Source organism: Moschus berezovskii, chromosome X (assembly GCF_049115385.1).
Source record: "Moschus berezovskii isolate FMDL1 chromosome X, NW_MosBer_1.0, whole genome shotgun sequence".
Classification (NCBI taxonomy): Eukaryota; Metazoa; Chordata; class Mammalia; order Artiodactyla; family Moschidae; genus Moschus; species Moschus berezovskii.
Genome location: NC_142488.1, coordinates 97,061,134 through 97,205,312, shown reverse-complemented (window position 1 = coordinate 97,205,312; position 144,179 = coordinate 97,061,134). Strand labels below are relative to the sequence as shown.

General features: G+C 40.6%; 1 protein-coding gene and 2 pseudogenes across 3 annotated transcripts; all 3 read left to right on the top strand.

Annotated features, from left to right (window-relative positions):
- The first annotated feature begins 15,222 nt into the window (after positions 1-15,222).
- On the top strand, positions 15,223-17,951 carry LOC148773405 (large ribosomal subunit protein bL34m pseudogene; annotated as a pseudogene).
- A 21,369-nt stretch (positions 17,952-39,320) lies between these two features.
- On the top strand, positions 39,321-40,920 carry LOC129535083 (LIM and senescent cell antigen-like-containing domain protein 1 pseudogene; annotated as a pseudogene).
- A 35,408-nt stretch (positions 40,921-76,328) lies between these two features.
- MORC4 (MORC family CW-type zinc finger 4) lies at positions 76,329-143,559 on the top strand. 3 transcript variants are annotated; one of them, XM_055438364.2, is made up of 17 exons: positions 76,329-76,649; positions 76,770-76,842; positions 82,686-82,818; positions 89,780-89,998; positions 90,748-90,894; positions 93,321-93,453; positions 93,776-93,904; positions 105,659-105,778; positions 107,181-107,281; positions 119,292-119,390; positions 124,149-124,277; positions 126,622-126,690; positions 127,070-127,121; positions 128,508-128,683; positions 141,443-142,136; positions 142,431-142,676; positions 143,021-143,559. In XM_055438364.2, exons 1-17 carry the CDS (start codon positions 76,548-76,550, stop codon positions 143,099-143,101), a joined length of 2,703 nt encoding a protein of 900 aa, XP_055294339.1. In that variant the 5' UTR covers positions 76,329-76,547; the 3' UTR covers positions 143,102-143,559. The 3 variants fall into 3 exon arrangements, with proteins under 3 accessions (XP_055294339.1, XP_055294338.1, XP_055294340.1); XM_055438363.2 differs by having other exon boundaries at positions 142,431-142,714; XM_055438365.2 differs by lacking the exon at positions 76,770-76,842 and having other exon boundaries at positions 142,431-142,714.
- Positions 143,560-144,179: the final 620 nt, after the last annotated feature.

Here is a 144,179-nt window from a genome sequence, read left to right as displayed (position 1 = left end):
GAAAGGAGAAAAATGAACAGAGGTAGAAAAGCCTAGGTAGAAAAGAGGGGGGAATGTACCAAAAGGGAAGGCTCTGTAAAAATTTAGCTCTTAAGACTCTAAATTATAACTAAGAGTCTGATGCTGGGAGGGATTGGGGGTGGGAGGAGACGGGGACGACAGAGAATGAGATGGCTGGATGGCATCACCGACTCGATGGACATGAGTTTGAGTGAACTCCGGGAGTTGGTGATGGACAGGGAGGCCTGGCGTGCTGTGATTCATGGGGTTCCAAAGAGTCAGACACGACTGAGTGACTGAACTGAACTGAACTGAAGCCGTCACAGCAGCTGTGCGATGGCACAGGAGCAGCGGTTGTGCAACAGTGCAGGAGCAGCGGAGAGAAGCTATCCCAAGTCCAAGGTAAGACGCAGCCACTGTGCTTTGCTGGAGGAGCCGTGAAGAGATACCCCATGTCCAAGGTAAGAAAAACCCAAGTAAGATGGTAGGCGCTGAGAGAGGACATCAGAGGGCAGACAGAATGAAACCACAATCACAGACAACTAGCCAATCTGATCACATGGACCAAGCTTGTCTAACTCAATAAAACTAAGCCATGCCATGTGGGGCCACCCAAGATGGAGGGGTCATGGTGGTGAGGTCTGACAGAATGTGGTCCACTAGAGGAGGGAATGGCAAACCACTTCATTATTCTTGCCTTGAGAACCCCATGAACAGTATGAAAAGGCAGAAAGATAGAACACTGAAAGATAAACTTCCCAGGTCAGTAGGTGCCCAATATGCTACTGGAGATCAGTGGAGAAATAACTCCAGAAAGAATGAAGGGATGGAGGCAAAGCAAAAACAACACCCAGTTGTGGATGTGACTGGTGATAGAAGTGAGGCCTGATGCTATAAAGAGCAATATTGCATAGGAACCTGGAATGTTAGGTGCATGAATCAAGGCAAATTGGAAGTGGTCAAATAGGAGATGGCAAGATTGAACGTCGACATTCTAGGAATCAGCAAACTAAGATGGACTGGAATGGGTGAATTTAACTCAGATGACCATTATATGTACTACTTTGGTCAGGAATCCCTTAGAAGAAATGGAGTAGCCATCATAGTCAACAAAAGAATCCGGAATGCAATACTTGGATGCAATCTCAAAAACGACAGAATGACCTCTGTTCGTTTCCAAGGCAAACCATTCAATATCACGGTAATCCAAGACTATGCCCTGACCAGCAACGCTGAAGAAGCTGAAGTTGAACAGTTCTATGAAGACCTACAAGACCTTTTAGAACTAACACCCAAAAAAGATGTTCTTTTCATTATAGGGGACTGGAATGCAAAAGTAGGAAGTCAAGAAACGCCTGGAGTAACAGGCAAATTTGGCCTTGGAGCACGGAATGAAGCAGGGCAAAGGCTAATAAGAGTTTTGCCAAGAGAACGCACTGGTCATAGCAAACATCCTCTTCCAACAACACAAGAGAAGACTCTACACACGATCATCACCAGATGTTCAACACCGAAATCAGATTGATTACATTCTTTGCAGCCAAAGATAGAGAAGCTTTATACATTCAGCAAAAACAAGACCAGGAGCTGACTGTGGCTCAGATCATGAACTCTTTATTGCCAAATTCAGACTTAAATTTAAGAAATTGGGGAAAACGACTAGACCATTCAGGTATGACATAAATCAATTCCCTTATGATTATACAGTGGAAGTGAGAAATAGATTTAAGGGACTAGATCTGATAGACAGAGTGCCTGATGAACTATGGACTGAGGTTCATGACATTGTACAGGAGACAAGAATCAAGACCATCCCCAAGAAAAATAAATGCAAAAAAAGCAAAATGGCTGTCTGGGGAGGCCTTACAAATAGCTGTGAAAAGAAGAGAAGCAAAAAGCAAAGGAGAAAAGGAAAGAAATACCCATTTGAATGCAGAGTTCCAAAGAATAGCAAGGAGAGATAAGAAAGCCTTCCTCAGTGATCAATGCAAAGAAATAGAGGAAAACAATAGAATAGGACTGACTCAAGATCTCTTCAAGAAAATTAGAAATACCAAGGGAACATTTCATGCAAAGATGGGTTCAATAAAGGACAGAAATGGTACGGACCTAACAGAAGCAGAAGATATTAAGAAGAGGTGGCAAGAATACACAGAAGAACTGTACAAAAAATATCTTCACGATCCAGATAATCACGATGGTGTGATCACTCACCTAGAGCCAGACATCCTGGAATGTGAAATCAAGTGGGCCTTAGGAAGTATCACTACGAACAAAGCTAGTGGAGGTGATGGAATTCCAATTGAGCTATTTCAAATCCTAAAAGATGATGCAGTGAAAGTCCTACACTCCATATGTCAGCAAATTTGGAAAACTCAGCAGTGGCCACAGGACTGGAAAAGGTCAGTTTTCATTCCAATCCCAAAGAAAGGCAATACCAGAGAATGCTCAAACTACACTCATGTTACATGCTAGTAAAGTACTGCTCAAAATTCTCCAAGCCAGGCTTCAGCAATACATGAACCGTGAACTTCCAGATGTTCAAACAGGTTTTAGAAAAGGCAGAGGAACCAGAGATCCAACTGCCAACTTCTGCTGGATCATCAAAAAAGCATGAGAGTTCCAGAAAAACATCTACTTCTGCTTTATTGACTATGCCAAAGCCTTTGACTGTGTAGATCACAATAAACTGTGGAAAATTCTAAAAGAGATAGGAATACCAGACCACCTGACCTGCCTCTTGAGAAACCTGTATGCAGGTCAGGAAGCAACAGTTAGAACTGGACATGGAACAACAGACTGGTTCCAAATAGGAAAAGGAGTACGTCAAGGCTGTCTATTGTCACCCTGCTTATTTAACATATGCAGAGTACATCATGAGGAACGCTGGGCTGGAAGAAGCACAAGCTGGAATCAAGATTGCTGAGAGAGATATCAATAACCCTCAGATACGCAGATAACACCACCCTTATGGCAGAAAGTGAAGAGGAACTAAAGAGCCTCTTGATGAAAGTAAAAGAGGAGAATGAAAATGTTGGCTTAATGCTCAACATTCAGAAAACAAAGATCATGGCATCTGGTCCCATCACTTCATGGCAAATAGATGGGGAAACAGTGGAAACAGTGGCTGACTTTATTTTTCTGGGCTCCAAAATCACTGCAGATGGTGATTGCAGCCATGAAATTAAAAGATGCTTACTCGTTGGAAGGAAAGTTATGACCAACTTAGCATATTAAAAAGCAGAGACATTAGTTTGTCAACAAAGGTCTGGCTAGTCAAGGCTATGGTTTTTCCAGTAGTCATGTATGGATGTGAGAGTTGGACTATAAAGAAAGCTGAGCACTGAAGAATTGATGCTTTTGAACCATGATGTTGGAGAAGACTCTTGAGAGTCCCTTGGACTGCGAGGAGATCCAACCAGTCCATCCTAAAGGAAATCAGTCCTGGGTGTTCATTGGAAGGACTGATGTTGAAGCTGAAACTCCAGTATTTTGGCCACCTGACGCAAAGAGCTGACTCATTTGAAAAGACCCTGATGTTTGGAAAGATTGAAGGCAGGAGGTGAAGGGGACGACAGAGGATGAGATGGTTAGATGGCATCACCAACTCATTGGACATGAATCTGGGTATACTCCGGGATTTGGTGATGGACAGGGAGGCCTGGCGTGCTGCAGTTCATGGGGTTGCAAAGAATCGGACACGACTGAGTGACTGGACTGAAGCAGAATTGTAACTAAGCTGGGCTCCCCTGATAGCTCAGCTGGTAAAGAATCCACCTGCAATGCAAGAGACCCCAGTTTGATTCCTGGGATGGGAAGATCTCCTGAAGAAGGGATAAGCTACCCAATCCAGTATTCTTGGCCTTTTCTGGTGGCTCACATGAAAAAGAATTTCCCTGGAATGCAGGAGACCTAGATTCAATCCTTGGGTTGGGAAGATTCCTTGGAGAAGGGAACGGCTACCGACTCTAGTATTACGGCTTGGAGAATTCCATGGACTGTATAGTCCATAGTGTCACAAAGAGTCGAACATGACTGAGAGACTTTCATTCACTTGCTCAAACAGAACTATAACCACAACTCAATGCTAACCTAGCTCAGTTCCTAATTGGTTTGAGATGATTAGCTCTTTACTCACTTCCCTGACAAAGAAAAGACCTTATCCTCTTTGGGAGGAAAAAAAAATTGGCACCATACTCTATGGTGACTTTAGGCACATGTTGAGCATACAGAGAATTATGAGGCACATAAAGACACAGACAGTGTGACCCATATCAAGAGGAAAAACTGTCAATAGAAGTAGACCCACTGTAAACCGGATGTTGCATGCACTCATACATGCTATAACATGGCTGTACCTGGAAACATTATGCTAAGTGAAAGAAGCCTGACACAAAAGATCATATACCATTTGATTACACATGTTTGAAATGCCCAGAATAGATAAATACATACAGACAGAAGCATATCAGTGGTTGCTAGGGTCTAGGAGGAAAGGAGAATGTGGAGTGACTAATTTATGAAGTTTTATTTGTGATGATGAAAAAGTTTTGAAACTAAAGATAGTGATATCACATCATTGTGAATGTACTAAATGCCACTAAACTAGCACCTTAAAATTGTGTTTGTATATATCATGTCAATTAAAACAAATAATTTCTCAAACAAGTTTATTAGCAGGCAGATGAGAGGAATCAGTTCAGTCACTCAATTGTGTTCAACTCCTTGCGACCCCATGGACTATAGTGCGCCAGGCTAACGTGTCCATCACCAATTCCTGGAGCTTGCTCAAACTCATGGTCATCGAGTCAGTGATGCCATCCAACCGTCTTATCCTCTGTTGTCTCCTTCTCCTCCTGCCTTCAATCTTTCCCAGCATCAGGGTCTTTTCCAATGAGTCAGTTCTTCACATCAGGTGGCCAAAGTATTGGAGCTTCAGCTTCAGCATCAGTCCTTCCAATGAATATTCAGGACTGATTTCCTTTAGGATGGACTGGTTGGATCTCCTTGCAGTCCAAGGGGTTCTCAAGAGTCTTCTCCAACACCACAGTTCAGAAGCATCAATTCTTTAGCACTCAGCTTTCTTTATAGTCCAACTCTCACATCCATACATGACCACTGGGAAAACCATAGCCTGGACTATATGGACCTTTGCTGACAAAGTAATGTCTCTGCTTTTTAATATGCTATCTATGTTGGTCATAACTTTTCTTCGAAGGAGCAAGCATCTTTTAATTTCATGGCTTCAGTCACCATCTGCAGTGATTTTGGAGGCCAAGAAAATAAAGTCTGTCACTGTTTCCATTGTTTCCCCATCTATTTGCCATTAAATCATGGGACCAGATGCCATGATCTTAGTTTTCTGAATGTTGAGCTTTAAGCCAACTTTTTCACTCTTCTTTCACTTTAATCAAGAGGCTCTTTAGTTCTTCTTTGCTTTCTGCCATAAGGGTGGTGTCATCTGCATATCTGAGGTTATTGATATTTCTCCTGGCAATCTTGATGAGAGGAATAGTGAACTTAAGATCAGTCCAATAAAAACAAATATTGTGTATTAACACATATATATGGAATCTAGCAAAATGGTACTGATAAGTCTATTTGCAGGGCAGGAATAAAGATACAGACTAGTGGACACAATGGGGGAAGTAGAGGGTGGGACGAATTGAGAGAATAGCTTTGAAACATATACATTGCCATATGTAAAATAGATAGCTAGCAGAAAGTTGCTGTATAACACAGGAAGCTCAACCCGGTGCTCTATGACAATCTAGAGGGGTGGATGGCAGCAGGAGTGAGAGGGAGGTTCAAGAGGGAGGGCATATATTTATACTTATGACTGGTTCATGTTGCTGCATGGAAGAAACTAACACTATATTGTAAATCAATTATCCTCCAATTAAAAATAAATTTAAAAAAATCAATTCAATAGAAACAATTCACACTGAAACATAAAGAAAAACTGACAGAAAGAAGAAGGGAAAAAGAATAATAAATTTGTGGTAGATTGTTGGGCAGTTTAATATATGTATAATTAGAATCCAAGAAGGAGAAGAGCACGAGAATGAGGCAGGAAAAAAAAAGAATTGATCAATCCCAATGATCAAATGACTTAATGATGATACTCTCCCCTGAAGCTGAGCAGTGGCAGAGAGTTGAACCCACAACCATTCTGTTTTTCACTTTCAGTACAGTATTCATTATATTACATGAGATATTCAACACTATTATATAAAATATGTTTTGTGTTAGATGATTTTGCTCAATGATAAGTTAATATGAATGTTCTGAGAACATTAGAGGTAGACGAGGCCAAGCTATGATGTTCAGTAGGTTAGATGTATTAAATGCATTTTTTCCGTATGGTATTTTCAATTTGTGATATCCTTATCTGTATGAAACCCCATCATAAGTTGAGGAAGATCTGTAAAAATGTATTACTTAAGGAAACAATAATATCAGTGCCTTGTGGTCAAATGTATATAGAAGTGAAATGTATAAGAGCCCAAAGAATAGGAGCAAATAAATGGATTTTTACTGTTGTATAATTTTTGCATTTGTCGTAAAGTGGCAACATGCTAATTTAAAGTAAACTGAGGAACCAGAGATCAAATTGCCAACATCAGCTGGATCATGGAGAAAGCAAGAGAGTTCCAGAAAACCATCTATTTCTGCTTCATTGACTATGACAAAGCCTTTGACTGTGTGGATCACAATAAACTGGAAAATTCTGAAAGAGATGGGAATACCAGACCACCTGACCTGCCTCTTGAGAAACCTGTATGCAGGTCAAGAAGCAACCGTTAGTGGACAGGGAACAACAGACTGGTTCCAAACAGGAAAAGGAGTGCATCAAGGTTATATATTGTCACCCTGCTTATTTAACTTATATGCAGAGTACATCATAAGGAACGCTGGGCTGGAAGAAGCACAAGCTGGAATCAAGATTGCCGGGAGAAATATCAATAACCTCAGATATGCAGATGACACCACCCTTATGGCAGAAAGTGAAGAGGAACTCAAAAGCCTCTTGATGAAAGTGAAAGAGGAGAGTGAAAAGGTTGGCTTGAAGCTCAACATTCAGAAAACAAAGATCATGGTATCTGGTCCCATCACTTCATGGGAAATAGATGGGGAAACAGTGGAAGCAGTGTCAGACTTTATTTTTTTGGGCTCCAAAATCACTGCGGATGCTGACTGCAGCCATGAAATCAAAGACGCTTACTCCTTAGAAGGAAAGTTATGACCAACCTAGATAGCATATTGAAAAGCAGAGACATTACTTTGCCAACCAAGGTCCGTCTAGTCAAGGCTATGGTTTTTCCCGTGGTCATGTATGGATGTGAGAGTTGGACTGTGAAGAAGGTTGATCACCGAAGAATTGATGCTTTTGAACTGTGGTGTTGGAGAAGACTCTTGAGAGTCCCTTGGACTGCAAGGAGATCCAACCAGTCCATTCCAGAGGATATCAATCCTGGGTGTTCATTGAAAGGACTGATGCTAAAGCTGAAACTCCAATACTTTGGCCACCTCTTGCGACGTGTTGACTCACTGGAAAAGAGTGATGCTGGGAGGGGTTGGGGGCGGGAGGAGAAGGGGACGACAGAGAATGAGATGGCTGGATGGCATCACTGATTCAATGGACATGAGTTTGAGTGAACTCTGGGAATTGGTGATGGACAGGGAGGCCTGGCGTGCTGTGATTCATGGGGTCGTAAAGAGTCGGACACGACTGAGTGACTGAACTGACTGAACTGAACTGAATAATAAATCAAGGACACGTGATGTAATCTCTAACCCTCTGTAGCAAGAATTCTAAACCCTGTCACTCTCTGATAGCTCTTTGTTGTGGGGGACTCTCTTGTGTACTGCAAGAGATTTAACTTTAAGAGTTTTAGCCTCTACCTAGTAGACGCCACTAGTACCTCCCCTACAAAGTGTGATAACCAAAAATATCTCCAGACACTGCGAAAAGTATCTCCAGACATAGGAGCAAAATCACCCCCTGGATGTCTATAATGACAACTGAAAACATTAGAAAATGATATAAACAAAATAGCATAAGAAGAAGAAGAAACGTGATTAATCCGAGGTAAGTCAGGATAAGAGGAGCAAAGAAACAATGGACAGATGAAATAAACAGAAAACAATAAAAATGCAACTGAATTATTAATTACATTCATATAAACAAACTAAATGCTATTTTCCAGAAACATTTTGCATATAAGGATACAGACAGATTGAAAGTTAAAGGATGGAGAAAATACCATGCAAACACCACCACCAACAACAAAGCTCTCATGGTTATATTAATGTCAGACAAAATAGTCTTTAAGGCAAGAGGTATTACTGGAGATAAAGAGGTACATTTTGTAATGACAGAAGTGTCAGTTCAAAAGGAAGACAACAGTCCTCATTCTATGAGGTAGATACTATATTTTTTATTATTCCAATTTTTATAGGTGAAGAATCTAAATCACAGAAACATGAGACCTACACAGTACATAATGGATTGAGAACAAGCTTCTGCTTTTAAATACTACACAGTATTCTCCGGCAAAAGCAAAAATAAAAGGAACCAAAACCAAAAAACAAATCATTTATCTTCCTGATTGAAATTAAAGGATTGCAGTACCCAAGGAACAATGCCACTTCTCTATAGTTCTTTAGAGAAACAGAGTGATTTCCCCACAAAGGCATTAATGACTTAAATTTAAACTTCAACCAAAATGAGGCCTTGGGATCTCAGTTCAGTTGTGAAAATAACAGAAAAATGTTCTATGATACCATATCCTAAGTGTAAAGGTGTATTCAGCACATCTGTGGTCTAGGATCCTCATAGAACTCTTCAAGCTACTTCCAAAAATCAAGTTCAATCATCACTTTTTAGATTGTTGTAAAATAAAACGGGAACTTTCTTTTTCCATTACTACTCAAGCTGCTTCAACAAAGCAAGTCCTATATTCCTGAGGGAAAAGCATAGAAAGGATATGAGTGAAATTTAATTTTCCTAGAAAAGTTAAAAAAAAAATTTCCAGTAAGTCATATCCCTCTCTTCTCTGGGAAATAACATTTTTAGTGTCTGAATCTCCTGAAAAAGGCTCTGGACAGGTTGGGAAGCCACTAATCTGCAGAGAGTCATTTGGTCCTTGGCATAATTTTTCTACATTTAAAATGTATTATTAGTAATTTTATTATAGAACTAGTACATACCTGGAAAGGGAAAAACAAACTTTAATGTGGAGAACCTTGAGAAATACCACTTTAACCAAGAGATCAATGTTAACATCAGCAGTGATAAAGCATGTTGATTTTATCATGAACTCTTATCTAATGCAAAGGAGACATATCACTCCTGTAATATTAAAAAAAACTCATAATCCTAGTTTAATCATGATTAAAATAGCAGATAAACACAAATTAAGGGGCATCCTACAAAATATCTGACCAGTACTTCTCAAAACTGTCAAGGTCATGAAAAACAAGGAAAGTGTTACAAACCAGAGCTGACTAAGGAGACATGGCAACTAAATGCAATGTGGCATGCTGCATTAGATCCTGGAAATGTAAAACAAAATTAGTAGAAAAACTAGTAAAATATTATTGAAGTCTGAGGTTCAGTACCCTTGTTGCATTCCTAATTTTGATAAATATGCCAGGTAATGTAAGATGATCACATTAAGAGAAACTGAAACTGTGTACAGGAAACTGCAACTTTTCTATGAATCTTAAATTATTCTGAAATAAAGTGTATTTTAAACTGTACTACATGACTGTGGTGGAAAGAATAAAAAAGCAAAAGAACGAAATGGAAGACAGGAGGGAGGGAAGGAAGGAAGGCAGAAAAGAACAAAACAATAACAAATGTAAAAAGTAAATAATGTAAAAGGCAAACAATTATATAAATGTTTTTGTGTATAATTCCAAACTTTTCTTCCATACACTGAGGCATATTCAGATAATATGGTTTTTTATACAAAGAAAGATATGCATGTTTATAACTTGACTTTTCACTTAATATATAAGGACTGTATTTCTATTAATTCATACATTCATTTAGTCAGCAAATATATAGTGACTATTTCCCTGATGCTGGGAAAGATTGAAGGCAAAAGGAGAAGGGGGAGGCAGAGGATGAAATGGTTAGATAGCATCACAGACTTAATGGACATGAATTTCCTCAAACTCTGGGAGGTAATGGAGGACAGAGGAGCCTGGCATGTTTCAGTCCATGGGTTCGCAAAGAGTCAGACATGACTTAGTGACTGAACAACAACAGCAAATTATTAAAGAGGAAAAAGTATGTGAATACTGCTTTAAGCATTTCCTGAAGGTATTATTCTGCAAGTCATTAGAGGTACCAGAGAAGGAAAAGAGAAGAGTTGAGTACATAGCGAGTATTTTTTAAGACTGAATCTTTGACAAAGGATTCAGAGGGAGGGACAGATACTATTTGATGTGTCCAGATTCCTTAGGTATGGAGACACTTCTACAGCCCAAAGTCTAGTCATTTCACATGAAAATCTACACCTGTTCTTCGGATAGTTGGTGGGGAAAACAATTTAGCCTCTTGTGAATCATGAGGGATGAAGGACTTTGGATTATAGCTGTTTGCAGTGTAAGTCCACCTGAAAGTGAGACTCAGTTTCCTATTTGAAAAATAAAATGCTTGATTTTAAAATGGGCTCTTACCCAGAATATGTTTACATTGCACCTTTTCAGATGTACTACTGATCTAGATGTACTGCTGATGAATGCCAAGCTAAGTGATGTTGGCAGTAGCACTAATAAAACTTAATTTCATTATTCAATAGAGTATTTTCTATAGATTTGGGCCCAAGACTAAGATACTGATGACTCATAAATGAGTCTTTCATAGAACATCAGTTCAGTTCAGTCGCTCAGTCGTGTCCGACACTTTGCGACCCCATGAATCACAGCACGCCAGGCCTCTCTGTCCATCACCAACTCCCAGAGTTCACTCAAACTCATGTCCATTGAGTTGGTGATGCCATCCAGCCGTCGTGCCAGTTTCCTCCTGCCCCTAACCCCTCCCAGCATCAGAGTCTTTTCCAGTGAGTCAACTCTTCGCATGAGGTGGCCAAAGTATTGGAGTTTCAGCTTTAGCATCAGTCCTTCCAATGAACACCCAGGATTGATCTCCTCTGGAATGGACTGGTTGGATCTCCTTGCAGTCCAAGGGACTCTCAAGAGTCTTCTCCAACACCACAGTTCAAAAGCATCAATTCTTCGGTGATCAACCTTCTTCACAGTCCAACTCTCACATCCATACATGACCATGGGAAAAACCATAGCCTTGACTAGACGGACCTTGGTTGGCAAAGTAATGTCTCTGCTTTTTAATATGCTATCTAGGTTGGTCATAACTTTCCTTCCAAGGAGTAAGCATCTTTTAATTTCATGGCTGCAGTCAGCATCCACAGTGATTTTGGAGCCCCAAAAAATAAAGTCTGACACTGTTTCCCCATCTGATCCCATGAAGTGATGGGACCAGATACCATGATCTTTGTTTTCTGAATGTTGAGCTTCAAGCCAACCTTTTCACTCTCCTCTTTCACTTTCATCAAGAGGCTTTTGAGTTCCTCTTCACTTTCTGCCATAAGGGTGGTGTCATCTGCATATCTGAGGTTATTAATATTTCTCCCGGCAATCTTGATTCCAGCTTGTGCTTCTTCCAGCCCAGCGTTCCTCATGATGTACTCTGCATAGAAGTTAAATAAGCAGGATGACAATATACAACCTTGACGTACTCTTTTTCCTATTTGGAACCAGTCTGTTGTTCCATGTCCAGTTCTAACTATTGTTTCCTGACCTGCACACAGGTTTCTCAAGAGGCAGGTCAGGTGGTCTGTATTCCCATCTCTTTCAGAATTTTCCACATTTTCTTGTGATCCACACAGTCAAAGGCTTTGTCATAGTCAATGAAGCAGAAATAGATGTTTTTCTGGAACTCTCTTGCTTTCTCCATGATCCATTGGATGTTGGCAATTTGATCTCTGGTGCCTCTGCCTTTTCTAAAACGTGCTTGAACAGCTGGAAGTTCACGGTTCACATATTGCTGAAACCTGGCTTGGAGAATTTTGAGCATGTCTTTACTAGCGTGTGAGATGAGTGCAATTGTGCGGTAGTTTGAGCATTCTTTGGCATTGCCTTTCTTTGGGATTGGAATGAAGACTGACCTTTTCCAGTCCTGTGGCCACTGTTGAGTTTTCCAAATATGCTGGCACTCAGTTTCACAGCTTCATCTTTCAGGATTATAAATAGCTCAATTGGAATTCCATCACCTCCACTAGCTTTGTTCCTAGTGATGCTCTCTAAGGCCCACTTGACTTCACATTCCAAGGTGTCTGGCTCCAGGTGAGTGATCACACCATAGTGATTATCTTGGTCGTGAAAATCTTTTTTGTACAGTTCTTCTGTGTATTCTTGCCACCTCTTCTTAAAAGTAGGGAAAACCACTAGACCACTCAGATATGACCTAAATCAAATCCCTTATGATTATACAGTGGAAGTAAGAAATAGATTTAAGGGATTAGATTTGATAGATAGAGTGCCTGATGAACTATGGACAGAGGTTCGTGACATTGTACAGGAGACAGGGACCAAGACCATCCCCATGGAAAAGAAATGCAAAAAAGCAAGATGGCTGTCTGAGGAGGCCTTACAAATAGCTGTGAAAAGAAGAGAGGTGAAAAGCAAAGGAGAAAAGGAAAGATATAAGCATCTGAATGCAGAGTTCCAAAGAATAGCAAGGAGAGATAAGAAAGTCTTCTTCAGCGATCAATGCAAAGAAATAGAGGAAAACAACAGAATAGGAAAGACAAGAGATCTCTTCAAGAAAATTAGAGTTTCCAAGGGAACATTTCATGCAAAGATGGGCTCGATAAAGGACAGAAATGGTATGGACTTTATAGCACATACCAACAGATTATTTAAACTATCTCCAGTGAACGGTTTGGGGCAATCTGTAGCTCTCAAAGTATAGGACACTTGAGTGAAAAATCACCAAAAGCTTGGGGCTGCTGCCTCCAGAGACTGTGTCTATGGTGGTGAGCAACTGTATAGTCATGGCAGTTTGTGTCAATGTCCCAACTAAGAGTAAGTCCTGAAGGAAAGGACAATGGACAAAATGCAACTTAAAATGGTACGTGCATGCTCAGTTGTTCTGTCATGTCCAAATCTTTGGACCAGAGTCCTCCAGGCTCCTCTGTTCATGGGATTCTTCAGGCAAGAATACTAGAATGTGTTTTCATGCCCTACTCCAGGGTATCTTCCCAACCCAAGGATTGAACCTGCCTCTCTTATGTCTCCTGCATTGGCAGGCAGGTTCTTTAACACTAGTGCCACCTGGGAAGCCCTAAAATGGTGAGTTAAAGGAAAAGCCAAAAGTCTCCCAGGAGAAACTTACATAAACTCTCTCTGCTTATAAATACTTTTGTTTGAAGAATAGCATAAATGAGTGCTGGTTAATGAAACACTACGTGTGTCACGACTGAGCGACTAACACTAACACTACTATCCTGTGCAAGGGCAAGGGAAACAATTGGTTACACCTCAAGAATGCTATTTATTCCTGAGGTTGTTAGAGTTTCTCATGATGGCATTAGCTGTTTGGGAAAGGAAAGAACTGTAGACATAGGATCTAGTTTGGAGCTGAAAATAACTAAGGGCACCAGAGTCAAATGTGAAACTTCTCTCTGCATTCGGTGTAAAATGTTGCCACCTCTTCTGCCATGGGAGTATACAACAGGCAGTTTGCAACCCAGAAGAGGGCTCCCTCACTCGACCGTCTGTGCTCAGTTGCTCACTCGTGTCCGACTCCTTGTGGCCCTATGAACTGCAGCTTGTCAGGCTCCCCTGTCCATGGGATTTTCCAGGCAAGAATACTGGAGTGGGTTGCCATTTCCTCCTCTAGGGCATCTTCCTCACCCAGGGATCAAACCCATTTCTCCTGCATCTCCTGCATTAACAGGTGGATTCTTTACCACTGAGCCACCACGCTGACACCTTTCCAGCCTCTAGAACTTTTGAGACATCAGAAGTCTGAAATCAGTTTTGCTGCATTAAAGTCAAAACATTGGCAGGACAAGGATCCCAGTCCCATAGCTGCAAGAAACTAAATTCTGCCAGCGGTGAGCTTGGAAGAGGATTGTAAGCCTTGGATGAGACAGCAGCACAGACTGACATGCTGATTGCAGCATCATGGGACCCTGAAAGGAGGACTTGGTCAAGATGCACTTGACTAAAGACCCATAGAAATTGTGAGTTAATAAACTAGTAAGGGAAAAAAAAGTGTTGTTTTTTTTTAATGTTGCCAACACAGCAGCTTCCCTGGAAGCCCTTCAAAGCCAAATACTCTTTGAGTTGGTAAGTGTTGCTTATTTACTGTGCCCTGAATACCAAAACAGAACACAATAAAATGTGTCCCCAAAGAGACAAATCTTATTCTTAGCCAATCAGCCACGTGCCTAGAATCCAGAAGAATGTGTAAGAAAATTTTCCCCTTTCAGGAGAACTTAAAGTAACTTTTCCAGCACTAAGCAGCTCATCCTGCCAGCTCTACTACACGTGTGTGTTGAATCTTTGTCTTGATTCTTGGAGCCACTCATGTAGTCACCTTTCTCCTAGGGAATCTCTTCCCTTTAGGGAGTATTATTTCTTCCCTCATTACTCCACAGGTCCCTCCTTGCTCTTAAACCTCTTTGCTTTCCTCTTCTGTGTCCACCTTCTGTTTGCTTCAGTCTTTAACTCAGGTTGTTTGTCATTTGTTCCATCTAGTTCTCTCATGGAAAATGGAAAAATCTTTGAATCCATGAAGAAGGAAGATAGGATGAAGGAAGCCACTCTGATCCATCTGGCATGTGAACATAACTTCTATGAGTTATTATGTTAACAGCGTCCCAGTCTCTTAAGTCCACTTATTGTTGCATTTCAAATAGCACTCTTTTATTATTTTATTTCCTGTGTATTTGTGTCCACACCACCCCCAACGCACACACCATTCTAAGAAAGGATCAAGTAAATCAAATGATTGTAAATTTTACTGTTGTGAAATGATAATGGAAAATTTGTGCTGATTGAAGCTAGTGTAATGAGCTCCCTGGTCACTCTCCACAACTCAGAATCCACTTACCTCGATCATAAACTAGGAGAGGTTTTTGTTTTGCTTTGTTTTGATTATTGGGAGAGGAACCAAACGAGATGAAGGAAGAGGATAGAGGTGATGATATAGAACATATCTTCAGCCCTGTGGATGGAGTGACCTCTTGTGGTTATAGAGGGTGAGAAAGGTAGAAAAATTAAAGAAAGATTCTGGGGAATTCCCTGGTGGTCCAGGGGTTAGAACTTGGTGCTTTCACTGCCAGGCCTCGGTTTGATCCCTGGTTGGGGAACTACAGTTACACAAGCCAGGGAACTCGCTGCCCCTCGCCTTCCCCAAAAAGGCTCTGAAACTCTGGATACTAATAAGTCAGCTTTAAAACACAGACAACGCAGTGTAACACAGAGTAAGGAGGCTCTTTCCTTTGCCTCTTCAGGGGACCCTATACAGGTTTGGCACAACAAAGATTTGGCATTTTAGAAGCATCCCAGGCAGCACAAGAGTTAAAGAAACCGCCTGTCAATGAAGGTGACCTGGGTTTGATCCCTGGGTGGGGAAGATTCCCTGGAGGAGGACATGGCAACCCACTCCAGCATTCTTGCCTGGAGAATATCATGGACAGAGGAACCTGACGGACTACACTCCATGGGGTCTCAGAGAGTCAGAAATGACTTAGCGACTGAACAATAATAACAACCACCGTGTTGTTATCAAAAGAAATGAACCTACAACTTGAAAGTGGCCCTTTCTCCTTAAAGGCCTCTACCATGAAGTTGGCCAGGAAGATATCCTGGAAGATGTCTTTCTGGCCCTCAGCTGGTGGACATGAAAGTAGTTTTTGAGGATAAAAGAAATTCAGGAGTCATACAAGATCAGGAGAATAACTATAAAAAGATCAGAAAGAATGTACTGCTCAGGAAGGTGCAGAAGCTATAAATTCAATGAAAGAGGCTTTAAATTACAAGGTTAACGATACAAACCAACTGGCATTAAGCACATAGCAAAGGACGTAGAGGAAACCAAGACAATTTGATGACAGCAGCTCGCTGTGTAATCCCGTACGAGTCAAGTGACAAATAGACTGAAGGAATTAGATCTGATAGAGTGCCTGAAGAACTATGGATGGAGATTCATGACACTGTACAGGAGGCAGGGATCAAGACCATCCCCAAGAAAAAGAAATGTAAAAAGGCAAAATGATTGTCTGCCTTACAAATAGCTATGAAAAGAAGAGAAGTGAAAGGCAAAGGAGAAAAGGAAAGATGTACCCATTTGAATGCAGAGTTCCAAAGAATAGCAAGGAGAGATAAGAAAGCCTTCCTCAGTGATCAGTGCAAAGAAATAGAGGAAAACAATAGAATGGGAAAGACTGGAGATCTCTTCAAGAAAATTAGAGATACTGGGAACATTTCATGCAAAGATGGGCACAATAAAGGACAGAAATGGCATGGACCTAACAGAAGCAGAAGATATTAAGAAGAGGTGGCAAGAATACACAGAAGAACTGTACAAAAAAGATCTTCACGACCCAGATAATCATGATGGTGTGATCACTCACCTAGAGCCAGACATCCTGGAACGTGAAGTCAAGTGGGCCTTAGGAAGTATCACTATGAACAAAGCTAGTGAAGGTGATGGAATTCCAGTGGAGCTATTTCAAATCCTAGAAGATGATGCTGTGAAAGTGCTGCACTCAATATGCCAGCAAATTTGGAAACCTCAGCAGTGGCCACAGGACTGGAAAAGGTCAGTTTTCATTCCAATTCCAAAGAAAGGAAATGCCAAAGACTGCTCAAACTACTGCACAATTGCACTCATGTTACATGCTAGTAAAGTAATGCTCAAAATTCTCCAAGGCAAGCTTCAACAGTATGTGAACCATGAAAAGAGATGTTCAAGCTGGTTTTAGAAAAGGCAGAGGAACCAGAGATCAAATTGCCAACATCCACTGGATCATCGAAAAAGCAAGAGAGTTCCATAAAAACATCTACTTCTGCTTTATTGACTATGCCAAAGCCTTTGACTGTGTGGATCACAACAAACTGTGGAAAATTCTTAAAGAGATGGGAATACCAGACCACCTGACCTGCCCCCTGAGAAATCTGTATGCAGGTCAGGAAGCAACAGTTAGAACTGGACATGGAACAACAGGCTGGTTCCAAATCGGGAAGGAAGTACGTCAAGGCTGTGTATTGTCACCCTGCTTATTTAACTTATATGCAGAGTACATGGAAATGGCAACCCACTCCAGTGTTCTTGCCTGGAGAATCCCAGGGACGGGGAAGCCTGGTGGGCTTTCGTCTATGGGGTCACACAGAGTCGGACACGACTGAAGTGACTTAGCAGCAGCAGCAGCAGAGTACATCATGAGAAATGCTGGACTGGATGAAGCAAAAGCTGGAATCAAGATTGCTGGGAGAAATATCAATAACCTCAGATATGCAGATGGCACCACCCTTATGGCAGAAAGTGAAGAAGAACTAAAAAGCCTCTTGATGAAAGTGAAACAGGAGAGTGAAAAAGCTGGCTTAAAACTCACCATTCAGGCTCAGTCGGATCGCTGGGTTGCCTGTTGGGCCCCGTCAGTAGGTCAGCGGGGCTGCTGGGTGGCAGGTGGCTTCAGGATCCCCGGGGTTGGCTGGGGTTCCCAGACACCTGGAGATTCCCCGCCATGCAGCAGACCAGAGACAGGATGCGTGGGAACGAGTATCAGCCAAATAACATCAAACGCAAGAATAAGCATGATTGGATCCGGCACTTGAGCACGCCAAACGGCGTCCAGGTCATTCTTCGCTGCATGCACAAGGGTCAAAAATCATTGAGCCATTGAGGAGCGTGACGTGGCGGCTGGATCTCCCCATTAAAGCATTTCCCTTGCTTAGCCTGCGGCAGAGTCGGACACGACTGAGCGACTGAACTGAACTGGGGAGCAGAGAATACTGGGACGGACATGAATCCTCCTCTAGGTTTCTGGAAGAGGGAATGAGAAGTCAGACCTTGTCAGAGTGCCTTTTTATGCTCTTGAATTAGGAAGACTTTGGAGCAATAGTCCACAGATAGTACAGTGAACACTTTTGTAACCCAGTACACAGCTGTATTCACAACTCGTCCTGCCCTCTCCTGTGAGGCAGATCTAAATATTTCAGAATGCACCTCTCTAAAATAAGGTTCCATTAATAAATATTAACAAAACTTTTCACAGCTTTTTAAAAAAACAGTCAACAATTCCTTTATGTTGTTAAAAGTTTAATAAATGTTCAAATTTTCAAAAAAAAAACACTCAGCATTCAGAAAACTAAGATCATGGCATCTGGTCTCATCACTTCATGGCAAGTAAATGGGGAAGCAATGGAAACAGTGAGAGACTTTTGAGGGGGGCTCCAAAATCACTGCAGATGGTGACTGCAGCCATGAAATTAATGGATACTTGCTCCTTGGAAGAAAAGTTATGACCAACCTAGACAGCATATTAAAAAGCAGAGACATCACTTTGCCAACAAAGGTCCGTCTAGTCAAAGCTGTTTTTTCCAATGGTCATGTATGGATGTGAGAGTTGGACTATAAAGAAAGCTGAGCACAGAAGAATTGATGCTTTTGAACTGTGGTGTTGGAGAAGACTCTTGAGAGTCCCTTGGACTTCAAGGAGAACCAACCAGTCTATCCTAAAGGAAATCAGTCCTGAGTATCATTGGAAGGACTGATGCTGAAGCTGAAACTCCAATACTTTGGTCATCTGATGTGAAGACCTGACTCATTGGAAAAGACCCTGATTCTGGGAAATATTGAAGGTGGGGGGAGAAGGGGACAACAGAGGATGAGATGGTTGGATGGCGTCACCAACTCAATGGACATGAGTTTGAGTAAACTCCAGGAGTTGGTGATGGACAGGGAGGCCTGGCGTACTACAGTCCATGGGGTCGCAAAGAGTCAGACACAACTGAGCAACTGAACTGAACTGAACTGTTCACTGTGTGCTTGAAAAGTAGCCAAGAGGAGCTTAAGGGGGACAATTCTAGGTCCAAATTGTTGTAAGGTGGTTACTGGGCTTCCCAGGTAGGGCTAGTGGTAAAGAATCCACCTGCAATGAAGGAGCCACAGGAGACAGACATTGGATCCCTAGGTCAAGAAAATCATCTGGAGGAAGGCATGGCAACCCATTGCAGTATTCTTGCCTGGAGAATCTCATGGACAGAGGAGCCTGGTGAGTTACAGTACATAGGGTACTGCAAAAAGTCAGACATGTCTGAAGCAACTTAGCACACACACACACATAAGGTGTTACTATTACATAGCGGAATTGTGGAAAGATTAGAGGAAGGTTATGGAGAAGGCAATGGCAAACCACTCCAGTACTCTTGTCTGGAGAATTCCATGGATGGAGGAGCCTAGTGGGCTGCAGTCCACGGGGTCACTCAGTCGGACACGACTGACCGACCTCACTTTCACTTTTCAGTTTCACGCATTGGAGAGGGAAATGGCAGCCCACTCCAGTGTTCTTGCCTGGAGAATCCCAGGGAGGGGGGAGCCTGGTGGGCTGCCGTCTATGGGGTCGCACAGAGTCTGACACAACTGAAGCGACTTAGCAGCAGCAGCAGCAGCATGGAGTAAGTGGAAAAAAGACGAGTACAAAGTCAGAAAAGAACCGTGTCCATTGGGGAAAGAGAAAGTTACCTTATAAATACCATGTGTTATTGGACTGCATTCTCCTGCTGTAGGAAAAAGCAAAAAAAAACAGCTCTGAAAAATTGCTGTAAGATACACACAAATAATTGCGACTAGTTGTACTTGCGGAGAAGGCAATGGCAAGCCACTCCAGTACTCTTGCCTGGAAAATCCCATGGATGGAGGAGCCTGGTAGGCTGCAGTCTGTGGGGTCGCTGGGGGTCGGACACGACTGAGCGACTTCACTTTCACTTTTCACTTTCCACTTTCACACATTGGAGAAGGAAATGGCAACCCACTCCAGTGTTCTTGCCTGGAGAATCCCAGGGACGGAGGAGCCTGGTGGGCTTCCGTCTATGGGGTCGCACAGAGTCGGACACGACTGAAGTGACTTAGCAGCAGCAGCAGCAGCAGTTGTACTTGAAATTATACACCCTATAAAGAAAGTGAAAGTGAAGTCGCTCAGTCATGTCTGACTCTTTGCGACCCCATAGACTGTAGCCCACCAGGCTCCTCCCTCCATGGGATTCTCCAAGCAAGAGTACTGGAGTGGGTTGCCATTTCCTTCTCCAGGGATCTTCCCAACCCAGGGATCAAACCCAGGTCTCCAGCATTCCAGGCAGACGCTTTAACCTCTGAGCCACCAGGGAAGCCTACACCCTATAAAGTGTCGTATAAAAGAGTTTCAAGTGCCACATTATTCCCAAGGAACGCTAGGCTCATTAGGGCAAACAACTTTTCAAACCCTGAATGCGATCTCTGTCACTTAGCTATTTGTTTGGCTGTGATTTCTATTTCTAAATAATAATTGTACACAGATGAACAGGGTAAACATGGAATCAGTACAATAAGTTTCCTGTCTTGTAAATCAGAAAAGAGAATATTTATTTCATTTTGATGTTTTAAGATTCTCTGGTGGTTAGAAAAGTTGACTTTACTGAAATTCTGTTTAAAAATATAAACATACATGTACCTACCAGCTCAGATATCTTAGTTTATACTGACTACTTCTAGGTAAATTATATAAGGAAAGCCCCTAAATGTTATGTGTGTGCTGTATGCTCAGGTGATAAGTCATGTCCGACTCTTTGCAACCCCATGGACTGTAGCCCATCAGGCTCCTCGGTCCATGGATTTTTCCAGGCAAGAATACTGGAGCTGGTTGCCATTTCCTCCTCCAGGGGATCTTCCCAACCCAGGGATCAAACCTGCATCTCCTGTGTCTCCTGCATTGGCAGGTGGATTCTTGAGTCACTGGGGAAGCCCAAATATTGTGTACAGCAAGGTAAAGAAAAAGAATGGTTCATTATCATTGCTCAGTGGTAAAACTTAGAAATTGGTGGTCTCTCCCTGCAGAATTCTGCCTTTCCAACCAGGGTTTAGTCTGAAAGAGATGAATGTAAGCTAACTTCTGTGCTGAAAGAGAATAGTCCCTGTGGTGCTTAAGTACTCTGTTTCTTGCTGTGGAATACTCTTCACAAAGACCTAGATCAAGTATGACTAATTGCTTAACATTTTGATGAGAGTAATTTACTCCTGGTAACCTCCTGTTACAAATATCTGAGAGTAAGAGATTCCTGCTTCTTACCACGTTGTGAAACTCCAATTCAATGGTAGGTGTACATATATGTGTCAAAGCAAATACCCCCTCATGTACTAGTCTTGATGTATTTTGATATTTTCTGCAGGTGTCTGCAGAAGACATAGATATTTAATGAATCATGTTCTAAGGAGCAATACTTTAAGACATCACCACCTGATTAATTTATTATAGGCTTATTTAACTTATATGCAGATTACATCATGAAGAATGCTGGGCTGGAAGAAGCACAAGCTGGAATCAAGATTGCCAGGAGAAATATCAATAACCTCAGATATGCAGATGACACCACCCTTATGGCAGAAAGTGAAGAGGAACTAAGAAGCCTCTTGATGAAAGTGAAAGAGGAGAGTGAAAAAGATGGCTTGAAGCTCAACATTCAGAAAACTAAGATCATGGCATCTGGTCCCATCACTTCATGGGAAATAGATGGGGAAACAGTGGAAACAGTGTCAGACTTTATTTTTTTGGGCTCCAAAATCACTGCAGATGCTGATTGCAGCCATGAAATTAAAAGACGCTTCTCCTTGGAAAGAAAGTTATGACCAACCTAGATAGTATACTAAAAAGCAGAGACATTACTTTGCCAACCAAGGTCCGTCTAGTCAAGGCAATGGTTTTTCCCTTGGTCATGTATGGATGTGAGAGTTGGACTGTGAAGAAAGCTGATCGCCGAAGAATTGATGCTTTTGAACTGTGGTGCTGGGGAAGACTCTTGAGAGTCCCTTGGACTGCAAGGAGATCCAACCAGTCCATTCTAAAGGAGATCAATCCTGGGAGTTCATTGGAAGGACTGATGCTAAAGCTGAAACTGCAATACTTTGGCCACCTCATGCGATGAGTTGACTCACTGGAAAAGACTCTGATGCTGGGAGGAGTTGGGGGCAGGAGGAGACGGGGACGAAAGAGAATGAGATGGCTGGATGGCATCACTGACTCGATGGACATGAGTTTGAGTGAACTCCGGGAGTTGGTGATGGACAGGGAGGCCTGGTGTGCTGTGATTCATGGGGTCACGGAGAGTCGGACACGACTGAGCGATTGAACTGAACTGAACTGATTCATTATTTGTCAATTTGACCTCATCTACATATTTGCAATGATCAACATATATATATGTCCCACAGAAAATGTTCACAAACTCTAAGTTATTTTGGTGGGTTTATATTAAGATAGATGTTGTAGAAATCAGCCCTTTTCCAATGGAAAGGCAATCTGACTAATGAAGGCAAAATCTGTCCAAGTGAAGAGAACAGTGTCATCAGACACTTAAAAACAATGAAGTTCATTTAACTGACTTTTGAGTTTAAAAGCAATTCAGTTCATGGAATAATAAGCTTTAAAAAATATTCAGTTGAAGTTTTTCATTACTTTTAACTGTTTCTCCACACTAAACACAATTGAAAATATGTCTAATTTTTTCTCAAGAGAGAACAAAATAAGTTTTGTCCCTTTTAATCTATGAATTTATATTAAGTTGAGTAGGTCCAACTAGCCAATTTGCAAATGGGACATTTCTTTCAGGTGGGGCTTAATATTCACATATTATTTCTCCTGTTGGGTAATTCCATGATACTCCTTGCTACAGTTCATTAGACTTCAAGTATTATTGTTGATCTGTGCTTCCTCCTTCAGCATAAGTAGCCCTTGAATTATCTGTTAGGTCCTTGGAGGACTCTTAGGTTTATAGCAGGGTCAGGAGAAAACTGTATGGGAGTCAAAGCAATATACAGATGAAAGAACGTCCTCCCTACAAGGGAATGTGCGGTTCTGTTTCACCCAGAAGGAAGGAGGAAATAGGTCTGGTTGGAGTTTTCACAGTAATAAGGGAGAGACCATTCAGAAATCTGCTCCTGTACTAAAATAAATAATTCCTCTGTTGCTATGGCTTTATAATTTATCCAACAAACATCTAGAAAGATATCAACATGTTCCAAAAAAGCTTAGAGATGTTTTTAAAAGTTTTATATTTATTCATAAGGGAGATTTTGGTTTATTACATATGCCAATGTTTTATATTATCCTAATGCCTTCAGAGACTCTACTTAGAGTTAGTGAGCCTTCTGATATGGTTTTAATTCAAGTTCCAGTAACAGTGTTTTCCCCTTTTCTGTGATCATGACTGAAGCCAGTGAAAAATGATGGCTGGATGCACACACATTCACAGATGCACACAAGGGAATCAAGGGAACATGATTCTCCATTTTGATAATACCAAGGAGTTCTGCCAACTTTGAGATTTTCTCATTTGACTTTTCAGAGAAGTTTTCCGACCACTAGATTACACTTTTAAAGGCTCTGACAGTAACATACAAGTAAATAGATGGGGCCTATTAAAAAGGTCATTGGAAATTTCCTTCCAAGTGTAATTTCAGAGGGCATTTCATTCATTCATTGGTTCAGGCAAAGGAAAAGAATTATGTAAAACCCCATGAAGTACTGGAGACAATAATGGTCAATAATACAGACCTTGGCCCCAAAAGTCAGTCAGACTAGTTGGCAAGACAAAGTAAACACTCAGTTTAAAAAAATATATTTATTTTATTTATTGTTTATTTATTTGGCTGTGCTGGGTCTTAGTTGTGGCATGCCAAGTCTTAGCTGAAGAATGTGGGATCTAGTTCCCTGATGAATGCAGGCCCCCTGCATTGGGAGAATAGAGTCTTAGCCACTGGACCACCAGCAAAGTCCCTAAACCCTTGATTTTAATACAGTATGATAATTACCAAAATAGTGATGAGATGAATGAACGAGAAGTTACACTAGGAATCCTCTTAGGATTGCTTGAAGATGAGTTATTTGGAATCCCTCTCTCCTCAGCGAAAAGGACTGCACATGACCTCAACTTTCCCCAAGGCCTCCAAGTATTGAGAAACTGGCATTACCAGCAGCTTCTAGGAAAACTGACACCTAAGCTCAGATCATTTGGTGTCAGATCTTGAGCTCTTTTTGCTCTTCTGACAAGGCTGCTCCCTCACAAGCTCAATAAAAAGGGATAGCAACAGAGGCCTGATTTGTTTTCCTAGAGCACAGACCCAAGTTGTCCAGCTGCATCTGGCCTTAGAACAGCTCTTCCCAGGATTTCAGTAGAACAGGGAATTGGGTAGCTACTCCTTGTGGCCACCTGAGTGCTGTGTGTATGGCATCTGAGAGTTCAATGGAAGCAAATAGAAGTTCCCACTCTGTCTGGGTCATGGATGCTTCTCAGAGGCAGTGATGTCTAAAATAAAGCCATCAGGATAAGAAGTTACTTAGGTAAGGAGGAGGAAAAGCAAGGTGAGAACACCCCAGGCAGAAGGAACACCAGGCTGGCAAACTTGAAGATGAGCAAGTTAGTGTCTTAGGGAAGGTGACACTAGTTCAGCATGGCAGAACTATCTTGAGAAGAATGAAGAAAGATGAGGCCTCAGAGGTTAGCAAAGGATAAATATGAGTGAAGTCATAGCAAAGATTTGGGAGTATACCTTAAAAGCAGTGAGAGTGTGACTGTAAGTTTTTAAGAAGGAAATTATCTTGATCAAAATTATGCTTTAGAGGGTCATCCCTGGTGGTCCAGTGGCTAATACTCCATGCTCCCAGTGTACTGGGCCAAGGGTTCGATCCCTGGTCAGGGAACTAGATCCTGCATGCTGCAACTAAGAATTTGCATGCCACAACTAAGACCTGGTGCAGCCAAATACATTAAAATATTTTTTCATTTAATACTATTTAACGAACACTATTCTTTGAATATATCACTCTGTCTCAAATATGGAGAATGGATTAAGAGGAACTAGATGGGCAATCTGATTGCTTATATAGTCATTCAGTAAATGTGTATTGAGCACCTACTAGGTGCTAGACATTGTTCTAGACTCTGAAGATATGGAAGTATAGAACAAAGAGAAAATCCTTGTATTCATGGAGCTTCTTACAGTCTAGCAAACCATCAACAAATAAATGAAAAGGGGAAAATTTTAAGTTGTAAATAGTGATAAGTAATACGTTAAAATAAAGCAGTGTGGTTGAAAGTGGGCTTAGAGCTGAGTGGCAGGAAGGAACCAGCAAAGTGTAAATCAAGGTAAAAGCATTCCAGGTGAAGAGAATGGCTAGAGTAAAAATGGGTGCCATTGGACATGTCTAGAAAGACCCATATGAATTAATAAGCATGGAATCATGTAGAACAGTGACTGGTACATATTAAATACCATTTCAGTATTATCTGTTACTGTGATGATGATGATGATGATTAAGCTTTTACTCAAGTATAACACAAATATGAAAATAAGCCTTAACTATTGTATGTTCAATTGACAACATATTTGCTAACTGACAACTGATGAAACAGAACAACCCATATGCAGAATCCTCCTTGTACTTTATTCTGTCACTACCTGCCCCACGGGTAACCACCAGCCTGGCTTCTAATAATTCAGGTGGGTTTTGCTCGTTTTTGTACTTTATCAAAGTGAAATAATACAGGTTGTGCTTTTTTGCATCTGGCTTCTTCAGCTCAATGTCGCTTCTAAAAGACATCCATGTTTTGGATATAGTAGTATGTTTTCCATTCTCATTACTATAAGCTATCCTATTGTGTAAATATACAACAATCTGTATTTTTGCTCCACTGTTTATTTTAATTTTATTTTTTAAATTATTTTATAAAATATCACTAGGTGAAGAAACGGCTAAAAGAGGGTATCTGTTTTTCATTGTAAACCTTTCCATTTTATTAATTTTAAAAATGTGCATACATTACCTCTACATATTTATTCATAGTTGAGGAAGTAGCTACCACTTTACAATTGACCCTTGAATAATGCAAGGGTCAGGGGCAGTGACCCTCTATACAGTTGAAAATCCATGTACAACTTATAGTTGTCCCTCCCTATAAGTGGTTCCTCCATATCTGTGGTTCCACATCTGTGGATTCAACGAACTGCAGATCATGTAATACTGTAGTATTTACTACTTTAAAAAAATCCACATAAAAGTGAACCTGTTCAATTCAAATCCATGTTGTTCGAGGATCAACTGTATATTTATTCTTTCATTAAAAAAATATCAATTTTATATATTATGATATTACAATCATATCATTCTGAGTCTGTGAATGATGATGATTTAAGTCAATAACCCTGTTCTTAATTTTAGTGTTTTATTATTTTTGGTCTTTGATCACCGAAGAATTGATGCTTTTGAACTGTGGTGTTGGAGAAGACTCTTGAGAGTCCCTTGGACTGCAAGGAGATCCAACCAGTCCATTCTAAAGGAGATCAATCCTGGGTGTTCATTGGAAGGACTGATGCTAAAGCTGAAACTGCAATACTTTGGCCACCTCATGTGACGAGTTGACTCACTGGAAAAGACTCTGATGCTGGGAAAGGTTGGGGGAGGGAGGAGGAGGGGACGACAGAGAATGAGATGGCTGGATGGCATCACCGACTCTGTGGACATGAGTTTGAGTGAACTCTGGGAGTTGGTGATGGACAGGGAGGCCTGTCGTGCTGTGATTCATGGGGTCGCAGAGAGTCGGACATGACTGAGTGACTGAACTGAACTGAACTGAAACTAAATAATATACTTGAATTTTCCTATCTAATTTTATCTTGACAGTATCTATTATCTCCTAATCTGTGAAATAAAGATATTGGTCCCAGGCTCCTACCTCACTTTCACCATCCTGATACATACCACCTTACCATCTTGGAAAAATTAACATTATATTCTGTTTTATAACCAGGTTAAGTCTGCCATGCTTTGCCTATGTGCTGATTCTAAAGTTTAAAAACAAAAACCCAACTACCACTTCTTCAAGCATCTCAACAACTTTTTGCAGGCAAAATGTTTCCACAACCAGCAGGAGGCAGAAAATGCTTTCCAAGAGTTCGTCAAATCCCAAAGCATAGATTTTTATGCTACAGAAATAAACAGACTTATTTCTCATTGACAAATATGTGTTGATTGTAATGGTTCCTACCTTGATTAATAAAGATGTGTTTGAGCCTATAAAAATAACTAAAAACCAAAACCCAACATTACATTATGATAACTACCTGAATACGCATCACTTATAGGTTTGCCAGGTTATATTCTTATTTCTGCAGGTCCAGTATCAATCCCATGTCCAGTTCTCCCATTGCCCAAGATTATGCAGCATACTTGGACACCTTTCTGGATTTTCCTATAGTTTCCAGTTGCTTTACTCACTTTCAAAGAACCTGAAAAAAAATCCAAGAAGAACTTTAGGGCCCTGGTCCATAAATTCAGCTCAGTATATTCCCCAGAAATCCCCTCTATATTTTTAGTTTTATAAATTCTCAGCCAAGTGCTTGTTCCAGATAAATTCTATAGAGACTATTGATGTGAGTCTGGGTCCAATATGTATGCCTTATCATTCCCACAGAGTTGTTGTGTGCCTTTGCATGTTTGAGTTGATGATATATCCTCAGTCCTTTGCTTGAAATTCACTTATTAATGGAGCCAACTTTATGACTCAGCAGTTTCCTCAGAGGCTCAGAGTCAGCCAGGTCCCAGCAACAGCCTGTGTCCTGGAGAAAGTTGTTGGCTTGCTTTCTTCCTGCTCAAAATTGAGCTCTGGGGCTTCTCAGACTGGTCATGTTTGTCATCCTTTTCCTAGTGCTTCATCCAGCTGAAAAAGGCTGTTCTCTGTGGACTTTTATCAGTTGGATTTCCAGCATGAAATGAAGCAGTTTGAACTTACTACCAATCCTACAGTAAAAAGGGCTATGATACCTCAGGGTATCTGTATCCTGAGAACAAAAGAACTTGATCTCTTTGACTTGTCCAGTCATCAAATCTTCAGGTAGATGTGGACTGTTTATTTAACACTTGATGTGGGATATCAGGGAAAAAAATGGAAACCCAGAATTTTGCCACTCCATAAAAATAATGGTAAAAATGACAAAAGCTATCAGAACTGACATTTTAGGAAATCTTTAAACTGACGGTAGGTTTTCAGCAACATGGAGAGTACCTATTCAAGAAAAACAGCTGATTCTCTGTAAGAATAGCATGTTTCGTGGTGTTTTAATTTGCTCTAGTTTTATCCCCATCCTCCAACAGAGGATAGCTTTGAAAATATCAGCCCATGTTCCCAATACCAGAAGGAGCAGAATGGACTACATTTACAAAGAATTTATTCTTCACAGCTAAAAAGTGAAAACAACCCAAATGTCTATCAACTGCTAAATGGATTAACAAAATGTGGCACATTTGTACAATGGAATATTACTCAGCCACAAAAAGGAATGCGGTAATGATGCATGCTACAACACGAATTAAACTTAAAAATATTATGCTAAATGAAAGAACCCAGATACAAAAGGTCATATATTACTCTATTTATATAAAATGTCCAGACAAGGCAAATCCATAAGGACAGGCTAGGCAAATCCATAAGGTTTCTAGAGAATAAGGGGAGAGGGAATTGGGAATGAGGTAAGATGTTTCTTTCTACAGTGATGGTAATGTTTTAGAATTAGATAGTACTGGGAATTTCCTGGTGGTCCAGTGGTTAGGGATGGGTGCTCTCACTGCTGTGGCCCCAGATTTGATCCCTGGTTGGGGAACTAAGATCCTGCAAGACGTGTGGCACAGCCAAGAAAAAGAAGGAATTTAGATAGTAGTGATGATTGCACAGGCTTCCCAGTGGCGCTAGTGGTAAAGAACCCATCTGCCAATACATAAGAAACACAAGTTCAATCCTTGGGTCGGGAAGATCCCTGGAGGAGGGCACAGCAACCCACTCCACTATTCTTCCCTAGAGAATCCCATGGACAGAGGAGCCTGGTGGGCTGCAGTCCATTGGGATGCACAGAGTTGGACACAACTGAAGCGACTGAGCATGCAGCACAATGACTGCACAGCATTGTGAAAATGATAAAAAAGAGTCGTACACATTAAAATGATGGATTTTATGCTATTTGAATATTAATGTAAAAATTGATCTCTCTCAAAAAATAAAAATAAAAAAACAATTGTTCAAAATCTTGAGGTGATCCACAACTTCCCTATGCCCCTACCAACTATAACTTTATGATCTGATCCATTCAGAATTCCTATTAAAGTTGGAGTAAGTAGAGGCATTGTCTGTAAAAGTGGCTAAGATGTTAACATGTGGAAGGGCGGGTGCCCCATTACCTAGGAGAGCTGGTTTGGGTCACATACAAGCCATCATCACGGGCTGTTCTCATTGGACTTGAGATCAATTTTAAGAGTTATAAAGATCTTGGACACAGACTTCCAAGAGGAATGGGAAAAGTCAGTGTCACATAGTGTCAACATAGTGTCTCAGTGTTGAGGGACAGCTAACATCTTGAATTCAATGAAACAAGACTGAAACAAAACAATAATGACGGAAAACAACCTACAATTAGTTGCATGTAAGTGACCGAATTCTAAGGAGGTTCCTAATATGAATATGAAGTGGAAAGAAAGAAGTGAAAGTCTACAGTCTTGATCTGAATGATTTCCTTCTTGTTTCATGACCATAGTTATGCATGAATATAAGTGACGCCCTACAGTTCTGGATACATTTTATGTGCCAGACCCTGGGAAATGTGCTTCATCTGTTAGTAAATACAGAAAGTAGTACTATTATTCTTATTATACTTTTAGAATGAGTCTCAAAGAAGTCAAGAAGATCCAGGATTGGCACACAAAGCCCATGTTCCCAACCTCTTCCCCAAACCATCCCCATGTGTGTCTGTCTGCTAACCAACTCAATCAACCTCTCATGAACATCTTAGACTGAATTGCCAGTTTTTGTTGGCATTCAGACACTGAATAGAGACAGTTCCTCTGGGAACCTGGTTGCAGTCCCTTCAGAGGTGTTGCACAGCTGTGCAGGCCTTTGGAGCAAAACCAGTTCCCACATCAAAGTCAATTCCTTTTGTGAACAGAAGGTAAACCTAAACAGAGGTTCCCAAGGGAACCGCGGGGTCAAGTGAAAGACTCTTAAGGAAGAGTCATAGGTTCAGACAGTGGATGCTGGAAAGGAAGAGCAGATTTGGATCTGAGAAAGTTATAGGGAACTCAAGAGCAGAATATCCAGGTTCTGTAGTCCAGACCTCACCCAAAAGAATGGAATTTGAATCCTGACCCTGCATGCATCCTTATGTGTGCCTGCTCAGTCGTATCCAACTCTTTGCTACCCTATGGACTGTTGCCCGCCAGGCTCCTCTCTCCATGGAATTCTCCAGGCAAGAATACTGGAGTGGGTTGCCATTTTTCCTTCTCCAGATCTTCCCAACTCAGGGATCAAAGCTGCATCTACCTGAGTCTCCTGCACTGAGGCGGATTCTTTACCACTGATCCTCTGGGGAAGTCCATGTATCCTGATAGCCAGCCACTGGCTTGATTGAGCCTTGTTTCCTTGGTTCTAATCAAATGAAAAGGGGCTTCCCAGGTGTCCCAGTGGTAAAGAATCTACCTGCCAATGTAGGAGACACAGGTTCAATCTCTGGGTCAGGAAGATTCAAAGAGTTGATCACGACTGAGCACACACAGACACACACTCACACAATCAAATGAAATAGAGACAATATGCTCTGCGTTACAAGTGTTGAGTGTTCCTCCCATCATACACCTTAAGAGGTCCCCAGTCTCCAGGATCTAATGGCTGATGATTTGAGGTGATGCTGTTATAATAATAATAGAAATAAAGTGAACAATAAATGTAATGCACTCGAATCATCCCAAAACCATCCGGCCACCTTCTGATCTGTGGAAAAAAATTGCCTTCCAAGAAACCAGTCCCTGGTGCCAAAAAGGTCAGAGACTGCTGCCTTAAGGAATCTATTTATCCCTTAGAAATCCTTTTTCCAAAGGCAGTCATATTCTGGCAAAAAAAAAGGCAAGCAAATCTTAAACAGGATTTAAAAAAGCCAACCACCCCTGAATTACCAGTTTCCAAAATGGAATTTTTAAAACCTATTTCGCTTTTCCCTGAACCCACAGCCACTCATCATTTCTCACTCACCTTCCTTGGCCTCCCACGTAGGCCTGTCACAGTCACTCAGGAATCATCTCTGTAATTTCTATGTCAGATGAGATGGAATCCTGCATGACTATGTTTTTTGACCAAATAAGTTTGAGCACAAATTTCAATAACTCAGTGTCTCAATGAGTTGGACATCAGTGACATACAAAAAAGAAAACACAACTAAAATTAATGAACACCTCTTGTCTATTGATTCATATATTTTTAAATGGGAAACTGAAAGAGAAATCAGGATGAAAGATTCACAAAAAAACCAAGTGATCCAGGTGGGTATGATAGGGATGAGACAAGTGCTAGAAATATGTCATCATAACTGGCATCTGAACATGATATTTGCATGTGTGTGTGCATGCATGCTAAGTTGCTTCAGTCATGTCTGACACTATGTGAGTCCATGAAGTGTAGCCCTCCAGGCTCCTCTGTCCATGGGATTCTCCAGGCAACAATACTACAGTGAGTTGCCAAGCTGTTGCCAGGGGATCTTCCTGACCCAGGGATCAAACCCCCATCTCTTATGTTTCCTTCATTGGCAGGCGGGTTCTTTACCACTAGTGCCTTCTAGTGATAGAGAAGCTCGAACGTGACATTTAAGTCATGCCAATGAGGAACGCTTTGTAGCTCAGTGGGTAAAGAATCTGCCTGCAGTGTAGGAGACCTAGGTTCGATCCCTGAGTTGGGAAGATCCCCTGGAGAAGGAAATGGCAACCCACTACAGTATCCTTGCCTGGAAAATCTCATGGCAGAGGAGCCTGATGGGCTGCAGTCCATGGGGTCGCAAACAGCTGGGCACGACTGTGCGACTAACACTTACTTATTTACTTACTTAATGAGGAATGCCAAATTGGACTTCCCTCGTGGCTCAGCAGGGCTTCCCTGATAGCTCAGTTGGTAAAGAATCCACCTGCAATGCAGGAGACCCCGGTTCGATCCCTGGGTTGAGAAGATCCCCTGGAGAAGGGAACAGCTACCCACTCCAGTATTCTGGCCTTGAGAATTCCATGAACGTATAGTCCATGGGGTCGCAAAGAGTCAGACGTGACTGAGTGACTTTCACTTCACTTCACTTCACTTCACTTCAATTAGGAATATAATCTGGAGAAGAGAATGGCAACCCACTCCAGTATTCTTGCCTGAAGAATTCCATGGACAGAGGAGACTAGCAGGCTACAGTCCATGGGGTCACAAACAGTCAGACAAGATTGAAGCGACTTAGCACAGAAAGACTTCTAGACTGTTAGATTTGGAGATGATTTGCTGAAGACCTGTATCTCCCTACTGATCAACAGGGATAGTATGGCTTGCGGTAGATGGCCAGTGACAAGTCCCTGTTTCTATCAGGAGCACTGTGTGTGTCCTCCAAAGCTACATGTTTTATGGGAAAGTATGCAGAAAGTGAAGAGGAACTCAAAAGCCTCTTGATGAAAGTGAAAGAGGAGAGTGAAAAGGTTGGCTTGAAGCTCAACATTCAGAAAACAAAGATCATGGCATCTGGTCCCATCACTTCATGGGAAATAGATGGGGAAACAGTGGAAACAGTGTCAGACTTTATTTTTTTGGGCTCCAAAATCACTGCAGATGCTGATTGCAGCCATGAAATTAAAAGACGCTTGCTCCTTGGAAGGAAAGTTATGACCAACCTTGATAGTATATTAAAAAGCAGAGACATTACTTTGCCAACCAAGGTCCGTCTAGTCAAGGCAATGGTTTTTCCGGTGATCATGTATGGATGTGAGAGTTGGACTGTGAAGAAAGCTGATCGCCGAAGAATCGATGCTTTTGAACTGTGGTGTTGGAGAAGACTCTTGAGAGTCCCTTATACTGCAAGGAGATCCAACCAGTCCATTCTAAAGGAGATCAATCCTGGATGTTCATTGGAGGGACTGATGCTAAAGCTGAAACTGCAATACTTTGGCCACCTCATGCGACGAGTTGACTCACTGGAAAAGACTCTGATGCTGGGAAAGGTTGGGGACGGGAGGAGAAGGGGACGACGGAGAATGAGATGGCTGGATGGCATCACTGACTCTGTGGACATGAGTTTGAGTGTACTCCGGGAGTTGGTGATGGACAGGGAGGCCTGGCGTGCTGTGATTCATGGGGTCGTGGAGAGTCGGACACGACTGAGCGACTGAACTGAACTGAACTGATACTTTGTCAAAGGGCTTCCCAGGTGGCTCAGTAGTAAAGAACCTATTTGCCAACGCAGGAGTTGCAAGTTTGATCCCTGGGTCAGGAAGATCTCCTGGAGAAGGAAAGATCCAGGAGTTCCGGATCTTGCCTGGAAAATCCCATGGACAGTGCAGCCTGGCAGGCTGCAGTCCATAGGGTCACAAAAGACTCGGACACAACTGAGCGAGTAAGCACTCGTGCATACTTGGTGAAAATGAAAAGAGCTGTTCTTCCCTAGAGAATCCCGTGTAGACTCCCAGAATTGAGATCCAAATATCTTTGTTATAATACCTGCCATATTTGTAATACTCAATATATAAAATTTCTCAGGACTTCCCTGGCGATCCAGTGGTTAAGAATCTGTGCTTCCAATGAACTGGGTGAGAGTTCAATCCCTGGTCATGGAACTAAGATCTCACATACCACGCAGCCAAAAAATTTTTAAATGATAATTAAAATTTTTTAAAATAACATATATATACATATATAAATTTTAAAATCCTCCAGTTAAATGAATCTCTGCTATAGAAAGTAAACATTATGGCGTCATTAGATCCTGTGCTCCTCTGTATGGAAACTCTTTAAACACATCAAGAGAACAGTGAATCTAGTCATAGTAAGGTAGGATGAAAACACCTTCTATTAATGGATTTCAGACAAGAAGAAATCGATATATTCACACTTGGGTAAATTTAGAGAATATAAGGCTGAGACCAAGTTAAGGCTGTGACAAACATTTTAAATAGGGAAGGCTTTTAATGTATGAGTGATAATAAGCATGCTAGTTAATCATGTGGGATATTTGGAGTTGGCAAATTTGAGTGGAATTCCTTCCTTCAACTCTTCCCAGCTATGTGAACATGAGCATTAAGTTAGTTAACCTAAGTCTCAATTTTCTCACCTGTAAACTCATTAGATTTTTCCTTTTGAATACCCCAATGGCACCTTGCATTGCTTTCATTTTAGAATTGATCACACTGTGTTTTAATTACCTCGTGACTTGTTTGCATTCCTGACTTTTTCACAGTGGCATCCCCTGTCTATAATCTAGATTATACGTACACTCCTACAATTCTAATTACTGAGCCTTAGGGAGTGCTAACCTCTAGAGGTGTAATTGCTGAGTCTTAGGGAATGCTTATCAGGAGTTTCTGAATGACTCTCTAAAGTAGTTGAACCAATTTACACTCCCACAGAAGTGTGTGAGTTCCTACTTCCCAACATTGTCACCACACTTGATGTTATCAGACATTGGTTTTTTTTCAATGATGACTGTAAAATGAGCAATTGTTTTAATATGCATTTACCTGATTACTAGTAAAGTTGAATAGTTTTATTATGCTTCTTGTCCAGTTGGGTTCTTCTTCTATGAAGTACCAAATTACATCCTTGGATCATTTTTCTATTGGACTGTATGTCATGTTAATTTGTTGCCACTCTTTTTTAAAATTAATTAATTTGGCTGTGCTGGATCTTAGATGCAGCACACAGGATCTTCAGTCTTTGTTGTGGCATGTGGAACTTTTTTTTTTTCAGTTGTTGCATACAGGATCTTTAGCTGCAGCTTGCAAAATTTTTAGTTGTGGCATGTGGGATCTAATTCCTAAAAAAGGATTGAATCCAGGCCCCTTGCATTGGGAGCTTGGAGTCTTAGGCCCTGGACCACCAGGGAAATCCCCTGTTGCCACTGTTTATATATACTCTGTGAATAACCTTATTCTGTGATTTTAGAAACCTTTAGTATCTCTGTGTGTGTCTTGCCTTTTAACTTTTTATGATGTGTTTTTAAATCATTTACATGAAATGGCATTTATTAAATCAGTATTCTATTTGAACATTGATGCACAAGCATTTGAAACAAATCATAACAGGTTTAAATGACCGTTACAAGGAATTAATTTGGCTTCCCAGGTGGCTCAGTGGTGAAGAATTCACCAATGAAGGAGACACAGGAGAGTCGAGTTCGATCCCTGGGTCAAGAAGATCCCTTGGAGGAAGAAATGGCAACCCACTCCAGTATTCTTGCCTGGAAACTTCAATGGACAGAGGAGTCTGGCGGGCTGCAGTCCATGGAATTGCAAAGAGTCGGACACGACTGAGCGATTGAACACACACAAGGAATTAATTAAAGGTTAGTAGCACTAGCAGAATTCTTATCTTTACCTCCTTGAGTGTTGGGAGACTGAGAATAACTTCAAAGCAAAAATGCAATTATCCTGAGGAATTTCCTTGACCTTCAAAATCTAGTGAGCAGATGCTTATTTTAAAAAATTAAAAAGACAACACCAAATGCTTGCAAGTATATGAAACAACAATAACTCTCATTTATTGCTGCTAGGAATGCAAAGTGGTACAGCCAATTTGGAAGACAGTTTCGTGGTTTCTTACAAAACTAAACATACTCTTACCAAATGATCCAGTAATCATGCTTTTTGGTATTCACCCAAATGAGATGAAAACTTATGTCCACACAAGAACCTACACATGGATATTTATAGCAGCTTTATTCATAATTGCCAAAATTATGAAGCAGCCAGGAGGCCTTTCAATAAAAGAATGGATAAACAAATTGTAGTACATCCATATATGGAAAATTATTCAGTGATAAAAAGAAATGAGCTATCAGGTTGTTAAAAATATGGAGGAATCTTAAACAGATATTTCTGAGTTTAAAAGGCCAGTCTGTAAATTTACATGCTGTATGATTACAAGTACATGACTTTTTGGAAAAAGAAAAACTATAGAGACAGTAAAAAGAACAATGGTTGTCTAGAATTCATAGGGAATGAAGAGGAATGAATAAGTGGAGTACAGGGACTTTTAGGACTGTAAATCTATTCTGTGTGATACTGTAATTGTGGATAATGACATTAGGCTTTTGCCAAAACCAACAGAGATTTACAATGCAGAGAGTCAACTTGAATGGATGCAAATTTTAAAAATCACTTATAGGGACTTCCCTGGTGGTCCAATGGTTAAGACTCTGCACTTCCAATGCAGGGTGCATTCAATCCCTGTTCAGAGAATGAGATCCTGTATGCTGCAACTAAGACCTGTCACAGCCAAATAAATAAAAATAAAAATCACTTATAAATTCCGTAAACCCCCCAAAGAATGCAGACTGTGACAAGAAAATCTAACTGTATTACAAGTGTATAAAATAACTTTTCTGTGGGGGAGGGGGTGGGAGAAGAGGTGCTAACCTAAATAACTTTGAAACTTAATGGAGTCTGTAAGACTGTTACCGCCAAAATCTCGGCTTTCTCTGCCCACTGAAGCCGAATAAAAAAAATACGGAGACAGTGTTTGGAGGAAATAGAAAGATGGCTTTAAACTTCAGCTGGCTGATGGGAGAACACAGCTAAGGCTAGTGGCTCAAGAACTGTGCCCCTCTTCCTAGGGGAACCAAGAGACTTTATATGGATCTTGAGGTCTTAGGGTAAATGATAAGGCTGAAAATAATGAAGGTCTTGCATTCGTCTTCTTCTTGCTTTGTTTTGAAACAGTCATAGTTGGCATCACATAGCCCGGTAACTGGGTCCATTTGTCTCTGGTTTATTGTACTATGGCCTTCTTTCTGAAATACAAAATCTACGAAGGGTGGTCTGCAAAGGGAGCACAGTGAAGGTACAGGATGTAATTAGTATAGAGTTAAAGGGTAACAGGTGCAGGATGTAACTCATGCAGAGTTAGAGGGTGATAGATGCAGGATGTAATTTACATAGTGTTAGAGGGTGATAGGTTGGCTTCTAGTTATAGACACTACAGATTAGTAACAGTTAAAGTAAAACTAGGAGCTATCAGGCCTGTTAAATGTTTTCTTTGTCTTCTTTGTTCTTAGGAAAGGGAAAGAAAAGAAAGAAAAACTCATTCCTCTTTTTTTCCTTTCACTTGGAACAAGATTAAAGGCAAAATGGACTGCACATATGTCCTGCACTGTAGAAAATAAGTTGTTTCCTATCAGGAATGGGTTAACAATTCTGAAAGTGATATACATGTATCTGAAAATGAACAGTTAAGTGAATAGATGGCAAGTGGTGGCAACCAGATTTCTCACTGTTGGAGTGAAAATTTACAGATAATCAGGTGGAGTATTTTAGAATGACCTATGTCATGTGATAATGGAATTAGAGCTGGCAACATCAATAATAATTTCTGTTTAATTTAAGATAAATACAGATGGTTACATATAAATGTATTTATAGATATTGTATGTGCCATTATAAAGTCTGGTCATGTAAGAATCATCAGTGGATGCTAAATCTAGGGGTACTTTTCAAGACAAACAGGACATATGCATGGTCTTAAAGGATTTCTCTGCAGAATGTTTATCAGTTGCAAGGGGAGAACCAGTTGTGTGGAAATCAGACAGCAGTTAAACCAGTTGATCATAATTAACATCACCACTGAGTGTCAGATGAACATTGTGTTCCTCTAGATGCAATACTCTGAACACATGTAGTATTCACTTATGTAGTATTTCAGCAAAGTATGCATAACCTGAGCCCAATTAGGAGGAAATATCTGATAAACCCCAAAAACGGAATGTTTTATTTCTAAAAAGTGAGGAGGGAGAGGTCATATTCCAAACAATTGAATGTCATACAAAAAAAGAAAGAAAAATGAGAATGGTCCAGGCTGAAAGAGTCTAGAGACATGACAAAGAAATACACCATCTGATCCTAGACTAGATATTTTGTGGGAGGGAAATTATGTTTATAAAGATAAAGAACATCATTGTGTTAATTTACAAAATTGAAATTCAGATGGTAGATTAGATGTTGCATTGATGTTAATTTTTTTTAAGTTGATAACTGTACTGTGATTATGTCAGATAATATTCCTGTTCTTGGGAAATACACTCTGAAGTATTTGGAGGTAAAGAGTCATGATGTATGCAACTTTCATATAACTGAGAGGAAAAAGTCATATATGCCTTATTTTCTGGCACATAATATTTCACACTCATCTTGTATATGGCCTGCTCAAACCCTGAAATCAGCCATTTCCCCAAAGATCCCTGGTTACCTGTAACAGGAAAATTTATTGGAGACAAAGATGAGGCTGTTTGGTCTGCTCTTTGCAACTGGTGTGTCTTTGCTTCTAAATTCTTTCAGTGGTTAGTAGTAGGAAATATTAATATGGATATACACAGATACATATATATGCACATATGCATAGATGTGCATTTTTTTCTTCTTTCTTGGCTGTACCAAGAAGCATGTGGGATCTTAGTTCCCTGACCAGGGTCTGAATCCTCACCCTTGCACTGGAAGTGTAGAGTCTTAACCACTGAACCTCCGGGGAAGTCCCACAGATCTATTTTAGAAATCATGAATACATGCTAACACCTTCAATTCCACTACATCCCCACAGGGTTCTTCTTCTTGCCTATCTCATTCCATATTTGTAATGTCCCTTCTTTCTCAATGAGAACCCTGGCTCCATATAACATCAACAATATTATAAGAATTAGAGCAGAAATCAGTGAAATTGCAAACAGGAAACCCAAAGAGAAAGTCAATGAAACTAACAGTTGGTCCTTTGAAAAGATCAATAAAATCAATAAGCCTCAAGCAAGCCTAAATAAGAAAAAAAGAAAAAGGATGCCCTTGTAGGAGAAAAGTTACTAATATTAGTAATGAAAGAAGGGATATCATGACAGTCCCTCATGGACATTAAAAGTATAATGCCCCGGCGCGCAGCGAGGAGCGGCGGCTGCTCGGCTGTAGCAACGGGAGAGGCGCGGGGACGCGGTGCGGGTTCGCGGGGCCTCGGAGATGCTGGGCGTGGCGTCAGGAATGACCAACAGCAACATGGCCAACGCCAGCTGCGAGCGCTGCCGGGGCGGCTTTGCGCCCGCTGAGAAGATTGTCAACAGCAATGGCGAGCTCTACCACGAGCAGTGCTTCGTGTGCGCCCAGTGCTTCCAGCAGTTCCCGGAGGGTCTCTTCTATGAGTTTGAAGGAAGGAAGTACTGTGAACATGACTTCCAGATGCTCTTTGCTCCTTGCTGTCATCAGTGTGGTGAATTCATCATTGGCCGGGTGATCAAAGCCATGAACAACAGCTGGCACCCCGAGTGCTTCCGCTGCGACCTGTGCCAAGAGGTCCTGGCTGACATCGGTTTCGTCAAGAACGCTGGGAGGCACCTGTGTCGCCCCTGTCATAACCGGGAAAAAGCCCGGGGCCTCGGCAAGTACATCTGCCAGAAGTGCCACGCCATCATCGATGAGCAGCCCCTGATATTCAAGAACGACCCCTACCATCCAGACCATTTCAACTGCGCCAACTGCGGGAAGGAGCTGACCGCCGACGCCCGGGAGCTCAAGGGGGAGCTGTACTGCCTGCCATGCCACGACAAGATGGGGGTGCCCATCTGCGGTGCCTGCCGCCAGCCCATCGAGGGGCGTGTGGTGAACGCCATGGGCAAGCAGTGGCATGTTGTGGAGCATTTTGTTTGTGCTAAGTGTGAGAAGCCATTCCTTGGACATCGCCATTACGAGAGGAAGGGCCTGGCATACTGTGAAACCCACTACAACCAGCTATTTGGTGATGTTTGTTTCCACTGCAACCGTGTTATAGAAGGTGATGTGGTCTCCGCCCTCAACAAGGCCTGGTGCGTGCACTGCTTTGCCTGCTCCACCTGCAGCGCCAAGCTGACACTCAAGAATAAATTTGTGGAGTTTGACATGAAGCCAGTCTGTAAGAAGTGCTATGAGAAATTTCCATTGGAGCTGAAGAAAAGACTTAAGAAGCTAGCTGAGACCTTAGGAAGGAAATAACTTCCTTTATTTTTTCTCTTCTATGCAAAGATAAGAGATCACAACATTGCCTGACCTGATGCACCCTGTCTTAAAGTTGTGTCTCAAAATAGTTGAGAGCGAAGAGGACCTATTGAACACCTATTGGTGTTCTTCATCTCCTTTTTCTCATTAAAGAGAAAAAAAGTTTCTGTCATCATATTTAAAACATGGATGAGAACAAGATTTGCCTTTGTTAATAACCCTTATCAGTTTGTTGAAATGTAGATGATACATAATAGAAAAAGAAACATGGTTAAATGTTAAATTTTAATTAAGGTCCAAAATATTAAATATAACTTTTAAAAATGAAAGGAGTCAGTTTTTACATGACTCAGATAAAAAAATATTAACATTATTTACTTTGTATCGGAAAGAAAATTAATTACAACTGCAGTTGGGGAGGATATAAAAAACAAAACCATATCTCACAAAATCTTAGTGTGTTTATCAAACTAGTGACTGTAAAATGAATATACACATTACTCAGATAAGAAACAAGTATATTCAGAACTACTTGATTTGGGGACTTTTATTGTTATGGTTAAATACAATAATTATTAAGCTTAGTTTTAATTTTTGTTCTCCTTTGTGAACTTCTTTATACAGTTACTTAACATAGTAGTTATAGCTAGCTAATAGTATTCTTTTTAAAATTTTGTGCAAAAAAAGTTTATACTAGGTATTTGAAAATACAGTATACTTTACAATATTGGAAAAATGAAGTATTTTTTCATGTATTACAGCAATTATACTTTGAAGCTTAAGGTCACAGATGCAGTCTTAGAATAGGACATGAAATTAAATGTTAAGTAGTTTGGAATGTATCACTTAAAAAACGTGAATGTTTATGTATTGATCATATTGCCTTTATAACCATGCTAATATCTATGCTTTATATATAAATAAACTTGCCTTGCCTTAGGAAAATACAAAAATAAAATAAAAGTATAATAAAGAAATACTAAGAATAATCCTATGCTCAAAATTGTATAATCTAGATGAAATGAACCAATTCCTTGAAAGCCACAATTTGCCAAAATTCACATAAGAAGGAATAGATGATCTGAGTGGGCCTATAACTTATAAAGAAATTGAGTCAATAATTAATAACTTTCTAAAACATCACCAGGCCCAGATGGTTCACTGGTGAATTCTGCCAAATATTTAGGGAAGAAACTATACCAGTTTTGAACAATCTCTTTCAGAGGATAGAAGCAAAGGGAATACTTTTAACTCATTGTATGAGGCCAGTATTACCCTAATATCAAAACCAGGCAAAGATATTACAAGAAAAGGAAATGATAGACCAATGTCTCTCATAAACATAGATGAAAAATCCTCAACAAAATATTAGCAAATCAAATCCAACAATATATAAAAAGAATTATACACCCACAACCAAGTGGCATTTATTCCAGGTATGCAAGGCTGGCTCAAAATCAATTAATGTAAATCTATCACTTTAACAGGCTAAAAAATCATATGGTCATATCAATAGATGCAGGAAAAGCATGTGACAACATCCATTATCCATCCTCTTTTAAAAATTTATTTATTTGACTGTTCAGTTCAGTTCAGTTCAGTCGCTCAGTCGTGTCCAACTCTCAGTGACCCCATGAATCACAGCACACCAGGCATCCCTGTCCATCACCAACTCCCGGAGTTCACTCAAACTCACGTCCATCAAGTCGGTGATGCTATCCAGCCATCTCATTCTCTGTCGTCCCCTTCTCATCCCGCCCTCAACCTTTCCTAGCATCAGACTCTTTTCCAGTGAGTCAACTCGACGCATGAGGTGGCCAAAGTATTGCAGTTTCAGCTTTAGCATCAGTCCTTCCAATGAACACCCAGGATTGATCTCCTTTAGAATGGACTGGTTGGATCTCCTTGCAGTCCAAGGGACTCTCATGAGTCTTCTCCAACACCACAGTTCAAAAGCATCAGTTCTTTGGCGATCAGCTTTCTTCACAGTCTAACTCTCACATCCATACATGACCATGGGAAAAACCATAGCCTTGACTAGATGGACCTTTGTTGGCAAAGTAATGTCTCTGCTTTTTAATATGCTATCTAGGTTGGTCATAACTTTCCTTCCAAGGAGTAAGCGTCTTTTAATTTCATGGCTGCAATCAGCATCTGCAGTGATTTTGGAGCCCAAAAAAATAAAGTCTGACAGTGTTGCCCCATCTATTTCCCATGAAGTGATGGGACCAGATGCCATGATCTTCGTTTTCTGAATGTTTGACTGTACCAGGTCTTAATTGCAGCACTCAAAATCTTCAATCTTTGTTGCAGTATGTGGGATCTTTAGTTGCGGCAAGCGAACTCTTAGTTGCAACATGTGGGATCTAGCTCCCTGACCAGGGACCAAACCTGGGCCCCCTGCACTGGGAGCATGAAGTCTTAGCCAGTGGACCACCAGAAAATTCTCCTGTTACCCATTCTTGATAAAAACTCTCAGTAAATTCAGAATAAGGGGAACTTCCTCAACTTGATAAAGAATGTCTTGTGGACACAGCTATTATCATACTTAATGGAGAGAAACTTGAACTTTTCCCACTAAGATCAAATAAAAGGCAAAGGTGAGATGTCCCATCTCACCACTCCTTTTCAACATTGTACTGGGGGTTCTAGCTAATGCAATAAAACAAGAAAAGGAAATAAAAGGTAAACAGATTGGGGAAGAAGATAAACTGTCTTTTTTTCACAGATGACATGATCATGTATGTAGAAAATTCCAAAGAATCAGCCACCACCACAATAACAAAACACACAAAGAAACCCCACAGACCTCTGAAACTAATAAGCAATTATAGCAAAGTTGCAGAATATGAGATTGATGTTCAAAAGTCAAATGCTTTCCTATATAACAGCAATGAACAAGATGAATTTGAAACTGAAAAACAATACCATTTACATTGTTGTTTGGCAACCCACTCCAATATTCTTGCCTGAAGAATCCCATGGACCAAGGAGTCTTATGGGCTACAGTCCATGGGGCCACAGAGAGTCAGACACAACTGAGCAGGTGATTCTGATTCTGTTGTTGCTTAGTGGCTAAGTCGTGTCTGACCTTTTACGACCCCATGGACTATAACCCACGAGGCTGCTCTGTCCATGGGATTTCCCAAGCAAGAATGCTGGAGTGGACTGCCATTTCCTTCTCCAGGGGATCTTCCTGATTCAAGGATTGAACCTACGTCTCCTGCCTCTTCTGCATTGCAAGCAGATTCTTTACCACTGAGCCACCAGGGAAGCCCCACCATTTACATTGTTGTTGTTCAGTCACTAAGTCATGTCTGGCTCTTTGCAACCTTATGGACTGCAGCACACCATGTTTCTCTATCCTTCATTATCTCCCTGAGTTTGCTCAAATTCATGTCCACTGAATTGGTGATGCTATCTAACCATCTCATCCTCTGCCACCCTCTTCTCCTTTTGCCTTCAATCTTTCCCAGCATCAGGGTCTTTTCCAATGAGTCGACTCTTTGCATCAGGTGGCCAAAGTATTGGAGGTTCAGTTTTAGCATCAGTCCTTCCAGTGAATATTCAGGGTTGATTTCCTTTAGGATTGATTAGTTTGATCTACTTGCAGTCCAAGGCTTCCTTGGTAGCTCAGCTGGTAAAGAATCCACTTGCAATGCAGGAAACCCTGGTTCGATTCCTGGGTTGGGAAGTTCCCTTAGAGAAGGGACAGGCTACCCACTCCAGTATGCTTGGGCTTCCCTGGTGACTCAGATGGCAAAGAATCCCCCTGCAATGCAGGAGACTGGGTTCCATCCCTGGGTTGGGAAGATCCCCTGGAGAAGGGCATGACAACCCACTCCAGTATTCTTGCCTGGAGAATTCCATGAACAATGAAGCCTGGCAGGCTACAGTCCATGGGGTCGCAGAGTTGGACATGACTGAGCAACTAAGCACAGTACAGCACTTCCAGTCCAAGGGGCTCTTTGTGACCCCATGGACTGTGGTCCACCGGGCTCCTCTGTCCATGGGATTCTCCAGGCAAGAATACTGGGATGGGTGGCCATTCCCTTCCCCAGGGGATCTTCCTGACCCAGGGATTGAACCCAGGTCTCCTGCATTGCAGGCAGATTCTTTACCGCCTGAGCCACCAGGGAAGATCACCATTTACATTAGCATCCCTTAAAGAGAAATACTTAGTCTTACCAGTCTAACAAAATATGCATAAGATCTATATGAAGAAAACTACAAAACTCTGATGAACGAATCAAAGAAGCACAAAATAAATGAAGAGATATGCCATGATCAGTACTTCAATATTCAATATTGTCAAGATGTCAGTTCTTTAAAACTTGATTTTGTAGATTCAATGCAATATCAATCAAAATTGCAATGTTATATTGTGGATATCAACAAATTGATTATAAAGTTCATATTCAGAGACAAAAGGCCCAGACTATTTGAAATTATTTTGAAGGAGAACAAAATTGGAGAACTAACACTACCTGACTCCTAGACTTAGTATTAAAGGTACAGTAATCTAGAAATATCAATAACCTCAGATATGCAGATGACACCACCCTTATGGCAGAAAGTGAAGAGGAACTAAAAAGCCTCTTGATGAAAGTGAAAGAGGAGAGTTGGTGACGGACAGGGAGGCCTGGCGTGCTCTGATTCATGGGTCGCAAAGAGTCGGACACGACTGAGCGACTGAACTGAACTGAACTGAACTGAACTGAATCTAGAAACTGTGGTATTTGTGAGAGAACAGAAAAATATGTAACTGGAAAAAATAGAGAACCCAGAAGTAGACCTACATAACTATAGTCAACTGATCTTTGAGATAAGAGCAAAAGCAATACAACGGAGCAAAAACAGTCTTTTCAACAAAAAGTGCTGAAACAATTGGACATCAATATGCAAAGAAAATGAAAATCTTACATCCTTCACAAAAATTGACACAAAATACATCATAGACTTACATGCAAAACAAATGATAAGACATCTGGAAGATAACACAAGAGAATACCTAGATAACCTTGGGTATGCAAGTGGAATTTTAGATATAACACCAAAAGTATGGCCCATGAAAGAAAAAAGGTAAACTGCACTAAAATTAAAAATGTCTCTTCTGCAAAAGACAGTATCAAGAGAATGAAAAGACAGACCACAGACAAGGAGAAACTATTTACAGATGGTACATCTAATAAAGCAGGGTTCCCCAACACCAGGCTAAGGACAGGGCCTGTTAGGAGCTAGGAGGAAGCGACATACAGGAAAGCTTTATCTGACACTCCCCACCCCTCCACATGGCTCACATTACTGCCTGAACCACTGCCTGAACCATCCCCACCAACCTCCTGTACCTTCCCCTCAATTTTGCTGTGAAACTAAAACTTCTCTAAGAAGTTTTTTTTAAAAAATAAATAAAAGGAATTCTCTTACGAGTTCAGTTGAATACATCTTAATATGTTTAAGTGACATTTTCATCTCTTTTTATAAATGTCTTTTGTAACAATTTTTATAGAATTTCTAGTCTTCTATTTCTATATTTAAAAATTCTTCATATATTTGGGATATTAGCCCTTTATCTGATATACATTTTTTATCAATCTTCTCCCAGATTGTCTTTTTTTTTAATTTTATAACCTTTTCTTATTATAGAAGCAGTACATATGCATTGCAGTAAAATTAGAAAATATAAAAAAACAAAAATAAAAAAATTAAATTACATTTTCTCACCATCTAGAGATTACCACAGTTAATGTGAGAAGATTCCTTGATTATCTCAAATTTCTTGTGTAAGTCCTTCTGGGTCATGATGTAATAGTTCTGAATAAATTCTCGGATTTGTTTCACTAATCTTTTATTTATGATATATCTATTATCATTGGTAAAAATGCTCTATTACGAAGGTTCTTTTTTTTCAGGTGCAGGATTGAATTTATTATTGTATTTGCAGTTTTGAGAAAATACTGATTCACACAGAAAAATATCTATAAAATTATGGTGATTTTAAAATATGTGTGAAAATTATTTCACATTTTTACCATTTGAGAGGCAGGGTCAATATCCCCTTTCCTTAAAGCTGTGCTTAGTGACCCACTAATGTAAAACAGCTTACTCTGAAATAGGCTTATACTCTTCATTTAAACAGATAGGAAAGGAAGCTTTATTCAAAGATCTTTCCAAAAATGAGCTAACCTGGCAGCATAATTTAATAAAAATCAGAGTCTCTAACACTTTTGGCATATGACACATATAACTGTATCCGGAACTTTTATTAAGCTTTTAAAGTAAACTTTGTAAAAGTTAAGTTAAATAGAATGTTATGAACTGATGCACCTCCACTGTACCTATATTAGCTCAGGTTGCCATAACACAATACCATGGACCTGGTGACTTAAACAGAAATTTATTTTCTCACAGTTCTGGAGGCTAGAAGCCCCAAATCAGGGTGCTGTAGGGACTGGTTTCTGGTGAGAACTCTCTACCTCATTTGTAGATGACCTCGTTCTCACTGTGTACTCACATGGCCTTTCATCTGTGTACACTCTTAGAGGGAAGGAAGGAGAGAAGGAGAGGGAGAGAAAGAGAGAGAGATCTAGTATCTCTTCTTCTTATATGGATACCACTTCTATTGAATTAAGGCCCCACCTTTGCTACTTCATTCAACCTTTATTGCCTGTTTATAGGCACTATCTCCAAATACAGTCACATGGAGGATTAGGGCTTCAACAAATAGATTTGGCGGGGGGACCCAATTTAGTCCATGATGATACCCTAGAGTTCCCTGAAATGTGTTGGAGGGAAAAAAACTAATTTAACCCATTCAGCCTGCTTTCTTTACCTATGAGGAAGTAGGCCCAGAAAAGTATTATGGCATTTCAGAGTTCATATGGCTGGATCATAACCCATGTCTCTCAACTATTTAGGGGTTCTTTCTGCTACAAGAAAGATGTTTTTCTTCCCTTTGTTCTTATCCATTTGGGTCTAAAAGCTTCCTCTCATTTCCCATAGGACTGATTGCCTAGGGACCATTTTTAACTGAACTTTTTGAAAACATCTATTTTCCCCAAGCAGTTGGCAGAGAACCAAGGTCCAAATCCTAGCTCAGTCTTGACTCAGCTAAACCCTGGCACTCTTCACTCCATAGCACACAGCTAACTCTGGCAACTTACTGTGTTCTGGGCCTCAACCCCACTGGTAAAGTTGACTATACTTTATCTGCCAAATGGCTGGGTTGGTCCAGTGAAGCCACAAGAGCCTACAGCTCTAGGATTCACAGAGAACTGGCTAGAATCTACAGTTTTGACAGGATATACTTCCCCTTTCCTAAGTGACACCTTTACCTTTTTATCACAAGTAATGATTGTGGTGGTGGTGCTCAGTCATGTCTGACTCTTTGAGACCCCATGGACAGCTAGCCCACCAGGCTTCTCTGTCCATGAAGTTCTTCAGACAAGAATACTGGAGTGGGTTGCCATTTCCTACTCCAGGTGATCTTCCCAACTCAGGGATTGAACTGATGTCTCTGTGTCTCCTTCTTGGCAGGCGGATTCTTTCCCATTGCACCACCTGGGAAGGTTAAGTAATGATTGGTAGAAATACTTTTTAAAAGTTATTGGTTCTGCCCTGAGCCAGAATCTCTTTCCAATCTTGCGATGGCGAAGTAGTAGTGGAAGAAATTGGCATTATGGTGGCAAAGTCAGTCATAAGAAGGTCCTGATATCTGAAGTTGTGTTTTTACTTAGGGCATTCCAAGAAATCCTACTCTTCTTGAGAGTTCTGCCCATGTAATCATTATTATTATTTTATTGATTGACATATAATTTACATACAATCACTACAATTTTAGAACATTTTCTTTAACCCCCAAAGAAACCCCATGCCAATTAGCATTTCCCTTCCCATTCCCTTTTCCATGTCCCAGCACTATCCTGCTTTCTGTCTCCATAGATTTTCCTATTATGAACATTTTATATAAGTGGAATCATAAAATAAGTGGTCTTTTGTTTTAGCTTCTTTCACTTAGTGTATTATTTTCAGGGTTTATCATTGTTATCACATATATCAGAACTTCATTTCTTTTTAATAGCTGGAAAATATTCCATTGTATAACTATAATATATTTTGTTTATTCACTTATTAGTGGATGGACATTTGGGCTGTTTCCACTTTGGGGGTCTTATGAATAGTACTGTCATGAACATTCAAGCACAAGTTTTTGCATGGACAAAATGTTTTATTTCTCTTGGGTATATACACACCTATATGTGTGGCTGATATGGTGTACTTGTATGCAGAGTACATCATGAGGAACGCTGGGCTGGAAGAAGCACAAGGTGGAATCAAGATTGCTGGGAGAAATATCAATAACCTCAGATATGCAGATGACACTACCCTTATGGCAAAAATGAAGAGGAACTAAAAAGCCTCTTGATGAAAGTGAAAGAGGAGAGTGAAAAGGTTGGCTTGAAGCTCAACATTCAGAAAACAAAGATCATGGCATCTGGTCCCATCACTTCATGGGAAATAGATGGAAAAACAGTGGAAACAGTGTCAGACTTTATTTTTTGGGGCTCCAAAATCACTGCAGATGCTGATTGCAGCCAGGAAATCAAAAGACGCTTACTCCTTGGAAGGAAAGTTATGACCAACATTGATGGTATATTAAAAAGTAGAGACATTACTTTGCCAACAAAGGTCCATCTAGTCAAGGCTATGGTTTTTCCCGTGGTCATGTATGGATGTGAGAGTTGGACTGTGAAGAAAGCTGAGCACCGAAGAATTGATGCTTTTGAACTGTGGTGTTGGAGAAGACTCTTGAGAGTCCCTTGGACTGCAAGGAGATCCAACCAGTCCATTCTAAAGGAGATCAATCCTGGGTGTTCATTGGAAGGACTGATGCTAAAGCTGAAACTGCAATACTTTGGCCACCTCATGCGACGAGTTGACTCACTGGAAAAGACTCTGATGCTGGGAAAGGTTGGGGGCGGGAGGAGAAGGGGACGACCGAGAATGAGATGGCTGGATGGCATCACCGACTCTGTGGACATGGGTTTGAGTGAACTCCGGGAGTTGGTGATGGACAGGGAGGCCTGGCGTGCTGTGATTCATGGGGTCGTGGAGAGTTGGACACGACTGAGCGACTGAACTGAACTGATGGTGTACTTGATGTAACATCTTTTTCATACTTTCTTTTATTTCTTTAAACAGTTTCCTTTAGTTACTGAAATACATTTAAACTAAAATCTTTGTCTAGGAAATCCAATGCCTGGACTTCCTCAAGGACAACTTTTATTAACTGCATTTTACTCTATGTATGAACCATACAGGCTTTCCTGGTGGTTCAGCACTAAGGAATCCACCTGCAATCCAGGAGATGCAGAAGATGTGGGTTCAATCTCTGGGTCAGAAAGAATTCCTGGAAGAGGGCATGGCAACCCACTCCAGTATTCCTGCCTGGAGAATCCCATGGACAGAGGAGCCTAGAAGGCTATAGACCATGGGGTCCCAAAGAGTCGAACACAACTGAAGCAACTGAGTACGCACTCATGCATGAGCCATACATTTTTTGTATGCCTCATTTTTGTGTGTTGAGAATTAGACATATGAAATAATATAATATGGCTACTCTGGACATCAGCTCCTTCCCTCCGCAGGACTTGTTCATTTAGTGACTTTTCTGAGCTAATTTTGTAAAATCTGTATTCTTTGTTGTGTGTGGCCAGTGAAGTCTCTGCTCAGTTAGTTTAGTGGTCAGTTAGTGATTGGTGAATGATTTCCTTAAATGCCTGGAAACAGTGATTCCCAGCCTTTGCCATGGAGCTGTGTGCATGTTGGGGCATAATTGTGGCACCCAGCCAGGCAGTGAACAACCAGGTCTTGGGCTTTATTTCCTGCTTATGCAGAGCCTCAATGTCAGCCGGAGGAGAGAACTTACAGCCTTCTGAGATCTTTCATGGGAAATGCACAGCCCTGGGCATGTATACAGCCCTATACATGTGCATGACTTTTTAGTTTTCCAGGAATATGTAGACAGTCTTTAAAGCTCCCTGGTACATCTTTTTCCAACTTTTCTAAGTTTTTGAATGGTTTATTGTGTTGCAACTATTGTCACTGCCTCAGGCAACTGTGATGTTCACCAATCACTACTGATTGCTTTTGACAAATGCTCCCAGGGAAAAGGTTTTTCATAGTGGATGAGATCAGAATCTGGTCAAGTAAAGAGAAGCCTTTTGATTGTTTATTGCATATCAAACTATCAGATAGGGCAAATAATGACAGTTATCTGGACACGGAGGTTTATAGGAGCTTCGACCTTATTTGCCTCCTCCAATTGGCCACTAGGCTGTTGATTTTTCATTGAGATAGTGAGGCCTTTGTTTTCAAGGCTACCATGGTAATGAGGAAAGGGAGCTGGCAGTGGGGCAGGATAAAATGACACAAGACTCACTGCTCTTAATGAAATTCATCCATTTTTCATAAATAAATGCTCCCTAGATTATTTCGAGCCTTTGACTAATTTCCAGAGTTATAAGAATTTTATCTTGACCATTTTTTATAGCATTCTCATTGGTTTTATGGAAGAGAGAATTTTCAGAGATCCTTACTTGCCTTCCCACTCAGGTCACCATTCAGTTACTTTTATAATCACAACCTAGCAGCAAGCCCACAGCTGGTATGGCAGGTAGTGCAAGCTGAGCTGCAACAACTGGTAATTGTTTAAACTCACTATATTTGCATTATGTAAGCTGGCAGTTGAAACTATCTAATTTTAAAGATTGGTTTACAACTAAAATGTATTATCATTTAAATAATTGTTCTTATAAATTGATTCATATAAAAACTCATAAAGTATCATAGAATTATATAAAGCTACTATTTCCATTAAAATTTTCTGAGTGAATTTTAAGAATGTAATTATTTTCTAATACTTAAAAAAATTAACTTGAATATTTTGTGCTGTGATCCTCAATGTGAATATATTTTCTAAATTTAAAAAATGATTTCAAGACTTAAGATAATAAAATAGAGAGGTAATTATACCTATATCTGTTTAAATAATTATGAAATGTAGGAAATGGTAACCCACTCCAGTATTTTTGCCTGGAAAATCTTATGGATAGAGGAGCCTCCGGGCTACAGCTCATGGGGTCGAAAAGAGTTGGACATCAGAATGGGGTTGACAAGGGTTGAAGAAATTTAGTGCTTAATGGATGCAGTTTCACTTGGAAAAAAAGAAAAAGTATGAGAGATGGATGGTGGGGATATTTGTAAAAAAAAAAAAAAAGAGTTGGACACAACTGACTGAGCACAGGATGTGTTACTAAATGTAATTGGTATAAAAAGTTGAAAGAAAAAGAATGAAAAGTTACCATACAAGTCCTGAGTGAATTCTATGTATTTTGCCTAAATATAAACTGCATCAGCTTTTCTAAAGCTCAAAGTGAAATAATAAATGACTAATATATTTACACCCTCTCAATTCTATATTTTAATGACAGTAATGCTTTTAAATTTTATTTTTATACATTAAATAACATAATTTAAGTATTGGAGTAAGTACATACAGTATATTGTATTGAGGTTAATAAAATAACATTATATATGAGGAAAAAAAATAGTAAATCAGGAGAAATTGAAAAGATTTCTTAAAAGAATAAGAAAAGTAATACTATATTTCCCAATTCTGTTCGCTCTTTAAAGTCTTTGTTTCTTTGTTACCATTTTCTTCTTATGAAATCTTCAGTACCCCCTCCCTCATTCTCAACCCCAGCTAGAGAAATTGCTTTTTATTTAATTAATGAAACAGAAACATTAAAAAGAGAGCTGCTAGTTAAAAGAGCATTTATGAACTTCCCTGGTGGTACAGTGGATAAAAATCCACCTGACAATGCAGGGAACATGGACTTCATCCCTGGTCCAGGAAGATTCCACATGCTACAGGGTAACTAAGCCTGTGTGCCTCGAGCCTGTGCTCTACAACAAGAGAAGCCACTGCAGTGAGAAGTCCACTCACCACAACTAGGGAGCAGTCCCTGATTGCCACAACTAGGGCAAGCCCACGTGTACAGCAAGAAAGACCAGGCACAGCCAAAAATAAAATTTTAAAAAAGAGCATTTATGAAGCTAACACTCATTAATGACCACTCTGGACATGAAATAAAGCACATTGGTAACTCTGACTCCCTCACTTCTCCTGACTCCCAGGCCCCCTCCACTAATGCCATTCCTCCACCTATCCTAGAGATAACCCCTATTCTATTGTGATAATAATTTCTTTGCTTTTTTATATGTTTATCTTACATATAAGCATTCCTAAACAACACAGTTTTGTTTTGCAGATGTTTGAATTTTATATACTTGCAAGTTGTATTATTTTGCAACTATCTTTTTTACTCTACATTGCGAGATTCATCCATTTTGTTGCAGACAGCAGCAGTTGGTTCACTTTTATTGTTGTATAGTATATCATCAGATGACTATGTCACAATTTGTCCATTCTGATTTGATGGACATTCTGGCTGTGTGTAGTATCTAACTGTCACAAAACAGTGCTACAATGAATATTCTTATACGTGTCTCCTGGTACACTTAAGCACCTGAGTTCTGTCTGATTGATTACAGGACTGGTAAAATAATGGTTTCCTGGGGCCAATGTAACTGTGGGTTTTAGTTGGTATACAGAAGGTGAGATAGTGAGTTCTCCATCTGACGTTAGGAATGGGTGGGCAGTGAGAACAACATTGGGGAAGGGCAAGATGAAGCTGCTATGACTCTTCCTTTCCCTCTTTTCTGACCTACTTTTCAACACAGCAGTCTTGACATGCTAAGAACCTTCTCAATGAATGGGAAGTAATATGCATACTGGGTAAGAGGGTGGAATAGCTGGAGTTAGAAAACTTGAATACAGTTTTGTCTTCCAACGTATTCCAGGGGTGTGTGTGACTTTGAACACAACTTAGTTACCTTTCAGTTCAGTTCAGTTCAGTCGCTCAGTCACATTCGACTCTGTGAGCCCATGAATCACAGCATGCCAGGCCTCCCTGTCCATCACCAACTCCTGGAGTTCACTCAAACCCATGTCCATCGAGCTGGTGATGCCATCCAGCCATCTCATTCGCTGTCGTCCCTGTCTCCTCCTGCCCCCAATCACTCCCAGCATCAGAGTCTTTTCCAGTGAGTCAACTTGTCGCATGAGGTGGCCAAAGTATTGCACTTTCAGCTTTAGCATCAGTCCTTCCAATGAACACCCAGGATTGATCTCCTTTAGAATGGACTGGTTGGATCTCCTTGCAGTCCAAGGGACTCTCAAGAGTCTTCTCCAGCACCATAATTCAAAAGCGTCAATTCTTCGGTGATCAGCTTTCTTCACAATCCAACTCTCACATCCATACATGACCACGGGAAAAACCATAGCCTTGATTAGATGGACCTTGGTTGGCAAAGTAATGTCTCTGCTTTTTAATATGCTATCTAGGTTGGTCATAACTTTCCTTCCAAGGAGTAAGCGTCTTTTAATTTCATGGCTGCAATCAGCATCTGCAGTGATTTTGGAGCCCAAAAAATAAAGTCTGACACTATTTCGACTGTTTCCCCATCTATTTGCCATGAAATGATGGGACCAAAGGCCATGATCTTCATTTTCTGAATGTTGAGCTTCAAGCCAACCTTTTCACTCTCCTCTTTCACTTTCATCAAGAGGCCTTTGAGTTCCTCTTCACTTTCTGCCATAAGGGTGGTGTCATCTACATATCTGAGGTTATTGATATTTCTCCCGGCAATCTGGATTCCAGCTTGTGCTTCTTCCAGCCCAGTGTTCCTCATGATGTACTCTGCATATAAGTTAAATAAGCAGGGTGACAATATACAACCTTGACGTACTCCTTTTCCTATTTGGAACCAGTCTGTTGTTCCATGTCCAGTTATAACTGTTGCTTCCTGACCTGCATACAGGTTTCTCAAGAGGCAGGTCGGGTCTGTATTCCCATCTCTTTCAGAATTTTCCACATTTTCTTGTGATCCACACAGTCAAAGGCTTTGGCATAGTCAATGAAGCAGAAATAGATGTTTTTCTGGAACTCTCTTGCTTTCTCCATGATCCAGCGGATGTTGGCAATTTGATCTCTGGTGCCTCTGCCTTTTCTAAAACCTGCTTGAACATCTGGAAGTTCACGGTTCACATATTGCTGAAGCCTGGCTTGGAGAATTTTGAGCATGACTTTACTGCCATGTGAGATGAGTGCAACTGTACGGTAGTTTGAGCATTTTTTGGCATTCCCTTTCTTTGGGATTGGAATGAAGACTGACCTTTTCCAGTCCTGTGGCCACTGCTGAGTTTTCCAAATTTGCTGGCATATTGAATGCAGCACTTTCACAGCATCATCTTTCAGGATTTGGAATAGCTCAATTGGGATTCCATCACCTCCACTAGCTTTGTTCATACTGATGCTCTCTAAGGCCCACTTGACTTCACATTCCAAGATGTCTGGCTCCAGGTGAGTGATCATGCCATCGTGATTATCTTCATCGTGAAGATCTTTTTTGTACAGTTCTTCTGTGTATGCTTGCCACCTCTTCTTAATATCTTGTGTTTCTGTTATGTCCATACCATTTCTTTCCTTTTTCGAGCTCATCTTTGCATGAAATATTCCCTTGATATCTTTAATTTTCTTGAAGAGGTCTCTTGTTTTTCCTATTCTGTTGTTTTCCTCTATTTCTTTGCATTGATCGCTGAGGAAGGCTTTCTTATCTCTCCTTGCTATTCTTTGGAACTCTGCATTCAGATGCTTATATCTTTCCTTTTCTCCTTTGCTTTTCACCTCTCTTCTTTTCACAGCTATTTGTAAGGCCTCCTCAGACAGCCATTTTGCTTTTTTGCATTTCTTTTCCATGGGGATTGTCTTGGTCCCTGTCTCCTGTACAATGTCATGAAAGGCAAAATGATAGGATACTGAATGAGGAATTCCCCAGGTCGGTAGGTGCCCAGTATGCTACTGGAGATCAGTGAAGAAATAACTCCAAAAAGAATGAAGGGATGGAGCCAAAGCAAAACAAATACCCAGTTGTGGATGTGCCTGGTGATAGAAGCAAGGTCTGATTCTGTAAAGAGCAATATTGCATAGGAACCTGGAATGTTAGGTCCATGAATCAAGGCAAATTTGAAGTGCTCAAACAGGAGATGGCAAGAGTGAACGTCAACATTCTAGGAATCCGTGAACTAAAATGGACTGGAATGGGTGAATTTAACTCAGATGACCATTATATCTACTACTGTGGGCAGGACTCCCTTAGAAGAAATGGAGTAGCCATCATGGTCAACAAAAGAGTCCGAAATGCAGTATTTGGATGCAATCTCAAAAACGACAGAATGATTTCTGTTCGTTTCCAAGGCAAACCATTCATTATCACAGTAATCCAGGCCTATGCCCCAATCAGTAACGCTGAAGAAGCTGAAGTTGAACAGTTCTATGAAGATCTACAAGACCTTTTAGAACTAACACCCAAAAAAGATGTCCTTTTCATTATAGGGGACTGGAATGCAAAAGTAGGAAGTCAAGAAACTTCTGGAGTATCAGGCAAATTTGGCCTTGGAGCACGGAATGAAGCAGGGCAAAGGCTAATAGAGTTTTGCCAAGAGAACGCACTGGTCATAGCAAACACCCTCTTCCAACAACACAAGAGAAGACTCTACACATGGACATCACCAGATGGTCAACACCGAAATCAGATTGATTATATTCTTTGCAGCCAAAGATGGAGAAGCTGTATACAGTTAGCAAAAACAAGACCAGGAGCTGACTGTGGCTCAGATCATGAACTCCTTATTGCCAAATTCAGACTTAAATTGAAGAATGTAGGGAAAACCACTAGACCATTCAGGTATGACCTAAATCAAATCCCTTATGATTATACAGTGGAAGTGAGAAATAGATTTAAGGGACTAGATCTGATAGATAGAGTGCCTGATGAACTATGGACGGAGGTTCATGACATTGTACAGGAGACAGGGACCGAGACCATCCCCATGGAAAAGAAATGCCAAAAAAAAAAAATAGTTACCTTTAGGTCTCAGTTTTCTCATCTGTAAAATGGGAATAACATTAATTATTTAAAGTGAGTTTCTGTGGGGTTTGATGTGTTAGGACCTGTAATGTGCCCAGCACAGCCCTTGATTAATGTGCTACTTTTACCTCTGACTTGGACTAAATAGAATATAATGAACTCATCAAAAAGTATTTTTGAGATCTTAACTTTTAAGAACTTATCTTTGATTACTTTGAACAGCAGAGATTGACTGAAAAGTCATTCTGTTTGATCTCTGGACTAATTGGAAGTGTTTCCCCCTTTTTTCAAGGCTTGTCTGGCTAGCTGTGATAAAAATGGGTGGACTTGTATCTGTGGGCCATAGCTTGTAGGAGTCAGAGAAATGTTCACTTGGTTGAATATGGATTCTTTGCGCTATTGTTTCAGTTGTCAATTGATACATAATAAACAACCTAAAATATGTCAGAATGGCCATTTATTTGCTCACCTCTTTGAGGCTCTGAAATTCAGGCAGGGCTCAGGAGGTAGCTGCCCCTACTCCACATGTTGTCAGCTATGGCAGCTCAACTGAGGCTAGAGGATACAAGATGGCCCCATTCCACAGGCCTGGGATCTTGGTTCTGGTTCTTTGGTGGCATGTCTTGGTTTTCCTTCATGTAGCTTCTCTTTCCAGTAGGATAGCTTCCCGAAGGGCAACAATGGAAATTATTAAGGCCTTTTTAGACCTAATCTCAGAAATTGTGGGCTTTCCAGGTGGCTCAGTGATAAAGAATCCACCTGCAGTGCAGGAGACATGGGTTCAATGCCTGGGTCTGGAAGATCCCCTGAGGAAGGGAGTGGCAACCCACTCCAGTATTCTTGCCAGGAGAATTCCATGGACAGAGGAGCCTGGTGGGTTACAGTCCATGGGTCACAAAGAGTCAGACATGACTGAGCAACTAAATCACCACCTGTCATCAAACACAAGTCTGTTTTCTTTGTGCTTGAATCTAGGCTGGCTCTGTGACTGGATTTGACAGGTAGAATGTGGCAGAAGTGATGCTGTACAATTTCTGAGTGTGTGTGTATGTCAGTCGTGCCCAACTCTTTTGTGACCCAATGGACTGTAACCCACCAGGCTCCTCTCTCCATGGAATTCTCTAGGCAAAAATACTGGAATGGGTGTCCATTTCCTTCTCCAGGAGATTTTCCTGACACAGGAATCAAACCCAAGTCTCCTGCACTGTAGGTGGATTCTTTACCACTGAGCCACCAGGGACTCTGTGCTTGATGAAAGGAGCAGCAAATTCAGAAATGGACCTGCAGGATTGGGAGGATTGTCATAGGCCTCTTTGTAAACAATGTACCATAGAAAGTTTGTGAGCCTTTGGATTCAAAACACAATTGTCTTCTTTAGAATTGGATGTTGCTGTATTTCCCTTTACAGCCCAAGGTCAAAGGAAGCAGAATATAATCATTTGCTTTAGGTAAAGATGAAAGAACCAACAAAAGAAACTGAAGAGGTGTCTCAAGGGGGGAAGAAGAGAACAAATGGGTGTTGGGGCCTGGAAGCTAAGTGAATAATTTTTTTTTTCGGGAGGAGGGCATGATCAATTATGAGACAAATATTGCTGAGGACTTGAGTAAAATGAATATTGTTTTTCTGGGAAGAACTCTAAGAATGATAAAAAGCAGTCATCCTCAGGAAGAGGTGCTGATGGAAAGGGGTAACTTTTCATAACCTGCCTTGTTATGTTTGAACTTTCTAACTTTGTATATTAGCTAATTTTTTTTCCAATACGAATTATCTGAGAGGTGACATTATGGGCATTGAAAAAAAGTTTTTTAGGAAAAGGCCTCTTTCCTCACCTTTCAACTAAAGTTAGACAGAAATAAAATGCAAACATAAGATTGCTTAATGCTCCTTGAGTTCTTTGCAACTTTTCCTTGTGGATGTCATGTATAATCTAAAATGGACTATACAGTCCTTGGAATTTTCTAGGCCAGAATACTGGAATGGGTAGCCTTCTCCAGGGGATCTTCCCAACCCAGGGATTGAACCCTGGTCTCCCAGATTGCAGGTGGATTCTTCACCAGCTGAGCCACAAGAGAAGACCAAGAATACTGGAGTGGGAGCCTATCCCTTCTCCATTGGGTCTTCCCGACCCAGGAAGTCTGGGGTCTCCTACATTGCAGGCAGGTTCTTTACCAACTGAGCTATCAGGGGAAGCCCAATCTAAAATAAGATAGGCAGAAATCTCTGACTTGGAAGTTCAATAATGTTTCCAGCTTTTAAATAAGATTTTCAGATCTCTGAAATAAAGTGAACACAGTGAAATCATCCACAGATGAATTGAGGGGAAGGGCTAATTGGGCTATTCAAATGTATAGCTCTTGGAGGTACAATTATACTCTGAAGGTTGAAGTTATTTTCCAGAGAGGGCAACTTTGCACCTCTGCTCAGCATCCCACTGAAGTGAAATGTGGTTTGGGCCCTCAGTGTCATATCCAGTTTCGTTAGCATCACGTTCCAATTCGCAGGGTGCTATTGTGTGAGAAAGCTCTGTAGAAATTGGAAAGTACTGCAGATGTGACTCTTGACCCCTCTGGGCCCTTGGCACTCTGCTGTTCCTTCCCTTCCCCTATGTGCATCTTTAGAAGGTTCCAGGACAAGACCTGTACTTGCCAAAAGGCCCTTACCAGCCAGTAACTTCTCCCTCCTTTAATCTGTAGCTCTTAACTAACATCCATGACTCAGCGGGTAAAGAATCCACCTGCCATGCAAGAGACACAGGAGACACAGGGTTGGGAAGATCCCCTAGAGAAGGGAATGGCAACCCACTCCAGTATTCTTGCCTGGAGAATCCTCTGGACAGAGGAGCCTGGTGGGCTACAGTTTATGAAGTCGCACAGTCAGACATGACTGAGCAACTAAGCACACACGCACACATGCAACTTATGTCCAAATGTTCTGTTCCTTGTCCTTTGTCTCACACTTAGCACTTCCTCAACGAGGCCCACCTGCCATGCTGAGAATCCTCATCCAGTCTCCATGCCAGTGCCTCGCCACCCACTCCTCAGCCCTGCTGACAGAATTGGGACCTGGCAGGGCCTGCAGCCTCTCCTCACTCTTCTACTCCAACCAGGCAGTGACCAGGTCTGATCAAGATACAGATACTTACACAAATACACACATCGACATATATTGAGTTGGCCAAAAAGTTTGTTAAAGTTTCTCTGGAAAATGTTCTGGAAAACCTGAACAAACTTTTTGGGCAACCCAGTACAAATATCAACCATACACACATAGACACAAATACTAGGACACATGAACAGCACATGTATACATAAACACATACATGCAGGCACATACACACACACACACACAAATACACACACAGGCAAACACAGAGACTTGCATTTCATTTGGGGCCATCCTCAGACCCACACTGGAGAAGGAAATAGCAACCTACTCCAGTATTCTTGCCTAAAGAATTCCATGGACAGAGGAGCCTGGCAGGCTACAGTCCATGGGGTCGCAGAGTCAGACACGACTGAGCGACTATCACTCACTCACTCAGGCCCAGATACACACATTCCTAAAAACACACATCCATATACAGATACACACACATATGTCTATCTATCTATCTATATATGTATAGATATATATACACCCACACCTGGAGGGGCTACCCCTGGACTCAGTGAGAACACCAAATAGCCACAGAGATTGTGTAGCTTTGATATTATTTAGACATGAGGGAAGATTCTAAATTGCTCTCCTTACCATCAAGTGGTCATTTTAAGGACATCTGGTCCATTTTGCCAGCTCCCATATAGTTCCACCACCTTCAGCTGCATGGACCTTTTCACACACAAGAGAATAATCTTCCCTGCTTCTACTGCTGGAAAGGTTACTTGGTCCCAGGTACCTTGCCAAATTATTTTATATATATCACCTCATTTTATTCTCACAGTAACCCAATGATTGGAGCCATAAACACCTTGCTCTATTGCTTCACTCCTTAACACAACACAGTTGGCCTTCCTGCATTTTGATTTGTAAAACACTTTCCTATGCACTATTTTAAGCTGATTTTGAGTCTAGCAATAACAGTGCGAAGTATGAAAGCTTGGCATTGTCATTCCCATTTTGCAGCTGAGACTCATATAGGTTAAGGAACTTTCTGAAGATTGAACAACTAATAAATATAAGCTACATCCTAATCCTCTATCTATATACTGCAGTTCCAGTAACTGTGTATATTTATACCTTTGTTTATTTAGCATACATTTATGCTCCCTACCATTTCCAGAGACTGTACCAGGTACTATGAAAACAAAAACTGAATAAAATACAGTTTTTATTTCAAAATAGCTGGCATTCTAGAGGGGAAGAAAAACAAGCAGAGGGATATATCATGATATCAGATGCCAGATCCTGGGATAGATACTTGGACAAACTGGGTAGAATAACTGGTTCTACTCAGGGAGCCAGCATCAAAAGGAGGCCATGTGTCACAGAGAACTCAAAGGCCATGCTTTGTCCATGCTTCTGGAATATCTGCTTTGTGCGTTCAGCAGCTGATAGGCTAGTTGGCCTTTGAAAAATTGTTAAGTCAGTCATATTCATCTACCTTTCCCTCCTGTAAGGCGTGAAAGGCAGTAGTAATTAATCAAAGTACATTTTCTAAACCAATGCAATATCAATTCATCAATTATATAAGAACCAATAAGATTCCTGTTTATCACAAATAACTAAATTACTATAGGTGAGAAACTACGTAATCAAATGTGCCCCTTCAAATTGCTTATGTAGTTTTCTAGCTATTTTAGAAAGCGAGTTGAAAGGTAAAAGGGTTAGTCGCTCAGTTGTGTCTGACTCTTTGTGACCCCATGGACTGTAGCCCAACAGGCTCCTCTGTCCATGGAATTTTCCAGGCAAGAATACTGGAGTGGGTTGCCATTTCCTTCTCTAGGGGATCTTCCCGACCCAGGGATTGAAACAGGGTCTCCTCTATTGCAGGCAGATTCTTTACCGTTTGAACCACCAGGGAAGCTCAGAAAGTGAGTTACAGATGAGAAAATTCTGAATTAAACAAGATCAAATGTAACCTTTGGCATAGGGGTCTTATGGGTTTTTGTTTTTTACTTTTAATTATTACATGCCTTTTAATATTCTCTGTCTCGTTATTTCTCTGTTTGTATCTGTCTTCTATTTTTTATTATGGAAATTTTCAAACATACCCAGGAATAGAGAGAATAATATAACCCATACCCATCATCTAGTTTCAACAGTTATCAACATTTCTCTGATCCTGTTTCATCTATTTTTTCCAAAGAGCCAAATTTCTTTTTCTGGAGTATTTTAAAGCAACTGTGGTCTTATTTTTGAGAAGGGTTTGAAGAGGTGTAAAATTAGAATGAGAAAATATATGTCCTTCCAAACCTCATGGGTCTTTAGCCTTAATTAAATTGCCAGCATGATTTTCTAAAAAACTCTTCCAGTTTTAGTGAAATCTCTTTTATGGCCTTAGCTCAGCTAGCAATGCCTAGCTCAAGTGGACAAGGTGTCTTTTGGCCCTCCTCCCTTTGAAAGGGTTCTGCCAGAGCAAACAAAATTAAAAAGTTTTTTTTTTTTTGACTGAACACTTCAAATAAGAACAAAACACAACGCAGAAATAGATACATAGGAGTTTGGGCTGTATATAAAGGATACCATTGTTGTCACTGTTAGGGAATTTCAATATATTTGGGTGTTAACACATTTGTCCTTTCTGTCATTGGAACTATGATTTCATTTATTTCCTTGTTCCCTATTTTCAGTACAGCTGCCTCTTAGCTGATGGCCTTAAGATATCCTGAAAATCTCTATGATGATTACAAGGTGAAAAGTTCCAAGTATCTTACTGGAGAGCAGCTATTAAGCAACACCTTCATCAGCATTAGAAATGAGCAATAGCTTCAAATTCAGACATAAATAATATTGAAGATATAAGCTTAAATGTTACTTAAGATAGCAAAATAAAACAAATGTTGTCAAAAAGGTGATCAGAGTACATCTATATAAATGGAATCTTATAAAAGTATGGTTTGTTGGAAATGCTTATTTTATCACATCACATGATAAAAGCAGTATATGAAATTAAATGTTCACAGAAGCAAACCAAAAAAATAACATTAAAAGTTCACAGAAACAAAACTGGAAGGTAATATGCCAAAAGATTAACAGTGGTTGCCTCTGGGTGGTAGGGTTATGAGTGATTCTTGTTTCTTTTTATTCTTCTCTGTCTTTTTCAAATTTTCTACAGTGAGCATGTAATTACTTGTATAATCAGAAAAACATTTTTCTAAATAAAAGGGACAAGCAAGTCTCAAAAGCTCAGTGCCTAGAAGCAGATCAGCAATCTGTTTTGAAAGTTTCCAAGGCAGTGAACCAGGCAAAAGTAAGGAGGATGATTTCAGAGTCCCCAGGGGAGACTTGTGTAGTTAGTTCCTTGGAAACCAGAAGTTTTTGCCACTCAAAACACATGTAAGTGTTTTTGGTGTGAATCAAAACCTTCCACTAGACATAATTGCAACAGCAGCTGTTACACAACCTGTATAAACTATTTTTGGTGTGAACCAAAATTCTAACAACATAGAAACTCTGTTAACTCTTTCATGGTCACCTAGGTGTAAACCTCATCCACTATTGGACAGGTTTAGCTGCCCTAATAGAGGGGAAATTCCTGATACTGTGATGGAGCGTGCAGGAAAGGCTTAGCTAAAAATTAAGACAACTCTTCCGAATGCTTCTTTTTTCTTCTTCATATTATTCTCTTAAAAGAAAACAAGGCATGGACTTTCCTGGTGGTCCAGTGGTTAAGAATCTACCTGCCAATGCAGGGACATGGGTTCAATCCCTGCTGGGAAAATTCTACATGCTGCAAGGCAAGTAAGCCTGTGCACTGCAACTACTGAGCCTGTGCTCTATAGCCCATGAGCTGCAACTACTGAAGCCCACACATTCTAGACCCCATGCTCCACAGCAAGAAAAGTCACTGCAATGAGAATCCTGAGCACAACTACTAGCGAAAGACCACACACACAGCAATGAAGGCCAGTGCAGTCAAAAATAAATTTTAAAATTGTTAAATAAAATAAAAGGACTGGGTAGAATTTTAAAAAAATAAGATAACAAGGCAATTTGAAAATGGCTTTAACATTTAGTGGATTTCTTAAACTGTTATAAGTAGCTAATGCCCATTATAATAAGAATAACAAAAGTATATAAAGAGAGACATAATTTGCTTATTTAGGTTGCATCCACTTGGAAAAATCAACATTATTCTGAAGTATATTCATATGCACTTTTCTATATGCTCAAATAGTATATTGTTATTTAGTCGCTACATTGCAAATCTTTGCAAATTTATGCCAACCCTGCGACCCAATGGACTGTAGCCCACCAGCCTCCTTTGTCCAGGGATTCTCCAGGCAAGATTACTGGAGTGGGTTGCCATTTCCTTCTCCAGGGGATCTTCCCAAACCAGGGATCGAACCCATGTTTCCTGCATTGGCAGACAGAGTCTTTATCACTGAACCACTTGGGTGGGACACACACACACAAATACTTACTTGCCTGCTTATTTTCTTTTCTTGGGTTGATATTTTACATCCAAATGAATCTGCCCATAGACTCACTCTGAGTGTTTGTCGTTAAAATTCAGATTCCTGGGCCCCACTCTAAACTTCTTGCATCTGAACTTTCAAAGAAGTTTAGTGAGTTTTATAATCAGAAGGATCTGATAAATGCTGCAACTTGCTTTTATCTCTTGACAGTATACCACAATTAGCCTTTCGGGTTCATGCCTACACATCAAAAGTCATTATCTCTTGGTAGGAGTATGGACAGATTAACCAATTCAATTCCAAAACAAAATCAAATTATTTGGTTTGCAAATGACACTGTAAGCAAAGTTAAGAGGCAAAAGACAGACTAGGAGAAAAAAATCTGCAACACATATAACAAAGGGTTAATATTCTTAATAGACAAGAAGGCTTACAAATTGAGAAGCTAAAAAAAAAGAGCGAGAGAAAGAAAGAAGTTTAAAAAGAAGGGGGCACTGTTGTGGTAGGAGGTGGACTTTGAGATAGTGTTAGTACGCATCATGTTAATTAAGTAACCTTTGGATCAATACCTGTGGAAGGGAGACAAAGGAAACAGGAGTGAGTAGAGGGAGTAGAGCTGTGTTGTAGGCCCAAAGATAGTCTCAGCTAGAATGGCCCTTTGCAGTTATCCCTCATCACTTTCTTTCACGGCCATCATGAGTGGGGCTGCAATGTGGCTGTCCATTCATTTTCAGTTTACACCCATGCACCATAGCAATCCATCCATGAACCAAGCTCAGGCTTTTTTCTTTTTCATCAATTAGTCTCAAGGGATACTCTCAGATGCCAGCAATAAGTGTGAACATAGGAAGTGATGCTTGTGAAACAGTGGTGGATGACATGGGAGTCTGGGCCACCCGCTCATATAACTACTTGACTCCTCTGGCCCTACTTGTACTGGATTTACTATTTCCTTACAAGAGCTTACTGCTAGGTCCATTTGACCTTAGAATTTAGTGGGTCAGAAAGAACCCAGTTCATGATGAGAAGCTGTCGCCACATATTCACCTGGTGTCCCATGATTAGCTTGTTCTGTGTCTACTAGAACCCAGCAGCACACTGGGAGTTGCTTTTCAAAGGCATACAATTCTCTGAAGGTAGCATGGCCCTTCTCCAGAACCCCAGGAGTTTGCACTGTGATTATCCCATGAGATTTGCCATGAATCCTACATAGCAGCTTTTTCCTACCTTTAAAACCAAAGAGTACTCTGGTCACAGGGCTCAAGTAAAGGCTACTTATACTGTAGTGTAGACTGCTGCTGAGCACTTCCTGCTCTGACCTCCACTCAAGTTATTGGTCTTAACATCATCTATCATATGGGTCAGAGCAGTATTCCCAAGTGAGGAATATACTGCCCCCAGAGCCTGAAGAGGCCAACCAGATGGTGCACTTTTCTTCCTTGTGGTGAGAGATGCAAAATGTCATAATTTGTCCTTTAACTTTGATGGGATTACATAGCATGCCCCTAACCTTAGTGGATACCTAAGAAATGTATCGATGTGCCAAGCCCTTGAATCATCATAGGATTTGTCTCCCAGGTTGTCTATCACCAAGGCCATCAATGTGCGAGTTGCTTTTTGCTCATCCAGACTTATCTGCATAATTTCTCCTTGGATCAATGTGATGCTCTGTGGGGTACCCAGATCCCTTGAGACTATATTACAACAAAGGGATAGAGAGTTAACATAGCACAATAACAAAATCACAAATGTATATTGTTGTCTGTCCCATGTGAATCTGAAAACTTTCTGATCCTCTTTTCTGAAGAGTGTAGAAAAGAACACATTCAGAAAATTAATGGCAGTACACCATGTGCCTGAGGGTATGCTGATCTGCTCTAGCAAATATACTACATCTAGCACAGTGGCAGAGGTTAGGACCACTACTTGGTTGAGCTTACGATAGCCTGTCATTTTCCAAGATCTATCTTTTTCCCTGTGGCTCAGATTGGTGAATTAAATATAGATGTGACAGAGTCTAACACCCCTGCATGCTTAAGTCTTTAAGAATGGCACTAACTTTCACACTCTCATGCCAAATACAGCATTATTTTTCCCACTATTCCATTATGGAAAATATTTCAAACTTATAAAAGTTTAAAGTATGATACAGTGAACACTCATGTAGACACCAACTAGATTCTAAACTTGACATTGTATTATATTTGCTTTGTCATGTATTTATTCATTCCATTCTTCTATCCATGTATCAAACCATTTAATTCTTGGATGCATTTCAAGGTAAGCTGTAAACACCAAGACATGTCTGTTGAAACAATTCAATATGCATCTCATTAGAGATCAATGTTTGTTTACACTTCTTATTTTATGTAAAATTTTCATACAGTGAAATGTACAAATCTTAAGTGTACCATTTGATGACTTTGACAAATGCCTATAACACTGTGTTTCATACCATTTAAGTACCTCCCATGCACAACACATACGCATATGTGGGACAAGCCCCACCTGGCTGAGCTAACAAGCTACTTATCTAGTCATATGCACATAGGTTAGACAAGGGCCTCCCTCCCACTGAACACCATGGACCCAGGGACCACATCTCCTTGATTCACAGTTGACTGACTGACACAGTGGCTAGCTGGCACCATGAGCTCTCCCAGCAGAGCCAGCTTCAGGTGAGCTAACGGCACACACCTGCTTGGTCTGGAGAGCCCGCCCCTCACCATAGATGGCCTGTCCCATAGCTGCAGCTACCCTGTCCTTTCCCCTGAGATGCTCTGGGATTCCTGTCAGGTAGGAGCCAGGAGGTAGGCACCCAGGAATTTTCTGACGGGAAATCAGAAACTATGATCACAGAGCACACGTGCTCTGTGCTGACCAAGGCTTCAGTCTCAGGGCAGGTCCACTCAGGCCTCTGAGAAGACCCTGGGAAGAGAAAGAAGGAGCAAGAGTTCACTTGTAAGCCAACCAAGCCTTTCTGCAGGAAGGGCTTATGCCTAGCATTGAGATGGAGGAAAGCAGCCATGTTCCCCACACCTGGGAAAAGGGATGGAGCAGCCACAGACCTGATTGGGTGAGGGGGAGGTCTGGGGGCCCTGAGAAGGAGAACAAGAGGCCCAATTAGTGTTTGTTGATTTTTGGCTGAGGCATCTTAGTTCCCCGACCAAGGATCAAACCTGTACCCCCTGCAGTGGAAGCGAGGAGTCTTAATCAGGAAATTCTCTCATTTAGCATTTTGTTCCTGCCATCATTCTCAGACTGTCAGGTGCATGGTGGGGAGGGGACAGTGCCAACTCCACTCCCAGCAAGACTTTGTGGAGCCATCACTCTGGCCGGGAAGTCCTATTAGTCGCCCATGCCCCTGGCCTATAGGTCTGAGCCCCTGGCCCTGATTTGCCCTCTAAGCTTCTGCCTCAGAACCCCATACCACCCCTCGACCCTGGTCTTTCCTATCCAGGCCCTCAGCTAGCCCTGCTGTCCTCCAATCTCTCCTTCCCCGGTGAGGACTCCATAGCTTAATTATGCTCCAGCACTGCGTTCCTGTTCCCCTTGCAATAAAACTGCCTGACTAATTTAGCTCTCTAGATCTATTTAGATCTCTAATTGATATGACAATTGGAGAGTATATCTCCCCCACCTCTGCCCTTTTTTTCTTTATTTTCTGAAATTTGTTTGCCTTTCCCAAGTCTTCACAATTGAAATTAAAACTGTAAAGCACACCATGTCAGTGGCTGCAATGAAACTAAATCTCTGTTCAAAAATGCTTATTCATATTGTATTCCAAACATTTTATTTCATGTGCTAAAGCTTTTATCACTAGCAACAAGCCACTGGAGAAATATGTACTGAATGTAAATCAAGTTAGACCAGCCATGGGTCCTTTTGAAGTGACTGGTCAGAACAAAGAGTAAAGTGGAAAGGGAGTTCCTTTTAATTAGGAAACAGGGTTTTATATATCCTCTCAATCAATATATTTTTGTCTTCCTTTTTATCTTCCATGTAGTAGGGAAGAAAGAAGTAGTTAGAAAATGGGGCAGTTTAAAAAGCAAATGAAGTTAAACTAGTTTGCAAAGTTGAGGTCAATGGTTCTAAAAGTTAAACCTGAATCGAAGTCACCTATGGCTCTGGGGCAGGGCCTGAGAATTTTCAAGCTAGCATGTTCCCAGGTGGAATTAATGCTATTGGTCTGGGGACCACACTTCTGAGAAACACTGCTTTTGGGGTTGTGCTGAGTCAGCCTGAAGGTGGTCCTGGGAAAACTTGATCAGCGTCTGAACCAGAGGAGGTTCTAGCTCAATGAGTCCAGGCATTGGGCAGAGCTCAGCAACCTCTTCCTGGGGCTCCTACAGTGGCCGAAGAGCACAGGCTAGAGCCAGGACCTCCTGTCAAAGGCCTTGTCTCTTCTGGAGTCGTCTAACTCCCGTCCTCATGCCTCCCTCTTTCTGGATGGTGGAGGGACCTGAGACACCAATAAACCCAAGGAAACGTGGCCTAAGATGAGTCCCCTGCTGCTGAGCAGGGGTGGTTCTCAGACTGAGCATGCGTCAGAATCCCCTGGGGCAGGGGTGGTTGGAAAACCCCAGACTGCTGGGCCCACCCCCCCCCCACCCCCAAACTTCGGGATGGTAGGTCTATGGTGGTGGTGACTGAGAATGTCAGTTTCCAGCAAGTTCCCAGGTGATGCTGACTGATGCCTCTTGGCCAAGAGAATAAAAAGGCTTCTGTGTCCTTATGACTGAGGCAGAGAGGCTGGTGAGAAAGATGTAAGCCAGGAGAGCCTGAGCAGAGACTGGGAATTTACTTGGTACCAGACTAAAAATTCTGACTGACTGGATTTTTGTATAGTTAAGGATTACTGAGAAAAGCACCAAATTATATACAGTATTTACTCATTCTAAGTATATTTGAAACTAATAAAATGGATGATGTTATTTACATTCAGCTATTTCAACAAAGGGAAGGGGCTTGCAGTAGGCCCTTTACATGTTACTTCATTTGCTTCTCACAACAAACAAATGGAAGAAGACATCAATTTTTTAAAAAGTCTTCATTTTTTTTCAGATGAGCCTCAAAGAGCTCATGACCTGCCTAAGGTCACACAACTGATAAGAGCTGGACCTGAGTTGAGGTCTGGCTCCAAAGCTCTTTCCACTAAACTCTGCTCATGAATGCATCCTTACTGAAAGAGCAGAGGAAACGAGGGAGAGTGTTTTCAGGGAAATCATGATAGAAACAAAGTATCTGCCATGGAGACTAAGTAATGAGGAGGGAGGCTGAAGGGATAGGCCGGGACTAGATTGTGAAGGGCCTTGAATGTCACCCAAGGCATTTGCTCTTTATCACAGTCAAGGAGGAGGTGTTGCAAACATTGCAGAAGGCGTGGGACGTTAAATTGGGTGTAGCCTAAGAGAAAGGGAGGTAGTAAGAACAGAGAGGGTGGCTTGATGGAATTACAGAGCCCTGGAGCTAGAATCCGACAGATGAGAAAACTGGGGCCCAGAGAAGGGAAGTAACTTGCTGGAAGGGTGCTGTGGGGCACTGCCCAGCTCTGCACCCCCCCACCCCCGCTTCAGTGCCGGAGCTCTCAGCCTGTTGGTGATTGACAGCACACAGCTGGGCCCCTCGCAGCGAACGACTTTCAGCTGAAAGTAGCCACCGTTCCCAAGGCTGTGCACCAATCCCAGGTGGCAGCCTGCATCTAGTGACTGGTCAATGCAGGGACATGAAGCCCCGGCTCCTTTTCCACCATTTAGGGCAATTCTGAGGGGCCGCACTGGCTCCAGAGCTGCCCATGTTATGGCTGCATCAGTTCAACTTCCTCCTCTGACTGGTCCTGCTTTCTTCACTCCCTGCAGGTGTTGATCCTAACGGTGCTCCCCAAGAAACCTCCTGCCCACAAAGCTCTGTGTCACACTGTTTTCCTGGGAACGTAGCCCATGATGCTTCCCTAAGATCACAGGCCAATTCAGTGGAGTCAGGACAGGAACCCATGTCTTCTGACTCTGGACCTTTCTATCACACCTGACTGACTTCCCACACTGATTGATTCCTCTTAGACACTCTCTCTGTAACATCCATCCAGGGATATGGGACAAGTGACCTTAGAGACTGGGTCAAAGGTTGTTAGGAGAAGTGTCCCTCCTGCCCCAGGTGTACCCTGCAGGGCAATGAGTTTGTGCAGGTGGAACAATTAGTGCTGTTACAGGTTCTTCTGCAGGGAGGGAATGGGAGGTGCCTTCCAGGCTCCCTGGGGGGCTCCTCCACTTGCATGGGTTTGTGGCTAAGGAACTCAACCTGGAGCAGGCTGAAATAAAAAAGATCATGTAGGTGGCTCAGGGCTTGGAATTCAAGTCTCTGGACCAGATAGGGCTAGCCTTGAGAACTAAGTTCTGCCCCAAGACAGAGAGGTGTGCTAGGGGTTTTCAGAGGCACACCACACCCTGCTGAAGCAATTCCCTACTCCTCATTTTGCAACAAGACCTAGGGGCTGCCAACTGGCACCCATGCTGTGCCCACCTGCAGGATCTGCTCACTGATGGTGAAGTATGTGAAACCTCGCAATATGGCCTGTTTACAGCCCTGTGGAGCCACAGTGATGGAATTTGTATGGATTCCTTCGCTGCTTTTGTTTACTGCTGTGCAGAGGCAGTGAGACCCAAAGGAGGCCAAACCTAGACTTTCAGCAGCTGCCCGGGTCTCTCAGGATCAACCTTCCGTCTTGGGGAGCTGGAGAGGGGCTGAGAGGGGGCCTCTGACCCCAGCTGACAATCAGGAAGCCAAGTACTTAGGGAATCACAAAGCTTTTGTTTAACAATAAATCCCTCAAGTAGTAAACACTTCAATACTCAGCACAGTGTTCACAGGGCCCCACAGCAAGCGAGACGCGTGGACCACACACCTTAGAAGAAGGCAGTAAACGGGCATTTTTAGAAGTGCCAAGACTTGATTCAAATAAGAGTGAGGGCCAAACAAGGCTTTCAAAAGTGTTGTGCTGGGCTGAGAGGTGGAAATGGCTGGAGATCACTCTGCAAGGAAGATTATGGATGCTCGGTTCAGACAGAAGGGCACTGGTTGAAACCTCACCAGAATGGACAGTTATTGTCCCTGCTCATTTATTCTTCCCCTAGGATGCCACGTTCTAATTACCATTTCCATCAGTTCACTTTGGGCTCCTCAGGCTTCTCCATTAACCTTGCACTCATGATAATTGCACCCACCTATTTTTTGATGGTTACTCTCAGCCTCAGGGTCTCTGTCTTTTCAGAGCCCTACAACGCCCACTGCCTTAGTGAGCCTACTGTAATGGTCTCTCCTCCAGACAGGCCTAACATCCAGAGGAGAACCACCATTGCATTTCTTAGTAGTGCTGATAGGTACCCCTCTCACAGCATGTTCCTCAGGGCTGTGGTAAATTGTGTATCCTGTATCTTTCTATTGGAGTTTTCCAGCCTTTTTCAGTATGTTTTAGTCTCTCAGTCATGTCTGACCCTTTGTGACCCCATGGACTGTAGTCTGCCAGGCTCCTCTGTGCATGGAATTCTCCAGGCAAGGATACTGGAGTGGGCTGCCACTTCCTTCTCCAGGGGATCTTCCCAACCCAGGGATCAAACCCAGGTCTCCTGCATTGTAGGCAGATTCTTTATTGTCTGAGCCACGAGGGACGCCCCCTCTTTCAGTATATCCACTCCAATATGTCCACTTCTAAATCTTTTCATCCTGTATTCCATTATTGCCCTAGAAATGCTGGCATTTTGACCTCATTTAGTGTGGGTCATCATGTTTTCTATTCTTCTAGAAGCTGTCTTAGTTAGTCTGCACTAACTCTTGTGATCCTTGCCGGGGTATTAAATCCTATTTTCCAGGGTTGTGTTCTCACGTTGATAAACTCTCATTTTTCCAACCTTATAGTCTAGCTCCCTTGATCAAGCACTCACAGAATCCGTTTCATGTGCACTCTTCCAGCTCCTGCCAATCTATAGAAACTAGGCTGTGCAGCTACTTGGAGCATTGTTATTTTCCTCCTTTATCAAGCCTAGCATGTTCATGCTGTGCCTTAACTGTTGTTATAGGCTTAGTGGCTAGAGGGGAAGTATGCATGTTTTGCCTTCTAGGGGAGAAGTTCTGCATTATCTCCAAGTAAGAGGTGTGGGGACTATTAAATGTAGGAAAATCAGGCCAAATTATACAGGCTTAGAGGGTTCAGGGACATCTGGGAATTCAAGATTTTGGTGGTATCTCTAGATATCCCCAAACTGTATGTCAGGGTCCTATTCTTTCCCCAGGAAGCATCCTGATTTTGATGCAGTAAACCTGTCTCCATTAGGAGTTCATCTTCTTTGGAGCTCAGTAACCACTGAATTCTATTGGTCTCACAGCTACTATTTCACCCTATTTCTCAAATATGTGATATAGCACAGCAAATCATATGTTCCCTTCTACCAGTATACCAATCGCAATTCACCACCTGGTGAAAGTCTACAATGACAGGAGTGTTACCTTGTGGCAGAGAGGTATCTCTTCTCTACCTACCCCTCTGCAATGTAGACCTCCTTGCCAACTGGACAGTGAGTGATCTAGCTGCCAAATCCCATCAAAGTGCTGGCTTTCCTGAGTTACACTCAGCCTCAAGTGTCATAATTTGTGTTTCCCAGGAAGCCAACTCTAAGACAGAATGTAGCACGCTAGATGCTTATTAAGAGATGTCTTTTGAATTAACACCTGTGAAAGGATCAGGCCTAGACAGGGAGTTGGGGTGGGGGCTGGAGTTGAGCTGCACTGCAGGCCCAATAACAGCCTCAGTCAACCCCACAGAGAGATCTGAAGTTAGAATGACCCTTCAGAATTATCCCAAGCTGAGCTGAGATGGTTAAGCCTTTATAGTCCTTTTGGGGGTTGCCCCTAGAAAGCTCTGTGACCTTGAGTGAGGCAACTCCGTATCTGAGGCAATCCCTGAAGGAGCTAACAGCTGGAGGCAGCGTTCCAACAGTGCTCTCAGCAGCTCATCAAAAAAGTCCTTTATTGAAATGGGAGGCAGGCTGTCACATCACAGAATGCAACACAGGAACCAACTCTTTACTCTTGCCTGCTTGCTAAGTCGCTTCAGTCGTATCTGACTGTTTGCGACCCCATTGACTGTAGCCAATGTCCATGGGATTCTGCAGGCAAGAATACTAGAGTGGGTTGCTGCGCCCTACTCCAGGGGATCTTCCCGACCCAGGGATCAAACCTGAATCTTACATCTTCTGCATTGGCAGACGAGCTCTTCACCACTAGAGCCACTTAAGAAGACCGCATTCCTCTAAAAATGGACAATTAAAAGTAAAAAAAATAAGCATTTGTCCAGTCTTTCCTATATGAATTATATTTCAGAGCAGCCAAATAGCTAATGGGTGATGAGGGTAAATTCTATACAGAGGGATCCAGTTAATAAATTATAAGAAATGATGAGATTAGTTTATTATTGTTTTTCAACCCTAATAAATATTTTTTTCAGACAATAAGCACCAATTAATGAAACTGCAAAGTGAAAGATTGATGGGAAACTTTATAGGGGAACATTCAGGCTGCCTTTACTTGAACCCACTGATTAATTTGAACATCACTGAGTGTTAGATAGTATATACTTTCTGGCACCATCTCTGAGCATTTCTGCTTTAAAAAACCTTGTACTGGAATCTAATGAAGACTCTAGAGCCAACTATGGTTTATAGTTATGTTAAATTTATTCCTCTAATGAAAGGAGCAACCTAAGTAACAACAAAAATAAGCAAAGAGACAAATGAGAATGTAGGACTTTCAACAATACAAGTGACTTGATTTCTTCAACAGCTCAATAGAATGAAGAAAAAAGAGAGAGAGACTGTTTTAGATTAAAGACACATAACCAAGTACAATGTGTGCGTCTTGTTTGGATCTAGATTTAAACAAACCAAATGTAAAAAGACATTTTTTGAGATAATTGAAGAAATCAGACTATGGGCTGGGTATTGCTGCTGCTGCTGCTGCTAAGTCACCACGGTCGTGTCTGACTCAATGCGATCCCATAGATGGCAGCCCACCAGGCTCCCCCGTCCCTGGGATTCTCCAGTCAAGAACACTGGAATGGGTTGCCATTTCCTTCTCCAATGTGTGAAAGTGAAAAGTGAAAGTGAAGTCATTCATCGTGTCCGACTCTTCGTGACCCCATGGACTGCAGCCCACCAGGCTCCTCCGTCCATGGGATTTTCCAGGCAAGAGTACTGGAGTGGGGTGCCATTGCCTTCTTCAATGGGCTGGGTATTAGAGAACATCAAAGAACTGTTATGAGTTTTGTTTTGGTGGAAGTGGCATTGTGGCTATATCTTTTGGAAAATGTCCATATTTTCAGAGAAGAATGAATTATGTAGGATAAAATGACATGCTGTTTGAAATTTGTTCTAAAATATACAAATAGAAAAAGAAGAAAAGAATATATAAAGCAGGTATAGAAAGGTTTTAATTTAAAAAAATTTTTTTAAATATACTTGATTTACAATGTTGTGTTAGTTTCAGGTATACAGCAAAGTGATTCAATTTTTGAATGTGAGTAATAAGTATCTGGGAATTCATATCATTCTTTCTATTTTTGTGTATTTTAAAAAAATTTAAGATTCAAAAAAAAATACAAAGGACCCAGGAGGGGAAATAATGCTCAAAGGACATAAATATACAATAAACATTTGAGAAGATATTCAGTTTTACTGAAAGGGAAACACAAAACATTGAAATAGTAATTTTTATTCAAAATATTGGAAAAGGTTAAAAGGTCAAAACTTGGTCAAAGGTTAAAAAATCAAAACAAGATCATAGCACTTGGTGCTATGAATGTAACAAAATAGCTAACTTTCTGGGAGGGCAAGTTGTCCCCACCTTACAGTATTTATTTTTTTTAAATGTATTTATTTTAATTGGAGGCTAATTACATTATTGTATTGGTTTTGCCATACACTGACATGAATCTGCCCCGGGTGTATATGTGTTCCCCATCTTGAATGCCCCTCCCACCTCCCTCCCCATCCCATCCCTCTGGTTCATCCCAGTACACCAGCCCAGAGCATCCTGTATCATGCATTGAACCTGGACTGGCGATTCCTTTCACATATGATAATATACATGTTTCAATGCCATTCTCCCAAATCATCCCACCCTCGTGCTCTCCCACAGAGTCCCAAAGACTCTTCTATACATCTGTGTCTCTTTTGCTGTCTCACATATAGGGTTTTATTATCATCTTTCTGAATTCCATGTATATGTGTTAGTATGCTGTATTGGTGTTTTTCTTTCTGGCTTACTTCACTCGGTATAATAGGCTCCAGTTTCATCCACCTCATTAGAACTGATTGAAATGTATTCTTTCCACACATGCTTTTAGACACAACAATATTCTGTAGAAATAATTGTACCAGAAATTCATGAGGATGTACAGATCATGGCAAGAAAAAAAATTCAAACATGAAATATCAGAGGTCAAATAATGGTTCATCTGTTTTAGGGATCATTATATTTTAAAAAATAAATAAAAATGTTTTTTCTATAATCAAACGATGTATGTTTGTTTAATAGTACAAAAAATGTAAAAATGCAAGTAAGAAAAAACGGAAAAACTCATAATTCCGGACCTAGAGATAACATCTTGAAATACATCATTTCAGGTGTTTCTCATTGTGGGGTGTGTGTATGTGCGTGTGTGTGAGACTACAAGCATATTTATACATATATGTATGTACTTGTTTTTCCAATAAAAATAGGTATCACGTTACACAATATTCGGTGACCCTCTGTTTCGTTAATTTCCTCATAAATACTTTCCACATGAATACATTTTCATCTGCAAACACGGTCCTTAAGAACTCCATAGTATTCCGTTTTGTGGATACTGCATAACCTAACCCCCATCTCCTACTTGCGGTATGTAAGTGCATTCCAGTTTCTTCTTTCATAAACAGCCTCCCTGCATGCTTGCAAAGATTTGAAGATGATTTGCCAATTGCCTTCTGGAAAGTTCTGACTGCTTCTGGAGGCATTTGAGGCAAAATAGTCTGAATGCTTTCCCATCACGCGAGGCTGCCTGCTATCTCCCCAGATAGCAAAACTGTAGTTTTCAGAACTTCTAAGACTTGTCTTATCCTGCCTGTTAGTCATGCCTCCGAACTGGGACTCTGTTCCAGAAATCCCTCCACCCTCTCCCTCCCCTCGCCTCATTCCCGCCCCTCCCCACGCGCCAGCCCCCTCCCCCCGCGCTTTCCCGCTCGGCGTCCTGGCCTATGGCAAACGCCAAGAATTAATTAGGGGCGGGGATCAAGGAGCGGCTGTCAGGAGGTCGCCATATTTCTGTACGGCCCGGCTGCCGGCTCGGCAGTCGGCGGGTTGGGAGAGGTGCTGACAGGGCGGGGCCACCGCGCGGCTCTGCCGGCCTCACCCCTCCCGCCCCGGACAGGTGGCTGGAGCGCGCCCCGCCCCCGCCAGCTGCGGGTGGGAGCGAGCGAGAGCCAGTCCCGGACGGCCGGGCGAGGAGTCCGGCAGCGGCAAAAGAGTATCGTGGCGGCCAAAAAAATGCTCCTGTACCGAGGGGCCCCCGCGGGCCCTGGCGCGCCGGGTAGCGCGCTGGCCAGGCCGGGCGGCGGCCCGCAGGCCTTTGGGATCCGCTTGAGCACGGTAGGTCGGGGGCCCGAGGGGGCGGACGCGCGCGCGGGGGCCCCGGGACTGCGGGGGGCGCGCGGGGAGGGCCCGGCGGGCCGAGGCCTCACGCGGGACGGGACCTTCTCTCGCCCCCAGATGAGCCCTCGCTACCTACAGAGCAACTCCAGCAGCCACACGCGACCCTTCAGTGCCATCGCGGAGCTGCTAGGTGAGTGGCGAGGGCGGGCCTGGCCGCGATAGCCGGAGGCAGAGGTGCCAACGTGGTGCCGGGGACGCGAGAGGAATGTGCGGAGCCGCGCGGGGAGGGCCCGGGCAGGGGTGAGGGCGTCGGGACCAGCCTCAGCTTCGCAGGCGGCGGAGGGGCTCGGCTCCGTCGCCAGGAACGAAGCTCCGCAGATCAAGCTGAGGAAACAAGATGTGACCAAAGAGTTAGTCCCGTGTGGTTTTTCTCTCTGGCCCGTGACGTTCCAGGCGCTTTAGGGTAGCTTAGTTAATAATCAAAAGGAGATGCACACAAATTTCGGGCCCCGAGGCAGCTGGGCTCCACGGGGGCCAGCGACAGACGGAGGGCTCCAGGCTAGCAAAGGGGCATGAAGAAAAGTCTGGAAAACGGAGTTCTTTAACTTTTGGGACCAGAGAGTCTGGGAATGATGGGACATCTCTTAAGAGATGACACGAGTGCATTTGGCTCCCTGCGACTGTGGAGCGCTGGGTCCGCGGTCCAAGAGCGCCCTCACACCGCTGGAATGAATAACTGAGCACTTAACCTCTCGCTCCACCGATGTTTGCTTTTAAAGCGTTTTCAGTTGATCCCTTGAAGCCAAGTACACCAGCTTTTGCAGTAGTGTGCTAAATACTGTGTGGAAAGCAAAGAAGAAAACATTCCTGGACAAAATGCAGAAGCATACCGAGCACATTGTAGATGTTTCAAAACTTAAAATTATAGAAAGGTGTTTCTGGGGCAAAGTAGCACAGAACGGAATCTTGAAAATGGTTTCAAAGCTCCCCCAAATGAGCTCCACCTAAGCAATCGCTGTGGCCCTGCAGTGTGAATTGTCTTGAGCGAGAAGTCAGTGGGCAGCAGGAGGGTTACTTGCAAGGGTGATGGGGAACTAGGGTGATTATTTTCACCGTAACACAGAATGCTTACAAAATGTATGACTGTTCATTAGAAGGTGAAGGAGAAAAACTGACATTGACCCGTTTTGAATCCTAGAGAACAGGTACTGTATTTTTAAGATTTTGCACCATGCCTTGAGGGAAATTCGCAGTGGAGTGAGATCTAGGTGCATGTGGCTTACAAAAGAGAAAAAGAGGGGAAAGCCACCAATTTACTTAGTGAAAAATGAGAGACAGAAGCTTGTTCCCTCACAGTCGCACTGTGCAGAACCATGTGTACCTATGCTATACTGTGTACTGAACTTTATGGGTGATTTTGAAAGTGTTTCATTTGTAGTTTTGAATATATATGATTCTTGCCTTAAGCATTAACTTAGAGAACCTAATTCTGGTCTAAGCTGACCCATACAAGTGCAAGTATACAGGTATATTATATACATACACACACATGCCTGCACACATAGATACCAACACAGATTAAAACCAAATCACAACTCTCTGTCATATTAATAATAGAGAAAAGGGAGAGCAAAGTGTTAACTGGTAATCTGAAGCTTTCACTTTAGATTTTCCTTCAGTAGTTTTCTTCTCCACTTATTCATTAATTTTCTGGTGAACCATTCATTTGATAAATATTTATTGAGCATTCACTGTGGTAGATACAAAAATGAATACAACATAGGTTCATCTTCTAGTAGGGGAGAGAAAACATGTACAGAAGGTTTGTTCTTTGTATAACTGCAAAATAGAAAGTGATATATCGGCAAAGAGGACACATTGAGTACTGTGGGAGTCCAAAGGAAGGAGGGGTGACATCCAGCTTACCAGGAAAAGGAGAGTTAGGAAAGGCTTTGGAGAGGAGGTGACATCTGAGCTGAGATTTGAAGGATTGGGACATGTGGGCATGTGTGTGGGGAGGGGAGGGCATTCCAGGCAAAAGGAACAACTGCATGAACAAAGTCATGAAGAATACTGAGTAGCTGAGTTTAATTGGGACATGGATGTCATGAAGAGTTAAAACTATAGGTCCTTAGAGAGTTTACGTGGAGCTTTCACAAATATAATTTTAACTATACCTTTTGGGGTAAACAGCAGCAGCATCACCGTTGTCATCATTATTCTCATCTTGTAGATAAGGATACATAGGCTCAGAGAATTTAGTTGACTTTTCCACGATTATGTGTTTAGTAAGCGTCAGACCCGGAGAAGGCAATGGCAAGCCACTCCAGTACTTTTGCCTGGAAAATCCCATGGATGGAGGAGCCTGGTAGGCTACAGTCCATGGGGTCGCTAAGGGTCGGACACGACTGAGCGACTTCACTTTCACTTTTCACTTTCACACATTGGAGAAGGAAATGGCAACCCACTCCAGTGTTCTTGCCTGGAGAATCCCAGGGATGGGGGAGCCTGGTGGGCTTCCATCTATAGGGTCACACAGAGTCAGACACGACTGAAGTGACTTAGCAGCAGCAGCAGCAAGTGTCAGACCCAGGACTCAAATGCAGGTCTTTTTACCCTAAGTACTAAGTAGGGAATGAGGTTAGAATGGCGAGCTGTGACCAAAATGAGACTGGGATGCTTGGGTACTTGGGCTTTTAATCTGAAGTTTTCTGATCAAGGGAATATTGTGTTCAGAGCTGTGCTTCAAGAAAGTTAATCTTGCAACATTGTATAAGATGAATTGGAGCAAAGAGGGACAAGGCTTTGAAGGACTAGGTAGGAGGTTATCACAACAATGCAGATTAGAGGGGACAGACTCTGTAAACTAAGAAAGTGACAATGGAAATAGAAATACGAAGATGTAAGAGAGACTAGGGGTGTATAGGGTAAGAGGGAGGGACAAAAAAATGACTTTCATATTTCAAACTTGTCATTTGAATGCTGACACTGGGTGTGTGTTTGTGTGTATGAGAAAGGTGAGAGGGAGAATAAGCTTGTGTCAGAAGATGATGACCTTAATTTTAGATGAGAACAGTTTTAGGTACTTACTGGATGTCTGGGAGGGCCACAGCTTGGCCCTGACAACCTTGCAGGAATCATCACAGGCCATTCGCCTGGAACAGGAGGGGAAGGGGGGAAGAGCTATATCAAAACCAGCTATCTTCCACTTGCCACCCTGTGTCTCCAGGGATGCTGTCACGGGACACTGTCTCATTGCCTCCCAGGTTAGAATGAACTATGAAGGTTCAGTTATGATGTTTTTTAGACCACGGGTCACATGGTTAGGGGATAACAAAGGCCCTGAGACTTGGTTTCTCATGCTGTTACCTACGTGGTGGCTGAGGGGAGTTAGAGTCCTCCCACTGAAGGTACCATGAGCTAGGTTAGTAGAGATAAGATCACTTGGGATCTGAGAGCACAGGAAACTGTGTGAGCCAAGTGAGGGGATAAGGACATCCCAGGATTTGGTGGTGTAGCTCTCACCTAAGTGGTGGGCCATGGAAGTTGAATAGGAATTCTCTCTGCCCTGCCTGGTCATAGGATAGGTGGGCTGGGCCATGGGAGAAGATAGATTCCCTCGGATTTGATGGCATGTGCTATGTGTTGATAACATTTGAAAGGTTAAACAGAAATTGAAACCAGCTGCCAGATTGGTGCCTTTTTTATTATAAGTTCATTTATTGAGGCCAACCTATTATATTACAACTTCATTTGTTGAGGCCAAGTGGAAGGCCACTTAAAACCAAAAATAAGTGTAAAGTTGCGCTTACTGCTGCTGGTCTGTCTGCTGATCTCTTTGCCCTGCTGCCCCAGCTGACCCTGGCCTCTGCTGTGCCCTCTCCCCCCTGTATTCTACCCGATTCCAGCCAAGGAGGTAAAATTTCTAGCTGCTCCTGGTAGTTACCTTAAAACTCTTTGGTAGGTTTCTGTTTTAAAAAAGCACCTAGTAAAGTGTGGGCAAAATTGACAATAAAATGGGGGGGAAAAGTGATTTTTGTGAGAGGCCTGCAAGCTGGTTCATTGACTGTACAGTTATATAAATGTAGAATTGGAATTGATATGCGTTATATGTTTGAATTGTGAATGTTCATTAAGTATTAGGGCAAAAAAATCCCTCTATGTCCAAAGTTTTCAAAGTAGGAAATTATGTCCTGTTGGTTGACAAGTTAAGGGCATCGGTCTCAATGGCCTTGGCTGCCAGCAGCTGTGATTGATAGGTTCTAAAACAATTCAGGGCCTACTTGCCAAGTAGTTTTTTGAAACAATCAATGTAGGTGCCTTCACAATGCTGAATCCTTCTGTCAGTTAAGGAAAAAAACCTGCTGCCTCTTATTACAAAGTAAAACACTGTCTTTCTGATAAAGGCACTGTTGCATGTCAGACTTAACAATACCTGCCAAAAGTTGGTCCACTTGATTTATCACATGACACAAGGCTTGGCCCCACATAGTCCTTAAAGATTGACTCTATCAGACCTTTTAATCCCCTGCTGGGGCTATCCGTGATGCCTTAATGCTGTTAAGACTTTCTGGGTTACAGTCAGTGACAGTTTTATCAGTAATTCTGGCAACACCATTGTGGCCCTTGAAATTAATCTGTCTTGTTTTGTTTGATGGACATTCCACACATTTAAGTGGTTGTAACTGATACTATTAATTGTGTTTCAAAAACTGGTATTTTGAATATGTGCAACACTTTTCTTGCTTGTAAGTGGTGTTCCCCACAAAGAACTGTCATGATTTGAACATTGGTAGTGGGATGAGTATACAACCAGAACCCCACCCAGATCTCCCAGCCCAGCCACATGGTATCAGTAAATCAATGTAGGATCCCAAGGAAAGGGAAGTGGGTGGGAGGGAAGGAAGGCCTTTGTCTTGTTTAAAGAGCCAATAAAGACAGGAGTGCTTGAGGCACCAATCCAACAGATTGCACAAACTGCCCTCCCACTCAAGCCATTGAGCCCTAATGAGACTTTTGTGTCACGTGTGTCAACAGGCAATTATGTAAACTGGCACCTGTGGCAAAAAGATGTGACTGTTTAGCCAATGTCATCCCCTGGGGTTGCAGACATGGCACATATATTAGAATATGGCTGTATTTGATGTCTTTGGATTCTTGGATAAATAACCCATTGTGAAGACCTAACCCAGAAAGAATTGTAAAACTTTCTATATATTTTTCCCTACTTTAATTCTATGTTCTCTATTTAACGAGAATTAGTCTCACCTTCTGGAGAAGGAAATGGCAACCCACTCCAGTGTTCTTGCCTGGAGAATCCCAGGGACGGGGGAGCCTCGTGGGCTGCTGTCTATGGGGTCGCACAGAGTCAGACATGACTGAAGCGACTTAGCAGCAGCAGCAGCAGCAGTCTCACCTTCAAGACTATTACAGAATACCTAAGCAGACTCACTCTTCTAAGCATGCTTGTTACATCGTTTGGATCTAGGCAGGCAGTTAGTGTTTTGGTTTTAACCTCTAACTCTTTGCCTCTCATGCTATAAAGGGGGATGGTGATAATATCTGTGTTCTAGGAGGTGATGTAAAAGAAAAGTAGAAAATAAAATCTTCGCAATAAACTTTAATGTGTGTGGTGTTGTAACAAAGATGCAGATTCGACTCTTCTCCATAACCACCCTTTAGTGTATATGTCTGTGATCAGTAAAGTGGCTAAAAGATAAGTAATAAAGAAGACAAAAATGGAGCAAAATGTTTTGTATGTGGAGGAATTACTTTTCCCATAATCTGTGAAGTTTGAGGAGAAAAAGGCAGATTGCACATCAGTCATTATATGAAATCTAGAAATCAGTTTCATAAACCCATCTGCTGTCGTACCTTTCTTCCCCCATACCATGAATGCTCCCTGCTCACCTTCTGGGACATTCGCATGAAGGGAATAAAGGACAGTTTATATGTCTTAGGGGGACTGAACTAGAGATTTTAATAGAATATTAGAAAAAGAGATCTAATATCACAGATTTCTACCTTTTACAGATAATGCTGTAGATCCAGATGTATCCGCCAGGACGGTCTTTATAGATGTTGAGGAGGTCAAGAATAAAACTTGTTTGACCTTTACTGATGATGGATGTGGGATGACACCTCATAAACTACACCGAATGCTCAGGTAAAGGTATCTTCATTCTTCTTCTCTTGAGTTCATGAACTCTATTTAAGGCTTAATTTTCTTTTAATATTTTCCTTCCTCTTTATTCATTCAACAAATGTTTATTGAGCAGCTGTTATGTGCCAGGATATAGGTTATGAAATAGACACTCTTCTTGACCTTGTGGTACTAGAGTCTAGAATCTAGACTAGAGTCTAGCTGGCAATTCAGACAGTCAAGTAGTAATCATAACAAAAAATCATAGGTATGATGATAGAAAAGTATAGGATGCAATGAGGTAACTCATCAGGGGAGCCCTATCTGATCCGGAAGGTCAGGCAAAGCCTCTTAGATGAGATGATGTTTAGGCTGAGATCTAAGGGGTGATTAGTAGAATTTAATGAGGTGAAGGTACAAGGGGCAAGGGTGAGAGTCCAGGCAAAAAGAACAGCAAGGTTAAAGACCTGGAGGTCTTCACTGATCTGAGACCTTCTCCAACTTGTTTTAACTTATATTCACTCTTAGAGCAGAAGTATTGGCATTATAACAGTTTATAGATTAGAACCATGAACATTCCCGGGTATAATCAAGCCCCATGAAAGATACAGAAGATACACATAATCTTTGAAAGTTTTGCAGGAGAATTACAGTTAGGAAATTCTCTTTTCTAACTGCTGAAGCTGGTCATATAGATTTCTGTTGTCACTGTCAGTTCATTTAATTACTTTAAAAGGTTTGTAATTAAGAATGTAAGTTTGTACTTTATTATCTTCACATATCAGTCAGTGAAAGATGAATGCTTCCTCAACTCTTTTCTTCTCACTTCCTTTTTGAGCAAATGAAGTTTATTACTCTCCATGTGGCTTCCTGCACTAGTGTGTGAAGCATAAGTACCAGTGAAGGAGGGAAAGGGCTCTGAACTATAAAAATGGAAGAGATTTATTTGTTTATAGTTCATTGGAAGGACTTATGCTAAAGCTGAAACTCCAATACTTTGGCCACCTCATGCAACGAGTTGACTCACTGGAAAAGAGTCTGATGCTGGGAGGGATTGGGGGTAGGAGGAGACGGGGACGACAGAGAATGAGATGGCTGGATGGCATCACTGACTCAATGGACATGAGTTTGAGTGAACTCCGGGAGTTGGTGATGGACAGGGAGGTCTGGCGTGCTGTGGTTCATGGGGTCGCAAAGAGTCGGACACAACTGAGCGACTGAACTGAACCGAAGTTCTCTTTGAAGGTATTCTAATTCTCTAACCCTGTTTCTAGGGAAATCTTTTTGAGTCATCAAGAAGTGAAATTTGGGCATAACCAATTATAAAGTTGGTTATGTTTTACCAGTCAGCAATCTGTGTACCATATGTCTCAGATCCTCATAATTAGAAGAATATCTGGGGAAAGCTTCTAGAAGTGAGATAAGAACGTGGCCAGTATGTTGGTGAAGGTATGGAGTTGGCCCTATTTTTGAACTTATAGCCTCACTTTTATCACCTAAAGTTAATATTTTATATTATGAAAAATAGGATTTTAGGTGAGGTGGAACCAAAATATTTATATGTCTAAATCTGTATGTACTAGTTTTTTCCCTAAAATCAGGTATCTTCTTATTGATTCCTTCCCACCACACATTATCCCAGTGACATGGGTGTCAAATAGTGGGCCCAACAAATCTTACCACCTTCTATTTTGTTTGTGGAACTAGATATGTGAGAGTTGGTGCTTACAATTATAAGGCAGGAGGAAGGAAGAGGATGGCTTCAAAGTAAGTGCAACAGTAATTACAACAACTTTTGTTCTGGGCTTCCCTGGTAGCTCAGATGGTAAAGAATATGCCTGCAATGCAGAAGACCTGGGTTCAATTCCTGATTAGGGAGATCCCCTGGATAAGGTAATGGCAACCCATTCCAGTATTCTTGCCTGGAGAATGCCATGGACAGAGGAGCCCAGCAGACTACAGTCCATGGGGTCGCAAAGGGTCAGACACAACTTAGCAACTAACACTGTCTCTTTTGTTCTAGATTCTTTCACCAAATTTTTACTGAACACCTACCTATGTGAGAGTCACTGGAGATAAAGGGGTGAACCAGACATACATGATCTTTGTTGTCAAGGGGCTGACAGTTCAGTGAAAAAGATACAAAATAATTGACTGGTAGTACAACTACATAGGTTATTCTACTAGTGGTAAGTGCTGTGAGGGAAAAGTAGTTTCTATGAGAGTATATAGCAGAGGGATCTAATCTAGTCTTTGGAATCAAAAAAGACGACCATGTAGAAATGACATTTGAGTTCAGATATAAAGGATGAGTATCATTCATTCAAAATTTTGCTTCCTTCACAAGGAACAAAACAGTCAGAAACTACAGTAACCATAGGATTTTTTTGACATTATCATGCCAAATATGTTTCCCACTAATTTGAGCTGGGCGGTTTCCTCATATTTAAAAATTAATTTTAGAGAATTTAAAAAATTTTTATTGACGTGTTTATAATGTGTTTGTAATGTGTTACTTTCTGCTGTACAGCAACATGGCTCAATTCTACGTATATTTGTATATATATTCTTTTTCATATTCTTTCCCATGATGGTTTATCACAGGATATTGAATATAGTTCCCTGTGCTATACAATAGGACTTGTTGTCCATCCATTCTATATATATCAGTTTGCATCTGCTGATCCCCAAATCCCAACACCTCCCTCCTACTCTCCTTGGCAACCACAAGTCTGTTTAATTTTAGAGAATTTAAAAAATGAGTCCTGGATTATGTATAGTTATATGTATTGGACTTTATTTCTGATCATATCTTGAAACAAACTTGAATCAGTTAAAAGGTCCCATTTATTTAAAAGAGATTATTTAGTCCAACTCTAACTTCCAGCCAGGGATTCCATGTACCACAATTTGTTCTAAAATAGTTGAATTTTAGGGGTAGCGTTGAAAACTTTTATTAAGTATATTAATTTTTCTGTTTGGGGTCATATTACTTTTGTATTTGGAAAAAATAACAGAGGTAATCATGCAAAATTATTAAGCCTACAGAAATTCTATTTGACCTGTAACATTTGTTATAATCTTATTCACATTTTCCAACTTCTTATGCTACTCTTATATTTTCAAGCTAATAAAATAGTTATGTAAGTAAGCAACAGTTTCTCCCATAAATACAAAATCCCATGAAAATTAAGGTAAAAAGAAAAAGCCTATCATTAAATTCCTTTAAGGTTCACAATTAATTCTGTTTAGCTTATGGGGATAGTGTGTGAACTAACTTGTCTGTATATTCAGCTGCCTTTGTTGGAAAACCTCTTTTAAAGGTCAAGGATTAAAAGCAGCCACAGATTCATAAATCGGAGGTCTTTGCTCCCTCTGATAAGAAGTGTATCTCCTAGTAGGTCTGCTCTTCTAAAACAACAGTCAGAGAATAGCAGTCCGCTTAGTATCCTTTTTTATTTTATGCTACATCTTATATCTCCAGTACATTTAGAGAACAGCAGTGCTTTCCCTTCTATGTCCATAAATTTGCTAAGGCTTTTTTTTAATTGATCAGAGTCCCAGTTTAAATTTACCTCTCTGGATTCTAGAGTTCACTTTTTTAAGGAACTTGGAAAGAAGCTGCTATTTTCCTGGATTCCACTCATAGAGCCCCCTTGGTGTGTAAATACTGTGTCTATTTCATTAAGGAGATAGAATAGGACTGACTTAGTGAAGAGAAATCACCTAAGACAAAATATCTATGGAAAATTAAAGAATCTGCTTGTAATACAGGAGACCTGGGTTCAATCCCTGGGTCAGGAAGATCAAGAATGGCTACCCACTCCAGTATCATTGCTCAGAGAATTCCATGGACACAGGAGCCTGGTGGGCTACAGTCCATGAGGTCTCAAAGACTTTGACACGACTGAGTGACTAACACACATACCAAACTATGTAAGATTCATTCCTATAATTCTGTTATTTATTGTGAATACATTTATGTTAGGCAGCTATTTGATTGGTATCTGGCATGTATTCTGAGATTTTTCAGTTAAATAGAATACCTAATATGGAAATGCAAGTGGAATAAAAGAACACAGAGGAAGAGTTAACGGTAACATAACAACAAAAACCAACTGAGCATCCAGCTCCTCTCATCTCGTTCTCATCCTTTGGCATTTCTGGTTCTTGCCCTGCCCCACTACTTATCTTTTCAACCTTATGTAGTCTTAGTCAGCAAAGAATCTGCCTGCAATGCAGAAGACCCAGGTTTGATCCCTGGTCAGGAAGGTCCCCTGGAGGAGGAAATGGCAACCCACTCCAGTATTTTTGCCTGGGAAATCCCATGGACAGAGGAGGCTGGCAGGCTATGGTCCATGGGGTCACAAGAGTCAGACATGACTTAGCAACTTCACCACCACCACCATATAATACAATGAAAGTTTATAGTTATGAAGGGGAAGAGATGATAGATGGCAAAACAAGCAGAAATGGTAAGGAAATTAAATAAGGAATATAATCTCCCTATTTTCACCACTTTCCTTTGACCACCTAATTGAAGCTCAGGTAGCATTCAGTTCAGTTCAGTCTCTCAGTCATGTCTGACTCTTTGTGACCCCATGGATTGCAGCACACCAGGCTTCCCTGTCCATCACCAACTACCGCAGCTTGCTCAAACTCATGTCCATCGAGTCAGTGATGCCATCCAACCATCTCATTTTCTGTCATCCCCTTCTCCTCCTGCCTTCAGTCTTTCCCAGCATCATGGCCTTTTCCAGTGACTCAGTTCATTGCATCAGGTGGCCAGAGTATTGGAGTTTCAGCTTCAACATCAGTCCTTCCAATGAATATTCAGGGCTGATTTCTTTTAGGATTGACTGGTTTGATTTCCTTGCTGTCCAAGGGACTCTTGAGAGTCTTCTCCAACACCACAGTTCAAAAGCATCAATTCTTTAGCACTCAGCTTTCTTTATGGTACAACTCTCACATCCATACATGACTACTGGAAAAACCATAGCTTTGACTAGACGGACCTTTGTTGGCAAAGTGATGTCTCTGCTTTTTAGTATGCTGTCTAGGTTGGTCATAGCTTTTTTTCCAAGGAGCAAGCATCTTTTAATTTCATGGCTGCAGTCACCATCTGATTTTGGAGCCCAAGAAAATAATTGGTAGCATTAGACAAGGTTGAAGTCCAAATAACCCTGTAGGTCCATTTCACATGGTAGGTAAGATTACTGTTTATAAAGAGCCCTGAGTTTTAGATATGACATTAGATCTGAAGTAGAAGTAGAGGATAGCATTTGACCATTCTGAATGACTTCTAGAGTTTAAAATTGAAGTTTGAATACTACTTTGTAAGTTGTAATATACACATAGTATAACATTTAATCCTCCTTACAACCCTGTTGCTTTTAGGTAATTCTATCACAGGAGGAGAAGGAATGGTTTAATCTTAACCAACTTTTTAAAGTTTACTTTCTGGATTGCTAAGGCCCTTCAGAAGCTCAATGCTTTTTGGTATTTTCAAAGGAACTTCTACCCTAGAAATTACCTGTTTATGTGATTGGATTTATTTGCTGAATACACAAAGGTCTTTTAAAGTGTCTCATCTTGAGGGACACAATGGTATACTGTAACACTTGAAAATTAAAAGGTGATCCTCCTTCCTTAGCTAGTAAACACAAACCCCCACCTCCAGGAAGTAGAAATCAGGTGTGTAGGTGTGTGACTCAGTCATGTCCGACTGTGACCCCATGGGCTGTAGCCATCCAGGCTTCTCTGTCCATGGAGTTCTTCAGGCAAGAATACTGGAGTGTGTGGCCATTCCTTTCTCCAGGGGATCTTCCCAACCCAGGGATTGTACTTCAACCCAATTAAAAGAGTTAGAGCCAAGGCCAAGCTGCTCAGCCATGGCAGGTAGAGCATCTATTTTATTGATGTTGGAAAAACATCTGATCTGTAATATACGAAGTCCTTCCTTACACTGTAAGCCATGAGGGCAAGAATCATATCTCCTCTTATTAACAGTTGTGTCTCCACTGCTTAGCATGATGCACAGCACATAGTAGGTACTCAGTAAATATTTATGGAATGGATGGTAGTGTACAGTATTGGAAACTTAGTCCATCTAGAGAGAACTCATCCTTTAAAAATTAGTTTTATTTGTCATAAGAGAAGATATATGAAGGTAATACTTATTTTCTAGTTTACCATGTCTTTAATTTTTGTTTGGTTTGGTCATTTTGTTGTGTGTTTGAATGGCGATAGAAGAAAGGCGAAGGATCTAGCTCCCAGATTAAGCTGATCCTAAGGGGCCGCAGAGATTGTTGAGGTGGCTTTGTGAAAGGCCCTTAGTAAAACAAGAGAGACTTTATACTGCAGCTGTTTGCTGATATTCAGAGGCAGAACTACCTATTTTTATCCCTTGGCCACATTCCAATGAACTGTCCCAGCAGATGGAGCAGAGGGTAAGAACTGGAAGTGTTATCCTTTGAGTGAATAGTTTAAATTTGCAAGATACATAACCTCTGACTTTCCAATTTCTAGAGAGTGATATGACCAGGTTAGGGATGCCTACTCTCTGCCTCGTACCTCTGACTAGTGTCAGTATCTGGTACTCTTGTTACCCTCTCTCAGGTGTACTCTGAGATAATTACCCTGCTCATCTTCCCCTGACTTTACTATTAGCAAACAGAGCTCTTTTATCTAAACAAGAAAGGCAGCTGCGCCATAGCCTCTGTTAGTGAAAAGAGGCTACCTTTATAATATGTGACTCTAATGCAGTGGAAGTGTTTATGTACACACAAACCACACAGGAAAATCAGTGCCATTACCCCATGGTTATTTCCTATGTTTTCACTGAATAGTTTTGCCCAGAAATACCAAAAGAAAGAACTTTTTACAAGCGTTCTTCGTTTGTAAGCCAAACATTCGGCCTACCTATCTTAAGATGCTCTTTTACCTTTCTGATTTCTTCTGATTCTTTTTTCTTGTGTAATTTCAGCTTTGGCTTTACAGATAAAGTCATAAAGAAGAGCCAGTGTCCCATCGGAGTCTTTGGTAATGGTTTCAAGTCAGGCTCCATGCGGCTAGGAAAGGATGCTCTTGTCTTCACCAAGAATGGGGGCACTCTCACTGTTGGACTCCTATCACAGACGTATCTGGAATGTGTCCAGGCCCAAGCAGTTATTGTACCAATTGTTCCATTCAACCAGCAAAACAATATCCTTTCTGAAATGGGAAATGTTAGTTAAAAATTAGTCTAACCTGACAATTTTGATAGAAGCCTCTTTCTTCAGGTCAAATACAGCTATCAAAAGTTTTCATATTTAAAGAGGTATTCAGATGTCTTATATTTAACTAGAATTTCACCCTTTTAAATATTGTTAAAACAAATGGATCATTGGAAGAAACTGAGAAATGTTTTTGTTATTTTGCAGTTTTCATTGTTACATGATTTGATCTATATACTATCTCCACCCCCTCACCACTCCTACGGTACAGTTCCCTGGGGCCTTCTCTCTTTTTTCCCCATATTTGTGTCACCCTCCTAGAAACATACTGTTCATTATCTTATCTGACAACTGAATAACTCATTTTTCTATACCTGGGCAAGCTATTATTTCTGTTAGATACCAGGTTGTCTTTACGCAGACGGTATAGCAATAAAGTTTGAACTCATTGCTTCCAAAGAGTCTAGAAATTCAGACTTTGATCTGTTTCTTAAGTATAGGACTGTCTTAATTTACATGGAATCTTTGAAGCAATATTCTGCAAGGATAACTGATTTTGGTATTTGTCTGTATAATCTTCCTGCATTTCCCCCGCTTCCCTTTCTTCTGAAGCAGTAATGCCCATGCTTTATATCTTTATGTCTATATTTTGTCTAAACATACAACCTAAAAGGCAGATCTTCCTGTGATAGCATCCTCTGAAGATGATAATATTTCTTTGACTATACCTGGTTTTACAAAAAATGATTATTACTGAAGATTCCTTGCCCAGCCTAGAAGCCATCTTGAACTATTCAATTTTCAACAGTGAAAATGACCTGCTCTCCCAGTTTGATGCCATCCCAGGCAAAAAAGGCACCCGTGTTCTCATTTGGAACATCCGCAGGTATAGTATCCAAGAGTGATAGATTCTAATAAACAGAATCAGTATGATGAAGCATATTTTAATAAATCTCTTCTCTAGAGAAACAGAGTAGATAAATTTTGATACATGTTTGTATCTCATTGCATACTTTTCCTTAACTTTCTTAGAACCACAGCTCTGTTTGAGACAGTGCTTCTTAGTGGTAAAATGTGCAGCTTGATAATGTGGAGACCTGTCTACATATCCTAAAGCTGTTACCATCAAGATAGTTCAATATTATTCTAAAATCTTCCAAATCCATTATTGTATATTCACAGATGCTGTTTAGAGATAGATCAGTGATAGTTATTTCACCTATTTGACAGTGAAAATGGAGTATAAGGAAGAAAATTTAGGGTAACAAAGCACAGCACAATCTTAAAATAATGAGGACATGTGTATTTGTGCTTTCAGAGTAGTTGGATCAGAAGTAGAAAAATCTTTGAAGCAGATAAATTTGAACTATAATGAAGTTGACTTCAGGTCATTATTTAGAGCTAGTAAAGCTACCTAGAAATAGTTTAGGATATGTCATTTGTCTCACCTTGTCATGTTAAATGAAATAGTGTCCATTGAAAAAAAAAATCTTTAAAATAGAAGTGCTACTGTTATGTTTAATAGAACACAGTATCAGATATATTCATTCTTCTTTTTCTCCATAGGTCAAGTATTTTGCCTCTTTTCTTAGCTGGGTAAAACTTAGTTAAAAAACTGGTGGTCCATATAAAAAGTACTTTGAATTAAAAAGAAAAAAAAAAGTAAGGTAATTTACATCCTCCTGTGTCCTACTAGGAAAACCTCAAGTAATATAATTTATATTAAAAAGGATCATTTTCGTGAGGTATTTCCAGTGATGAGCGACTTCACTTTCACTTTTCACTTTCACACATTGGAGAAGGAAATGGCAACCCACTCCAGTGTTCTTGCCTGGAGAATCCCAGGGACGGGGGAGCCCGGTGGGCTGCCGTCTATGGGGTCACACAGAGTCGGACACGACTGAAGTGACTTAGCAGCAGCAGCAGCAAACACATTCTCAGCAGACTTTTCTCTTTGTATATTGTTTCTCAGTTATATGGTACTAGGTGTTACATAAGTAAGATTCCATGGTCAAATAACTTTGGGAAAAGCTGGCTTAAAAAGAGCTTACCACATAACTTTATTACAGCACTTCTGAGAGGCTTTAATAAGCCAACATTATTTAAACATACAGTGAAAATATTTAAGAGAGCAATATAGTATGCAGTTTCAAAATTAAAAAAAAATGTCTCTCCAGACTTCTTTTCCTTGGACAGTGAATGGTGAGGGCCATGGGGGACAGGAATCTCCTCAGAGTACATTTGTTAGAGTGGGATGGGTAGGAGGAATCAGGATTATCCTGGAAAATATACTGTTATATTGACCTGAGTATATCAGAATATACTGTTATAATGACCTGAGCTTTATACAGGATACATATGATATTGGCTTTGGTTCAGCCCTGAAAAAGGAGCTAAATTTTCAACACAGCAACTCTGAAGCCTCAAGTATGAGGGAGGTGTCCCTAGAGCTAGAGGTGGCTCTGAAAATCAGGAACTGTCTCTCCAATTTTATTTGATTATAGAGTCTTTATATCTTTATTTCATATTTAAGAGTATCTTGGGGGACTGCCATTACACAGAACAAATTTGGGGGACCATTATTCTGATATATGTTTTCTCTCTGTAACCCATCATTTGTTTGGAGTTTTTTCCAGTAACAAAGATGAGTCTTGCCTTTTTTCTCCTGGCAGTTGTTAGTGATGTAGCCCAGGGTCTTGGAATAGACCATATTTAAGTGACCTGAAGGGATTATGAGAAGAAATGTCCTTAGGAAAGGAATATGAGTACTATTATATTTAAATGACAGTTATATAAATGATCTTCTAGAAGACTAACAAGGATATGTTGTTTCTATCACAACCTTTTTTTTTCTTCTAAGAAATAGAATTAGATATGGGGAAATCTTATTAGTCCTTATATTGTTATTGAAGTTAGAAAGAGTAGATTTTGATTCAGCTGTTTTTTCAGTTGGGGGAAATTATGTTGAATGACCTACCTAATAATTCTATATTAAGATCCTGCCTCAAGGATAGCTGATGTATCCATTTGATTTATCAGATCACAGACATCTCCACCTTCCTTTTTTTCTTTCCTTTGCTACTTGGTATCACATCTCTATGAAGCATATCAGAATTGTTTAGACTGGAAATACCCTTAAATATTGTGTGATCTTCAAAGCAAGTAACACATAGTTCCTTTGAACTGGTAGTTAGGGAAAGAAATAGGTATCTGAGTTTTGGCTCATGTTGTTTCTTTTCTCTTGGGTTCCTAGTGCATTTTTGTCCTTTGGAGCCAGTTTTTGTTAGATTGGTACTTGTCTCTTTTACCCAGAAATAAAGATGGAAAGTCTGAGTTGGACTTTGATACAGATCAGTATGATATCCTGGTAACAGACTTTGGCACAGATGAAAAAGAGACTGGTGGCGTTTCCTCTGAGCTGCCAGAAACAGAGTACTCATTACGGGTGAGTAAGAGTGGTTTTTCTTCAACAATGAGAGGTAAGATGTCCTGTAACATGAAAATATTACAGAACAAAATCTCACTTTAGTTATATAAAGATGACAACCTTTTAACCCTATACTCAGATTCCTTTTCATTGTCTGTACTCAAACATTGTAGCTAATATAGTCAGTAGTACTTAGTATGTTAGTTAATATAGAATAACAAAGTATACAAACTGAGCCAAATCTTTGCCCAGATGAGATCTCAGATGCTAGCAGCGTTTTATGGGGATGTCAGTAGAATTGGCAATATTGTGTAATAACTTTATTTTCACTGTTCCATAGGCATTTTGTGGCATTCTATACATGAAGCCACGAATGAAAATTTTTCTGCGTCAGAAGAAGGTGACTACCCAGATGATTGCCAAGAGCCTGGCCAATGTAGGATATGATATATATAAACCTACCTTCACAGTATCCTTTCAACTATATTAAACTGACCTCTTTGTTTCAGGATTAGATTTCCAAGCTGGCACAGAAAAACAGAAATCTTTCCTTTTCCAATTAAAAAAATGTGTGTTATAGTACAAGCCCTATTTTACTGTATTCTAAGGAGGTATTTCTGAAACCAACCTATGCACCAGTTTTATCAGAGATCACCTGGAAATTATTAAAATAATACAGTATTCTGAGTCTTTAGAGATTCTGGTTCAGTAGATTCTGAAATCTCTTTTTTTTAAAAAAAAAAAAAAGAAAGAAATATTTTTTAATTTAAAAATCCTCCACAAAATAAAATAAAAATCCTCCACAGATTATAATGAATAACCAAGTTTGAGAATCTCTACTGTAAGGAATGATCCACACTGTTGGGTTTGTACAGGAATTTTGTTACATATTAATTGATTGAAGTAAGCAAAATGTTGACTTAAATTTGTTAATCTATTGGATAGGCTATGAGTTTTGCTGTAAGAAGTCCAGACTTATGTTGATAGAAGTTAGGAGATGGGAAACCTAGGGTGAGAGAAATCTTCAACAGATTTGACATGGATTTCCTGTACTTCTCATAATTGCAGCCATTCAGAGAAGTTAATTACTCACTTTCACTTCTGACCCCCGATTGCCCTGGGAATGGATTTCAGACACTTGAGGAATCTTAAGGCAAACTATGGAAATTAGGCCCATCTTTGTTTATGAATTTGGGGGCCAAACAATTGTTTGAAAGGATGAGAATTCATAAGTACTTTTGAAGAACTGCTCTTGTCATTTACTTTCTAGTGATAAGCTCAGCTCTTGGCCCAAGAAACCTGTTCACACACTGTTTACTTTATCAGAGACATTATCTAACTTACTTTGTCTTTCTTCCCTTGACCAAAAATTAGAAAATGCTGTTCCCTTTTTAAATAGCCATATGGTTGTTACTCATAAGCAGATTGTTTTTCTCCTTTTGGAGAACACAATCCTTGTCTACTATGAAAGTTTTTTAAAAAATAAACCCTAAACACACCCAGCTTAATAAAGCCAGAGCTAACATCATTAGCATTTGTAGGTAAATTAGTTATAGTATGGAGCTGGGATCTTAGTGCCTTAAGTGCTTTTCAACTACTGTTTCAATATATCATATTTCTGCCTTCAGTTTCTTTCTCTAATGGGTTTCTATCAGGATACCTTCTAAGCGTTCATTCTGTATATACCTCAGCTCTTCTCAGCCTCCCTTCTCATTAAACTAGTTACCTTCCCCTGTTAGAATTTGGGCTAACTGAATACACTATAGGTATGAGTAAAATGTAATTTCTAATAAAATTTCTCCAAAGGTCACTGAGGGAAAAGATACTGATGCTAACTTATTTATTCCTCAGTTATCAAAGGTTTCTTCTCCCCTCTTGTCCTTTCCCCTCATAATAATTTGGGAACCTCCTACTCCAGTGTACTCCCACATCATAATTTAGAGTTTAAAAGTGTATAACAGGAACAATTTGATAGTCTTAATCTTTAAAGTGTTAATTTTGTGGTGTAGAATTTTGGTTTTTTGTTTTGGGCAGTTTTGCCCTATTTCATTTTTGCATTGGAATGGGGTCTTACTTGTGGTTTGATTTGGGCTTCTGGAGACCAGAACATGAGATGTTGTGAGCCAAATATTACTGTGTTATGTATCACTTATGTCATGTCTTCATATCATACCTGGTCCATTTATCACAGGGATTTGATGCAAGTAGCTTGTTACTTAGAGATGATAATGGAGATCAGTTTTTGAAAAAGTAACAAAAATAAATTTTAACTCATTTAGACATGAAGATTTCTTTTAGTATTTGTTTTAAGGAAAATCTGTTTCTTTCTCTCCCCTTTATCTTTCTCACTCCCTTACCTTGATTTTTAAATCAAATAGGACTTGCTAAAAATTCATAATTATTCATGTTTATGTATAATTAGTTCTCTTTGTTTCATTTATTTAAGCTTGTTTTTTAAAATTTCTTTAATTGGAGGCTAATTATAATATTGTGTTGGTTTTGCCATACGTTGATATGAATCTGCCCCGGGTGTACATGTGTTCCCCATCCTGAACCCCCCTCCCACCTCCCTCCCCATATCATCCCTCTGGGTCATCCCAGTGCACCAACCTCGAGCATCCTGTATCATGCATCAAACCTGGACTGGTGATTCGTTACACATATGATAATATACATGTATCAATGCCATTCTCCCAAATCATCCCACCCTCGCCCTCTCCCAGAGTCCAAAAGACTGTTCTATACATCTGTGTCTCTTTTGCTGTCTTGTATGCAGGGTTATCGTTATCATCTTTCTAAATTCCATATATATGTGTTAGTACACTGTATTGGTGTTTTTCTTTCTGGCTTACTTCACTCTGTATAATAAGCTCCAGTTTCATCCACCTCATTAGAACTGATTCAAATGTATTCTTTCTAATTGCTGAGTAATACTCCATTGTGTATATGTACCACTGCTTTCTCATCCATTCGTCTGCAGATGGACATCTAGGTTGCTTCCATATCCTGGCTGTTGTAAACAGTGCTGCGATGAACATTGGAGTACATGTGTCTCTTTCAATTCTGGTTTCCTCGGTGTGTATGCCCAGGAGTGCGATCGCTGGGTCGTATGGCAGCTCTGTTTCCAGTTTTTTAAGGAATCTCCACACTGTTCTCCAAGTGGCTGTACTAGTTTGCATTCCCACCAACAGAGTTAGCAGGTTCCATTTCTCCACACCCTCTCCAGCATTTATTGCTTGTAGACTTTTGGATAGCAGCCATTCTGACTGGTGTGATATGGTACCTCATTGTGGTTTTGACTTGCATTTCTCTGATTATGAGTGATGTTGAGCATCTTTTCATGTGTTTGTTAGCCATCTGTATTTCTTCTTTCGAGAAATGTCTGTTTAGTTCTTTGGCCCATTTTTTGATTGGGTCGTTTATTTTTCTGGAATTGAGCTGCAGGCGTTGCTTGTATATTTTTTAGATTAATTCTTTGTCAGTTGCTTCATTTGCTATTATTTTCTTCCATTCTGAAGGCTGTCTTTTCACCTTGCTTATAGTTTCCTTTACTGTGCAGAAGCTTTTAATTTTAATTAGGTCCCATTTGTTTATTTTTACTTTTATTTCCAATATTCTGGGAGGTGGGTCATGGAGGATCCTGCTGTGATTTATGTCGGAGAGTGTTTTGCCTGTGTTCTCCTCTAGGAGTTTTATAGTTTCTGGTCTTATATTTAGATCTTTAATCCATTTTGAGTTTATTTTTGTGTATGGTGTTATGGAATGTTCTAGTTTCATTCTTTTACAAGTCGTTGACCAGTTTTCCCAGCACCACATGTTAAAGAGATTGTCTTTTCTCCATTGAATATTCTTGCCTCCTTTGTCAAATATAAGGTGTCCATAGGTGTGTGGATTTATCTCTGGGCTGTCTATTTTGTTCCATTGATCTATATTTCTGTCTTTATACCAGTACCATACTGTCTTGGTGACTGTGGCTTTGTAGTAGAGCCTGAAGTCTGGCAGGTTTATTCCCCCAGTTCCTTCTTCTTTCTCAAGATTGCTTTGGCTATTCGAGGTTTTTTTGTATTTCCATACAAATTGTGAAATTATTTGTTCTAGCTCTGTGAAAAATACCGTTGGTAGCTTGATAGGGATTGCATTGAATCTATAAATTACTTTGAGTAGTATACTCATTTCACAGTATTCTTCCAATCCACGAACACGGTATATTTCTCCATCTATTTGTGTTCTCTTTGATTTCTTTAATCAGTGTTTTATAGTTTTCTATATATAGGTCTTTTGTTTCTTCAGGTAGATATATTCCTAAGAATTTTATTCTTTTCATTGCAACAGTGAATGGAATTGTTTCCTTAATTTCTCTATTTTCTCATTATTAGTGTATAGGAATGCAAGGGATTTCTGTGTGTTGATTTTATATCCTGCAACTTTACTGTATTCATTGATTAGCTCTAGTAATTTTCTGGTAGAGTCTTTAGGGTTTTCTGTGTAGAGGATCATGTCATCTGCAAACAGTGAGAATTTTACTTCTTCTTTTCCAATTTGGATTCCTTTTATGTCTTTTTCTGCTCTGATTGCTGTGGCCAAAACTTCCAGAACTATGTTGAATAGTAGTGGTGAGAGTGGGCATGCTTGTCTTGTTCCTGACTTTAGGAGAAGTGCTTTCAGTTTTTCACCATTGAGGATAATGTTTGCTGTGGGTTTGTCATATATAGCTTTTATTATGTTGAGGTATGTTCCTTCTTTTCCCACCTTCTAGAGGGTTTTTATCATAAATGGATGTTGAATTTTGTCAAAGGCTTTCTCTGCATCTCTTGAGATAATCATATGGTTTTTATTTTTCAGTTTGTTAATGTGGTGTATTACATTGATTGATTTGCAGATATTGAAGAATCCTTGCATCCCTGGGATAAAGCCCACTTGGTCATGATATATGATCTTTTTAATGTGTTGTTGGATTCTGATTGCTAGAATTTTGTTAAGGATTTTTACATCTATGTTCATCAGTGATATTGGCCTGTAGTTCTCTTTTTTTGTGGCATCTTTGTCAGGTTTTGGGATTAGGGTGATGGTGGCCTCATAGAATGAGTTTGGAAGTTTCCCTTCCTCAGCAATTTTCTGGAAGAGTTTGAGTAGAATAGGTGTTAGCTCTTCTCTAAAATTTTGGTAGAATTCAGCTGGGAAGCCATCTGGACCTGGGCTTTTCTTTGCTGGAAGATTTCTGATTACAGTTTCAACTTCTGTGCTTGTGATGGGTCTGTTACGATTTTCTATTTCTTCCTGGTTCAGTTTTGGAAAGTTGTACTTTTCTAAATACATTTGTCCATTTCTTCCAAGTTGGCATATAGTTGCTGATAGTAGTCAGCAACTTATGATCCTTTGTATTTCTGTGTTGTCTGTTGTGATCTCTCCATTTTCATTTCTAATTTTATTGATTTGGTTTTTCTCCCTTTGTTTCTTGATGAGTCTGGCTAGTGGTTTGTCGATTTTATTTATCCTCTCAAAGACCCAGCTTTTGGCTTTGTTGATTTTTGCTATGGTCTCTTTTGTTTCTTTTGCATTTATCTCTGCCCTAATTTTTAAGATTTCTGTCCTTCTACTAACCCTGGGGTTCTTCATTTCTTCCTTTTCTAGTTGCTTTAGGTGTAGAGTTAGGTTATTTAGTTGACTTTTTTCTTGTTTCTTGAGGAAAGCCTGTATGGCTAAGAACCTTCCCCTTAGCACTGGTTTTACAGTGTCCCACAGGTTTTGGGTTGTTGTGTTTTCATTTTCATTCGTTTCTATGCATATTTTGATTTCTTCTATGATTTGTTGGTTATTCAGCAGTGTGTTGTCCAGCCTCCATATGTTGGCATTTTTAATAGTTTTTCTCTTGTAATTGAGATCTAATCTTACTGCATTGTGGTGAGACAAGATGCTTGGAATGATTTCAATTTTTTTGAATTTACCAAGGCTAGATTTATGGCCCAGAATGTGATCTATCCTGGAGAAGGTTCCATGTGCGCTTGAGAAAAACATGAAATTCATTGTTTTGGGGTGAAATGTCCTATAGATATCAATTAGGTCTAACTGGTCTATTGTATCATTTAACATTTGTGTTTCCTTGTTAATTTTCTGTTTAGTTGATCTATCCATAGGTGTGAGTGGGGTATTAAAGTCTCCCACTATTATTGTGTTATTGTTAATTTCCCCTTTCATACTTGTTAGCATTTGTCTTACATATTGAGGTGCTCCTATGTTGGTGGCATTTATATTTATAATTGTTATTTCTTCTTCTTGGATTGATCCTTTGATCATTATGTAGTGTCCTTCTTTGTCTCTTTTCACAGCCTTTATTTTAATGTCTGTTTTATCTGGTATGAGTATTGCTACTCCTGCTTTCTTTTGGTCTCAATTTGCGTGGAATATCTTTTTCTCCAGCCCTACACTTTCAGTCTGTATGTGTCCCTCGTTTTGAGGTGGGTCTCTTGTAGACAACATATATATGGATCTTGTTTTTGTGTCCATTCAGCCAGTCTTTGTCTTTTGGTTGGGGCATTCAACCCATTTACATTTAAGGTAATTATTGATAAGTATGAACCTGTTGCCATTTACTTTATTGTTTTGGATTTGAGTTTATACACCCCTTTGGGGTTCCTGTCTAGAGAAGGTCCTTTAGCATTTGTTGGAGAGCTGATTTGGGGGTCCTGTATTCTCTTAGCTTTTGCTTGTCTGTAAAGCTTTTGATTTCACCTTCATATTTGAATGAGATCCTTGCTGGGTACAGTAATCTGGGCTGTAGGTTAGTTTCTTTCATCACTGTAAGTATTTCCTGCCATTCCCTCCTGGCCTGAAGAGTTTCTATTGAAAGATCAGCTGTTATCCTTAGGGAATCCCCTATGTGTTATTTGTTATTTTTTCCTTGCTGCTTTTAATATTTGTTCTTTGTGTTTGATCTTTGTTCATTTGATTAATATGTGTCTTGGGGTATTTCGCCTTGGGTTTATCCTGTTTGGAATTCTCTGGGTTTCTTGGACTTGAGTGATTATTTCCTTCCCCATTTTAGGGAAGTTTTCAACTATTATCTCCTCAAGTATTTTCTCATGGTCTTTCTTTTTGTCGTCTTCTTCTGGGACTCCTATGATTCAAATGTTGGGGTGTTTAACATTGTCCCAGAGGTCTCTGAGATTGTCCTCATTTCTTTTAATTAGTTTTTCTTTTTTCCTCTCTGTTTCATTTATTTCTACCATTCTATCTTCTAACTCACTTATCCTATCTTCTGCCTCTGTTATTCTACTGTTGGTTCCCTCCAGAGTGTTTTTTATCTCATCTATTGCATTATTCATTGTATATTGACTCTTTATTTCTTCTAGATCCTTGTTTAACCTTTCTTGCATCTTCTCGATCCTTGTCTCCTGGTTATTTATCTGTAACCCCAATTTGTTTTCAAGATTTTGGATCATTTTCACTATCATTATTCAGAATTCTTTATCAGGTAGGTTCCCTATCTCTTCCTCTTTTGTTTGTGTTGGTGGGCATTTATCCTGTTCCTTTACTTGCTGGGTATTTCTCTGCCTCTTCATCTTGCTTATATTGCTGTGTTTGGGGTGGGCTTTCCGTATTTTGGCAGTTTGTGGTTCCTCTATTGTCGAGGTTTCTTGCTGTGGGTGGAGTTGGACGGGTGGCTTGTCAAGGTTTCCTGGTTACAGAAGCTTGTGTTGGTGTTCTGGTGGGTGGAGCTGGATTTCTTCTCTCTGGAGTGCAATGAAGTGTCCAGTAATGAGTTATGAGATGTCAGTCGGTTTGGAGTGATTTTGGGCACCCTGTATAGCTCAGGGCTATGTTCCTGTGTTGCTGGAGAATTTGAGTGGTATGTCTTGCTCTGGAACTTGTTGACCCTTGGGTGGTGTTTGGTTTCATTGTAGGTATGGAGGCATCGAAGTTCAGACTTAAATTGAAGAAAGTAGGGAAAACCACTAGACCATTCAGATATGACCTCAATCAAATCCCTTATGATTATACAGTGGAAGTGAGAAATAGATTTAAGGGACTAGATCTGATAGATAGAGTGCCTGATGAACTCTGGACGGAGGTTCTTGACATTGTACAGGAGACAGGGACCAAGATCATCCCCATGGAAAAGAAATGCAAAAGAGCGAAATGGCTGTCTGAGGAGGCCTTACAAATAGCTGTGAAAAGAAGAGAAGCGAAAAGCAAAGGAGAAAAAGAAAGATATAAGCATCTGAATGCAGAGTTCCAAAGAATAGCAAGGAGAGATAAGAAAGACTTCCTCAGTGATCAATGCAAAGAAATAGAGGAAAACAACAGAATAGGAAAAACAAGAGACCTCTTCAAGAAAATTAGAGATTCCAAGGGAATATTTCATGCAAAGATGGGCTCGATAAAGGACAGAAATGGTATGGACCTAACAGAAGCAGAAGATATTAAGAAGAGGTGGCAAGAATACACAGAAGAACTGTACAAAAAAGATCTTCCCGACCAAGATAGTCACGATAACGTGATCACTGACCTAGAGCCAGACATCTTGGAATGTGAAGTCAGGTGGGCCTTAGAAAGTATCACTACTAACAAAGCTAGTGGAGGTGATGGAATTCCAGTTGAGCTATTACAAGTCTTGAAAGATGATGCTGTGAAAGTGCTGCACTCAATATGCCAGCAGATTTGGAAAACTCAGCAGTGGCCACAGGACTGGAAGAGGTCAGTCTTCATTCCAATCCCAAAGAAAGGCAATGCCAAAGAATGCTCAAACTACCGGACAACTGCCCTCATCTCACACGCTAGCAAAGTCATGCTCAAAATTCTCCAAGCCAGGCTTCAACAATATGTAAACCGTGAACTCCCAGATGTTCAAGCAGGTTTTAGAAAAGGCAGAGGCACCAGAGATCAAATTGCCAACATCCGCTGGATCATGGAGAAAGCAAGAGAGTTTCAGAAAAACATCTATTTCTGCTTCATTGACTATGCCAAAGCCTTTGACTGTGTGGATCACAATAAACTGTGGAACATTCTGAAAGAGACCCAGACCACCTGACCTGCCTCTTGAGAAACCTGTATGCAGGTCAGGAAGCAACAGTTAGAACTGGACATGGAACAACAGACTGGTTCCAAATAGGAAAAGGTGTACGTCAAGGTTGTATATTGTCACCTTGCTTATTTAACTTCTATGCAGAGTACATCATGAGGAACGCTGGGCTGGAAGAAGCACAAGCTGGAATCAAGATTGCTGGGAGAAATATCAATAACCTCAGATATGCAGATGACACTACCCTTATGGCAGAAAGTGAAGAGGAACTCAAAAGCCTCTTGATGAAAGTGAAAGAGGAGAGTGAAAAGGTTGGCTTGAAGCTCAACATTCAGAAAACAAAGATCATGGCATCTGGTCCCATCACTTCATGGGAAATAGATGGAAAACAGTGGAAACAGTGTCAGACTTTGTTTTTTTGGGCTCCAAAATCACTGCAGATGCTGATTGCAGCCATGAAATTAAAAGACGCTTGCTCCTTGGAAGGAAAGTTATGACCAACCTTGATAGTATATTAAAAAGCAGAGACATTACTTTGCCAACCAAGGTCCGTCTAGTCAAGGCAATGGTTTTTCCCGTGGTCATGTATGGATGTGAGAGTTGGACTGTGAAGAAAGCTGATCGCCGAAGAATCGATGCTTTTGAACTGTGGTGTTGGAGAAGACTCTTGAGAGTCCCTTATACTGCAAGGAGATCCAACCAGTCCATTCTAAAGGAGATCAATCCTGGATGTTCATTGGAGGGACTGATGCTGAAGCTGAAACTCCAATACTTTGGCCACCTCATGCGACGAGTTGACTCACTGGAAAAGACTCTGATGCTGGGAAAGGTTGGGGGCTGGAGGAGAAGGGGACGACGGAGAATGAGATGGCTGGATGGCATCACCGACTCTGTGGACATGAGTTTGAGTGTACTCCGGGAGTTGGTGATGGACAGGGAGGCCTGGCGTGCTGTGATTCATGGGGTCGCGGAGAGTCGGACACGACTGAGCGACTGAACTGAACTGAACTGAATGGAGGCATTTGATGAGCTCCTATCCATTAATGTTCCCTGGAGTCAGGAGTTCTCTGGTGTTCTCAGAATTTGAAGTTAAGCCTCTGCCTCTGGTTTTCAGTCTTATTCTTGCAGTAGCCTCAAGACTTCTCCTTCTGTCACTTCCAAGGCGGTTCCCTCTGTTTTAGCTTCTGTTTGCTGGTCTCTTCGGTGTCTCATTTCCGCCCTGACACAACGGGATGGTGGTGGACACTTTTTTAGGCTCAGTTGTTCAGTCATGCTGTGGGGAGGGAGGAACGCTGCAAACAGATAACACTGGCGTCTGTGGAGAGCGCTCGCAGTGTCTCAGCCACACTGGGTTTGCCCCTGCTCATGATGTGTGTGCTATCCCAGTCTACATTGCACAGGCTCTAGGTTGCTCTGCTGGGAACTGTCTGAGGCGGGTGCTGGGTTGCATGCATTTCCCAGGTCAAAGCCACTCAGATTCAGGTACTCGGGTACTCCACAAACGCGCAGACTCGGTTGGGCATGCGTTTTATGCCCTTCCCTGGTCAGAGCAGCTCAGGTGACCAGGTGTTTGGTGAGCGGGGTCACTGAGACTTACCACTTCCCTGGTACCTGCCACTGGGTTTTCTGGGTGTACAACTGGTGCACCTTCTCAGGCGGATGTCGACCGTCCAGAATCCCAAGAAGTCTTGGTTAAGCAACGAAGCCTCCTTGCAGTTTGGTATCGGATGCCTCTCTGGGGCCGCGATTGCCCCCTTCCGGCTCTGGCTGCGCTCCCCTGCCTGTCTTGGTGGGGGATGAGCTGTCCGCAGCCGGGAACTCTATACAGTCCTTTGTTCTGTGAGCAGGTCTGGTGGTGTCTTAGGTTAGGGCTTTTCGCCTTTTCGTGGGGTAGCTATCCCACAGTCTGCTTTGCTGTCTCAAGTTAGTTCCCTCAGATTTCCCTCGGGGCATTCAGGCCCAGTCCTCACTCTAAGCAGTGCAGCCCATGCCTCCCTGCCCAGCCCCCGCTTGCTAGTGGCGGATACGGGCGTCTGCGCTGCTTCTCCTCTGGGAGTTACCATTGGGCACATAATCTGTGGGTTTTGATTATTTATTTATTTTTCCTCCCAGTTATGTTGCCCTCTGAAGTTCCAAGGCTCGCCACAGACTCACCAGTGAGTGTTTCCTGGTGTTTGGAAACTTCTCTCTTTTTTAAGCCTCCCTTCCCAGGATGGTTCTCCATCCCTACCTCTTTTGTCTCTCTTTTTCTCTTTTATATTATTTCCTACATCCTTTCAAAGACAATGGGCTGCTTTTCTGGGTGCCTGATGTCCTCTGCTGGCATTCAGAAGTTGTTTTGTTGAACTTACTCAGCGTTCAAATGTTCTTTGATGAATTTGTTTGGGAGAAAGTGGTCTCCCTGTCCTATTCCTCTGCCATCTTCCTCCCTCCCCTCCTTATTCAAGCTTGTTAACTTCTTCCCATGAAATAGATTAAAGCAGGATTAGTGTGCGTTGGTGGTATAGTGGTGAGCATAGCTGACTTCCAGCAGAATTATTGTCCTTTACTTTTGAAAGTGATTTTGTTCCTCGTGCTTTTGCTTTCATTGTGTTTTGCATGATTAGCTGGACATACCTTATTGCTTATAATTGTTTTGTGCTATGTATTTATCTAGTAGTAAATTAGGCAGTTAGCAAAGGTTAGGTAATGTTTTGTGTTTTATGAATTTTTAGATCACTGATGATACTTTGATATATTTTCTTATAGTCTTTTTATGCATATATTTATAGTACATGTTTTTCAGTGATACTTATTATTATATTCTGATCATTTTCTTATATTTCCAAATATTTTTCAAGGGCATAATTTTAAGAACTGTGTAACAGACTATGTGGCTACACTAAAATTTTTTAGTCATTCCCTTATTGTCAAACATATAAATTATTTGTTTTTTAAGCCATTATAAATCATTGCTAAATCTCTATAACTCATAAATCTTTATGGTCTTTTCTCACTATTTCTGTAGTAAATTCCTGAAATAGAATTACTTGGTCAAAGGTTAAGAATATTTTTAAAGCTATTGATACAGATTTTTAAACTGCTTTGTAAAAAGTTTGTACAGTTCATATACACTGGTGTTTTATGTTTTTTTGCTATAATATAATGCAAAATTTTGTGTGCTAAAGCCCCTGGTGTTTGTCTCCTTAATGATTTTTTTCTCAGAATAAGCAGGTGAAAATAACTTTTGGGTTCTCTTGCAAGAATAATAGCCAGTTTGGAGTAATGATGTATCATAACAACCGCCTCATAAAGTCTTTTGAGAAGGTGGGGTGCCAGGTGAAGGTGAGTAGTTAATGTTTCTTTGTCATAGAAGGCTGAAGAGAGTAGGAAGAGGATTTAAATTTTGCGGAAGTGATAAACTAATGAATGGTTTTTTACTGCCATCTTGAGATGGTTGTTAAATCTGATCCTGCAATTCTGTGTTATCATTGAGCTGTCTTATGTTTAGAAGCTCTTTCTACTTCTCATTCTTCCTAAATGTTAACCCAGGAGCTTTACTGAATGCATATTTTAGGTCACTGTTAATAAGAGGTAGAATGAGAGCACCAGCAACTCTGCCATGTGTATAAGTTTACTAATGTTTGAGGTAGTGCTTTCCGTTTTCCTGTGGAGACAGTAAGGCAGAATGGAAGATGCATAAAATTTAGTGTTTGATGACCAGGATTGGAGTCCCAGCTTTTCCAACTAAAAGCCATGTAACCTTGGCTAATTGTTTAATTTCTCTGTGGTTCAATTTTCTTACCTGTAAAATGGAAACAACAACAGTAGTTTTACTTGCTCTACCTACCTTAAAGTTTACAGGGTTGAGAGATTTAAATGGAATAAATCATGCAAAAGTGCATTATAACCGAAGTGTAGAAATATTACCATCATCTTCAAGTTTTAATGACAACTTAAAGTGGTTATATCCACAAGTATCCCATTCATCCCTATTTTATAGGTAAGATTACTAAAGCACAAAGAATGATAAGCTGCTTTATGTTACACAGTAGGACAAAGTTTTACATATGACCCAGGAGAGCTAGTTTGCAGCCTGTATTTCTTTTCATCATTGTATCATCTTTATACAACTTGTTTGTGTGCCAATCTAATTACACTTTGACTCAGTTTCTTCCATTAAAGAATACAAAAATGATTTTAAGTCCAAAAATATTTTGTATCAACTTGTAATTAATCACTACAGGTGTGATTCTTTCACAGTTGTTTGGTGACCTTACATATATAAAAATTCTTTTATTTTAATAGAATGTGATGATTACATAGCATCCTTAATTTTTTTCAGATGGAGTTTGGTTTTAGTTCCTTAGAACAGGAGTATATAACCTTAATTTTTTTTTTAGTATTATCATTCTTTGTTCAAATGAAATCTTATGGCAATCCCTTAATATAAAACAGATGAAAGTGCCTTGAGGTAGCATGGGTGAAGTAGAGTTTTCTTGGAAAATCCTAGGGAATCTATGGATCACAGTTTGAAAATCTCTGCCCTAAAATTTGGCAGAGGTTCCAATTCATTGTAATACTTGCAGTCTATTGGAGTAAATTCCCAGTGTTTCCCTAGATATTACTGGCCTTTCCTTGCCTGTGAATGTTATATAACCTTTCTGTTATAGTTTGGAATCAAAAGGAAGTGCCTCTAGGCAGTCAACATTAATGTAAGTGTTGAAATTACTATTTTTCTTCTAAGCCAACTCATGGAGAAGGTGTGGGAGTAATTGGAGTCATTGAGTGCAATTTCTTAAAACCTGCCTACAATAAACAAGACTTTGAATACACCAAAGAGTACCGGTGAGTCACTCCCAACCTGAGGTGTTTCTAATGGTTTGTTCAGATATGATTCTATTCTCTGAAAACTCTAAAATCAACTCTTAAAACAAGCCAGATAAGTTAACTGAGAATCCCTTCAAATCTATTTTCTAAGATTATAAATAAAATGATTTGATTTTTAAATTAAACCTCACTGATGCATGATGTATGGAGCCCAGTTGAAATAAACTTTAAAAATTATGGAAAGAGCATAGGGGTTATTTAGTAAAATACTTATGGTGAAACAGTTTTTTAAAACTTTTTATTTTGTATTGGGAAATACCTGATTAACAAAAAATGTTGTGATAATTTTAGGTGAACAGGAAAGGGACTCAGCCATACATATACATGTATCCATTCTCCCCCAAACCCCGCTCACTTCCAGGCTGCCACATAACATTGAGCAGAGTTCCATGGGCTATACAGTAAGTCCTTGTTGGTTATCCATTTTTAATATAGCAGTGTGTACATGCCCATCTCAAACTCCGTAACTTATTTCTTTCCCTCATCCTTCCCCTCAGCAACCATAAGTCTGTGAGTCTGTTTCTGTTTTGTAAGTTCATTTGTATCATTTCTTTATAGATTCCACATATAAAGGGTATCATATGATATTTCTTCTCTGTCTGATTTCACTCAGTATGACACTCTCTAGGTCCAACCATGTTGCTGCAAATAGCATTATATATTTCATTCATTTATTTTTAGGAGACAAAGGAGTTGTTAAACCCAGAGTATAATAGTTTGTTTTAAAACTTGTAGGGAGGGATAGATCATACATTCCTTCTTTCATCAAGTATTATGAGATATCCCCTCTGCCATTATGGACATAAGAAGGAAAGTTAAGAATCCTAGATGCCTGTGAACAAATGGGATGAGATATATGTCAATGCTGTGTGTGTGTTAAGTCACACACACAGCATTTAGTTGTGTCCAACTCTTTGTGACCCCATGGGTTGTAGCCCACCAGGTTTCTCTGTCCATGGGATTTTCCAGGCAAGAATCCTGGAGTGGGTTGCCATTTCCTCTTCCAGGGGATCTTCCCAACCCAGGGATTGAACCAACGTCATTTAGTTCTCCTGCATTGAAAGGTGGGTTCTTTACCACTGGCACCACCTGGGAAGCCCCTATATGTAAATAAGAAAGTTAAATACCTATAAAATAATTGTATTAATGAGGGTTGTATGCCAAATGGGAAGCAGCTTTAAATAAAGCGTATGCAGATGCTGATTGCAGCCATGAAATTAAAAGACGCTTACTCCTTGGAAGGAAAGTTATGACCAACCTAGATAGTATATTAAAAAGCAAAGACATTACTTTGCCAACCAAGGTCTGTCTAGTCAAGGCTATGGTTTTTCCCGTGGTCACGTATGGATGTGAGAGTTGGATTGTGAAGAAAGCTGATTGCCGAAGAATTTATGCTTTTGAACTGTGGTGCTGGAGAAGCCCTTGGACTGCAAGGAGATCCAACCAGTCCATTCTAAAGATCAATCCTAGCTGTTCATTGGAAGGACTGATGCTAAAGCTGAAACTCCAATACTTTGGCCACCTCATGCGACGAGTTGCCTCACTGGAAAAGACTCTGATGCTGGGAGGGATTGGGGGTAGGAGGAGACGGGGACGACAGAGAATGAGATGGCTGGATGGCATCACCGACTCTATAGACATGAGTTTGAGTGAACTCCAGGAGTTGGTGATGGACAGGGAGGCCTGGCATGCTGTGATTCATGGAGTCGCAGAGAGTCGGACACGACTGAGCGACTGAACTGCACTGAACTGAAAAGGAGTCAAGGAGGGCGTCACAAAGCAGAATACATTTGAGCTGAAACTTCAAGGAAAAATCGGAGTTTGCTAGGTGAACGAAGCGGGGGGAGGACATTCTAAGCAGAGGAAAGTATGTGAAAGGGCAAAGGGTGTTCTGAGAGTATGGAGAAAGAAAGTGTGAGGACTTTTGGTGTTGTTTTCCTTGAAATCTCAGTAGCAAATCTTTTGTTAGATTGGGGGGAAAGTAATTCCCCAAATCTTTTTTTGTTTTGTGTCCAAAATTATAATAAAATTAGTTAAAGGTTATGCCTTAATTTATATGAAACCATAAGAATTTTAGGTTTAATATTTGACAGACTGATAACTATTTGGATGACAACCTCAGATTAATTTCAGGGTAATTGGTTGTTGGTCCCTAGGGCTACTCAGTGATTATGATAATTGCCTGCCCTTAGTTTAAGTAAAATAGTCTTTTAAACATAAGTCTGGCCCATAATGGAGATCTTTGATTAGGACTTGACTCACAAGAATGAAAGTTTAGGAATGACATCAGTTTGGCAAAAGTCCAGAGCCGAGTCATTCTATTTCTCTTGAGTGAAAGGAGTAGTGAATTTCTGGTGATTAACTAAATAGTTGAGATTTGTGAAATCCAAATGTTAGATACTAAAACTATGTAACATTCTCTTATGTCATCTCTGCCACCCCCTGCATCTACTTTTTAAATTTTAGAGGTATTAGACCCTTGGTTTATGATGTTTCATTTCAGTATGATGAGTTTTAGGTGATGGCAGGGGAATCCAAATGGAGGTATTACATAGAGAGTAGGTTTATTCAGTTAAACATATGGGACTTCTGGCTTAAGTAGCTTAATATCTGCTGCACATTTTATTAAAAACAGAAAACTAGTATACTATCTTGCATATGGAGTCTTTTGAGGATGAGAAATTTGTATAACTCACCCCAATTCTGACATCATTTCCCTTTTCACTCTGTTTTATATTCACTGAAAAAAGTGTTTTGTTAATATATGAGGGAATTTGAGAGGGTGATTAGAGAAGATTGTCTGCCATCACAAACTCATCCTAAGAGTATTTATTATAGATTTCAAAACTGCTAAAAGAGGTTTCAGCCATCACACTGCTGGAATGTCTACAAATAAATCACTTGTAATATCACTTTTAATAGTTGTGGATATCAAGTTTCAGCTGCAACTACCAGGGCTCAAACTTACAACATTTTTAGAGTGAATTTCAGCTTAAGAAACACAATCAACACATACTAACTGAGCACCTCACTGGTGCATGGCACAGTGGCTAGGTTTTGTGGAATTTTTCAGAGATATTCGAGACACAGTTGCTGTCTTTGAGGAGCTCACAGTCTAATTGTGATGACAGATTGTCACCAACATGAAACAGCAATAAACTGTTAGATCATTTGGAACTAAGTGGTATGGTACAGGAAACATTTGCTGATAGAACAGATAAGGAAGGTTTTAAGTAAACAGTGTGACTTAAGATTTGCCTTAAAGATACAGGATTTAGAAAAGGGAGGGAGGGGAATTCCATTCATGGGGTCGCGGAGAGTCGGACACGACTGAGAGACTGAACTGAACTGAAATAAGGCAATGACAGAAACTCAGAATGGGAAGAATATGGGGAGTTGGGGATAAGGGGATGTAACTAGAGCGAAGGGGAATAGAGTCAGATGGATAGCATAGGGCCCTATCCTAAAGCGGGGGTTGGCAAATCTTTCTGTGAAGGGCCAGGAAATAAATAGTTTTAGCTTTATAGCTCTGTCACTACTACTCAGTTGTGCTGTAGTATGAAAGTACTCGATTCTGCTGTAGTATGAATGCAGCCACAGACATAAGTAAAGGAATGAACATGTCTGTGTTCAATACAGTTTTCTATACGAAAACAGGCAGCTGCCTGGATTTGGCCCACAGACTGTAGTTTATTGACCCCTTCCCTAAAGCCCCACTTCCCAAACTGTGTGCCAAGCTGTACATAATGAAGTCACAGGGGAGCCACAAGATATTTAAAATTTTTGAAGAGAGTCCAGTGGTACTTGACTCTTGCCTGTAAGCAGTGGAAATTGTTTTTAGTTGCTGTCATAACAAATTACCACAAACTTAGTGCCTTAAGACAACACTGATTTATTGGCTTAGAGTTCTGTAGGTTAGAAGTCCATCTCAGATCTCACTGGGCTAAAATGAAGGTGTTGGCAAAGCTGCATTTATTTCTGGAGGCTCTAGGGGTCAATCTGTTTTGTTGGCTTTTGGAGCTTTTAGAGTCTGACAGCATTCCTTGGCTCATGGTCCTCTTCCTCCATCCATATTCAAAGCCATCAATGATGGGTTGGGTCCTCATATCATATCACTCTGATGACCTTGCTTCTGTCATCACATCTCGTTTATTTTGACTCTTCTGCCTCAATCTTCCACTTTTTTTTTCTTTTTTCATTTTTTTTTGGCTGTGCCCTGGGGCATGTGGGATCTTAGTTCCCCAACAAAGTATCGAACCCATGCCCCCTGCATTGGAAGCGCAGAGTTTTAACCACTGGACCACCAGGGAAGTCCCCTCACTCTTCCACTTTTAAAGACCCTTATGACTGTATTAGAAATTCAAGATAGTCTCCCTATCTTAAGGACAGCTGATGAGTAACCTTAATGCCACCTGCGACTTGATTTCCCCCTTGAAATGTAACCTGATATATTCACAGGTTTCAGGGATTAGGACATAGACATCTTTGGAGGACCATTATTCTGCTATGACAGTCTGCTCTCCGGCCTCCTAAGATCCACTTACATCACACATGCAAAATACATCTGTCCCATCCCAGCATCCCCCAAAGTCTCAACTCTTAGAGCAACTTAGTCTAAGTTTTTAATGTCCTCAACTCATAATTCCCAAGTCTCATCTAAATCAAATATGAATGATACTGAGTCTGATGCATCTTGGGGTAAAATTCCTCTCCATCTGCAAATATATGTCTTAAAAAATTTTTTTTTTTGTATTTTGCTTCCAAAATACAGTGGTGGGACAGGCATAGGATACCAGTGTTCCAGTTCAAACAGGGAGAAAATTTGAAGGATAAAGGAATCCAGGCAAGCTAACTTCATTAAATTTCAAGACCTGGAAATACTCTTCTGGGGCTTTCAGCTCCACCCTTTGGATTTAAGGCTCTATTCTGTTCTCATGGCTCCACCCTCAGACTTGACTTTGCTTTTTCTTGAAGGATAGCATGTATTTATGTGTGTTTCCCAGGAGGCTCAGTGATGAAGAATCCACCTGCCAATGAAGGAGACGTGGATTCGATACCTGGGTCAGGAAGGTTCCCTGGAGGAGGAAATGGCAATCCACTCCAGTTCTTGCCTGGAGAATCCCCATGGACAGATGGGCCTGGTGAGCTATAGTCCATGGGGTCACAAAAGAGTTGGATGCAACTGAACACAAACACACACACAAGTGTGTATTTGTAGCTGAGTAGTTTCATCTTGTTTCAACTTGTTTCTTGACTGTAGAGTTTTAGGGGCCCAACAACCTTCTTTCACACTCTCTCTGTCCCTTTCAGGCCAATCTAGCAGGTTTTGTTTTTAGTTAATGTATTTATTTTAATTGGAGGCTAATTACTTTATGATATTGTAGTGGTTTTTGCCATACGTTGACATGAATGTCTTAGTATTAATGTACCATTCTCAAGAATCTTGTGGGTCTCAGGTATATATCATGGATATTCACTCATTCAGACAGGAGATTGTTGACAGATCTTTCTTAGTCCTATTTCTAGTCTTCTGCTGAGATGGTGGTGGAGATCTAATTCATATGTTCAGTCTTTTCAGAGAACTTTTTGTATGACTGAGTAATTTGACCTTTAATCTTCCTAAGATATTAGCAAAAGGTTGTCCAGCCACTGCCTTGGCTTTACATTTTAGCATCTTTTTCAATCTGAATAAGCTGAGACTTTCCAAAATCATTAAGTCCTGGTTCCTTTTTATTGAACAGTTCTTCCCTCAGTTTATTTCTTTCTTCTCACATTTTATGTAAGCAAGCAGCCACTGGACCACACTTTCAGCACCTTGCTTGGAAATATCCTCAACTAAATGTCCGGTTTTGTCATTTAGGAGTTCTGCTTTCCACCTTGTATTGGATCCAATTCTGCTAAGCTTTCTGCCACTACATAACAAGGAATACCGTCCCTCAAGTTTTCTAATAACATGTTGCTAATTTCCTTCTGAGCCTTTACCAGCAAAAATTTTAACATCCATAATTCTACTAACAAATCTGTTCCCAGTGACTTAGATATACTCTGAGGAAATTTGTATTTTTTTCTACCATGATCTGCACTTCTGAGTGCCCACCAGTGGGGTGTTTAACCTCCATATTTCTACAGTCTATTCAAGGCAATCCGGGCAATTTGTGTAATGTTCTTCAAATTCTTCCAGCCTCTGCCCCACTGCCCAGTTCCAAACCACTTCCACATTTTTAGGTATTTGTTATGCTAACACCACACTTCTAGGTATAAAAATGTTTAATTACTTTTGATTACGTCGTATCTTTGTGAATCTGGATTTTTTGTGATTACTGTGATAAAAAGCAAGCAATACACAAAAAATCAGCATTGAATAAGAAATTAGGGATGTTATGTACAATTTGATTCCAAGGTTTGAACAATTGTTCAATATCCAACAGGCATACCCATTCCATTATAAGTAATTGTGGCTATTTAAGATTGAAATAGAAATATTTTAATATATATATTTTCAGATGGACACTACATTTTAGTCCATACTTATTGTTTGTACATAACTGTTTAATAGTAAATGGAACTAGTACATATTTCTTTAGACCTAAGGGTGCTGTGAAAGACTTGAGACACTACAGGTACCATGAACCGACAGTTTGAGAACTTCTGTCTTAGAGGGACGTTGGCTAGAGTAGTTGATACTTTAGGCAATGAGAATTTATTGTTTATTCTTGAATAGAGGGGTGACTTGAAATAATTCTGTCTTAAGAATATAATACTTATATACTGCTCTATGGCTCATAAAGTGCTTTACATGAATTATATCAGTTGATAAACCTGGAAACAGGGTGCAGGATAGGTTAAAAGGAATTATATACTATTTGAGTAATCTCGGTGTGAGGTGAAGGTCTGAAATAAGACTGTTGTGAAAAAGGAAATATATGACAGATACTATGAAAAAAAGATTTAAAAATTTGGTGATATATTAATAATGGGATAAGGAAAATAAAGGAGACGAAGATTCAAAGGTCACTTTAAAGTCTTAAATTTAGTAGACTGGGATATTGGCAGATAGAATGAGATTGGGAAAAGGAACAACTTCGTGTAATGGCAATGGTTAGATTGTAGGGGATTAAGACAGGAGTATGAAGAGAAGATAGTGGATATAGACCACATATACCAGGATTGGGGAGGTGAAAGGAAAGAGATTAATAGAACAGTAGAATCAAACCAGGTTTTTGCAAGAAGGAATGGAGTTTCAAAATTCATGATAACGGTGTCTTGATTGAGGTGGTATTAATATTTACATGACTGTGAGCATTTGTTAAAACTTATAGAACTACACATTAAAAAGATAAATTTTACTCTATGTAAATTTCATATCAGTATTTTTTGCCCAAGTACATGAGAACAGAGGTTTATTTTTATTTGTTTGATTGAGATATAATTAATGTACCATAAATGTCACCATTTAAAAATGACTACTTTGTTGGTTTTGGTATATTCACAAAGTATGTACAACCATCATCACTATCTAATTCTAAAGCATTTTCATCATCTCAAAAATAAACATCTTGTCATTAGCAATCACTCCTCATTTCCCCTCCTCTTCAACCCCTGATGACCACATAATCTATATTCTTTTTTTCCTTTTTTTAATTGTGGTAAAATACACATAACATTACTATCTTAACCATTTTTAAATGTGCAGTTTGGTGGTATTAAGTACATTCATATTCTTATGCAACCATCACCACTGAAGGAAAGTTACATGACTCAAAATAGCCTGGAGTTAAAACTCCCCTCTGGGTCCTCCCCACCCTTCTATGCAAAACAAAGAACTTTCTCACCTGAAGGAAAAAAAAATGGACATTAAGGTTGATTAGTCCATCTCCCAGCCGGTCCAGCCTCTGGCCCATCTCCAGAATTCCTTGCCCCAGCCATTTAAAAGATAACTACTCCGAACAACCCTGGAGAAGAACAGGCCCCCATAAGACAGTAGATTTCCACACATGTGCCTATATATATACTTACTCTTTTCTTGGGTTAATGCAGCAGCTCATTAATCTGACTGCTGCCCCTTCTGGCCTCATTAAAGGTGATCTGTTCCTGTAAAGTGCTGTTCTTGTTCTTTTTCCGAAGCTCGCCTTCTCTAACTCCCTTACCGTATAACCACCATCATCTACAGAACTATTTTCATCTAGCAAAACTGAAATTCTGTACCTATTAAACACTCCTCATTCCCACCATTCTGCTTTCTGTCTCTATGAATTTGACTATGCTAAGTACCTCATGTAAGTGAAATCACACAGTATTTCTCATTTTGTGACTTATTTCACTTAACATAATGTCCTCAACTTGCATCTATGTTGTACATATGTCAGAATTTACTTTTTTTAAAAAGCTGAGTTAACTTTTTAAATATTCTTTTGTTTGTATGTACTATACTTTGCTTATCCATTCATTTATCAGTGGACACAGGTTGCTTCAGTGTTTTAGCTCTTAACAATTTATAGTCTGTTTTGTCTGATACTTATATTAAATAGCTACCCTTGCTCTCCTTTGGTTATTATTTACAGGGAATATCGTTTCATTTTCACTGTGTGTCTTTGTATGTAAAATTAGTCTCACATCAGTTCAGTTCAGTTCAGTCGCTCAGTCGTGTCCGACTCTTTGCGACCCCATGAACCACAGCACGCCAGGCCTCCCTGTCCATCACCAACTCCCGGAGTTTACCCAAATTCATGTCCATTGAGTCGGTGATGCCATCCAGCCACATAGACAGCATATATTTTGGTCTTTTTGTTAAAACCCATTTTACCCATCTCTCTGTCTTTTGATGGAGAGTTTAATCCATTTACATTTAAAGTAATTACCGATAAGAAAGGATGTCTGTCATTTTGCTGTTTGTTTTTTATACGTCTTATGTTTTGTCCTTCATTTCCTGTATTACTGTCTCCTTTATGTTTAGTTGATTTTTTTGTAGTGAAACATTTAAATTCTTCTCATTTCCTTTTGTGTATATTTATAGCTATTTTCTTTGGGGTTACCGTGGGGTTACATGATGCTGTGTGCAGAAGCAGCAAACAGAGATCAGAGCACAGATCCCCAGTGTTTGGAGGGAGAGGTCCTTTTTGCCTATTCTGGTTCCTGCAAGCTACTCTTGAAATGTGTGCATAGCCATGTGCCATGGGGCTAGGGTAGGAGATGGGTAACTACTACTGTGCTGAGAGCTGAGATTTCCCAATTTGTCATCCAAGCATTCTCCTGGAAATTACAAGCATTCGATAGACTCCAGAATTCCAAATGGTTACATTAGACAGGTTCTGCCAGTGTAAATGTTGTCTTTATGGGAAGGCAGATTCCTGCCTCCTACTCCACCAGCTTTCCAGAATCCCATGGAATCTTTTTTATTTATTTAACTATTTTTTAATTTTGGCTGTGCTTGGTCTTTGTTGTTGCGTGGGTCTTCTCTAGTTGCAGTGAGCAGGGGCTATGCTTCATTTGTCTTTGCAGTGCACAGGCTTCTCATTGCAGTGGCTTCTCTTGTTTCCGAGCAAAGGCTCTAGGCATGTGGGCTTCAGTAGTTGCATCATATGGGCTCAGTAGTTGTGGTGCATGGGCTTAGTTGCTCCTCAGCATGTGGGATCTTCCCAGACCAGGGATTGAACTGGTGTCCTGTGCATTGACAGGGGGATTCTTAACCACTAGACCACCAAGGAAGCCCCTGTAATCTTTTTTTAAAAGTAGATTTTAAATAAAACTTTAATAGAAAGCAAGAAATAATTCTTCATCTGTGACTTCAGGAAAAAATATACACATAGAGTTCGGTACATTGGTAAGTCAGAGGGGGGAATAAGAGTTTATAAGAAAGTTCATTTAATCTTCTCTGTGTAGTCAGAATCTAATATGAGCAAGGTGGAGTTAAGGAAGAATTCCTCTTAGAGAAAGGTCTACAAAATCTTTGGGGAGTTATCTGGGGAGTCAAGAGATTTTTTTTAAATACTAAATTTGTAGTATTTCAAGTATGTATGCACAGCTGTACATTAAGTTGTAATCCTGAATTGTAGAATTAAACAGAAATTAATCACTAGAAATTGCCAGTTTTTCAAAGTAAAATTCAGATTTTCTACACTTCATACTGTTTGACCCTGGGTCTGCTTTTGTTCATTTAAGAAGAGAGATAAAGGAGAAAGGGCAAGAGCCATAATTGGGGCATAGCCTCTACTAACAGCTGTGTCGTAGAAGGTTGAAGGGGACTTTGTTACCTATTGCTGCTGTAACTGCTGTGATCAGCATTTGGATAAAGAAGAACTATATAGACATGTTTTAAGTTACTGTTTGTTTGATTTGTAATAGGTAGGGTGTAGTATTTGATCCTCTGACTTTGAACTTGGTCCTGAATTGTTTATGTGTAGTGATCTGACAGTTGAATAACTCCCCAACTACTTATCTGCAGTGTAGTCTTCTGTCGTTGTCTCTAATGTCATTTCCCCTTACTGTGTTTCTAAAATGTGGAGAACACAGTAGTTTTTAGGACGTGTAACCTCAGATATGCAGATAACACCACCGTTATGGCAGGAAGCAAGGAAGAACTAAAGAGCCTCTTGATGAAAGTGAAAGAGGAGAGTGAAAAGGTGGCTTAAAACTCAACATTCAGAAAACTAAGATCATGGCACCAGGTCCCATCACTTCATGGCAAATAGATGGGGAAACAATGGAAACAGTGACAGACTTTATTTTGGGGGACTCCAAAATCACTGCAGATGGTGACTGCAGCCATGAAATCAAAAGACGCTTGCTCCTTGGAAGAAAAGCTATGACCAACCTACTGCTGCTAAGTCACTTCAGTCGTGTCCGAGTCTGTGTGACCCCATAGACGGAAGCCCACCAGGCTCCCCCATCCCTGGGATTCTCCAGGCAAGAACACTGGAGTGGGTTGCCATTTCCTTCTCCAATGACCAACCTAGACAGCATATTAAAAAGCAGAGACATTACTTTGCCAACAAAGGTCCATCTAGTCAAAGCTTGGGGAAGGCAATGGCAAGCCACTCCAGTACTATTGCCTAGAAAATCCCATGGATGGAGGAGCCTGCTGGGCTGCAGTCCGTGGGGTCGCTAAGGGTCGGACACGACTGAGCGACTTCACTTTAACTTTTCACTTTCACACATTGGAGAAGGAAATGGCAACCCACTCCAGTGTTCTTGCCTGGAGAATCCCAGGGACGGGGGAGCCTGGTGGGCTTCCGTCTATGGGGTCACACAGAGTCGGACACGACTGAAGTGACTTAGCAGCAGCAGCAGCAGTCAAAGCTACGGTTTTTCCAGTAGTCATGTTTGGCTGTGAGAGTTGGACTATAAAGAAAGCTGAGCACTGAAGAATTGATGCTTTTGAACTGTGGTGTTGGAGAAGACTCTTGAGAGTCCCTTGGACTGCGAGGAGATCCAACCAGTCCATCCTAAAGGAAATCAGTCCTGAATATTCATTGGAAGGACTGATGTTGAAGCTGAAACTTCAATGCTTTGGCCACCTGATGTGAAGAACTGACTCATTGGAAAAGACCCTGATTCTGGGAAAGATTGAAGGTGGGAGGAAAAGGGGACGACAGAGGATGAGATGGTTGGATGGCATCACTAACTCAATGGACATGAGTTTGAGCAAGCTCCGGGAGTTGGTGACAGACAGGGAAGCCTGGTTTGCTGCAGTCCATGGGGTTGCAAAGAGTCGAACACGACTGAGAGAATGAACTGAACTGACCATCTTACCTTTTCAACCAAAGTCACTATTCAGCATTATGAACTTTGTCATTTTGACACATAATTTACAAAGGCAGTAGATTCCCATCCTAGTTGCTTGAAGTGTAGATGTTCAAACCTATGCTGAATATTCTAAATGGCTGGTTTCCGTTAAGTGGGAGCATCTTAAAGATTACAAAATTATTCAACAAATTCTTAACATTGACATGCTTCTTTCTTTTTCTTTCAGGTTGACAATAAATGCCCTTGCCCAGAAACTCAATGCTTATTGGAAGGAAAAGACCACCCAGGAGAATTTGGAGACCTTGGCCATAATCAGGCCAATACCGTGAGTAGGAAATTTAGAATATAAAAGTATCAGGGGTAACATCTATAGGGCAGATGGAAGGAATAGGAAAAGATGATGCTTTTCACATAAGGAAGTTTAACTAAAAACAGGAAATCACAGGTACTAATTTCATCATTCTCTAAATCTCTTCATTTCTGGTTTAACACTTGTGTGGTTTGGATGATAAATATGACGAGTTTAGTATTGTCAGTTTATCCTGTAATATAATGGAAGATGATGACCGTTTGAATCAGCTGCTGCTGCTGCTGCTAAGTCACTTCAGTCGTGTCCGACTCTGTGTGACCCCACAGACGGAAGCCCACCAGGCTCCCCCGTCCCTGGGATTCTCCAGGCAAGAACACTGGAGTGGGTTGCCATTTCCTTCTCCAATGTGTGAAAAGTGAAAGTGAAGTCGCTCAGTCGAGTCTGACCCTTAGCGACCCCACGGACTGCAGCCTACCAGGCTCCTCCATCCATGGGATTTTCTAGGCAAGAGTACTGGAGTGGCTTGCCATTGCCTTCTCCATTGAATCAGCTACTCCTTGGTTGAAAATTTAGATCTACTCCTTGGTTGAAAATTTAGATCTACTTCTTTTTTTAAATTTTACTGTATACTATCTAATGTATTACAATTGTTTTCAGGTCATAAGATCTATAAATGTTATGAATATTACTTCAAAACCTAAATAAATGACTGTTGTATTCTCTATTTCCAAGTAATTAGGCAAAAATCATGAAATTAAATCATGGATAAAAGTCTTTTAGCTTTTGGTTTATTTTTAGATTTTATTGAAGTATAATTGATTTACAATGTTATATTATTTCTTCTGTACAACAAAGTGACAGAGTTATACATATGTATATTCTTTTTCATATTCTTTTTCATTATGGTTGGAACAGGATATTGAATATAGTTCCCTCTGCTATACAGTAGGACCTTGTTATTTATCCATCCTATGTATAATAGTTTGCCTCTGCTAATCCCAAACTCTCATTCCTTCCCTCCCCTACCCCAACCACCCACCCCACTGCCTACCCCCCTCTGCCTTGGCAACCACAAGTCTGTTCTCTATTAAATCTGATTCTTAATAGTTGAATGAGCTTAGGTAAGTAAGTCACTTCATCTCGCTGAGTATATTAACTCATTATTGACCAGAGACATATTAATATGTCTTTTGTTACACAAATGTTATTTTTTTATTTTTTTAATTGGAGGATAATTACCTTACATTTGACTGGAGACATATCAGTATTTGCTTACATAATAAATCACCAGCCACAGGTGTTAATTTCTGCAAAAATCCCCAGCCAATAATGTGTTAAGTCAGATGGCCTAACCTTTTTAGCACAGTACCTGGCATATAGTAGGCATTCAGAAATATTAGCAAACTTCCCTTCTTTTTATTCTAATGAACATTGTTGGAACCATATCAAGAAATTTGAGAATAGAAATAGAGAACCCAACATGTCAGGAAAAAATGTAGAATTTACTGAATCTAAGACACAAAATCATGTACAGAATGGTGGATCAGGATGAAATGCTTCAGGAGGCCAGGAAAGAAGCATAATACAGAGGGCAGAATGTGTGACAATATGTGCACAGTCAATTATACCATCAAAACAAAGATTAGAGTGTTGAAAGTTCATTTGCGGGTAGGCACTGGGTTTCTTTTAAATGGAAATCATCAAATGTTTGATATAAAATTTTGTTTTCCCCGGTTCAATGCATGAGACAGGGTGCTTCGGGTTGGTGCACTGGGATGACCCAGAGGGATGTGATGGGGATGGAGGTGGGAGGGGGGTTCAGGATGGGGAACACATGTATACCCGAGGTGGATTCATGTTGATGTATGGCAAAAACCACTACAATATTGTAAAGTAATGAGCCTCCAATTAAAATTAATAATTTAAAATTTAAAAAGAAAAGAAAAATAAAATTTTGTTTTCAATGCCACATAGTTGCTGTATCTCTATCCCTGTCCAACATCCATGGTTTTCAAAGAAATGCAAATTAAAATGAGATATCTTTTTTGCCTTTTAAATAAACAACAATTAATGCAATGGAACAGATGTTCATATATCGCTGGAGTGTGTGTATATATGTTATACAGCCTTTTCTGGAAGTTTAATGGTGATTGTTTAATACTTAACTGTCAGACACTGGTTTAAGTTCTTTACATGTATATTTAACCATTACAACAATCCTGTGAGACAGGCAGATGATATTATTACTTCTTTATAAATGTAGACACTTATACACTGAGAGCTTAAGTAACTTGTTCAAAATCAGATAAATACAAAGTGGTAGATCCAGTTTTCAAATATAGGCAGTCTGGCCCCCAAACCCAAGTTCTTAACCGCGACACTCTTCTGGAAGGATGCAACGAGAAAAATATAGCATAGCCCCTTCAGCTGCCTATTTAGGCTTGTGCACAAAAAGCCTCTTCTGTGGGAGGATCTACCATGGTGGGAGGATCTACCATGGTCTGCATGTAACCTGAGGTAGAGAATTACTGTCTCTAATGCTTGTTCCCGAGAGAGTAATATTGACGTGCTTCTGCAAGAGACTCTTGTATGTATGCATGTAAAACCAAAGCTAATATGACCTTTTCTGTCCCCTGGCACTACTGCTGAAACTGCTTTCTCTGGCTCTAAATAAAACAGTGTGTTAGTTGTTCACTCATGCCTGACTGTTTGTGACTCCATAGACTGCAGCCCACCAGGCTCCTCTGTCTATGGGATTTTCCAGGCAAGGATACTGGAGTGGGTTGCTGTTTCCTTCTGCAGGAGATCTTCCTGACCCAGAGATAGAACCTGGGTCTCCTGCACTGCAGGCAGATTCTTTACCAACTGAGCTATGAGGGAAGCCTCAAATAAAACAGTGGCTGTACAGAAATTTATGGACAGCAGAGGTCAGCCCTGAGCTTGGAGTTTAGAGTTGCAAGGCTGGAGCAGCCTGTGGCTAGGAGATAGGAAGCTGTATATCCAAGAATGTGTATGGATTCTCTTCATTAAAACAGAGTTTTAAGCAAGAAGACATTATATTTGAGTAGTAGACTTATTGGTACATTTTATTATTCTTTCTGTATTTTATAGTTTTTTTATATGGGCTTATATTGCTTTTTATAACTAGAAAAAAAGCACCATTTAAAAAGATACGAAAAATATTGAACTAAGACATAAAAGAATCATATCACTCTATTGAAATGTCTAGCATAAGAGCAGTATAAATGTGACATACACAGAATCTGTCCTAGGCGAAATTACATGTTTTTCAAATTGGCCCTAGGTGCCCCTCTACCCTCTCTCTGTCCTTTCTCTAGCTTTCCCCGTTCCCAGTCTGGTCTGCCTTTCACATATTAGATGCACACTACTTCTCTTATATGTGGATCATTTCCTCTTACAGGGAAACAAATTTACTCCAAGGTGGAGGTGACTGGGTTACACTTCCTGAAGGATATGGAAATGAGGATGTGTTTTAAGAGTAGAGCTCTGGGGACTTCCTTGGCAGTCCAGTGGTTAAGACTCTTGTCTTCCAATGCAGGGGACACAGGTTCAGTTCCTGGTCAGGGAATTAAGAATTTACATGATGCAGGGTGCAGCCAGAAATTTTTTAAAAGAGTAGAATTCTGGAAGAATTTTCTGTTAATAACCCAGTTGTTGGACTGGAGCCACTTTTTCTAGTTACAAAATTTAATCAAATTAATGCTACTTTTTAAGATTAACTTTGGGAATATCTAATAAAATTTTGATTTAAGTATAAACAAAGACTTTCTGAAAGGGGGAAAAAGGACTAGGGAGCCTGTGGGGAAATAGAGGAGACGTTTTAATGACATTGCTTCAATGACTCTCATGGATGCATTTCAAATCTATCATGGGATTCAGTTCAGTTCAGTCGCTCAGTCGTGACCTACTCTTTGCGACCCCATGAATCACAACACACCAGGCCTCCCTGTCCATCACCAACTCCTGGAGTTCACTCAGACTCATGTCCATCAAGTCGGTGATGCCATCCAGCCCTCTCATTCTCTGTCGTCCCTTTCTCCTCCCGCCCCCAATCCCTCCCAGCATCAGAGTCTTTTCCAGTGAGTCAACTCTTCGCATGAGATGGCCAAAGTATTGGAGTTTCAGCTTTAGCATCAGTCCTTCCAATGAACACCCAGGATCGATCTCCTTTAGAATGGACTGGTTGGATCTCCTTGCAGTCCAAGGGACTCTCAAGAGTCTTCTCCAGCACCACAGTTCAAAAGCATCAATTCTTCGGCGATCAGCTTTCTTCACCGTCCAACTCTCACATATATACATGACCACTGGAAAAATCATGGGATTGGATAGAAGCAAATAAAATGATTCTATGGGTTTTATTTTTTAGTAATATTGTAATAATATATAAAGTTTTTGCTGATTAATAAATTTTAGAGTTAAAGTTATCCTTTTGTTAAACTCAAGAAATAAGTTTCCAGGATAAGTACTGTTGAGCTCTACAGTTTGGTGACTTACCACATTAATACTACTGTTTTCATATCCATATCTGGTCTACTTCTATCATTGTTTTATCTGTGAAGTTTAAGATTATACATTTTAGACACCTGGACTGTAACATTTCTAACACATTTCATGTTCAATTCTTTCTTTCAGTTCTTTCAATTTTAGGGTATGCCTTTTAATGTAAGCGTATAGAGCTGGAATATAGCCTTTCTAATATAAGAGTATAGAGCTGGAATATAGACAGTCATATTTTTGTTTTCTTCCATTCAGGAAGATTCCTGACCAGACATGGGTACAGTGTGATGAATGTCTGAAATGGAGGAGGCTTCCTGGCAAGGTTGATCCATCCACATTACCTGCAAGATGGTTTTGCTACTATAATTCCCACCCAAAGTACAGGTAAGGTTAAGACTCAGTATTATGCCAGAGATAAGTCCTGATTTGTCTCTATTCTAAAACACTTTTCATCTCAAGTCCACACTCTTCAGCCTGGCATTCAAGCCCCTGTGCTAACTGGTCTTTACCTATTCATTGTATGTTAACACAGGCCTCCTGCTTTAGCAGGCCTGTGGCTTCACGCTTCCCTACACATGCTGCATGTATTCCCTTCTCCATGACTTGATACTGTCGTTCCACTTGCTTAGAGTGACTTTTTGTACTCCATCTGATCATATCGTCTGGTAAGCAGAAATATTTTGTGTGATACTTCTCCTGTTGACAGTAGTTTACAGTGATTTTACTCTGGCTGTCTGTAGTATTTAATTCTTCTCGTTTGTTCACGTACTGTTTAAATTTGGGAGATGTTTTTCATATGTATACATTTGGGCTCTTCAAGAGATTGTAAACTATTTGAGAACAAGGGATTTATATTTCAGGTTGAAGTGACAATTTTCTTCATATACTTCCTATACTTGAATCTGTTGAAATACCTATTGTACATTCAATTTAGATTGTTTACATGTCTGTCTTTCTAATATTCCATCACTCAGATGGTAAAGAATCCATGTACAATGCAAGAAACCTGGGTTTGATCCCTGCTTTGGGAGAGTCCCCCAGAGAAGAAAATGGCAACCCACTCCAGTATTCTTGCCTGGAGAATTCCATGCACAGAGGAGCCTGGTGGGCTATGGTCCATGGGATTGAAAAGAATTGGACACGACTGAATGATTAACACTTTCACTTTCATCTGTTCCTTGAAGCAGCTAACATCTAGATCTGTTGTTGTTCAGTCGCTCAGTCGTGTCTGATTCTTTGCAACCCCATGGACTGTAGCATGCCAGGCTTCCCTGTCCTTCATCATCTCCCGGAGCTTGCTCAAACTCATGTTCATTGAGTCGGTGATGCCATCCAGCCGTCTTGTCCTCTAATGTCCCCTTCTCCTCCTGCCTTCTATCTTTCCCAGCATCAGGGTCTTTTTCCAATGAGTCGCCTCCTCACATCAGGTGACCAAAGTATTGGAGTTTCAGCTTCAGCATCAGTCCTTCCAATGAATATTCAGGGTTGATTTCCTTTAGGATTGACTGGTTGGATCTCCTTGCAGTCCAAGGGACTCTCAAGAGTTTTCTCCTACACCACAGTTCAAAAGCATCAATTCTTTGGTGCTGAGTCTTCTTTATTGTCCAAACTCTCACATCATGGACATCATTTCAATTTAACAAATAGTTTTATATGACTCAGTAACATAGGTTCATAGTAATAATTCAGTTTGTTTAAATTCACCTGTGACTCTCTTTTTTCTGCAGTATAAATGCCGATAGAGAAAAAGGTACTAAACCAGAGTTTGCTTTTTAAGGGAAAAAAAATGTTGAAAATGGGGAAATAAAAAACAATGAAGTCCAGTTCTGTAATAAGCAAGGATTCCCCCATAGACTAAAGATGTGCCTAAGTACCTCTTAGGGTGGTGTGATTAAAATGTGAGACTGGGTGCTTAGAAGTCTCATTTTCAAATTCTGTATATGCTGTCAGTTTATATTTAGTCCAAGAGACATAACCTTCCAGGACAGTTTGCCCCCTAACAAAATGGATATAACATAGGATTTCCAGTTATTATTAGTTTCCATCTATTTCTTTCTAGGATTGCCTTTGTCCAGTGAATACATTTTCCAGTACTTCTTTCAGCTTGTACTCCTAAAATTCTCTTCTTCATGCTTTACATATAGCAAACATCTTTTCATTTATAGAATCCTCTTTTTCTCTTCTTTGCTAGCCTCTGTTCTATCTCTTTTACATTGTCAGCTCCTCATCCCTTCGTGCTGATCTCTATCATAGCCTCTGATTTTCCTCTTCAGGGATCATCACATAGTCTATGGATGTTCCTGCTTAGCCTGTGCCTTGGGGATTGCTTTCTGAGTACGTGAGAGGCAGGAGACCTAGGTTCTAGTCTCAGTGATATTCTTTTTCTATAGAAGCCCAAGCAAGGCTTTTCTTGTGCTTGAATTTCACTGTGTAAAAATAGAGATTATACTTCATGATCTCTACCATGGTACAAATTTTATAGCTGTCAAGTACTTTGAGTATCTTGGGAGAAGGGTGATATATGCACCAAAAATAATGATAAGGTATGCATTGAAAAAAAGAATTGCTACTTGGTAACCTGCCCACACGTTTTGTAATGTGGGTGGGATCTGAATTCTATAATGTTAGATGGTGGTTAATCTGCCTTGTCATACTTGTGAGGAAAATGAAGGGTGAAAGTCAAGGGCACATTTTCTTTCCAAAAGATAACTTCTTCTATGTACTGCAGGACGTGCTCTGTTCCAGAGGAACAAGAACTCATTGATGAAGACCTGTACTTGAGCAGAGCTAAGAAACAGTTGAGTATACCTTATCCGAGATGGTGGTCTGTATCCTTTGATAGAGGAGACTGACCCTTCCTAATAGGATGGGAATTTTGAGAAGAGAGATGATTTTTTTAAAATCATTTTCCTATTCACCTCTCTGCTCTTAGAGTTCTTTATTCTTTCTAATCATCTCCTGAAAGTCTCAACTAGAGATTGGCTCTAGTTTCTCTCCCTCTCCCCCACCCCACCCCTCTTTTGATAGGGCATTTGAAATCTCTCTTTAGTAGCACAGTGCAGGAAGGAACTCTTAACTACTTGACAAGGCTCACACCGTTTCTAGTTTAGAAGGAAGGTTATAACCTAAATCTATAGTTCATGAGTGAACTAAATAGCACTTTTATATTCTCCTAGAGATCAAACTGTTGAGAAGAAGAGGGTACCAACAGAAAACGAGAGCCACCAGGTGAGAGATGGTCCATCCTCTTCCTTTCCTCACACAGAATTTCCCCCAACAGAGGACATAGGTTGAAGAAAGCAACACTCTTGAAAGCTGCACAGAAATAACAAGCCATTTGTTCTGGTGGTCTTTTTTTTTTTTTTTTGACTGGATCTTTTGATTTTTGCTTTGATCTGCTATTACTGATGTTCAGATCACCAAAAATAGAAGAGCCAAATCATTTATTGCCCAGATTTGGATTCAGTACTGATTCTGGGTAGTGTGAATGTCACATTCGGCGTCACAGAATATTCAGGGTTACGTTGCATCCTCATACAGGCTGCTCCTGTTGAGTGTCTGGTTTTCCTCAGTCTCCTTCCTTCCAGAATTCACGGGTGACTCCTTTCTGCTTTCCTCTTGGGAAGAAGGGGTGGTTCTTTGTGCCCTTTCCCCCCTCCCTGCTTTCAGGCTGGCTGGCTTTATAAAGACTCTGCTGTTTTGAATTTTCAGGAGCACTGTCTCTCGGACATGGTTGCCCAGCTCCGGACGCTGAAGGGTGCAATAAGGTTGGCCGTCCTTTCAGGGACACTCCTTTCCTGACAGCCACCATAGCACCCATTTATCTCCCCCACCCAACCTTGCCTTTCTGCATGATTTTCCTCTTGACCCTCTTTCCCAGAGATATCTGCTAGCAGCATGTTAGATTCACCTTCCACCCACTCAGTCAGGGTAGGTCAGGCTGGTGAGGATAGAGGCAATTAAATACTAATTCTTCTTCTGACACTCTACCAAGACCCAGGTGTATTAATAAACAGGTTGAAAACCCTCCTATCTTGGCTTTATAGTCTAATCTAGAGATTGGGAAATTTCCTGGGAGTGCCCTGTCCTCATTCAGTTTACCTCCCCTTTATACTCCTTCACCTTCATCATTCATGCTATCTTCATAAGCTGGCTCTCCCAGAAGATCCCAGATGCATGTTTCTGTGTGTGCAGTATATGTTAGTCTCTCGCATGTATTTCTCCAAGACCAGCACAGACATTTGCTGCAGTGCTTATTCCCTCCATTCCTTCCCTCATCACAGATCTCAGAGGAGTGAAAACCCAGTCTTACACTGGGTCAAAAGAGAGAATAAGAAAGTGATTCGGGGGCCTGTGTTTGTGTTGTGGATGGGATGATTCCAGGAGCCAATAAGTGAGTTGGGGAGGTCTGTTGGTATCCAGCTGATAAGGTTATAACTGAACATGCCTGGGGTCAGTGTTCTAGTGTACATTACTGCGCGCTGTTTGTTTTGTGTAGGAAACAGTTTCATTTTATTTGGCCAAGTGTTTTTTCCTAGCATCAGAAGGATTGACTCATCCTTTGGTGTTTGGTTTGAAATTGGGATTTTTATGAATTCTTTCTTTCTTTGCTAGGTATTCACTAATCTGCTGAAGATCACTTCTATTCAAGATATGGATGACTTGAATAATAAGACGACTGGGTATGAGGGAATTGATAGCCCCAGCCGGCTTTCATCTGTTGGAGAAGAAAACAGAACAACTTCTCTTCAACTTAAGCCTCTGGATTCCAGCATTTTTCAGTTCTCCAGGTGTGTAAAAAAAATATAGACTCTCTTGAATAATGAGCCTCAGGGTTTGCTTTCCTGTAAACTAAATTGGTATGGTTATCGTGTTTGCGTTTCTCCTAAAGCCTGGCTTGGAATTCAGAAGGAGAAATACCATTTAGGGATTGATAGACTTGCATGTTGCATGTACCTCCCATTTTTCAACATTGCAACTGTCATGTCAAGTCTATCTTTCTATCTTTTTGGTTTTACTTTTTTGAGGTGATCATCCGACGAATGTTCTTTTATGGATTGTGTATTCCCATTATGTTGGAAATTGTGTAAGGGAAGTAATGGACAGGAAAACTCTTTGCAAAGCATAGTGTACTATACAAATGTAAGATAATGTTACCTGGATAAGCGTTGTTTCTTTCTTTAAGTTAAGGAATATTGAAATCCTGCGGGGCCCCATGGGCCTAACATATGTTGGCCACATATAAAAATAAGCATTAGAAGTTTGTGCCATTAAGTAAGCTTTGTAGTCCATTGTTTCCTAGGGTAAATTTTTCATGTAAGTTTAGTCTTAGAATTTACTTGTTTACATCGTCTAGCACCATAGCAATATTATTTTGTTATTCCCTGATGGCTTAGACCCGCCACCAGTGGTAAAGAATCTGCCTGCAATATGGGAGACCTGGGTTCGATCCCTGAGTTGGGAAGATCCCGTGGAGAAGGGCATGGCAACCCACTCCAGTATTCTTGCCTGGAAGATCCCCATAGACAGAGGAGCCTGGCAGGCTACAATCCATAGGGTCGCAAAGAGTTGGACATGACTAAGCAACTAAACACACACAGCAATCTTTATAACAGAAATTTTCTTAAATATCAGGAATATCTGAAGCACTGCAAGGTATGACTGCCTGTGTGCTGTCGTGAGACTAAAACTCAAGACTGCTAATTATGACTTGCTTTCTCCTTGCTACTGTGTTTCTTAATTCTGGCAGGGCCAAGCCATAGGGAAGGTACAGAGTTGCTCTCTAGTGGTAGAAACTTCTAGAGTCCACAATAATATGACTGTTATATAGTAGATTGTGCAGTTTTTATGAACCCTTTTCAGTTTGGATATCTTCTTAACATACTGTAGGAAAAAAGCAATGGGATATTATAATGGGGGAAATTACTCCTGCCCCCACCTCCACCAATGTTATTGATTTCTTTCCTTCTTTCTTGCTTCTTAAGTGTGTCTTTTCAACTTTCACCCAGACAAACATCTCTTTATGTGTGCAAGTCCCCTAGTCTTCCACAATTAAGCCCCCTAGATATTGAAAGAACCTCACATCCCCCTGAGCATGAACAAAGAGTCTCAAGAGGAAGTAGGCTATTAGGAGAAAAAGTAATAGAACTCTAAAGGAAGTAAATGAGAATCTATACAAAAGCATCAAGAATAGTTGGAAGAGAATAGCTATGCAAAAACTGATAGTTGAATTCAGTCATATCGAAGGAGCTATTTCTAAGATAGAACCATGCAGCAAGGGGTTAAGGAATATAGCCTAGTTGGTCTCAGGGATTTGGTCTGATTCTACTGTTTCATCCACAGTTATCCAACTCCCATTTTAGGTTGGGAGGGGTATAGAGAAAAGTGTTGTGGTTTTGTTAAGCACGTTGTTAGCTGTCTACGTTGATCTCCTTGAGATGGTCATGCATCATAATTGCCACTGGAGTATCAAGATGTCACTGCTCTTGAAAGCTGTCCTCTCCCTGCTGTGACCACCTTTGCTTTCTCTTCAGTGTTTCTATTGATACTGTCCAGTGGATTTTGGTAACCTGAAGGAGATAACAAATGCTAGCCTCTGTATGTGGGTATTTTATGAGTGCAGTATGACAGTACATCCATTGGGTGGCATACTTCGTCAGTCTTAATTAGGATTTCTGTATGAGCCATTGTGGAACTGCGCTATCCAGAGTTGGGTTTTAGCTGTAGCATTCAGGTAAAATACTCTTGACTATTTATGTGTAATTTTAATTTGAGAATAATTTCCTTCAAGAGATATGTGGTAATTGATACTGTTAGTGTCATGTTTTATGTAAGGTCAGTAAAGATGATTCTATCATTTCAAGCTACACATATAGGGGGATTCACATTGATTGGAAATAGTCTACCATTTTATAGAGGAAAATTAGATGCTCGAGAGTCTAATAAAATATGCAAGGTTTTCTTATAAAACTGTGTTAAGGGAATAGGTTTAGTCAAGAGTTACAAAGATCTTCCTTGCTATCGAAACCTAAAGCTGATAAGGGTCCTTGGGTCATGTAGTACAGCTCGCTCTTTAATTCTAGATAAAATAAAGCCTACACTATCCAAGAGTGTTTTAAAATTTTCTAGTGGAGTAGGTTATAAGACCTACAAGGTGTTCCAGAGGTGTCATTGGAAACAGCTTTGTGAGTCTTCACGAATCTAGCAAAGACAGGGGAAGACCTACAGTAAAGAGTAAGTTCAGCTAGGATATAAACAGGCATAACCTTTTAGGGCAAGACAGCTTAAAGGAAATAGTCCCCTTTCTGTTCATTCATTCTACATATATTTGAGTCCTTACTATATGAAAGCAGTATTCTAAGGCAGTGATGGAATCTAAGATGAAGGAGCTTATGGTACTAAAAGTTACATATGTAAGCACCCCTGATACATGGTAGGTTTCATATGAGTGATATAAACTAAGGTCTAAAGTAGCCATAAACATATAGACAAAGGTGAGAATTACAGCCTGTAATTTATTTAGATATTTAGAGAACCTCTGAGTAAGCTATATTGCGTGATAAGTTGCTTCAGCCGTGTCGGACTCTTTGCAACCCCATAGACTGTAGCCCATCAGACTCCTCTGTCTCTGGGATTTTCCAGGCAAGAATACTGGAGTGGGTTGCCATTTCCTTATCCAGGGAATCTTCCTGACCCAGGGATCAAACCCTTATCTCTTACATCTCCTGCATTGGCAGGCAGGTTATTTACCACTAACGCCACCCCGGTTACTCTGAGAAACTATATATCAAAGTCTAATTATTTCATATATTGAAAGGATAGCCAGAAAAAAATTCAAATTACATTGTAATGGTGAAAAGAGAGGAGGAAAGATATCCTAATATATTTAAAGGAATTTGAAACAACAGACACAAGGTAGAAATAGAAAAACAATTTTGCAAATGAATAAGATTGATTCAAGGGTCAGTATTAACATTTTAAAATACGATCTTTGAGAAAGAGTTCCAGAATGGCAAAATGAGTAGTGTGATGAACTCTTTTACCAACAAGTAACCATTTAACTGGAAAAAATTATTAAAGCAAAACAATCATTCTTAGTTCCTGGAAATTGTCCTAGGGGCATACAGCAAGTACAGAAACATTCACTCAAGAAAATCTATTAAATCTCAGAAAGTACAGCAAAAGTTGGGCATTTAACCTGCTCTCATCTCCCTCTAAGCTTTGTTTTATGAAAACTACTCAAGAAGCTCTAATCCAGGTGGGTGTAGTCAAGAAACTGGGGGCTCCCTCTCTCCCTAGCTCCTAATCTAGAGCTGTGGTTTCACCTGGGAGGTGCAGGCCTCTAACATTTCTTATATTCTCCAGGTCTGTTTTGCTCTGTTCCAAGCAGAGTCAAGAGGACTGGGCCTCTCTTCTTCCACCCAGCTTTCTCGTCCCCCATCCACAGGTAGCAGCACTCACCTAGGGACAGCATGCTGACAAGCCTAGACTCCTATTGCTCCAGCCCCAGCTTACTTATAGGGCAGAGGTTCATGACAGAAGGAGCAAGCCAAAAACCATCCCAGCACCCATTTGTAAAGAAAAAGTTTCACTCTTAGAGAGTGGGCCACTGTCCCTGCCGTCAACCCTGCACGGTGGCACAAAGGTTCTGCTTAGGGAGAGAGGAAGGCCTGACAGATGAAGAACTCCTTCGTACTACCCAAAGGAACTGACTTTGTATGGAACATATCATGGAGAATTCCATTCCTAAGGGCATTGTCAGACAATGGAAATCTTAGTGGAGAAAAATTAAGAACAATTGTGTCATAGCTCCATGATACAAGTTACAACAAACAAGATGACTGTGAAATCATAAGTTTGGTAATAGAGAGAAGCAAGAAAAAAGACATCCAAGCACTCCTGGGATCATAGTCAACCCTGGGGGTTAGGAAGACTATGCGTAAACGTGAGACTACACTCATTCAGAACACAAGGTGAACTTGCAAGCAGTCCCCAAGCTTCACACAGATCAAACAGATAGCAGAAGTTTCACTGGCACTCGATACTTAAGCACAGCCTTTAATCAAGCACTGACTGAACAAAAAGCTACTCTGGTCCAGGGGCCACTCCTTGGAAGCCAGGCTTAAAAGTAAAATCACAAATATCCCTGTTAGTCTGAGAAACTGCACATGCTGCAGGATGTGCCTCCTCAGAAATGACTGGAGAGGGAAAATCCAAACTGCTGTTACCTGGCTGAATGGGGGAAGAAACATGAATTCTTTGACCTGTGATAGTAGCCTTCAAGCCACACATACATTCAGTGGTAAAGGGTAAAACTCTAACTGGCTAAGGGGGCATAATTACGCTGACTCAGGGTAACTTCTAGATTGTTACGTAAAAGATAAAAATCAAGAAGAAATCTGAGCAAGAATATTAGAGGCTGTATATTACAGGGGAAACAATTTTCATGGAGTCACTTCAGCCAAATCACTGGAAAAAAAAATAACCTAACAAACAATAGCAGCAACCATTCAGGGAGGTGGAAATTGCTTGCTATACTATATTATCTAAAATATCAATTGTCAACAAAAAAATTATGACACATGCAAAGAAAAAAAATGTGACCTGTACATGAGATGGGAGGGAAGCAGGTAATAGAAAGTGCCCCTAAATAGATCCAGATGTTGAATTTAGCAAACAGAGACTTCAAAGCATCTATTATAAACATGTTCAAAGAACTAAAGGAGACCATGTTTCATCAACTGCAGAATATTAGTAAAAGGGACAGAAATTATGTTTTAAAAGAACCAAATGGAAATTCTTAAGGTAAAATGGACAATAACTAATGTGAATATTTCACTAAAGGGACTTAACAGTACATTACAATTGGCAGGAGAATCAGCAAACTTGAAAGTATACCAATGACAGATTTTATAGATTATGCTTTCTGAAGAACAGAGAGAAAAAAGAATGAAGGAAAATGCCTCAGAGCCTCAGAGAAATGTAGAACACCATTAAGTGCACCAACATATACAAATTTGGAGAACATGAAAGAGAGGAGAGGAAAGAAAAGAGGTAGAAAAAATACTCAAAGAAATAATGACTACTTTCCAAGTTTGATGAAAAACATTAATTTACACATTTAAGAAGCTCAAGTAACTTAAAAGAGGATAAATGCAAAGAGATTTACAGCCATACAGTGAAAATATTGAAAGCCAAAGGCAAAGAGAATTATCTTGAAATCAGGAAGAGAAAAATATTTGTTATGTAAAAGAGAACCCCAATAAGATTAACATCTGGTTTCTCATCAAAAACAGTGGAAACCAGGAGCAGTGGGATGAATATTCATAGTACTTAAAAAACACTTTCAACCAGAAGTCATAAATCCGATAAAACTATTTTTAGAAAATGAAGGTAAGATGAGTACATTCTTATATAAATGAAACCTGATGGAATTTGTTTCTAGAAAAACTGCCATATAAGAAATGCTAAAGAGAGTTCTTCAGCTTGGAAGCAAGTGACACCAAATAGTAATTCAAATTTCCATGAAAAAACAGTACTAGCAATGATACGGAGAAGGCAATGGCAAGCCACTCCAGTACTATTGCCTAGAAAATCCCATGGATGGAGGAGCCTGGTAGGCTGCAGTCCGTGGGGTCACTAAGGGTCGGACACAACTGAGCGACTTCACTTTCCCTTTTCACTTTCATGCATTGGAGAAGGAAATGGCAACCCACTCCAGTGTTCTTGCCTGGAGAATCCCAGGGACGGGGGAGCCTGGTGGGCTTCCGTCTATGGGTCACACAGAGTCGGACACGACTGAAGTGACTTAGCAGCAGCAACAGCAGCAGCAGCAGCAGCAGCAGCAATGATAACTATAATTAATTATCAAAAGATAATCAGTTCAGTTCAGTCGCTCAGTCATGTTTGACTCTTTGCAACCCCATGGACTACAGTGTGCTAGGTCTCCCTGTCCATCACCAACTCCCAGAGTTGACTCAAACTCATATCCATTGAGTCAGTGATGCCATCCAACCATCTCATCCTCTGTCGTCCCCTTCTCCTCCCGCCCCCAACCTTTCCCAGCATCAGAGTCTTTTCCACTGAGTCAACTGGTCGCATGAGGTGGCCAAAGTATTGCAGTTTCAGCTTCAACATCAGTCCTTCCAATGAACACCCAGGATCAATCTCCTTTAGAATGGACTGGTTGGATCTCCTTGCAGTCCACGGGACTCTCAAGAGTCTTCTCCAGCACCACAGTTCAAAAGCATCAATTCTTCAGTGCTCAGCTTTCTTTATAGTTCAACTCTCACATCCAAATACAGTGGCATGTTTCTTCCTCTTTCTGTTCTTAACTGATTAAAAGAATAATTGCATAAACAGTATATATATTTGTATATAATTTCACAGATATATATAATTTTATTGTTGGGATCATCTACAGATATAAAATATTTGCCAATAACAGCATAAAAGAAGTGGGTGGGAGCAAAGCTGTATTGGAGTGAGGAAATAATACCAGATGGTAACTCACATCCGTAATAAGAAATTAAAATTTTAAATGGAAAGATAAGGTTAATTTAACAAACTATAAATATGTCCTTGCTCTACTTTCTTCTCTTAGCTTCCTCAAAAGACATAATATTACATAAAGTAATAACTATAGTAATGTATTGTTAGATTTGTAAATGTTGAACTAGAAAATACCTACATAACATGAAAAGAGGAACAGTAGAGGACGAAGGAAACCATGACATATATAGAGAGCAGAAAACCAAATAATGGACGTCAATTCTAACGTATCAGTAATAACATTAAATGTGATAAGATTAAACAATCCAATCAAAAGCTGGAGATTATCCAATTGGATTTTTTCACATACACAAATATAATGTCTATATATTTTATGTTCAGAGATACAAATAGGTTGAAAGTTAAAAGATGAAGAGAGACATACCATATAAACAGCAACTATAGAGAACAAGAGTGGCTATACTATTATCAGACAAACTAATAGACTTTAAACATAAAATGTTACCAGATACAAAAGGGACATTTCATATTGATAAAGTCCATTCAGTTCAGTTCAGTTCAGTCGCTCAGTCGTGTCCGACTCTTTGCGACCCCATGAATCACAGCACGCTAGGCCTCCCTGTCCATCACCAACTCCCAGAGTTCACTCAAACTCATGTCCATCGAGTTGGTGATGCCGTCCAGCCATCTCATTCTCTGTTGTCCCTGTCTCCTTTCGCCCCCAATCCCTCCCAGCATCAGAGTCTTTTCCCGTGAGTCAACTCGTCGCATGAGGTGGCCAAAGTACTGGAGTTTCAGCTTTAGCATCAGATACAAAAATTATACCCATATACGTACCTAACAACAGAGCCCCAAAAATGCATGAAGCAAAAGTAGACAGAATTGAAGGGAGAAATAGGCAGTTTAACAATAACAGTTGGAAACTTCAGTATCCCACTTTCAATAATGGGTAAAAGATCAAAATAGAAGGGTTGAAGAATGCTATAAGCCAACTGGACCTGACAGATACATGCAGAAAATTCACCCCCAAACAGCAGAGTAAATATTCTCAAGTGCCCATGGAATATTCTCCAGAATAGACCAGATGTTAGACCATAAAACAAGCCTCAACAAATTTAAAAGGGTTGACATCACATAAAGGATATTCTCCAACCATGCAATTAAAGTAGAGATCAGCAACAGAAGGAAACTTGAGAAATTCACAAATATGTAGAAATTAAATACCATGCTCCAAAATTTTAAAAATGAGTAAAAGAAGATGTCACAAGGAAAATTAGAAAATACCTTAAGATGAAAATAAAAATAAAATATACAAAAAATTACAACTTGAAGCCAAAGAGGTATTCAGATTGGAAATTATATTTGTAAATGCTTATATTAAAATTGAAGAAGTATCTCAAATTGTTAACCTAAACTTCCACCTTAAGAAACTAAAAATATGAGAGCAAGCTAACCGCAAATCAAGCAGAAAGAAGGAAATATCAGAATGAAAATGAAATGGAGAATAGAAAAATAATAGAAAACTCAGTGAAACCAAAGGTTGGCTCTTTGAAAGGAACAGCAAAAATTCAGAAAAAACATTTAATAAACCAATTCCACTTATAGTTCACCTTAGTCACTTAGTGGTGTCCGACTCTTTGCGACCCCATGGACTGCAGCATGCCAGGCCTCCCTGTCCATCACCAACTCCCGGAGTTTACCCAAACTCGTGTCGGTGATGCCATCCACCCATCTCATCCTCTGTCGTCTCCTTCTCCTCCTGCCCTCAATCTTTCCCAGCATCAGGGTCTTTTCCAATGAGTCAGTTCTTCACATCAGGTGGCCAAAGTGTTGGAGTTTCAGCTTCAACATCAGTCCTTCCAATGAACACTCAGGACTGATCTCCTTTAGGATGGACTGGTTTGATCTCCTTGCAGTCCAAGGAACTCTCAAGAGTCTTCTTCAACACCACAGTTCAAAAGCATCAATTCTTCGTTGCTCAGCTTTTTTTTTATAGTCCAACTCTCACATCCATACATGACTACTGGAAAAACCATAGCCTTGACTAGATGGACCTTTGTTGGCAAAGTAATGTCTCTGCTTTTTAATATGCTGTCAAGATTGGTCATAACTTTCCTTCCAAGGAGTTAGCGCCTTTTACATGAGAATAAGAAAGCCTAAAATGAAACAGATTTCATATTTGTGGGTCAGCAGATTTAATGTCGTTAAGATAGCAGCACTCCCCAAACTGAGCTACAGATTCAGTGCTGCTGCTGCTGAGTCACTTCAGTCGTGTCCGACTCTGTGTGACCCCATAGACGGAAGCCCACCAGGCTCCCCCGTCCCTGGGATTCTCCAGGCAAGAACACTGGAGTGGGTTGCCATTTCCTTCTCCAATGTGTGAAAGTGAAAAGTGAAAGCGAAGTCGCTCAGTCGTGTCCGACCCTGAGCGACCCCATGGACTGCAGCCTACCAGGCTGCTCCATCCATGGGATTTTCTAGGCAAGAGTACTGGAGTGGCTTGCCATTGCCTTCTCCGTGCAGTCCCTATCAAAATATCAGCTGGCTTCTCTGCAGGCAGCCAGTGGAGAAATATGACAGAAAGAAAAAAAATGAGAAGAAACTATGTAGTTGGGAAATAATTCCTGGTATGTAAACCCTGAATTAATCTTTACTAGACCAGTGAATTCAGATCTAGAGTAAGAGTTGATTCCTACTGGGAAGAATCAGAAGTATTTACAGAGCCAATAAGTAAAACCCATTCACTATCTGTCATTAACATCATAGTTCCTTTTGAATTGCCTCTTATTTGCAAAGTTTTGTTCCCTCATCCCCATGTAGCACAGTTAGTTAAGCTACCTTCTGTTAAGGAGTTTATACTTTAGTGGGAAACCTGTAATACACATACACAGTAAAAAGCAATATATATTTATTGTATTGTATTTATTATACTGAGAGTGCTAAAGTGCTATGGGAATTCAAAAGTGGCATTTGAATTGTCTTGTGTTGAGAAGTGTGTTCCAATCAAAAGAAGCAGTCTGAGAAGTCGTGGGGCATTCTGTTTGGCTGGTGTCTTTGAAGGGAAGTAGTAAGAGAGAAAGCTAGGGCCAAATTAAGTCCCAGTTCTGTCACTTACTAGCTACATGACTTTCAGAAAGTTATTTAACCTCTCTAGGCCTGAGCATTGTCTTTTTAAAGTGAAGATGAAAGTATCTCCTCATACACATTGACTCACCAAACTGGCACAGAGTAAGTACTCAGTAAATGTTCCCTGTGTTTTGGAATGGAAAAGCTTGAATACCAAGCTAAGACATTTGAACTTTTATGTTGTGGGGAATAATACCTAAAGATAGCAGTTAAGGAGGTGACATGATTAGAGCAATGCCTTTGGAAGATTAACTTGGCAGTGGGTGATCTGGAGGTGTGACAAGGGGAGACTGGAGAAAGCCATTGCAATAGCCCAGGAAAGGTAATGAGAGCTTGAACTTGAGTATTGATAGTGGTAGAACCATTTAAAATTACTGAGAGTTTGTTGATGTCATAACACAAATAGGAAACTTAGTAGAGGGAGCAGGTTTGAAGGTGAAAGTGAGAGGTCAGTTTTATACATACTGAGTGAGATACCAGTGGGACCTCCAGAAAAAATAGTATGTAACAGGCAGTTAGAAATTCAGTACTGGAGATTCTGGGCTGGGAACACCACTTGGAAGTTATCTTCCAGAAGTTAGGGCCAAAAGATTGTATGAGATTACCGAAGAAAAGAAGTGTAGGGAGAAAAGAGGATAACTAAAGACAGAACTTTTAGAAGTGGGAAAATGAAAAGAATACTTTGCCATTAATTGCCTTTCATAAAACTTTGTGGTTGCTATCTGGTATCATATATGCTTCCTTCATACCTGCAAACTTGTTCTACTATCATCCTCAGGACTGCAGCTAAATGGACCATCGACAGTGGCCCTATGCATGTTTAAAGATGAACGCATTTGCTCTTACATAGTCCCTAAGGCCAATACAACAAGATCTTATTAAGATGACTGTAGCCCACCAGGCTCTTCAGTTCAGTTCAGTTCAGTCGCTCAGTCGTGTCTGACTCTTTGTGACCCCATGAATCACAGCACGTCAGGACTCCCTGTCCATCACCAACTCCCGGAGTTCACTCAAACTCATGTCCATCGAGTCGGTGATGCCATCCAGCCATCTCATCCTCTATCATCCCCTTCTCCTCCTGCCCCCAATCCCTCTCAGCATCAGAGTCTTTTCCAGTGAATCAACTCTTCGCACGAGGTGGCCAAAGTATTGGAGTTTCAGCTTTAGCATCAGTCCTTCCAATGAACACTCAGGACTGATCTCCTTTAGAATGGACTGGTTGGATCTTCTTGCAGTCCAAGGGACTCTCAAGAGTTTTCTCCAACACCACAGTTCAAAAGCATTAATTCTTCAGCGCTCAGCTTTCTTCACAGTCCAACTCTCACATCTATACATGACCACTGGAAAAACTATAGCCTTGACTAGACGGACCTTTGTTGGCAAAGTAATGTCTCTGCTTTTTAATATGCTACCTAGGTTGGTCATAACTTTCCTTCCAAGGAGTAAGCGTCTTTTAATTTCATGGCTGCAGTCAGCATCTGCAGTGATTTTTGGAGCCCAGAAAAATAAAGTCTGACACTGTTTCCACTGTTTCCCCATCTATTCCCCATGAAGTGATGGGACCAGATGCCATGATCTTAGTTTTCACCAGGCTCTTATGTCCATGGCATTCTCCAGTCAAGAATACTGAAGTATGTAGCCATTCCTTTCTCCAGGGGAGCTTCCCAACCCAGGGATTGATGCTGGGTCTCCTGCACTGCAGGTGGATTCTTTACCATATGAGCCACCAGGGAAGCCCTATTGAAATGACAGACCAGTTTTATTTCTAGGCAAACACAAGTTTTGAAGAACATTTAGGGCATTCTAAGAAGCTAAGGTTTGAGATGTTTTACAGATGTTCTCTGAAATTGGCAGACAAACACGGGCGGCCTTGAGCTATGGTGGCCAATAACATGCCTGGCTCTTTCTCATTGAAAACTTGAAAGTTAATTTTTACCTTGAAATTTCTTGGTTTTCTGGAAAGAGAGAAGAAGAGTTATAAGGATAAAAGTTGGGGTCCCATCCTCCTGCTTGATATAAAATTGCCTATAGATTTTGGTGGCATCTGTTTTTGTTGTTGTTGTTATTAGTTCCTTCAACCATTATTGTATATAGCAGCCAGAAATGGAAGGTGATTTGAGTCACTGTCCTAAACTTCCATGAAGAATTGAGGGAGTGCCTGTTTGCCCAGACAGAGGGGAATTCTTTAGCCCTAAGTGGGAAATGACTTGAACTAACTGATTCGGTTTCTTTGTTTCTGACTAGGGCCCTGTATTTTAATTAACTTTTACAAGTGGATGATGGGCAATAGCCACAATCCAGTTGGCTGGCAAAGGCACTGTGTGGTGTCCCATTGCAATATAAAAACGTGCATAAGTCTTTGATTCTAGAAGGTTTTTGTGACACTTTAAAATTAACGAGCTGGCTCAATCCCCTCCACTGACTCCACTAGGCTTTTTATGACATTTTTTCCATTCTCTTGTTAGGGGATTTTGCATGTGTACTTTTTTGTTTTTCTTCCTTCACTTGCCTTTCGGAAACTTCTGAGTCAGACTGGTTTCTATCCTATTTTCAGAAATCTAACCAAGGTCAGCCTAGTTCTGCTATATCCAGATGCTGACTTTATTCATACCTCTCAGTTTCTCCACTCTCTTAAGACACATCACTATCTCAGCAAATTGCATGAGTGATGAAGGGGTTGGAGTTTGGGGGTGAAAATGTATTCCTAACATGAAATGATCTGTGAATAAATGTATTCCTAACATGAAATGATCTGTGAATAACAGCTAGAGTCAGTTGTAATATGGGAAATTTGAAGATGAATAAGAATATCTGTCTCCATAGGATAGGATATATCATATCCTCCATAGAATAAGAATATACTTAGCTTGTATTGTGACGGCTTAAAATTGAATTTCCTCTTCTTCTTGCAGTAAGTACAAATGGATCCTAGGTGAGGAACCTGTGGAGAAACGAAGAAGGCTCCAGAATGAGATGACAACACCTCCTCTAGATTATTCCATGCCTGGCCCTTACAGGAGGGTGGAGGCAGCAGTTGCCTACCCAGAAGGGGAGAACAGCCGTGAGAAGTCCAGTTCTGAGAGAAGCACACCACCATACCTTTCCCCAGAATACCCAGAAGCAATCAAGAGTACCAGTCAGAGTAGGGAGGTCTCAGTTCTGATTTCGGGGGCCCAGGACCAACACCAGGGTTCCTTGCTCCCTGAAGAGTTAGAAGATCAAATGCCACGATTGGTGGCAGAAGAGTCTAACAGAGGCAACACACATGTAAACAAGGAAGAAGTGAGCAAGGGACCTTTTGTAGCTGTTGTCGGTGTTGCAAAAGGTATTAGAGATTCAGGAGCTCCCATTCAGCTGATCCCTTTTAACAGAGAGGAGCTTGCTGAGAGAAGGAAAGCAGCTGAATCCTTGAATCCAGTGCCTTATTCTTCTGTGGCCTCTGCTCCAACTCCTGCTGCAGCTGTTGCAGAGAAAGGAAGAGGCTATGAGGAGAGCGGCGGCCACAATATACCAAAGATGAAGAACCAAAGAGAGCTAGAAGAACTGAAGAGAACCGCAGAAAAATTGGAACGTGTTTTGGCAGAAAGGAATATGTTCCAGCAAAAGGTTAGGGTAACATCTTACCACTGGAAATGAGAGGCTATTGTAACCAAGGGACCAGAGAGATAGAACTGATGATCTCATGTTTAAACACAATAAGCCATTGAATGATTCTGTGGTACATCTCAGATCAAGTGAACCCTACTGGGCTTCCCTCCCATATTTGGGATTTGAAAAGATCCATAAACAGAAGAATATGTTTAGTAATCACAGGGTGAATACGTTCAGGAAAACTGGGGGCACTCTCTTTAGCTTTCAGTGAAATGTGGGGTCATTGTATTTCTGTTTCTTGGACTGCAGGTGGAGGAGCTGGAACAGGAGAGGAATCATTGGCATTCCAAATTCAAGAAAGTCCAACATGAATTGGTGACTTATAGTACCCAGGAGACGGAAGGCTTATATTGGAGCAAGAAACACATGGGCTATCGCCAAGCTGAATTCCAGATTCTGAAAGCTGAGCTGGAAAGAACCAAAGAGGAGAAGCAGGAGCTAAAAGAGAAACTGAAGGAGACAGAGACACACCTGGAAGTGCTGCAGAAGGCTCAGGTCTCCTACCGGACCCCAGAGGGAGATGACCTAGAAAGGTTAATTACTAGGGTTTAGTTATCAGCTTGTGAGTGCTAATGGGAAGCCTCCCTTAGGACCCCCGGTTACTGATCATAGATAAGAGAAGAAGCCTTAATTAATTCCTAGGCCACCAAGGATTGAGCAGTCACTTAGAGAGCTGCAGCCAATCTCCCGGTGCTTGGTGGCATTGTGCTTTCTTCTTTCTTTCTAGCTAATGGAAACGTAATTGTTGAGAGATGTAGGCCCATTTTGAAGGAGCTTCATTTTGTTCTGTTGGCTAATGACCTCATGTCATCTCTTCTGTCCCTCACTCCATCATACAGGGCTTTGGCCAAGCTTACGCGGCTGCGTATCCACGTCAGCTATCTCCTTACTTCTGTCCTCCCTCACTTGGAGCTTCGTGAGATCGGGTTTGACTCAGAACAAGTGGATGGGATCCTGTATACAGTGCTGGAGGCAAATCACATACTGGATTGAGCACCAGATACTCTATATCCCCTTCTCTACCCTCTCCTTTCCTCCCTCCCTCTCACACACTTCTGTCCCTCCCTCCCTCCCTCCCCTCTTTCTCTCACCCTTATGCCTTACAAGGAGAATCTTTGAGTAATCCTGGCTCTTAATCAGTCTGATTTTTACACAATCTTGGTGTAGAAAAAGAGGCTTAATAGACTTCAAGAGTTCCAGGAACAGAAAAGCAGTCGTCACTAAACCAGGTGACCAGAAAACTTTAATGACTCAGATACTTGGCCTATTTCATATTCTTTCTGATATGATTTGTATTCATTTAACTTAAATCAGTCAGCAAATATTGGGTCCAGTGTACCAGGTGTTTGGGGATGAGTGAAGAAGTATAACTCAGTTTCAGCCTTCAAGGACCTAACATTCTAGTTGGAAACACAAGACCCACACCAAGTTAACTGACTTGTACAAATGAGTGGAACAAACATGATAGAGAAGTTCTGGAGAAGGAAGGGCAAAGAAGGCATCATGTTGGAAATGGGACCTTAGCTAAGATTTGTTTAAAGAATAGGCATGACAGCACTGTTAACAATGGTTGTTCTTTACATGGTAGGACTATGATTGACATTGTTTTCTTTTTCCTGTCTTCCTACCTTTTTCAAATTTTCTATTTTAAACCTGTTATTCTTCTTAAATTGGAAAAAAATAAATCATTTTTAAATGAATAGGCTTGGATTTAGATATCAAGTGAGAGACTGTGTGAAAATATAAGGTAATTTTTATACTTATAATTTATGTTGTATTTAGCATTACCTCTGGAAGAATAACATGAAAGAAAGCATGGAAAAAGCTGGAATGTAAAAAAAAAAATGTGTCTTGTAGGAGTGATGGGTTAATATAAGGGAAATAAAGTTAAATCCCTTGTGGCTCAGCTGGTAAAGAATCCTTCTGCAATGCATGAGACCTGGGTTCGACCCCTGGGTTGGACAGATCCCCTGGATAAGGGAAAGGCTACCCGCTCGA

Coding starts and splice junctions, on each gene's coding strand:
- MORC4 (XM_055438363.2), top strand. CDS start 76,548: ATGCTCCTGTACCGAGGGGCCCCCGCGGGCCCTGGCGCGCCGGGTAGC. Junction 124,278..126,621: donor AATTCCCACCCAAAGTACAG/GTAAGGTTAAGA, acceptor TATGTACTGCAG/GACGTGCTCTGTTCCAGAGG. Junction 142,715..143,020: donor GAGGGAGATGACCTAGAAAG/GTTAATTACTAG, acceptor TCCATCATACAG/GGCTTTGGCCAAGCTTACGC.